We start from the raw sequence: 144,179 nt of genomic DNA on the forward strand, positions 1-144,179 counted from the left end.
TGATATAGAGTTACTGATGCTCTTCACCTCTTATAACCTTGAAAGAAGACCAATTCATCTTCTAATGAGGCACATTCCAGCCTCCTGGGAATTTCAAACATGAGTATTTCTAATATTTTCAGCAAGAGTGACTAAAGCAGCCAATTACGGGAGTGACCAACACAAACTTTCTGTGGCAGATAGCCTGAAGACAGAAAGGAGAAGGATAAAGTTTTAGACATGAAGGGGATTAGGAGCTTAGATGCTTTGTTTGAGAATCGATTGAAAGACAAAGGCCAAAGAAGGAGATTGAATCAGTGACAAGTTATAGAATTTGTAGCAGAGACCCAAGACAATAATCAATATCTAGCTGGAGGAGATAACAGCGCACACAAGTCAAGGTAAGGGAAAACTTCTCAGACTTCAGCAATACAGTGAAAATAGTAATGGGGGGGGGGGTGCAAGCTGGTATCCTTGATATTCAGTACTGTGCAAAAGTCTCAGGCACATACATGCCTGAGGGTCTTTGACTTTTGCACAGTACTGCATTTGGCAACGTGAAGCAGAAAGCGAGTTTGTAAATCTGGTAGGAGCAAAGGATGTTGGGAACGGCAAGGGTGGATTGCCAAGGGAGGGATGTGGATCAGATGGCAGAGGAGGAGTGCCAGGGGCAGAAGGTGGTGTGGGTGCAGACACACTCAGCCTGAGACACCAGGCAAGGCCATTTGATTCCAAACAATTGGTTTATTGATCATTATGGAATGTCTCACTGGTGCTTCCCATTCTCTCTAACTCCCTTCCCCTTTTCCCACCCATGATTCCCCTCTCCCTGCCCCTTTCCCACTCTCAGTCCACAATAGAGATCCATATCAAAATCAGGTTTATCATCACTCACATCAGAAATGAAATTTGTTTATTGTGTAGCAGCACAATACATAAAATTACTACAGTACTGTGCAAAAGTCTTGGTTGCCCTAGCTATATATACCCTGTGTGCCTAAAGACTTTTGCAGAGTACTGTATGTTATGAAACTTATCTATTGACTGTGGGTGACATCATCAATACTCTTTGTGTTTCCATTTTCTGATGATCACCCACAGTTTTAAAAGGGTCTATCAATAGTGCAGCTCTAATTATGCTCACAAAAGGTGGTAATAGAACCCAGCTGTATCATGAAGGAGCCATTCTTCTTCCTTGCACATGTTTTCATTACTTATTTGAGAAATGAAACTCTTCCTTCATCTTCATCATAAATTTGGCCAACTTGATGTGCATTCTGTGCCATCCCTTTGATGTTTTCACCATGTCTAGATTTTCATTGATTCTGTTGTGTTTCTTTGTTCTACTTTGAATGCCCGCAATAAAATGAATCTCAGGGCAGTATGTAGTGACATATACGTACTTTGATAATAAGTTATTTTGAACTTCATCTCTTCTTTCTTCTTGCCCTGTAACTTTTGTTTAGTTCTACTTCTGAGTCAAATGCAAACAATATCTACTGCCATTCCCTGTACTCTCCTTACCGCTAGTGGTACAAAAGAGAATCTCGACTCTTACCTCCAATTTCCGGCCAACACACCAGGAGGCAGTAATTTGAGCTGTTGTGCTGTACGTAGAACAGAATCTGTCTGATCCACGACAAAGTATTCTTACCTGTGGCAGGCTAATCAGGCCCCCAAACCACTGAATACTATCTGTTCAAGTTAGTGTGTAGCATTACTTGTCATATATATATATATATATATCAGTTGGCGCGTGGCCTAGTGGGCAAGGCATCAGACTAGTAACCTGAAGGTCACTGGTTCGAGCCTCAGCTGAGGCAGCGTGTTTATGTCCTTGAGCAAGGCACTTAACAACATATTGGTCTGCGACGTCACCGGTGCCAAGCTGCATGGGTCCTAGTGCCCTTCCCTTGGACAACATCGATGGCGTGGAGAGGGGAAGGCCTGCAGCTTGGACAACTGCCGGTCTCCCATACAACTCTGCCCAGGCCTGCGCCCTGGAAACTCCAGGCGCAGATCCATGGTCTCTCGAGACCGACGGATGCCACCAAATCATGGGCCAAATGAACTCTCTAGAGTTGTACTGGTTTATGTTTTAAAGCAGATAACAGATATTACAGACCAAATAGTAAGAAGGGTTATCCTTAGATCTAATTTCATTTAGATTGTCATATTTTTATGTTACCCGGTTCGGATATGGCCCAAGTGTGGAGTGAGAGACACCGAAGCAGGTCGATAATGTGAAGTGCTAAAGGGAAAATAAACAATAAAAGCTCGATTGAATAGGGCTGTTAACTAAATCTCTCAAATGGGAAACGAAGCCTACACTGTGGCTGAATAGAAAATCTAAACATTAAACGAATACCGCTAGTCTTCAGAGTCAGTTGACTCGAAGGTCCAATTTCTTGGGGAAGGCCAAAAGCAAACAGGAAGTGAGGCGAAGTGTTGCTGTGTTCTGTCCAAGTCTCAGCAAGCTCTACGATGATAAGTATGGAGTTATATACTATCACGATTAAATAATAATTAGCTGACACGTGCAAATTCACAAGCGCAACTGCCGTATCTACTGTGCTGCCGAATCCGTGGTTGTGACATTTTACACCTGAAAAGCATTTTTTTCTGAGGAATTGCTTTTATTTGTAAAAGTATTCAGCAATTACTGTTAATTGGTGTTTGTAGCTGCCCACAACTCACTAACCCTAACCGTAGTCTTTGAAATGTGGAGCACCCAGCAGTAACCCATGTGGTCACGGGGAGAATGTCGAAACTCTTGACAAACTGCGGCGGTAATTGAACCCTGACCAGCGAAAGCGCTAACCGCTATGTTACCATGCTGCCTCGTGACCAATGTCCTTCCTTTTAAAACAATAGTAGCAATAATTATCATTATATTCAATAATTTTGCATTGATAACATAAGAATCACAACATGAAAGAAAATCACCTGATCTATTGGGAAACATAGTCCTAGTAATTAAGCAAGTAATTGTCTAGTAAATTTACCGCCTGTCTTTTTATCCTTTTCTGAAAACATCACAATTTGATGTTGCAAAGTGCTTTTATTCCTTGTTAGTGTTTAGATAAACGTAATGTTGCCTTTCTATGTAAGCCTGAAAGATGAAGCTTGGATAATCAACAAGCCATTATGAAAGCTACAGTACCTGTAATCAAAGGAGAGGAACATCCCAAGCAGTGTTATGGGTTTTAACTGGATCTCAGCCTACAAAAAAAAAAATGAGCTCCATTGCTTTTGACTCCTAAAGCCCCAGAACGTACTTCACCATGGTTTCCTGTGTAAAGGTTATCAGACTCCTATTATTGAATTCCCCCTTCTGAGACATGAAATGAATAAAATGGATACAATAAATAAAAACTGGTACAACATTCTACAGAATATTAGATTGGGAAAAAAATAATCAAATGCTATGTTTATTTATTTTATTTATTTTTGATACAAATGAAACTATAAACCAAATACTAATCCTTTCAATTAGCAAGATTTGGATTTGGAAACAAAGGGAAGTAAATCTTTGAGAAGCCGTCGTGGCTGAATATGACTGTAATTATTATGTGTGTGTGGGCTTAGGTGTTCTGTAAATGATCCTTTCATTTCCAGAGCCTAGATTAATGGAATAAAGGTTGCATTGACTTGCAATCAGAGTTCATCTGAGATTGGTACTTACGGAGATGATTGAGAAACAGTGAGGATAACATTACCCTGAAAAAATCTTCGCTATGTGTGACCAGGACGTCTTAACACCCCAGTGTCCAAATCTCAATAAAATTAAAAACACCTGATTGATATAACAAAATGATACCTGTGCATTTTTTAAGGAACCTTTTGGAAACTTTTGGCTAAGTGTAAGTATGCATAAATCCATACAGTAAAAGAGCACAAAGCAGGTCCTCCAGCCAATCAAGCACTTGTTTACAGAATACCATTTAAGTTTTTCATACAATCCCGCCAGATTCCACCTCTGTCCCACAGACCACTGACGATTCATTCTAACTAATTTATCCACTAACCCACACATCCTTGCAATGTGGGAGTAAACTTTTTAGGCCATTTGACTTTGTTATACCTGATTAGGAGTTCGTCTTCCTTTTACCCAGGGTTGCAATGGCTAATACCAGAGGGCATCTGTTTAAGGGGTAAATGGAGGAAAGTATAAGGGAGATATCAAAAGTAGGTACTTTACACAGAGAGGATTAAATGCCTAGAATGCAGTGCCAGAGATGATAGTAGAGGTGGTTCCATTAGAGACTTTCAAAAGATTCTTAAAATAGGAACATGAATGAGTGAAAATGGAGGATTAAGGGCTGTGTATGAGGGAAGGTAGGTTGATTGTTGAATAGGTTTAAAGATCAGCAAACATTGTGGGGCAAAGAGCCCATACTATGATGTACTGTTCTATGTTCTGTTCAGATTTGGCCTTGATCTTAACATTACCCAAAAGTCTGATTTTCCACTGTGAGGTAAGATGGAATTCCATCAGCAGCAGGGTTGTGGTTGGAATCAGAGCTTACACAAAGGAAGGTGGTGGGGTTACCAGAGGTCAATCACTTCCTTCTCAGGACATCCTAAGAGAATTGCCTTTGGCCCAACCATCATCTGATGTTTCATCATGAGCTGTCCTCTATTTTTATATCAAGTTAGAATATTCATCGATGTACATTGTTACGACAAACATTTAGATGTAGGCAGGTTGTTATATTCACACTGCATAATGCGTGGGAATAAGCATCTCGAACAAGTGAAAGCCGAACTACCTATCCTTGTCTCAACACCCTGGGATCACCACTGATCAGAATCTTCACTTCTCTGTCGTGTAAATTTTTAGCTGCAAGAACAGGTTAGCGGCTACATGTTCTACACTGATTGACTCTCCTACAGACGTCTATAATCCTCAAAAAAAAAGTCAAGGGTGTAATGGAATATTCACCTCTTGCCTGGATGACTAAATCTCTATTGATATTCAAGAAGGTCAGTACCATTTTTCCACCCATCATCGTTGACTCCATCCATGTCCAATGTGCAATGCCAGCTCTCTGTAATTCAGCAAGGCACCTCTGAAATCTAATACCATATCCACTTCCAACAATGGTAGCAAATACACGGAGAGCTGTCACCAGCAAGAAGGTTCTCCCAAGTTATATGCCTCTGCAACTGGTATACGTCCATGGTCTTCTGCTGCTGCAGCCCACCCATTTCAAGATTTGATACGTTGTGCATTCAGAAATGCTCTTCTGCACATCACTTTTGTAACACGTAGTTATCTGAGTTACTGTCAGCTTGAAACAATCTTGGCTTTCTCCTCCGACCTCCCTCATTAACCAGGCATTTCACCCACACAACGGCTGCTCACTGGATGTTATTTTGTTTCTCACACCATTCTCTGTAAACTCTAGAGATTGTTGTGCGTGAACTTCCCAGGAGATGAGCAGCCTCTGAGATGCTTAAACCACCCCACCTGGCACCAACAATCCAATAATCATTCCGCATTCAAAATTACTTAGATCACATCTCTTCCTGATTCTGATGTTTGGTCTGAATTTGTTTGATGTTTGCCGATGACACTACATTGCCTTACTACATACTACGCCTTATCTCAAACAATAATGAGGTGGCCTACAGGGAAGAAGTCATCTCTCTGACACAACGGTGTCAAGAAAACAACCTCTCCTTCAATGTTGCAAAAACAAAGGAGCTGGTTGTGGATTACAGGAGGAATGGAGACAGATTAACCCCTATTGACATCAATGGATCTGGGCTTGAGAGGGTAAACAGCTTTAAGTTCCTCGGCATCCACATCACCATGGACCTCACATGGTCCGTACACATCAGCTGCGTGGTGAGAAAGGCACAACAGCGCCTCTTTCATCTCAGACAGTTGAGGGAGTTTGGTATGGGCCCCCAAATCCTAAGAACTTTCTATAGGGGCAGAATTGAGAGCATCCTGACTGGCTGCATCACTGCCTGGTATGAGAACTGTACCTTCCTTAATCGCAGGACTCTGCAGAGAGTGGTGCAGACAGCCTAGTGCATCTGTAGTTTCAAACCTCCCATGATTCATGGCATTTACAAAGACAGGTGTGTAAAGGATCATTGGGGACACAAGTCATCCCAACCACAATCTATTCCAGTTGCTACCTTCCGGGAAACGGTACCGCAGCATAAAAGCCAGAACCAACAGGCTCCGGGACAGCTTCTTCCACCAGGCCATCAGACTGATGAACTCACACTGATTTGAGTGTACTCTATATTACATTGACTGTTCTATTTATTATAAATTACTACGATTGCACATTGCCCATTTAGATGGAGATGTAACATAAAGATTTTTACTCCTCCTGTATGTGAAGGATGTAAGAAATAAAGTCAATTCAATTCAATAATGACCCTCTTGACCATGTCTACATGCTTTTATGCATTGAGTTGCTGCCTCATGATCGGCTGATTAGGTATTTGTATTAATGAGCAGATGTGCATGTATACCTAATAAAGTGGCCACTGAGTGTATATTCCTGGGTTTTTTTCATCATGATGATTAAATACTGGAACTCCTCACCCATCAGCATTTTTCCAAAATGGACATGTTGCAATGCGGCATTTGGGAGCGGATCCAACAGCAGGACACAGACACATAACTAGCATTAACGGAAGTGTGTTTATAATAGTTGCCAGGATGGCCGGGGAGCGAGGATTAGATGCTAATGGGGACATGAACGTTGAACAACAAACCAGAGGAGCCTGGACTTGGACTACCTTGGCCCCTGAGCCTGGAGCTGGACTTGGACACCGAGCGACAAAACCAACCAACGACAGACAATTTGTATCGCGGCTCGAAGCAGCGGCAAACAGCCAGCAATACTCAGCCGGACACAAGACGCCAAAAACAAACAATGGCAGGCAATTCGTATCTCGACTCCGGGTAGCACATGAAGCGGCAAACGGCCGGCAAAACTCAGCTGGACGGCAGGCTCTCGACTCGACCCAGGAACTGCGGACAGTCCCTAAAGGTACAAAGACAGGTTCAATGGTTAAAATGAAATACTGGATACTTGCTGATCTTTAGAACAAATGAGACTGGGGGGAAATTTAATTACATGGCATAAAATTATTAGACGCCTAATTTTAGAAGGAGTAGCAAGGGCATATTCTCCAACACAGATTTAAGGTTATACAGTATGTCGAAGGGTTCGAGGTGAGTAGAATAAAAATATCATCAGACAAATTTTAACGAGATCCTGAACTCATGGTCTGAAAGGATAGGGAATGCAGAAAACAACAAATTGGTTTCACAATGCTCTTTAATAGTCAAAATGGGCACAGCCGCCACCTTCTGTGCTATAAATAACTATGATCTGTGATTCGATTACATCTATTAAAGAATGAAAGGAGATACAGGCTGGAAGTCATTTAGACCAATGCAATACATTTTAGGAAGAATAAAGAAGGTAGAAGCAGATAAAGGGGGATTAATTTGGAAATCATGCTTGGAATAGGAGGCTTCAATACATTACAGAGTTTTTCAAATGATGGTGTCAGTGCCATTGCAAATTAGGGTCAAGTTTCTCATAAGTGACTTTAGTTATTGATACAGTTCCATAGCATGGACAGACTCTTTGGTCTAACGTCTCCAATCTAATCTTTCCCTCGCGTGTAGTGTTCCATTTTTCCTTCATTCATGTGCTGATCTAAGGAGGCTCTTGAATGTTCTTAATATATCTGCCACTACCACCACAGCTGGCAGTATGTTCCACGTATCGACCATTCTCTGTGTAAAAAACCTATCTCTGATATCTATCTTATACTTTCCTCCATTCACCTTAATGTTATGCTCCCTTGCATTAGTCATTTCCGCCCTGGGGAAATGGCACTGGCTGCCCTCTCTATCTATGATTTTATCATCTCTATCAAAGTCACCAAAGTCAGCTTCTGAGATCTTGTTCGATTACATGGGGGCGCCTCCTCCAATGGCTGAATGAGTCATAGTCGCAGAAAAATACAGTACAAAAACTTGCCCTTCGGCCCATCTAGTCCATGCCAAACCATTTAAATTGCCTTCTCCCAGATCTGCACCCAGACCATAGACCTTCATACGCCTACTATCCATGTACCTATCTAAACTTCTCTTAAATGTTGAAATCGAGCTTGCATGCACCTCTTGCACTGGCAGCTTGTTCCACACTCTCACGATCGTCTAAGTGAAGAAGTTTCCTCATGTTGCTCTTAAACTTTTCATCTTTCGCCCTGACCTCATGACCCCCGGTTGTTGTCCCACCCAACCTCAGTGGAAAAAGCCTGCTTGCATTTACCCCACCTATACCCCTCATAAAATTGTATACCTCTATCAAATCTCCTCACAATCTTCTACATTCCAAGGAATAAAGTCCTAACCTATTCAATCTTTCCTTGTAACTCAGGTCCTCCAAACCTGGCAACATCCTTGAAACTTTTCTTTGTACTCTTTCAAACTTATTTACACTTTTCCTGTAGGTAGTGACCAGAACTGCACACAATACTCCAAATTAAGCCTCACCAATGTCCTATACAATTTAAACATCACCAACCTCTCAAAACTCTTCATCACCGTGGATGTAGATGCTGCTGGACAATAGTCACTGAGGCAGGTTTCCACATTTTTCTAAGGTACTGGTATAATTGAGTACCTGCTTGAAGCAGGTGGGTGCCTCAGATTGCTGAAGTGAGAGGTTGAAGATCTCAGTGAACACTCCAGCCAGGTGATCAGCACAGGATTTTAGCACTTGACCAGGTACCTTGTCTGGGCTGGAGGCTGAAATCCCAGGATCATCCAGGGGCTGTAGGATTTCATGCTTTGTTGGTCAAGGTGAGCATAGACGCATTGAGCTCATCTGGAAGTGAAGCCTGTTGTCGCCTACCTTACTTGATTTTACTTTGTAAGAGGTGATAGTTATCAAGCCCTGCCACAGCAGTTGAGAACCTTTTGTGATTCAAGGATTTGCCATTTGCCCATTTTCTGGAGGTCATACGTCTACCTCTTTTAATTTTCTTGGTCACCAGACTAGAATGCCACTGACCTGGCCCTCAGCAGATTGTCGATCTCACGATTCATCCAGGGCTTCTGCTTGGGGAAGACTCTAAATGATTTTGCGGGGACACATTCCTCTAAATTCTTTTTAAATAAAGTCTGCGACAGCCATGGTGTATTCATTTAGATCCACAGATGAGTGGTTGAACATGGTCCAGTCCTCTAACTCGAAGCAATCTCATAGCCACTTCTTGCTTCCCGCAACCACCTCTTCGTTGTTCTAATCTCTTTGGCCTCTGCCTATATGCAGGTAGGAAAAGGACAGCTAGTAATCAGATGTCCCTAAATGTGGTCTGGGCATGGAGTAGCATTCCTTATCTTAGTATAACGGTGGTCTTGTGTATTGGGACCTCTGGTGCTACAGGTAATATGCTGATGGTAATTGGGCAGGGTTTGCTTCAAACAGGCCTTGACTATGATTTGAAATGCGGTGGGATAGGCATTTTCTAGTTTGGAGACAACGTCATGCAGAATCTCAAGTGCTTGGTTATAGTCAGTTCTTCCCTCGACTGCATAGTTTTCATCCAGGTGCTCCAGTTTCCTCCCATAGTCCAAAGATGTACCAGCTGATAGGTGAATTGTTCACTGTAAAATGGGCTGGGATTAAGCTGAGGGCTAGTGGGCAGCCAGGTTTGAAAGGCTGTATTCTGCACTGTATCTCTATAATAAATAAATAAACAATTGTTCTCCCCCATGCTTAACATTCATAGACTTAAAACTGAATTCTTTCCATTTGTCATCCATTTCAATGTTGCCTCAACCTTACCTTCTAACGTTTTCTTCTATGGTTGCTTCATTTCAAGTGCCAATTTTCTAATTCACAGAGTTCTGCTCAGCCTTGAATAGAGAGGCTATGAGACCTTGTTTATGACAGTCAAAACATTTTGCAACCCTAAATTGACAGGGTTGAAGTGAATAGTTCCCATGACAACAATGGTGGGGCTTCCCAAGGCAGCCATATTTCACACTCTTTGTTCATGTGTTCTGGTTAAATGTTGGTGCTTTCTACATTTTTCTCACCTCTAGTTCTTATATGCCACACTGCCCAAGAACGTTTGGATTTTTAAAGGTTATTTCTATGATGTCTGTCCCTTATGCCTTGCTGAATGGTATATATTTCATATGCAATAACTTGGTGTAATTACATTAATCTGTGGATTCACATTCAACAAGCTCTCAGCGCTCAACCTAACAATGTACCCACAAGCTTTTCAGAACAATTGTGTAGTCACTAGTTTTCTCATTGACCTCTCATTGTTGGTCCGAGTGAATTCTGACAGTGGGGTGTCGAAGCATTTTCTTAATGGGAATTTTGCTCAATGGGAATATGTTTACTGTTGCTGCATAATTGTCTGATCCTATTTATTGAGTAATGGAGTCATAGAGCACTGGAAGCTGATAGAAGAATATAAAATTACAATAGGATCGATAGAGGATTTTTCCCAAGGTGGAAATGTCAAATACTAAAGGATATAGCTTTACAGTGAAAGGGGGGTAAGTTTAAAGATGTGCACACAGAGAATAGTAGGTACTTGGAACACACTGTCAGGGAAGGTGGTAGAAGTGGATATGAGAATGATGCTTAGGTATTTAGACAGACACGGGAACTGGCAGGGAATAGAGGGACGTTCACATGCGTAAGCTGATGGGATGCATTAGATAGGCAGAGACATGGTGGGTGGCAGGGCCTGTTATTACAGAACATAGAACATTACAGCACAGTAGAGGACTTTCAGTCCATGATGTTGTGCTGACCTTTTAAAATACTCTAAGATTAATTTAACTCTTCTGTTTGCAGAGAGTCCTCTATTTTTTCCCTCATCCATCTACCTATCTAAGTATTTATTTTATTCATTTACTTAGAGATACCTTGCGAAACAGGCCCTTCTGGCTCAATGAGCAACACTGCCCAGCAGTCCACCTATTTAACCCCAGCCTAATAACAGGACAACTTACCCAGCACTAACCCCTACTAACCGGTACGTCTCAGGAATGCAAAGGCATGGAGAAAACATGCAGAAAGTTTTCCTTAAATCCCTTGTGCTCCTTCAACAGTTGCGTTCCACATTACGGTTTTCTAGCATCCATTGAATTACGTTTGCTGTGTGTGTAAACAAACACACATGAAACACAAGAATGTGTCATACTTGTTGAAAGGTTTTTCACCGACTGCATTTTGAAGCTTGTTATAAACAGAGTCGCAGAATTAATATCAGTAATCTTCTTAAGAAGTAATGGCTCTGAAGAAACAATTGTTGCCCACATATGCACGGCTTCTACTGTTCAAAAATATATACTTAAAAATTTTGCACATTTTCTGAGCTTCGAACAACTTTTACTTTTCACAGCCTGGATCACATGAACCAGCTTTAATTTCACTTCAAAAGGGTGCATTATGTTTCCCTTGCCAATGTTGTGGGGCTGTCATAAAGTACCCAGGAATTAACAATCATTCGCCAGCACACTGCTGCAAAAAAACAGGCGAGACAAGGGTCAAAAAAATTGTAACCTTAGAAGTCTACATCCCAGCAATAAGCTCATTATGCACAGCAGAATCCAGATTACACTGATAGTAGTCTGGAGGCCATTTCAGGACATTCGGTCATGTATGCCTAGTCAGGGAAAATGTCAGGGGCATTTGCAATCATCCCTGGCCCATTGGTCCCTTCCTGAGGCACAACCACTGGATTCCAACCTGGTTACAACTGCAAAAGCCCAATATCTGATCTTGACCAATCCCATTCCATCCCCGTAGCCACCCCCTCCTGCCACCTGAACCCTTCCTACTAATATTTCAGCTTGACTCAACACAATCTTTGTGGGTCTGGGTCTGATGACTCCCCTATCTGTTGCTCTGATCCAACCCTCCTGTGCACTGAAATCTACCTATTTTTCTCAAGGATTGTCAAAATAACTATTTTAGATTGAGAAGGGAAAGCTGTGCTCTACGTGAATTGATGTGCTGAGGATCGTGTGGATTTGATGGTTAGAGATAGGGCACCATCTGTTGAACCTTCTCAAAATATCTCCAAGCAGAGTTGATAACTTCACACCACAAATTGTACTCTAATATAAAAACAGCTTTTTATTATGCCCCAGTGTGGCATTCAAAGCAGACTCTACGAAAAATATCAATTATATGAAGCAATAAGGAATACAAACCTATTCCTTTGTGAAGAAAGAAAACTAAAGAAAAATATTATGATATAATGTGTAGAAGTACTTTAAGTTGAAGGAGAGATATTAAAAACTGCAAGTTAAATATATCAGAAAAAGAGTTCAATTTCTCAGTGCATGACATTTGAGACAGAACCAGAATTAGGTTTATTACTTTGGCACAGACTAGACTTTGGCCAGGTTATTTTATTTTACTTATTGAGATAGAGCCCGGAATAGGCCCTTTAAGCCACAATCAGGAATCCCCTGATTTAATTCTATCACAGGACTATTTACAGTTTCCAATTAGACCAACTAACCTGCCATTTGGTAGGTCTTTGGACTGTGGGAGAAAATCAGAGCACCTGGAGGAAACCCACGTGGTCATGGGGAGCCTGTACAAACTCTTTACAGGCAGTGGAGGGAATTGAACCAGAGTCGCTGGTACTGAAATGCGTTGTGCTAACCATTATGCTACCGTCCCTGGTTTCTAGGCTGTAGTGCTCAATGGTTCTATCATTGACATATGTCATGAAACTTATTGTCTTGCAGCAGAAGAGCAGTGCAATACATAAAAAAACAATAAATTGCATTAAGAAATATATTTTAAAAATTAAATTGGTAGTGCAAGAGAGCAAAAGTAGTCAGGTAAGATTCGTGAGTTCACTGGCCATTTGGAAATCTAAATGGAAAGGAAGAAGCTGTTCCTAAATGCTGAGTGTGTTTCTTCACGTTCCTGTATCACCTCTCTGACGATAATAAGCAATAATGAAAACAGATTAAAAAATTCAGTCCGGCTGAAGGGTCTCGGTCCAAAATGTCGACTATACTCTTTTCTATAGATGCTGTCTGGCCTGCTGAGTTCCTCCAGCATTTTGTGTGTATTGCTTGAGTTTCCAGCATCTACAGATTTTCTCTTGTTTATCAAAAGAGGCTTTCCACTCTGACAAAGTTCAGAGTTGAGTACATTTTGAATCTAAACAAAGGAATAAAATTCAGGTGCAGGAAGTATGCTTTACAATGCCAGCTGTAAGATTAGGGTTGAATTCCCTCTGCTGTTTGTAAGGAGTTTGTACATTCTCCCTTTGACCACATAGGTTTCCTCCTGGTGCTCTGGTTTCCACCCACTTTCCAAAGACCTACAGTTAGGGTTAGTACGTTTTGGGCATACTATGTTGGTACCGGAGGCATGGCAACACTTGTGGTCTGCCCAGCACAATCCTCGCTACTATTATTTGATGCAAACAATGCATTTTGCTGTATATTTTAAAGTTCAAAGTTCAAAGTGAATTTTATTATCAAAGTACATATATGTCACCCATACAGTCCTGAGATTCATTTTCATTTCATTGATCATGTGACAAATGAAACAAATCTCTAAATAAAGAAAACTAATCTCATTGCAAAATTTTTTTACCGACAAGAATAATTCTTATGTGCAGTAATTTCCAAAACACTGCAATAATTTATTTTAAAGCGAACACTCCCTTATTCACTCACTGCTACAATGCCAGCCTCCAGTAGTAGTTACACCCACAGTTGTGAATCATTCCGTGACTGTTCTGTCAAAATCCTGCTCCTTCATTTAATGCTGTAAAAATACAATTATTACATTTCTTGGACTGCATTAAGTGATGTACAATGGGCTACTTCCCCACTACTAAATAAAACTTGGCATGTTTTAATAATTTGTAATGGTGGAGCATAAGAATGTTGATGCATTCGAAGAGCTATGCACTGCTGGTTGACAGTGAGAGTATAAATTTCATCAAGTGCTTACATTCACAATCTACTTGATCAAAACAAATACAGCAGTTCCGGCGACGGCCTTTGATTCATGCCCTTGTATTAAAACACCGTTCTCCTGGGTAAAAGTCAGTGGCAAATTCTTGAAATATAGACTGAATTAAATCAGCTAAACTCGTGTGAAACTGGGTAAAATAATTCTATTAGTTTTCACAGAAAGCAGAAAAACAAAATGAGAGCGTATCTGCAGAGAGCTATAACATCACAGTGCATAGTTGCAGAGATAATAACTACAATTCATAATTCCAGAGATGTTCTTTTCCCCAGTGCAGATCTTATACATATCCTCTCTCTCTTCCTGAAATCCTTCTTTTAAAATATCATTAGTCAAGGTTGTGTCAACTTTGCACAGGTTCGTGACTAATTTGTGTCACTCAGGAAATAAACTTTTGCTCTTGGTATCACGGAATAATGAAAACTAAATTTGTGTCTGCAGCTTATTTCTTATTGAAGCAGGGCAAACGAATTGCACTGATTAATAACAAAATGCGTCAAGGTTGACAAAGCAAATGCTCTTTATTCAGCTCAATGAATTATTTAAATATGTAATGTGCAAAAACAGTACATCAGCCAGGTAAGCCATTTTGTTGACCTTTTATACTGATGAGTTGTGCATTTCCCGACTGCAGACATCTCTTACAGTCTCAAACTTTCCATCTGTCAGTACATGTTAGCACGGATGTATTCAAGCAAAGTGAAGTCATGTGATTTGATAGTGGTGAAAGCAAAATGCCAATCAGCTTTGTCCTATGGATCAAATGAGCGAATGGCTCACACTAATCAAAGTGGTACAACCATGATCCACATAACTATGAATGAAAAAATGAACTTTTCGTCAATCCTGCAAATGTAATATTCTCCAGAATAAAACAGGTAAAATTTTAATCATTGCTCAGGATTGATTGCCCATTTGCAAATACGCAGAAACATACATCTTTTCATCATTTGATTCTAAGAATGTAATATACACATTGAATATACAAGATTCAAGATTGTTTAACGTCATTTACAGTACACAAGTGTAAAGGAGAATGAAATATTTGTTACTCCGAATCTGATACTCTGAGATAAAGAATACAATAATAAATAAAAACGCAATAAATATAAATACATAGGATAGCTTATATAGATAGATGGATTGTATGTCTGTGCATAAAGTAACAGTACAGGAGTGTCTGGACATAAGAAGGCTTTGATAGGAAATGATAAAGTATTGGTGGTGGGAGTGGAAGGGATGGGTTAGTGGGTGGAGCTGTTAATCAGCCTTACTGCTTGGTGAAACTAACGATTTTTGAGTCTGGTTGCTCTGGTGTGAATGCTACATAGCCTCCTCCCTGACAAACAGGATGGGTGAGACACGCCACAATATAGTTGGCCTTTTCCGGCACCTTTCTCTATATACGTCCTTGATGGCAGGTAGGCTGGTGTGGTGATGAATTGGACAGTTTTGACAACCTGCTGCAGAGCCTTCCAGTTCACCGCAGTGCAGTTTCCGTACCAAGCAGAGATGCCACATGTTAGATTGCTCTCTACTGTGCTCTGTAGAATGTCCTGAGTATTGATGTACATAGTTGAGGTGTTGGCGAGCTTTCCTGATCATGTAGGGTGTGTTCTGGGACCATGTGAGTTTGTGCAAGATGTACACTCCCAGGAGTTTGAATTTGCTTGCAGTTTCCAATGTAAAGAAAGGTGTGAGCAGTTCGAGCCTCACCCTAATTAAGGAGAAATAGGGTCTTTGTAGCAAGGACACAGAATCCTGTGGCCTGGAACACTCCTGGTCCAATCACTGACATTTAATAGATTAGGTCATTATTTAGAGATGGATGACAAAGAGATCTGCATCATTCTTGCCACAGTGGGCGTCAACAACTGCTAAGGTGATCACAGTCTAATTATTGCACTAGTAGCCACATCAACCTAGCTCCAAAACACCAGCATCAATGGAAGCACTGCTTCAGTAAGTTCATTGTCATTGCTTTTAAGGAGCACACAAAGACAGCCCTTTTTATTCAGTTTCACACCGAATACAGACTGATAATTCCCTGTGTATGGAATCAGGATCAAAATCAGGCTCAATATCACTGGCATATGTCATGAACGTGCAAGGTAGTCTCCCTGAAGTCTGCCATAATTGGTACCTATGAGAAAACTTCTGACTTCTCTGACGAGAAGAAGCAAGGTTGGATTAATGAGAATTATCAGGAGATCAAGAAACCATTTAATTGTCAACAGAAGTTTACCTGGATGCTGGACGGATTGGAGAGAATGATTTACGAAGAGATGTGAGTGAGCTAACGCTTTCTCTTTGGAGTGAAGGAGGATGAAAAGTGACTTGATACAGGTGTATAAAGGTGATAAGATGCATAGTTATAGCAGACAGTCAGAGACATTTTTCCCAGGGTGGAAGTAACCAGTAGCAGGGCCACACTTTAAAGGTGATTGGAGGAAAATATAGGGAGAATGTCAGTATTTTGCAGAGAGCGCTGGGTGCAGATGCATCAAAGACATTTCAGAGATGTTTAAATAGGCCCATGGATGAAGTAATAACGGAGAGCTATGTGGGATGGAGGGTTTACAGAGAAAATCAAGAGAATCCAGGTCACAGTGCCTCAAATACACATCCAAGTTATTTTTAAATGTGACAGGAGTTTCTGGCTCACTCGCAAATTTGAACTAGACCAGAACTACCTCCTGGCTGGAACAAAAAAGCTTTCTCCCCACCTCCCCTCCCCCAAGTATCTCTACTAAATTCTTTAAATGAAGCCCCCTTTTGGATTAAAGCATTTCTGCAATGAGAAATATTCTTGCTCTTAAATCCATCTGAGTCAGTGCATCTCGTTTCAGGTCGCCCCAGCTTCTTCTGTTCCAAAGCAAACACAACTCGGCTATCCAATCTTTCCTCTTTGCTTAAAATTTGCAGTTCCGATAATATCCATCCCAAAATTGCCTTGTGTTTTGAATGATATTCATATTTTTGAAAACATGATTCTGATTCTTTCAATATACCTGAAGATGTACTGAGTTAGGTGGGCTGATATTTGATCTGAATTTACAGAAAATAAAAGGCATTTTAATTAAATGCATCTATAGGGAAAATACAATTAAAATATTAATAAAGTTTCCATTTAGTTGAATGGACTAAGATAAGAAATGTTGCTAATTGCTTGATGTCTTTAATTCCTGGAAGGAGGGAGTAAGATATTCTAGAAAGCTGTCACCACTATTTTTGTTAATTGTTGCAAGCTACCCTATTGTAATTTACACAATTTAATTAGCATTTGCAATGAGTTCATTTGAATAGTACTTTATAATTGGAAAGAAAAATCGTTTTTGAAAAAGCAGCTCAACAAGCAGAAATAACTTATTTGATCTTTATTAATCCAAAGCACCTTGCTAATAAACCATATAAAATTGTAAGTCACATGCCAGAGTTCAGTTGTTTGGACTCTTTGAACGTATTTTATAATGCCCTACTCCAATAGTGCAGAGTTCAAAGTTCATGGTAAATTTGTTATCAATGTACCTATATGTCACTGGGTTCATTTACTTGCAGGCGTTCACAGTAGAGCAAAGAAATATAATAGAATCAATGAAAAACTACAAAGAAAGAAAGACTGGCAAGCAACCAAAGTACAAAAGGAGGCAAGCTGTGTAAATGAATAAAGGAAGAAAGCTGAGTGCATGAGTTGTAGAGTCCTTGAAAGTGAGTCCATATCCGTGGAACCAGATCAGAGTTGAGGTGAGTGAAGTTATCCATGCTGGTTCAGGAGCCTGATGGCTGAAGGGTAATTCCACTGCTCTCTGCTTCTCACCCATTACTTATATTACAATCATTCAACTCTTTTAAATCGGTGAGTCCTGCAGTCAATACCGAAGATTAATGCTCGATCGTCAATCGAGAGTGCAGAAGTCGAGGCCCAATGGGCCCAGAAGTCTTGGGTCTGAGAGTCTGTGACTCGTTTGGAGAAGACAAAGGCCTGGTGACTGCGAGTGCACTAGAGGTGGAGGCTTGGAGGTGGTCTGTCCTGGGGTTGGAGGAATGTGTGTACGAGTGGCTGAGAGGGGGGGAGGATAGGGGCTTGTTTTGCTGTTGTTCTTGTTGCTTGTGTTGATCTGCTAAATATCGTGGGCATGCTATGTTCACACCGGAATGTGTGGCAACACGTGTGGGCTGCCACTAGCATATCCATTGGTTATGTTGGCTATTGGGGCAATTGAACTTTCCACTGTATGTGTCGATGTACATCTGATAGATAAAGGAATCTGAATTTGAATGTACAGTAAATCCCTAAGAATTACTAATACGAGGGGTGATTGATAAGTTCGTGGCCTAAGGTAGAAGGAGTCCATTTTAGCACATCTATTTTTCCTACATTTACACACTTAGTCCAGCAGTCATGGAGCATACAGATCTCTTCTTTGTAAAAGTCAGTTTCTTGCATCTCCAGAAGTGGTCCACAGCAGGGGTGATTGATAAGCTCGTGTCCTAAGCAAGAAGGAGATGAGTTATTAACCTCAAACTTTCTTCATTTTCATTCAGAGTTGAACTGCATGTGCATGTAACGAGAGCTGTATAACTCATCTCCTTGTACCTTAGGCCAGGAACTTATCAATCACCCCTGCTGTGGACTACCTGGAGATCCAAGACGCTCTCATTACATGCACGTGCAGTTCAACTCCGAGTGAAAATGCAGAAAGTTTGAAGTTAATAACTCATCTCCTTCTACCTTAGGCCACAAACTTATCAATCACGCCTGCTGTGGACCCCTTCTACAAAGAAGGGATCCGTATGCTCCACAACCGCTGGACTAAGTGTGTAATTGTAGGAGGGGACGATGTTGAAAAATAAATGTGCTAGGTTTTCTAAAATTGACTCCTTCTACCTTAGGCCACAAACTTATCAATCACCCCCCATTAGCTTCTTTTAAACACTTTATTCTATGTTCTCTTATTGTTTTCAGCATCAGAATCAGAATCAAAATCAGGTTTAATATCACCGGCATATGTTGTAAAATTTGTTGTTCTGCAGCAGCAGTACATTGCAATACATAATAATAAGAACTGTAATTTACAGTAAGCATATAGATTATAGAAGTTAAATTTATACTATTTTATTATAACTTTAATATATTTAAGTTTGTTGTCCGTTCATCCTGTTTACAGTTACTGTTCCATAATTTTGCTAAGCGTGCCCACAGAAAGAGAATCTCAGTGTTGTTATGTGGTGACATGTATGTACTCTGGTCATAAATTTTACTTTGAACTTTAAACTTTATATTAAATAAATAGTGAAAAAAGAGAAAAAATATAGTGCGGCAGTGTTCATGGGTTCAATGTCCTTTCCAAAATCTGATGACTGAGTGAAGGAAGCTGTTCCTGAATTATTGAGTGTGTGCCTTCAGGCTCCTGTACCTCCTAGTTGATGGTAGCAATGAGAAGAGGGCATGTCCTGGGTGATGGGGGTCCCTGATGATTTTCGCTGCCTTTTTGAGGTATCACTCTTTGAAGATGTCCTGGATGTTGGGCTGGCTAGTGTCCATGATGGAGCTGACTGAGTTCACAATTCCAACAGCTTATTTCGATCCTGTGCAATGACCCTTCCATATCAGATGGTGATGCAGCCAGTTAGAATAATCTGTACTTCTTCAATGCACTGCATGAATGATATGCAAGACAATCTTTTTGCTATTCCTCTGTACATGGGGCAATAATAAAGCAATTAATTTGCTTGTTATGTGCCATATCATCTGACATGGGTGATCATGGTCTTTCCATCACCATGATTGTTCACAGCAGATTTCTCTACAGAAGTGGTTTGCCATTTCTGTTTTCTGGGCAGTGTCTTTACAAGACAGGTGACCCCAGTCATTATCAATACACTTCAGAGATTGTCTGCCTGGTGTTAGTGGGGCATAACCAGGATTTGTGCTGTACACCAGCTGCTCATCCACCACCTTCTCCCATGGCTTCATGTGACCCTGATGGAGGGGGGGAACTAAGCAGGTGCTACACCTTGTCCAAGGGTCACCTGCAGGCTGGTGAAGGGAAGGAGCACCTTACACCTTCTTTTGTAGGGACGTCTCTCCACCCCGACACCCAAATAAACCCATGCCATTTCCAAGTCCTTATTCCTGCAGCACGACAATAAATGGCGAGCTCGAATGGTATGCCCTTTAAATAAAGAAGCAGTTGTTAAAAGGTGAATTTGAGTTCTGTAATGGCGTCTCAACAGCTTGTTGTTTTTCAGTTTCATTGTTTGCCGGCTGAAGTCAAACAGTTCTGTCAGGCCCTGACCTGATGCTGATGAGAAGATCCTGAGGAGACAGATCGGAGCTCCTTCCTCCGTTTGCAAGGAATGACTACGCACTCCCAGTGCACGTGCTCTAGGTTGACCGCCTTCTCCACGCTGGCCAGGAATTTCCCAGGAATGAGTGGGGAAGTTCCAGTCTAAATGAGTGAGGACTGGAAAAATATCACTGGTAATCAGGAATATATGGCTGACTTGATTAGCCATGGAATTACCGAATGTAATCTTCTTAACCAGCTAAAGTAAGATAAAAATTAGTTACAGCATTATGGGAAAAAAGCTAATGAATGCAACATTTCAACATTAATAAGCATATCAATAATTAGTAGTTTGTCTTTTCTATTTCTTGCTTCTGTACTGCGTTTGAAATCTTCCTTGAGTGTCAAATGCCTTAGGATATTCTTCATTACTTTTTCAACATTCTCTTCTAGTTACTCATGTATACTTTAATAAATTGGGAACTTTCTGCATCCCTTGGAGTTTAGTTCCTCCCCACCCACCCTCCCTGGCCCCTAGCACCCTCCTGGCCTCCTCTACATAAAACCATAAGACATAGTAGTAGAATTAGGCCATTTGGCTCAGTGAGTCTGCTCCACCATTCCATTATGGCTGATTTATTATCCCTCTCAACTCCATTTTCCTGCCTTCTCCCTATAATCTTTCACACCCTGACTAATCAAGAACCTTTCAACCTCCACTTTAAATACACCCAGTGACTTGGCCTCCACAGCAGTCAATGGCAGTGAATTCCACAGATTCACCATCCTCTGGCCAAAGAAATTCCTCCTCACGTTCGTTCTAAAAGTGCAACCAAGTGCAGACAGAGTGACTGCTTCAGAGAGTTTCCCAGGCTTACCCCCAAAGCACCTGTGGCCGGTCTGCAACAGCCATCCCAATCTCCCTGTTACATTTCACTTCAATTGCCCATTCTCACAGACACCTGTCGATCCTCAACTTTCGACACTGCGCGGATGAGACCCAATGTAAACTGGAGAAAAAAAACACGTCATGTTCCACCTGTGTAGTCTGCAACCTAACTATCATAATCATAGAGCTTTTCAATTTTATCAAGTCTTCCCTCAGGGGATAGCTTCCTTCCTATCCACTCTCCTTCCCATCTGCCTCAAATCCTCCCATGTGTATCCCTTTTTTACTCAAACCCTTCCTGTCAAGCCAGCAACTCCATCACCATCTTTGTCCCTTCTCCCTCCTGGTTCCACCCATCTACTACGCACATTGCTAACAGCCGCTCCACAGGCACACTTCCCTTATCTGGTTCTGCTTCCATCTGCAATTCACTTCAACCTAATACTTCCTATCATTACCTATTTTATTTATCAGTGTTCTGATAACTCCTGTCCATAGATGCTCCCTGATCTGCTGAGTTCCACCAGCATTTTATGTGAGTTGTTTATCAGAGTCCAGGACTGCTGGTTCTTTGTGTTCCTGCTTATTCCCCCTTTGCCTGCAAAGATGCTTCCTAAAATGCTGAGCTCCTCTAAGTGCTCTGGCTCCTCCTGTATCACGATGTGTGCAGGATATCTTTTGAACTACAACCACCAATCTTGATAGTACAGGGTAATGTTAATTATGGCTCTCAGAAAGGAAGAATGTCAATAAAGTGCCTCTCTTACCAGGCAGGAGATGGGTATTTGATTAGGATCTTTTTTTAAAAAAAAACACATTCCAACATATTATTTCCACCTTGGGTGAACTGAAGACTTCAAGAGTATCTTTTTTTCAACAGTATCACTAAAGAGAGGAGCTTCTGTGTTTGCAGGTCTTACAAGGAGAAAGGGAGATGGGTTACAATTGGCATCAACCTTGAATTTTTCATCTTTATCTGTGCTCTACCAGATTCAGTATTAACCATACAAACACATAAGCACTACAGTTCAGCTTGAGTGGAGGACATCATTACAATATAGTAAGGTATTTCAGTTATCTGATCTTTTGAAAGCCCAAAATGAGAACGTGGTGGAGGTTAACCATCTATGATCATATTGCACCATTTCAATCCAATAGCAGACGACAGCAGCAATATATCTACTCCGGGGAATTTGACTGAAATGTGTTCAACTGGCATTGCGACTAAGCTGAAAATTTAAAGCAGCATATATAACGTATTACGAAACAAGCTCCAGCTCCCCCTTCAACATTCAGTGGTCACTTCGTTAGGTACACTGCTCATAATGTAAGTATCTAATCCCAGCCAATCATGGGGCAGCAACCCAATGCATAAAAGCATGCAGATGTGGTCAAGAGGTTCAGTTGTTGTTCGGACCAAACATCAGACTTGGGAAGAAATGTGATCTAAGTGACTTTGATAGATGCTGCCTGGCCTGCTAAGTTCATCTAGAATTTTGTGTGTGTTGCTTGGATTTACAGTGTCTGCAGATTTTCATGTGTTGACTGTTGGTGCCAGGCTTAATGTCTCAGAAATGGCTGATCTCCTGTGATTGTCACACACAACAGTCGCTAGACACTACAGAGAATAGGACGAAAAACAAAAAAAAATCCAAAGAGCAGCAGTTTTGTTAATGAGAGAGGTCAGAGGAGAATGGCTGAAAGGAAGGAGACAGTAACTCAAATAACCATGTATTACAACAATTGTGTGCAGAAGAGCAGCTCTGATGTACACCTCGTCGAACTTGAAGTGGATAAGCTATGGCAGCAGAAAACCGTGAAATACAATCAGTGGCCACTGTACTGTGTAAAGATCTTACGCACTCTAGCTATATATACAGCATATGCATATGACTTTTGCGCAGTACTGTATGGTCAATAGACAAAGCAATTTAGCTGAAAAGTTAATGCATCAATCTTGGATTTCTGCATTATTAGCGGAATAAATAATAAAACAAGTTTCAGCTCTGTCATATATAAAACTATTGATCTCTGGCATATTACTTACAAATTTGTCTGGTTTAATAACACAGATGATTTAATTAATAAAGATCAAAACAAAGCAGCCATTTGTTGCTGCTAAGCTTCTGGTTCTCAGTTATTTTATAGCCATTTTCAGAAGATTGCTTAACATCCTGTTGATTTTAAATTGCAGTTGGCCCTTACAAAACATCTGCCGGTTCACAATGTGCAATGTGTGAGCTTATAAGCAAACAAAATCTTGACAGTCACAGCCAAGCACTTCAACTCAATGGTCTTACTTTGCATTTCAGCAGTGTCAACAGTTAAGTTTTTGACAGAAAGTCTGCGGGAGAACATTGAATTCTGTTTTCCTTATTGCATTCCTCCATTGCTGCTTACTTCCAATAGATTCTTCAGCAGACACTCTCCTGATGAAAGGTTGCTGAGGCCCAGCTGATACCATCGAGCCCATGTGATTCTTGACAAAATTATACATAGGCGGATTTCCACACTGATGAAATTGTTCAAAACTTGGCTGAGGAAGTTAAATATCTGCAGAACCAGCAAATAACCCACATGAGATAAATTGTTCGACTACTTTCATTATTACTCTAACAGTTCAAAATATTGGTTATTATTTCTAGATTTCATTGCAATGAGTAACCTATATCACCTGCTGTTATTTTTGGTCTCGAACAAGGAATCCTTCAATTTCTAGAATAAGAGTAGATTATATATCTACACTCAGTGGCCACTTTATCAGGTACACTAGTACACCTGATCATTGATGCAAATATCTAATCAAAGTTACAGGTAAATTTATTATTAAAGTACATATATATCACCGTATACAACCTGAGATTCATTTCCTTGAGGTCATACTCAATAAATCCATATCATTATCCTAATAGACTCAATGAAAGACCGCACCAACTGGGTGTTCAACCAGTGTGCAAAAGGCAACAAACTGTGCAAATGCAAAAAGAAAGAAATAATAATAATAATAAATAAGCAATAAATATCAAGAACATGAAATGAAGAGTTCTTGAAAGTGAGTTCATAGGCTGTAGGAACATTTCAGCGATGAGGCAAGAGAAACTGAGTGAAGTAGTTAAAAACCTGATGGTTGAGGGGTAATAACTGTTCCTGGATGCATGACTTGGGTACTGGAGGTATCTGATGATGGATGCTGTTTTCCTGTGACAAAATTGCTCAATGGTGGGAAGAACTTTGCCTGTGAAGGATTGGGCCATATCCACTATTTTTTGTAGGATTTTCCATTCAAGGGCTTTGGTGTTTCCATACCAGGCTGTGACGCAGCCAATCAATACAACTGATTCAGTTGTTGTTCAGACTTAATACCAGAATGGGGAAGAAATGTGATCAAAGTGACACATGGAAAGGTTGATTGTTGGTGGCAGACAGGGAAGATTTGAGTATTTCAGAAACTACTGATCTCCTGGGATTTTCACTCACAACCGTCTCTAGTGTTTACAGAGTATTGCATCCAGTGAGCAGCAGTTCTCTGGGTGGAAACGCCTTGTTAATGAGAGAGGTCGGAGGAGAATGGCCAGACTGGTTCAAGCTGACAGGAACTCAAATAGCCATGAGTTACAACAATGGTGTGCAGAAGAGCATCTCTGAACACACAAGTTGAACCTTCAAGTGGATGGGCTACAGCAGCAGAAGATAACAAACACAAATTCAATGGCTACTTTATTAGGTACAGGAGGTAACGGTAACTAACAAAGTGGTCACTGAGTGCATTCTCCAAGTAAGATTTATACAATACTTTTGCAATAGTATGCAATAGATAATGACTGATGAATTATTCAAAAAATTAAATTGAGTCTGAACTGACATTCTTCAATATACATTCTGTAAATAAAATTGACGTAGCTGGGTTTTCATTGAGGTGATAGGATGACATCAGATGGATTTCAGTAGACTTCCGAAGCAAAGGGAGTTACAAACATGCTTATAATCTGCATATGTGACTTTTATAAACAAAAGAGATTCTGCAGATGCTGAAAATGCAAAATAACGCACACAAAATAGTGGAGGAACTCATGAGGGTCCCGGCCTGAAGTGTCGACTGTTTATTCTTTTCCATAGATTCTGCCTGACCTGCTGAGTTCTTCTGGCATTTTGTGCGTGTTGCTTTTTGAATGTACATGTAAATTTTATTACTTCCAGGTGAGAATGATTTTCATCTTCTTTACCTGGAAGTAGTAACAGGGGCATCACATCACTTGAAGTGATAATGTCAGCATCATTCTTTTAAAACAGTTTATTAGATTCATAAACTCTTGGGCTTCAGCCGCATCTGGGGGTCAATTTTAACCACATTTCGATGACAACCTCCGCCATCTTCATGATGGATGATGTCTAATCTGGTGGCATATGTACTCAACTCCCGTCATCCGTCCCTCCTGATTGGTTAGTCCTCACCAATAGGTTTCTGCTGTCCAACCTTATTGAAAATGGTATTCCAGTTCTTACATAGAGCGAGACCTTTGCTTCTGTTGAAATGCTTACTCTCTAGTCTTATTTCAATGCCTTATTTCAGTTCTCCAGGTGGACTCAAAAGCCAATGGCACAGCACAGTAGTTTATTAGACTAATTTTGGTGATATAAAAAGGTAGGAATCAGTTGAACATTTAACACTTTTAAAATAAAAACAGGAAAAAGCTGGACAAACTCAATAGATCAGCCAAAATCCGTGGCAAGAGAAACAGCTAACATTTCATGTTTGGGACTGGGAAAGAGAGTAAAAAACAATTGGATTTTAGGTAGCAGAGAAGATGAGAGAGGGGAATGTGTGGAACAAAGGAAATACCTCTGCTAGGGTGAGATTGTAATGTGGGGCAGTTAAAGCCAGATTAAGCTTCTTTATTTTCGAAAATCAGCCCAGATAAAAACCTCTAATTCTGACTAACACCAAATGTACTGAATGTAATTTGCATACTCCTACCAGTTTACTGAGTTTTTCTATATATTTCACAAGATAAATTGTGAAATATATTTTCAAATTGCACTTGATCTACAACTTACTTTTGGAATTTGATGTGCTTGTAAAACTATTTTAAAAAAGTCATTCTTCTTCAGACTTTCCAGCCATTTGAACTGCACAAGCAGGAGAGTGAGGGTGAATTTATCGAGCGTACTCCCTGTAGATACTGTGAACGCCGTGGAGAAAAATCAATCTAAATTGAAATGTTTTAACCACATAAGTGAACTCTGGAAATACGTAATGAGTTAGTGTAGGGAGCTATGGCTCAAGGTGATGTATTAGACTTTAACACCTTTTATTTGGGTTGTGCCATAATATGTAAAGGCAGGGGTTTTATGCTGGAACAGTATAAAAAGCGACAGGCCGCAGCTAGGGGACTGCATATGTTCCAGCCAGCCAATCAGGAGAGGACATATTTTGGGCACCACAGTAGTGTGATGGTTAGTGCAAAGCTATTGCAGTTTGTCACGTTCCAGAGTTTGGAGTTCCATTCCAGTGCCATTCTGTAGGTCCTCCCCATGGAATGCGTAGGTTTTCTCTGGGTCCTCCAGTTTCCTCCCACAGTCCTAAGACCTACCAGGTAGGTTAATTGGTCATTGGTCCTATGATTCGGTTTTGTCAGAGGTTCCTAGGGCAGTGTGGCTTGAAGAAACGGAAGGACCTACTCCGCACTGTATCACTAAATAAAATAAGTAAACTAAATAGATAATTCCACCCTCACTGTGCTAGCAAGGAACAGGTTTCTCTTTAGAGCTGAATATCTTCATGAGGTGGGTGTCAAGGAATCCAGTACAAATGACACCAGAATTCAAGATTTGAAGCTCCAGCCTTAGGTGTTTAGGAGCACAAATTAATGGTCAAGAAATAAATTAAATGTGAGAATTCTGCAAATCTGAGAGAGCAAACAGAAATAATGGAAATACTCAGCAATGAAGTGACATTCAAAGTGGACAATTATACTTTGGAAATTTATTTCTCTTTGTTTTTACTTATCTACCTGGTCACGAAGAAATGTTTTGTTCTCTTTCTGAGATATAAAAAAAAACCTTTATTAATGTTGCCACCAGCACCAGTAGCCCCACAAAATTTGCAAAAGATTAATTTTGTACTTTTTTACAAATATCGATTTAGTCAAAGTGAAATGAAAAATCCCATGTTTCTGGATTAAGGTTCATCCCATAGATTTGTCATTTTCCAAATTCCCACCACCAAGCAGTTTCTCAATACGAATAAGTCTTATCAATGTGCCAATGGATTTCAAAGAAACTGAGGTACCATGAAGACATTCTGTCTTGGGAAAGCCTAAGTGACATTAAAACAATGAAAGCATATAAAGTATTGCAATGTGATTAGCATCACTTACTCAGTTCTGTGGGGAATCCACTGCAATAACTTAGATCACCTTGACCTCGGCAGTTTTCATACTATGAAAACTAGAAATAGTTCCCCAAATTAAATATTATCTCAATGCATCAGCCAGAATTTGATTTTCATCTCACAGTGGGTTACAAATTTTTGTAAGGAGTTAAGTGGTGGCAGCTCAAGATCCCGGATTCATCAGTAAGGACCTACATCGCCCAGAACGTATCCTCTTCTTATTACTGCCAACAAGGAAGAGGTGTAGGAGCCTGAAGACCCACACTCAAAGATTCAGCAACAGCTTCTTCCCGTGTCGGCTGATTTCTGAACAGTCCATTTATCATGAATATGGCCTAATTATTCCTTTTTTTGCACTGTTTATTTATTTTGTAATTAATAGTAATTTTATGTCTTTGCACTGTACCGCTGCTGCAAGACTATTTTTATATTGAATGAACTTCGATAATGTACAAGATACTTAGAATTGTTGCATGGTAAGAGAGTAAATCTATAATATGAAAAACTGTAATCAGAATCCAAATCAGGTTTATTATCTCCGGCATGTATTGTGAGATTTGTTAACTTAGCAGCAGCAGTTCAATGCAATACATAACACATCAGAGAAAAAAAAATAAACAAGTAAATCAATTACAGTATACATATATTGAATAGATTAAAAATCGTGCAAAAAAAAGAAAGAACATATATTTAAAAAGTGTGGTAGTGTTTAAAGATTCAATGTCCATTTAGGAATTGGATGGCAGAGGGGAAGAAGCTGTTCCTGAATCGCTGAGTGTGTGCCTTCAGGTTTCTGTACCTCCTACCTGATGGTAACACTGAGAAAAGGGCATGCCCTGTGTGCTGGAGGTCCTTAATAATGGACGCTGCCTTTCTGAGACAGCGCTCCTTGAAGATGTCCTGGGTACTTTGTAGGCTAGTGTCCAAGATGGAGCTGACTAGATTTACAAACCTCTGCGGCTTCTTTTGGTCCTCTGCAGTAGCCCCCCCACCCCCGCCCCACCCCATACCAGACAATGATGCAGCCTGTCAGAATGCTCTCCCTGGTACACCTATGGAAGTCTTTGAGCTTTGAGTTTGTTTGTTGACATACCAAATCTCTTCAAACTCCTAATGAAGTATAGTTGCTGTCCTGTCTTCTTTATAACTGCATCACTATGTTGGGACAGGTTAGATCCTCTGAGATCTTAACACCGAGGAACTTGAAACTGATCACTCTCTCTACTTCTAATCCCTCTATGAGGATTAGTATGTGTTACTTCATCTTACCCTTCCAGAAGTCCACGATCAGCTCTTTCGTCTCACTGACGTTGAGTGCAAGTTTGTTGCTGCGACACCACTCCACTAGTTGGCATATCTCGCTCCTGTATGTCCTCTTGCCTTCATCTGAGACTCTACCAACAATGTTTGTATCATCAGCAAATTTATAGATGGTATTTGAGCTATGCCTAGCCACACAGTCATGGAGATAGAGAGAGTAGAGCAGTGGGCTAAGCACACACCCTTGAGGTGCACCAGCGTTGATCGTCAGTGAGGAGGAGATGTTATCACCAATCCACACAGACTATATGGTCTTCCGGTTAGGAAGTTGAGAATCCAATTGCAGAGGGAGGTACAGAATCTCATTCGTGCTCTCCACAGTGGGAGCATAATGCTTAAATATCGGGTAAATAGCTACAAATTCCACTTTGTGGGAACCCATGATCCTGGATTAAGGTTCATCTCATGCATTTGGTATTTTCCAGGTTCAATCCCAACCATCATGGAGTCCCTCAGTACCAATAAGTCTTACTGGTTCTGGGACGCTAATACAGCACAGGGTGTCAGAGTGCAAAGTTCAATTCTAGCACGTCTGTAAGGAGTTTGTATGTTCTCCCCACAGTCCAAGGACGTCCTGGTTAGGAGGTTAATTGTAAATTGTAAATTGTCCCGTAATTAGGTTAGGGTTAAATTGATTGCTTGCGGTGCAGCTAAAGAGCCGGAAGTGCCTATTCATGCTGTATCTCTTAGAAAATATTAAAAAAATCTGCCAATGGATTTTAAAGGGAGTCTTGTATCATAAAATATTATTTCTTGGGAAAACATAGGGCCTTTAGTGCCCACAATCAACTTCCATTGCTTTCTTGGGAGGTCAAAGTAACATGAATGGGAGTAGGGTTAGGTACATTTCTGGAGTTTAGGTGTCATGCCCTCGTGGCCATTGAGTTAGAAAGAAATATTGAGGCAGTGAGGTTGTCAAGGTCTTGGCCAGATTTGCAAGGTAGGATAACCCTCCAAATCCCCACCATCACTCACCAAACTATTCAAACTTATGTCTGTAGCTCTGGGCCAAGTAAAACCACTTTCAGCTCTGCCCAGTGTGAATCATCATGCTCTGAGTAAAAGGAAATAAGCACTGAGATAATGATAAACTCTATATCAGAGTTGAGAATGGAACCAATATGAAATAAGCAGACAATTACTCTTAAAAACCTTTACATTTAATTGTTCCTGTATCATTCAGAAAAACTGTATTTGAATTAATTTTATAATATTCATATTGTATAAATTATTTTCTTACTAGGAAAATGTCTTCTCATTGAATTTTGCTTCTGTTCCGATTTATATAAAGATAGCTCAAGGATGCACTGAAACATTCAACTGTGTACAGTACACATTGACAGACAGCAATACAAGTCTAAGTATCTTTCTGTTTATAATTTGCACAAAGATCAGCACTTTCATTGTAAATGTAACAAACCTGATGGTATAGACGAGAATCATGAACACGTACTCCCTCAGAGCTGGCACTAATTTTCACTGCCCTTAAGACTGCTGCATAATTCAAGTAACACTTTCATTCAAACTGTCATAGTCAGGTTTAGATCAGAACATCAGGAATTATTTTCCTAAATGGCTAATCAAAACAAAAAGGTGCCACTGCTGTGGAAAACATTCAATAATCCTAGCATTATTCTAAAGCACAGGGTTCTCTCATTATCTTGGGAAACATTTATCTCAATTCAACAAAGAACAGAGTAATTCAAAATTCATATCTTTGCAAGCACTGCAATATAGCTCCACAACTGCTTAGCAAAATAGTACCAGTAAGAATTTAAAGAAATATGAAGCCTGTAAAGCACTATGGAGATGCAGGCATTATTACTATTTCATCTGAGCAGGAGCTAGCAACCAGAAAAGTGAATCAAATCCAGTTAGAACAGACTGTAGGAACAGATTGAAAGAACTAGCAATTAGGCCCCTTTCTCTGACTTCTTCCAACAGACTAGCAATATTTTCCCCTTCAAGTCCAATTGTCTCATTGAATTGTGACAGCTCACTGCTTTAACACTTTTTCTTCACTCTGTCATTTTTATTTTGCCAATTACTTTTTGTCCTCTGACTACCCACTTTCTCCTGAATTAATATCAAGCCCTTCACTTTGAACCACTCCTGCAAGTCTTCCCTTAACCTTCATCAGGAGAGAATTATTTTCTTCTGTCCTATTCTTTCATTCCTGCTTCCATTCTTGAGGTGGCTCTGCAAGGAATCAGGTATGCTACTGTAATTCCCTGTTCAAAGTGTGAACTGTGGAAGAGGGCAAACTTAGTTTTGGATTCCTTCTGGACAAGTAATCTTCTGATACTCCATGCCAGAATCTTTCAAATGGAAAAATCTAGGGACCACACTCCTGACTGTGGAATTGTGGTCTATCATGAAGGCATCTGTCTCTTTCAGATTGCTGAAAGAATTGCTGCCTGCTCTGCAGCTCAGTGTTTGCTGAAAGGTAATTGGTGGGTGAATATACGGAAGGGGAGCCAGACCATCAAATGGTTCTCATCTGCAATCCGACAAAAATCTCCTTCTCATCTCAGGGACAAGAAGTTAGGAAGTTGCAGATGCTTGAAAATAAACTTTAATAAAATATCTCTATTTACTCTCACAGAATTGCAAAGGCGGTGTGATAAAGTTTCCAGAGCTCATGAATAAAATAGGACATTATCCTGCAAGAATGAAGGATTTCTCACAGGTAGATGTCATCACACACACACACACTGTTATTTCTTTACGGCTTCAAATGAATCCCAAGCTGCTTGTGTGCCTTGAGTGGGCTATCAGTCATATGTGGGACAAGCTGTGCATTTTCTTTTAGCAGGACTAAACAGAACACACTGAATATTTTCAAGTAAACCTCATTGTCTGATTAATTAAATTCAAGAATAGCAACTGATGAGTATCCATTTAGTATAAAATATTATAAACTGCCCAAATTCCGCAATTCCCAGCATTGAGGACACCTTCAAAAGGGGATGCCTCAAAATAGTGGCATCCATCACAACCCACTTCTTGTTGCTACGGTTAAGGAGGAGATATGGGAGCTTGAAGACACACACTCAGGGTTCAGCAACAGCTTCTTTATCTCTGCCATCAGATTTCTTGAATGGACAATGAACACATGTACACTATTCACAATTTTCTTGTTCTCTTTTTGCACTATATATACATTTTTAATTATGTGTTGCAAAAACAACAAATTTCATGACATATTCCTGTGATATTAAACCTGATCCTGATTCTAACATTCCTTTCATTTTTTTCTGGCCCATCTCAAGATGCTTGTTGTTCTATCCATCCAGGTATAGGAATCTTCATCTGACAGAAACAAAATTGGATGCGAGCCAGGCTTTTTGCTACTCTGCAGCTTGGGTTGAGAGATCACAAAGGATTGGTATAAAACTAGTTTTGTACTTGATCCACTGGGATCGATTCAGTTGCAAAATCCGGCACAAAGCACAGAATAGATATTGGGTTGATCTTTATGCTCAGTGTGGGTGAACTTCCAGCATAAAAGAATGATATAGGGATTTTTTTATTCTCCATGATATTTGGATGAGAAAAGTTATAGTTCAAACCCTGCCCTTAAATCATTTTATCCAAATGGAAGCCTCCTTCTACCCCTTACCGTGCTGACATTGACATTGGAATGAGGTAGAGGTATCTCAGATCATGGGTTTGATCTGCTCTGCCATTATGGATCTGAGAGGCTATAGCGCCTAAAAAAGTACCAATCCCCCGCCCCACTGAAAGTTTTATTGTTTTACAACATTGAATCACAGTGGATTTAATTTGGTGTTTTTGACACTGGACAACCAAAAAAAAAGACTCTTTTGTGTCAATGTGAAAACATAAGTGAGGAGATGTCAGGGGTAAGTTTTTAATGCAGAGAGTGGTGAGTGCAAGGAATGGGCTGCCAGCGACGGTGGTGGAAGCAGATACGATGGGGTCTTTTAACAGACTCCTGGAGCTTAGAAAAATAGAGGGCTATGGGTAACTAGGTAATTTCTAAAGTAAGTACATGTTTGGCACAACATTGTGGGCTGAAGGGCCTGTATTGTGCTTAGGTTTTCTATGTTCTAAATCTCTACAAAATGATATAAATTAATTACAAATATAGAACACAAAATAATTGATTGCTTAAGTATTCACCTCCTTTATATGACACACCAAATCATCACTGGTGCAGCCAATTGGTTTTAGAAGTCACATAATTAGTTAAATGGAGAATACCGTCAAGGTGTCTCAATTGACTGTAGTAAAAATACACCTTAATCGGGAAAGTCTAACTGCTGGTGAGTCAGTATCCTGGCAAGAACTACACTAGGAAGACAAAAGAAGACTCCAAGTAACTCTGCGAAAAGGGTATTGAAAAGCACGAGTCAGGAGATGGGAAAACTTCCAAGTCACTGAATATCTCTTAGAGTACAGTTAAATCAAGAAATGCTGTATACCTGTCTAGAGCAGACAGTCCTCAAAAACTGAGTGACCATGCAAGATGGAGACTTAGTGAGGGAGGCCACCAAGGAATATATGACAACTCTGAAGGTGTTACAAGCTTCAGTGGCTGAGATGGAGAGAGTGTTGCCCGGGTGCTTCACCAGTTGTAGCTCAATGGGAAAGTGGCAAAGAGAAAGCCACTGTTGAACAAACTCACATGAAATCTCAGCTACAGTTTGCCAGAAGGTATGTGGAAGACTCTGAAGTCAGCTGGAAGAAGGTTCTATGGTCTAATGAAATCAAAATTGAGCTTTTTGGCCCTCAGAGTAAATGCTATGTTTGGCATAAACCGAACACCACACATCATCAAAAACACACCATCCCTATCGTGAAGCATGGTGGTGGCTGCATCATGCTGTGGGGATGCTTCACTGCAGCAGGCCCTGGAAGGCTTGCGAAGGTAAAGGGTAAAATGAATGCAGCAAAATACAGGGAATTCCTGGAGGAAAACCCGAGGCAGTCTGCAAAAGAACTGCGACTTGGGAGAAGATTTGTTTTCCAGCAAGACAATGACTCCAAGCATAAAGCCAAAGGTACACAGGAATGGCTTAAAAACAACAAAGTTAATGTCCTGGAGTGGCCAAGTCAGATTCCAGACCTCAATCCAATTGAGAATTTGTGGCTGGACTTGAAAAGGGCTGTTCACTCATGATCCCCATGCAATCTGACACAGCTTGAGCAGTTTTGTAAAGAATGGGGAAAAATTGCAGAGTCCGAATGTCCAAAGCTCATAGAGACCTATCCACACAGACTCTAGGCTGTAATTGCTGCCAAAGTTGCATCTACTAAATGCTGACTTAAAGGGGGTGAATACTTATGCAATCAATTACTTTGTGTTTTATAGTTGTAATTTAGATCACTTTGACACGAGTCTTTTTCTGTTGATCAGTGTCAAAAAAAGACAAATTAACTCTACTGTGATTCAATGTTGTAAAACAACAAAACATGAACTCTTTTTATAGGCATTGTAAAGCTTTTAAATTACTGACTTAGAGACTTCAATACTAATTTCTGTGAATAGTACTTTTAAAGCGATTTGATTTCACTTAAAATATTTGCATTTGCTGCTAGCTGCTTTTCATATGGCCCACTTTGATTCTCCAGATATTTCCTATCCTTCTGCCTCCCAACACCAAACTCATTACTCCTAGTCAAGACTAATCAGAAGCATAGGTGCAATTCCCTACAGTCATCATCTTTCTGGCATTACAACAGCATCACAGAATGGAGCAGAGTCATTATTTAAATATGCATATTGTAATCTCTTCTGCAGATTGAAGTCTATGGTTGTTGTTTCACCCTCTTCTCAAATTCAAATGATGCCGTATTCCACAAAATCAGGCTCTTCCACAGCAACCTGAAATATTAGTTCTGTCCTGATTAAGGGCCTTGGCCTGAAGCGTCGACTGTTCACTCTTTTCCATAGATGCTACCTGGCCTGCTGAGTTCCTCAACTATTTTGTGTTGCTTTAGATTTTCAGCATCTGTAGATTTTCTTGCATTTGTGATATTAACTGTTTCCCTCATAGATGCTGCACTGTTTGTTTCGTATTTCCAGCATTCTTTGTTTTTGTAAGTCATTACAGGCTGTATTGTTGGCTGTAGTGGAACTAGCTTCATAAAGGCTCCTGTTTACAAGCTTAGTGGCCCAAATCCTGTTTTGCCACTTTTTGAAATGTTCCCACAACCAGTGGACTCACCTTCTTCTTTCTGCATGTATTTGTCTTCTGCACTCTGATTGAGCACACTAGTTGTGTGGTCTTTCATTGATTCTGTTATGGTTATTATCCTAGAGAGTTACTGAGCATGCCCACAAGAAAATGAATCTCAGGGTTGTATATGGTGGCATATATGTACTTTGATTAATAAATTTACTTTTATTTGTTCATACCAGATGGTGTCAATTTTCATCTAAGTAAAACAATTCAGTTCTCTAGTCTTTCCGTAATGAAGTGCCGTGCAAGTGTACATTCCATTTTGTTTCAACCAACCTGCTCATTCTTTCTTTAAAACCTTTCACATTTTTATTTGTATTTTTATTATCCACACGTTGTTTACATGAGAGACAGATCACCGCAACGCTCTTACAGCATCAGTGACCCGGGTTCAGTTCCACCGCTGTCCATAAGGAGTTTATTTGTTCTTCCCGTTACTGTGAGTTTCCTCCAGGTGCTCTGGTTTCCTCCCACTTTCCAAAGATGAACAGGTTAGTAGGTTAATTGGTCATCTGCATGTTAATGGGTGGCGTGGGCTCATTGAGTCAGAAAGACCTGTTACCATGATGTATCCCAAAATAAAATAATATTTGTTCTTCCTTTAAAGCCCCCTTTCACATGAAGACTAATTATGTTTTTTTTGTTATCTATACTTACTTTAATATAAGACATTGGATCACCAGAAGTAGCTGGCTGTAAACTGCATACAGAAGACCTGTTTGTACGCCATCCCACAGCAGAGGTTCGTGCAATGCTATTACAGCTCGAGGTGTCAAAGTTCAGAGTTCAATTCCAGCAACCTCTGTGAGAAGTTTGTACGTCCATCCCGTGACCCACCTGGGTTTCCTCCGGGTGCTCTGGTTTCCTCCCACATTCCAAAGACGTACTGGTTAGTGGGGCAATTGTCCTGTGATTAGGCTAGGGTTAAATAGGTGGGCTGATGGGCAATGTGGCTCGTTGGATTGGAAGGGCCTGTTCTGCACTGTATCTCTAAATTTTAAAGAAGTCTCTGGTGGGCTGTGATGTTGTCAGGAGTCAGCTGGCCACCAGCTCTCCTGGAAAGGGGTAACTCGCCCCACGCTCCTCACAGCCATGATCATTTTGCCGCTCCTATGCTCATTATAGTGTTGAATCTACACAATGGATCTGTACTTGCTGTTGTTTAGAAGAATGAACAAGATCTCATTGAAACCCATCAAATATTGAAGGCAGAATTGGATCGAGAGGAGATAATAAATCAGCCATGATGGAAGGCGAAGGAGACTTGATGGTCCAAATGGCTGAACTCTACTTCTATGGCTTTAATAACCCTAGGATTAAGAAAGCAGTAAAGAACTCAGAAGGTTGTGTCTACGTGGTGCTTAACTGGACGCCAGGGCGAACGTGTAAATTGATAAAAGCAAGGCAGCAGCAAGTGGTGGGAACTAAATGCTAATTGAGCCTGCAAAAAAGATTAGTAGCTGAACACCTTTGCCTTTTCCATTTAATTTGGCACAAAAGATGGGGGTGGTAGTGATGGGTTGGTGTCGGTCGGAAATGAGGCAGTTGAGTCATAGTAAGGTTTCACATGTGATTTCTCTAACTGGAAATGGGCTGCTTAAGAGCCTAAGATGGGGACCTCACCACATCAAATATAACAGCCTTCAAAAAGGTTTACTAAATATCTTAGCACAATGTCTGTAAAACGGAGTGGATTCCTAGAATCTGCAGTATCTTTCTTTTGTATTTCCCTGAAGTCTTAGGTAAGCAAATGCTAAAGAGAGTGACGGGTCTGTTAGTACCTAGAGTGGGTAAGTAGGAATGAGACAAGATTTCTTGCTTCTCTACTTGTACATGCGCAATCTCTTTCAGCATTCATCTGCAGTTCTGAACCATGGAAGTGGTAGACAAGAAGAATCTCGCCTTCGTGGAGATAACATGATTAATGATTGCGTGTGAATTTATAACATCAATACCTGAGGATCTGAGTTCAATTCCAGCGTCCTCTGTGAGAAGTTTGTACGTCCATCCCGTGACCCACCTGGGTTTCCTCCGGGTGCTCTGGTTTTCTCCCACATTCCAAAGACATACTGGTTAGTGGGGCAATTGTCCTGTGCTTAGGCTAGGGTTAAATAGGTAGGCTGATGGGCAATGTGGCTCATTGGATTAGAAGGGCCTGTTCCGCACTGTATCTCTAAATTTTAAAAATGTCTCTGGTCGGTTGTGACGTTGTCAGGAGTCAGCTGGACACTTTATTTTTTCCAGTGCCCTGTAGACTGCTTGGAGGTCTAAATGAGCATGACTGTGCATTCCTAGTCTCTAGCCAATGTCTTCTTGGCACAAACAATGCTTAAGTGATTGCTGTTACGTTTAAGGATGATAAAAATATGCCAAAATCAGGGAAAAAATTAACTCGGTGAGGAAACAATTTCTAATCTGTTATTATCTGTTCTTTGATCAGAACTTGGGTTTTAAAGGCTGCACATTAGTTTCTAAATTCAATTGCCAACATGCTCTACATATTAATACCACGTTAACAGAAATACAAGATTCTGGGTGACTCTGATCCACTCGCAGCATTGCAGGCAGATCTTCACTGCCTCCATACTGTGACTCAGGGACAGCATGACAGCATAAAGGTTAGCGCGACAATTTACAGCACTGGAACATCGGGGTTCGATTCCCGATGCTGCCTGTGTGAAGTCTGTGTGTTCTCCCCCGGCTGTTCTGTTTCCTGACACTTTCCAAAAATGTGCAGTTACCATTAGCGAGTTGTGGGCACGTTATGTTGGCGCCGAAAGTGAGACTTGCAGGCTGCTCCCAGCACGGCCTTGCTGAGTTGATTTGATGCAACCAATATATTTCACTGTATGTTTCGATGCACGTGTGACAAATAAGGCTAATCTTAATACTTCAATAACACAACCCGGAGAGCAACTTCTACAATGGAAAGTGGTCCTCCTGAATGCATTGCAAATTATTAAGAGCTCCAAGAACACCCTTCCAAAATCTTCATAAACAAAGCATTACCAAGTAAGCAGAAACTTTACCGTATGTACCAGAATATCTGATTTGCCCACAGTAGTTTCATGGAACCCACAATCTACAGGAAGATAAAATACTGCTGACAAGATTTTTGTGGTTTGTTTTAAAAAAAAGTGTAAACAGTGGAATTTTTCACAAAATTATTCCGTAAGTTTAGGTAGAGACTTCTGTTGATTTTCTTTTTAAATGTAATAATTTAATTTTTAAGAACTAGTAGAGTTCCCCATGCTTTAAGGATCTCATAACCTGTGCTTTTTATTTCATCCACTTTACCTTCTTCTTCCTCCAACTGAAACCAAACGTAGAAATTGCACAAAACATTTTACCCAAGTTATATAGCAAATACAAGTAACTTCTAACAGGATCAGTATATAAAGATCTTTGGTACCAGCAGAAAGGGCACCTTTAACATGTTTACAGTTCACATTCAGCACATTATATTAGACAGCTTCTCCACATTCTTTGAGCTATGTATCTACTGGTGACAATGAGCAGGGTGCTATCAGTCTTTCAGTCCACTCTTGCCCTGCTAATTCTTACAGCAGATGTTACCCTCAGCTGATTCAAGCTGAGAAGGTAAGTTGTCTCTTTGAACTGTGGCTCAGTTATGATTATTACATACAGTAGCACTTTGGCATTGATTGCTCGCTGAGAGAGCTGCTCAAGACAAGTACTAACCTCGAGTTAACACTGTGCCCCCATTTTGTTCTCAGGACATCTGCGTCTCCAATGGATGCAGAGCTCTGCTAGCAACAATACCTGAACCATTCTGTCGATCAATATTCAATCAATTGTTAACACATCATTGCTTGCTCTTTGCTCCAAGCAGTGAAATTGTATTTCATTACAACAATCCGAAGCAGTACATTTAGTCAGGTGTTGTGCATTTCCCAGCTTTGCTGTAATTATCACTGAGGAGTTCTCTTTCACATAAAATCTACTATGTGCAAACATCACACCATCTTGCTCTTGTGCTCTGACGTCTAGGGTTGGATGCATTTCCCAGTGGTTAATTTCAAGGCTCCTTTGTCATGTAAAGATTTTAATGTTTTAAACTCCAGCGGCATTCGGTGAGGCCCAGCATGAGAAAAGTATCTGTACTTTAAATTGTCGTAGTAGTGGTATTTAACCTGGACACCTTTTGCATCCTTTGGGAAGGGCCAGTATCCATAAAGGTGGATCTCATCACAGAACCGAGTTGCGAGTGTGTACATCAGCAGGCCAGTACTTGGTCGTTTGATGTAAACCTTGTTTGTCAGCCAATACCTGTAAAAATATAGAGACATTAAAATCTAAAGTTTGCAATAACCTCCTTTATTTTACCATTCCCCAAATGTTAGGAACATTGCTACAATATACACTCAGTGGCATAGAACATAGAACAATACAGCACAGTACAGGCCATTCGGCCCACAATATTGTGCCAACCCTTAAACCCTGACCCCCCCCATATAACCCTCCACCTTAAATTCCTCCATATACCTGTCTAGTAGTCTCCTAAACTTCACTAGTGTATCTGCCTCCACCACTGACTCAGGCAGTATATTCCACGCACCAACCACTCTGAGTAAAAAAGCTTCCTCTAATATCCCCCTTGAACTTCCCTCCCCTTACCTTAAAGCCATGTCCTCTTGTATTGAGCAGTGGTGCCCTGGGGAAGAGGCGCTGGCTATCCACTCTGTCTATTCCTCTTAATATCTTATACACCTCTATCATGTCTCCCCTCATCCTCCTCTCCAGAGAGTAAAGCCCTAGCTCCCTTAATCTCTGATCATAATGCATACTCTCTAAACCAGGCAGCATCCTGGTAAATCTGCTGTGTACCCTTTCCAATGCTTCCACATTCTTTCTAAAGTGAAGTGACCAGAACTGGACACAGTACTCCAAGAGTGGCCCAACCAGAGTTTAAAAGAGCTACATCATTACATCGTGACTCTTAAACTCTATCCCTCGACTTATGAAAGCTAACACTCCATAAGCTTTCTTAACTACCCTATCTACCTGTGAGGCAACTTTCAGGGATCTGTGGACATGTATCCCTAAATCCCTCTGCTCCTCCACACTACCAAGTGTCCTGCCATTTACTTTGTACTCTGCCTTGGAGTTTGTCCTTCCAAAGTGTACCACCTCACACTTCTCCAGGTTGAACTCCATCTGCCACTTCTCAGCCCACTTCTGCATCCTATCAATGTCTCTCTGCAATCTTCGACGATCCTCAACACTATCCACAACACCACCAACTTTTGTGTCGTCTGCAAACTTGCCAACCCACCCTTCTACCCCCACATCCAGGTCGTTAATAAAAATCACGAAAAGTAGAGGTCCCAGAACCGATCCCTTTGGGACACCACTAGTCACAACTCTCCAATCTGAATGTACTCCCTCCACCACAACCCTCTGCCTTCTGCAGGCAAGCCAATTCTGAATCCACCTGGCCAAACTTCCCTGGATCCCAAGCCTTCTGACTTTCTGAATCTTTACTAGGTATCTCCAGTAACTCTTAAAGTGGCCACTGATTGTATGCTTGTGGTCTGCTGCTGCTGTCGTCCATCCACTTCAAGGTTCAAGGTCGTACATTCAGAGATGCTCTTCTGCATCCCACCGTTGTAACATGTGGTTATTTGAATTACTGTCACCTTCCTATCAGCTATATGACTATTACTGTCTATAAAACAGTCAATTCCTTGGGGAGGGGCGGTCACCATTCCCAGAATTCCCCCCACTGTACCCATCATGACTGCATGCTCCCTCTCCAAGGACACCTGGGCACAAATGTATCCCCAGCAGAGGGGCAGGCAATTGGCCCTGGCAGAGCCCTCGACTGTCTGCCACCCAGACCCATGAATGGCCACCTTGGCCAAGCCCACCAGTAAATCCTCCGAGTGACCAGCCCCCTTCCATACTTCGTGGCCATATATTAGGAGCGTGAGGCTGAAGGGTAACCACAACCTGAGGAACAGCCCCTTCAGATATTCAAACAGGTCCTGCCAGCTTGAACCACTTTGGCCAAGCTCCTCTGACCTCTCTTATTAATAAGGCATTTTTGCCCATAGAACTGCTGTTCACTGGATGATTTTTTTGTCTTTTGCACCATTCTCTGTAAACTCTAGTGACCGTTGTGCGTGAAAATCCCAGGAGATCAGCAGTTTGTGAGATACTCAAACCACCCCGTTTGGCGACAAAGTTCATTCCATGGTCAAAGTCACAAAGATTGCATTTCTTCCTCATTCTGATGTTTGGTCAAAACAACAAAGGAATGTGACCATGCCTGCGTGCTTTTATGCACTGAGTTGTTGCCATGAATGGCTGACTAGATGTCTGCATTAACAAGGTGTTCTAGTAGACACTGAGTGCACTTCAAACTGTACCAAAGTGAGTCACTCAACTTGACCAATGCAAATATAATGATCACAAAAGCTATAACACAACCTAAAAAATACCAGATAACAGAGACACAAGAGACACTGCCGATGCCAGACATCTGGAGGTCAGGTAGCAATAAACAAGTCAACGTTTTGGGCTGAGACCATCTTCAGGACTGTAAAGGAAGGGGGAAGATGCTGGAATAGAAAGGTGGAGGGGGAGGGAAAGGAGGACTATCTAGAAGGGGATAGATGAAGTCCTCCTTCCCCTTCTCCTCAACTTTTATTCCAGCATCTTCCCCCTTCCTTCCCCCCACCCCCCCGAAGAACCATCTTGGTCCAAAATGTTGGCTGTTTATTCATTTTCATACATGGTGCCCAACCCTGCTGACTTCCTCAAGCATTTTATGTGTGCCACCCTAGATTTCCAGCATCTGCAGAACTTCTTTTGCAGTTGAAGCTTCAGATTTAGAGCCTTCTTCTAGACTGGAAGGAAAGAAGGGAGATAGCCAGCATAAGAGGTTGGAGGGAGGTACGATGGAACAACCTGAGAGGAATCTTGAGCCAACGTTTTGGGCTGATACACTTCATCAGTGTCATGGCCTGAAGCATATCAACTCTTTATTCCTCTCCATAGATGCGGCCTGACCTGCTATGTTCCTCCAGCCGTGTGTGTGTGTTACTCTGGATTTCCAGCATCTGCTGAATCCCTTGTGTTTATGTACTGCGTATGTTAATCAAAATGGCTTCTTTGTTTGTTGTGAAACTGTAAAACTGCTTCTTTGTTATGCTAACTGGTGAGAGAGTGTTTTTTTTGCAGAGCATTCTCCAAGCTTGTTTAGGTTAAAGTTGCCGATAACGGGGATTGTATTCATTTGTTAACCAGTTGGGTTGGATGTTATTTTCTCCTGTGGGTCTGGGAGCTGGGATTGCGGGGTCTTTTCAGGAGTCGGGGAGAAGACAGCGAGGAAGGCGGACAGGTGCGGCACTGTTGGTCGATCACCGAGGGTGGTCCCAGGTGCGCGGGTCGTGGAGGTCGGAGAGGAGCGAAGAGTGGTCGGAGGGTCGAGGATTGAGCTGCAACGATGTGCACAAATTGACTGAACTTTGACAAGTTTTGGCACCTTTTCTTTATTTTCTTTCCCTTCATATATATTGTATCATTATTATATATATTGTATCATTATTAATCACTTAGTTCTAGTAATATAAAGTGTATTCTGTAACCGTACCTGGTGTGAGCTTGATATTGTGTGTGCGAGTTTGTATTAGCGTGTATTTCACAGCATCCACGTATACGGGACCCGGGGTTTGGCGGGTGGACGAATTATCCCCTAGACATACACCAGCCGGTCACATAAGCGTTACACTTAGAGGAATTTTGGTTTCTTGGAGACTGACCAGTGTTGCTCAAGAGGAAGCAGACCTCACCACTACATAAATCAATGGTCCACTGAAAGCCTTGGTAATGCTGCAAGGCAACTCACCCATCTTGGATCACAAGAATAATTTCTTCTGGCTAGTGTAACATAGTGAACACAGGAGGGTCCCCAGACTGACAGCCATTAATGTATCTTAGTGCAGCCCAGAGGATCACTCCATTTTTTCCCAGAAAAAAATGAAGCATCTACTGCATAGAGCTGCAAATCCATCTCTTTCTGACTGATTATTTCAGAGTGTGGACTGCAGGCATTGTCAGTATTTAGCCTCCAACTCCACAGCAGTCTTACAAGTCACCTGTTGCCCCTCTTTGCTCCCTGCAGAAGCCATAGCAAACCTATAGATTTATCCTTAAGGCAAATGGAATACACTGAATCTGAACACAGCTCACATCCTGGACCAGGTTCTGAAAAGGACCTTTCCTAGTTGCATTATATTGAAAATGAAATAATTTTGCCCACAGGTGCACACCTTGCTAACTTGTAATGAAGCATGGAGGTAAACTAGTGCAAGATCTGTTAAACACAGGCATTTTCCAGTTCAGGTCAATGTGTGCGGGCTTAATATTATCTAACTGTTGTACCAGTCCTGGTAATGAAATAGTAAACACACGAGATTCTGCAGACACTGGAAATCCAGGGGAACACGCACACACCCACAAAATGATGGAGGAACTCAGTAGGTCAGGCAGCATCTATGGAGGGTGGATAAAAAAAATCGACTGTGGATAACCGCCCGATCTGCTGAGTCCCTCCAGCACTTTGTGGGGGTTGATAATGAAATAATTTCTTATCCTGGGTCTGGGAGGGCTTCTCATGGTTTCAAGCATCGTTGTGATCTTGCTCTCTCTGAGATAAGCAGAAATGAGTTTCTGACTTCAAGCTGCTTCTGACTTCAAGATGTTAGCTCACAAGGAAAGGACCCACCAAATTACACTACAGACCCTCGTTGGCCACAGAATGCTTTACTTAAAATATATTTATATAGATTACTATCACGTTATAAGAATCATATAATTAGAATTGAAAAAATCCATTATTTACTAATTAGGAAAAGTAATTAAACCATTACACCTCAATGTTTAGGTACATGATTATAAAATGGGATGTGAGTTATTGAAGAGAATTAAGCACAATTACAATTAGGCTGCCAGACTTCAAAAAAAATTAACTGTTAATGCTGGGTAAAGGGATCGCAGAAGATTAATTGGAAGACTGAATCAAATGATAAAGTAATTGAAGAGAAATTGCTTTTGGAATGAAGTTAGAAAAGATACAATTAAAGTACGTGGCACACAGTGGACAAGAGGATGGGGGGTGATTCTGTAACACGTCTGACAGCACCGAGCATTCAGATTCAGCTTTATCACACGTACAGTGAAATGTGTCATTTGTGTTAACAACCGGCAGCCCACAAGTGTTGCCTCACATCCTAGCACCAATGTAACACGGCCCCAGCATTCAGCAGAGCAGCAATAACAATAATACAGACCAATAACAGGAAATCACACCCCTACCTACCCGCACGCACACACACACTCAGTCCTCCAACTTCAGGACAGGCCACCAGCTAGACCTCCAGTCACTGGCCTCGGACTCTCAGACCCGTCAAAGATTTGGTGATGAAATGTCCCAACTGAGACTTAAGCAATTGAGACAGAGTCGTACAGTCCTGCGGCCCACCTGATCTATACAGACTATTGTACGTATCTGTACTCATATTTACCATCAGACAATAGGAGCATGGTTAGAACTTTCAGCCCATTCATTCTGCTCTGCCGTTCAATGATGCGGATTCGCTTTCCTTCTCAAGCCTTCTCCCTGTGACCTTTGAAAACCTTACTAACCAACAAAATTTACCAGCTTCTGTGTTAAACATTCCCAATGACTTAGCCTGCATAGCTTCCTGTGGCAATGAATTCCACAGATTCCAACACCCTCTGGCTAATAGAATTTCCTGTCATCTCTGTTCAAAGGGAGATCCTTGTGTTCTGAGGCCGTTCCCTCTGGTCCTAGGCTCGCCTAATATAGGAGAGATTCCTTCCATGTCTATCTAATGCCGGCCTTTCAATGTTCAGAAGTGTTCAATGAGATCACCCCTCATTCTTCTAAACTCCAGTGAGTACAGACTCAGAACCATCAAATACTCCTCTTCATTCCCAGGATCATTCTTGTAAGCCTCCTCCAGACCCTCTCCAATAGCAGCATATGGGGTCCATTTGATCCATATTCCTTGGTCTAACGTAAAATTGTTCCTAATGTTTAGACTTAGATAATAGCAGTTACCGTAATCAAAATTGTAAAGAAGGAATTTTGGAGTGATGGAAACAGTGTGCATTAACCTGAACAAAATGGCAAGATGAAGACATCTTGGAATCATGGAACAGTGCCTACTAAGTAATAACATTCAGATCTCTCAGGTACACTCTGACCCACAGTCATTGTATCAAATAAAACTCTTCAGGACAAATAAGATTTGATTTTGAATACCTTTGACCTACTTGGAAGAACTCTGAAATGAAAAGGGACAATGAAACCAATAAATGTAACAAGTGGTATTTTGTACACCTGGCTTGGCAAACAGTGATGAGAACAGAGCGTTCCATGCTTTCAAAACAATCCCCTTCTTCTGCATCTCCAAGAATGGCCATTAAAGAAATAGGACAAGTGGTAGTTAGTTCCACTGACCTCAGAAAATAGCTAGGAGGAATCAGTAACACACTGGTAAAATGGGCAAGTCATTTGTTTCTACCCTCAAGACAATATGAGGGAGCCACAAGAAATCAATATAGAAAGGGCCTGTTTTAGGCTGGGATTTATCTCCCCACCTTGCACTTCGAGGCTTCATCCAAATGAATTTATATAGCGCCAACTCTTCCATCTATATCCTCTCCACATAAGAGGAGTACATAAGCTTCTTGATGTACGCAGCTAATCCACAACATAAACACAAGAGATTCTGCAGATGCTGGAAATCGTGACGAAGGGCCTCAGCCTGAGACGTTGACTATGTATTCATTTCCATAGATGCCGCCTGACCTGCTGAGTTCCTCCAGCATTTTGCATGTGTGTTGCACCGAATCCAGGGCATGGTTCATGATGGTAGCACACTAAAGTCACCAAATGGAGCAGATAGTACAAGCTGTGTACCTGAATTAGTGTGACCTTGAACTATTGAGCACTATCTCAATATTCCTCATTTGCACTATTTGTTTATAACATCTTAGTGTAATTTACAATACTTCTATGTCTTGTACTGTACTGCTGCCACAAAAAAACTATTTTCTCATCATATCAAAGCTCATATTAAAGTTTATTATCGCAGTATATGTCACCTTGAGATTCACTTTCTTGCAGATACATATAGGAAAATAACCAGAATAGAATTTATGAAAACTATACATAAACAAAGACTGACAAACAAATGAACGTCCAAAAGGCCAACTTGTTTAAGTAAAAATAATATTGAGAATGTGAATTGTAAAAAGTACTCGAAAGTGATTTGTAGGTTGCAGAATCAGTTCAAGGATTGTGCTGAGTGAAGTTATCCACGATGGTTTTGTAGGGTAATAACTGTTCCTGAAGCTGGTGGTGTGGGGCCTAAGGCTTCTGTACCTCCAGCCTGATGGTAGAGTGGGAAGAGAGCACGCCTAGATGGCAGGGTGCTTTGATGATAGACGCTGATTTCAGCACCAATAAACTGATTCAGATTTTGAATTGGACTCAACCTGCCTGACAGTAGAATGCCAAGAAGTAAACGTTGTGTAAAGGAGCGGGGCAGGAACAAGAAGTTTTATGGCATTTATGGCACAGACGTGACACATGCTCATGCTAGCATCCCATGTGTACTCCCTTCACAGTTGGTTTTGGTCTGAGTACGAATGGGCATTTGCCATATCCTCTGTGACTGCTGGTTTCAAATATTAGATCTAGGATGGATCTTGTCTTTTCTCTTTGGAGTGAAGGAGATTGAGAGACGACTTGATAGGGATGTATAAGATTAAATGAGGCATAGATAGATGGTACAGCCAGCACCCTTTTTCCCAGGGCAGAAAAGTTTAATACCAGGGAACATCCTTTTAAGATGAGTAGAGGAAAATTTAGGGGCGATGTTTGAGGACATTTTTTTTTACACAGAGGGTGGTAGGTTCCTGGAATACACTTCTGGGGAGGTGGTAGAGCCAGATACATTAGGGACATTTAAGAAACTCATAGGTAGGCGCATGATTGAAAGAAAAATGGAGGGATTTGGTCTGTGGAGGAGGAAAAAGTTAAAATCTAACTGTTAGATTGATCATGTAGTAAGTCAAAAGGCCGTTGCAACATTGAGGGCTGTGCGATACTGTTCTATGTCTTATGCTCCAGACAGTGGTTCCCAAACTTTTTTGGGTTACTGCCTTTTTGGCTCCAAGACCTCATCCCAGTGCCCTCTCTCCCTTTCCAGCCATTACAAGAGAGCTATAAAGAATTTTGATTTATGGTGCACAGTGAAAGAAAATAGGTACTGTAAATTCAAAGCAATGACAAATAATTGCAAAAATGATTCAAATCTATTTAAAACTACAAATAAAATTATTTCTTTATAGTGTAAACAATTTTAGGGCATACATTGGTATTCCACCTATTCACCACTTCATTGCTTCTTCACCTTTCAATCAGATGGATGGGCTTGGCGCAGTGATATCAGGGTCTCAACATCAGACTGAAGGTCACTCAGGAGGAGAATCAGATCCCTACGTTCGGCAAATTGCAGTCTATTCTGTTGCTTTGAAAGAAATTGGCTGACTGTACTGAAACCACGCCCCACTAAATATGATGTTGGAAAAGCAATAAAGAACATCTTAACCTTTATTCACAGTGCAAGATAGCATTGATAGAATTCTTTCTGCGACCAAAAGTCTTGATATGATTTCTTGAACGTCAACTTCAGCTCAGTTATTTTGTAGCGAGATCTTCTCTTCCACCACCCTTTCTGTTAATTTCGCACTACAAGTATTCAGAAATGGAATTTGAATTGAGAGAGGACCAAAAACTGTCTGACATGTCTTTACGCACCTCACCCAGGTGGGCACAGTATACTTAAAAGATCATCATTTGGTGTTCTTTATTTCACGTCCAACAGAGAGAGTTTCAGAAATTGGAAAAGGTCATGATGGCCAATGTTGCAGTTAAATAGGGTTAACTTGGACAGAAACATGGAGACAACTGATTTGACTTTGAAGAGATTCACATTTTTGAAGACTGATTTCATTAAACTTTGTTAGACTAATATTCCTGAGTTGATTACTGAATGAAACTTTCAAGTCTTCAAAGACTTTTATCACAGTTTCAAAAAGCACATAAAAAACGTCTTAGGCTGTTTCCTTTTGAAAGCCATCTGACTTCTGTCAACAGCAAGTGTTCAAACCGTTCATCATTCTCAATACAAAGCTCTCGAAATAGTCGAGATTTGAGAGCACGGGACTTGATTTTATTTACCACTGTGATAACAGTATTTAATGACTTGTGTAGCCGATCACTTAGGACTGTTGTGATGTGATGTCTGTGAATTACACAGTGGATGGTAAATATGTTAGGAACAGCTTTTTTCAAGGAAGTAATAACCCCTCAGTGGTGTCCTGTGATTGATGGTGCCCCATCTGTTGCACAAGCAAGAATGTTGGCCAATCATCTATTGCTTAAGTCCAACCTCACGCACGCAATCAATAAAGAGGAAAGTTACAATGTTCTCATAGCTCAGGCAAACCCTCGCTCTCCTGCTGAAGGTACATACAGTTTCAAAACAATATCTTGGTTGGGCAACAACACACACAAAATGCTGGCTGGTAGAACACAGCAGGCTAGGCAGCATCTATAGAGAGAAGCACTCAGGACGAAGGGTCTCGGCCCGAAACGTCGACAGCGCTTCTCCCTATAGATGCTGCCTAGCCTGCTGTGTTCCACCAGCATTTTGTGTGTGTTGTTGTTTGAATTTCCAGCATCTGAAGATTTCCTCGTGTTTGATCTTGGTTGGGCCATGGGTTAGAGAAATGTGGCCAAGACCATTGGAAAGGGCAGATTCTCAATTTTACCACATTGAATGCCTTATCCTAATTCACAGGAACTGTGTCACTGCATGATTAGCAAGATGTGATCCACTCTAGCCAACACTGTACTACAGTACTGAGCGGCAATAATGAACGGGGGCTGGGTCCAGAAATAACATGATTTCTTCAGCCTGAATTTCTCATGATATGCCAAATACAGAGGTCACATTGCTTTTCAACGACTAAGACGCTTTGAGTCCAAGAGACTGGCGGGTTAGCATGAGATGAGGTGATTACGTGATCATGCAATCGATGATGAGTCTACTGAGGATCAAGTGCTTATAATAAGTAATGCTTTTCTTAAATTAAGCTTGTAATCCCTTAGCTGCCTCCTTTGCTACCGTGTGCACCTCCCCTCCACCACCCTTTTTATCTATAATGCTCCCTTAGAAGCTCCCACCACTCCTGGGGAGGCAATATGGCCCACTTTAGGAATAACTTTTCAGCAAGTCGTTCTGAGGAAAAGAGATGGCATAGTGGTACAGGTAGTATTAGTAGTTCAATCTCAATCTCCGGTGCTGTCCATGGGGAGTTTGCACATTGTCCAGGCAACTGCATCTCGGGGCAGCACTCGTAAAATGCTGGAGGAACTCAGCAGCTCAGGCAGCTGCTATGGAAATTAATAAACGGTCCATGTTTCAGGCCGAGACCGTTCACCAGGACTGGGGGCTTTCTCAGGGTGCTCCGATTTCTTCGCAAGTGCAAGAAAACATGCTGGTCAGTATGTTAATTGGCCCCTGCAACAGTTGCCCTATTGAGGGGCAAAGTTCAAAGTTCAAAATAAATTTATTATCAAAATTCAAGTCTGTCACCATATTCATTCTCTTGCAGGTATTCGCAAGAAATACAAAGAAACACAAAAAAACTAATGAAAAAACGTGTAAAGGACAACAAACTGCACAAACATAAACAGAGAAAATAATAATAATAATGACAAATAAATAAGCAATAAATATTGAGAACATGAGTTGTAGACTCCTTGTAAGTGAGTCCATAGTTGTGGAGTCAGTTCAGTTTTGGGGTGAGTGAAGTTGAATGAAGTTAACCCTTCTGGTTCAAAAGGGGATCTGGTTCGTGGTGAGTAGTACCTGGAGAGAGGGGAACCTATAGGAATGTAGTGAGAAAAGATGACATGGAAATTTAGTGGAGATACAGGATTGTTCTCTGCACTGGCACAGATTCAGAGCCACGTACCTCCTTTCCAAGTCGTATAGGAATACAGCTCTACAACCATGTTCCTGGGCTATGGATTTCAGCAACCACTCCTCTCCCTTCCCACCACCACAGTTTCACAGGCAGAATAATTACTAGCACAATAACTCCACCAGTGCTTGCTGATGTTCAATTTTAATGGCTTTAATGGAGCTTGAAAGGAAATATATCTTTTCCTAAATCTGCCACTCACCTTTCATTAAGAACAATGACATAGGCAATCAATATTTAGTCTGTCTCGTCTGCTGTTGATTATATCTCCACTTAACACTAAATGAATCTCAGTTATTGCAAGTAATCATTTCTGTATCCATCCAAAACATTCTTATAACGGCCCTGAACTCATATTGATTCGCAATTACGGTAGGACGCGCTTATTAATCTACACAAACATACTGTCATAAGTCCCAGCGTTAGTGCGAGCTAGTTAAAATTCAGAAAGTGATCTGTGGTTCATAAAGTGTCTTCAGTCATCCTTAAGAACTTCAAATTATCTCACTTGATATCTTATGATCTTGAAAGAAATGGAAATATTTTTTGATGGATGAAAGGAACACTTGATTGGGTGTGCAAAAAATCCTGCATGGATCTATCAAGAGATGAAGCATCCGCTGATCCTATTTGTTTACATCACAGACACCATTAAAGCAAATGATTTATCGATTTGCTTATTTCTGAAGGGATTTAATTTTGGAAGGTAATTCTCTTAAGTAACAATTGCTGCTCCTGGTGTTTTGATTTGAGTATGCATGCTTTCTTTTAACACATTACATGGGCTGACCATAAAACAAAATAATTCAGGTCATCCCAAACAGGAAAAGAACATGTTATTGATGTACATTATATTCAGCAGTACCAGGAACAGGGCAAGGATCTAAAATAATAGGTTTTACATATGACTGTTGTGTCTAAGCACAAGTCCAATGCCATCTTTAAGTTTGCTGACAACACCACTGTACTAGGCTGAATTAAAGGTGGTGACGAGTTAGCAGATAGGAGGCAGATTGAAATCTGGCTGAGTGGTGCCACAACAACAACCTTTTACTCAATGTCAGCAAGACCATGGAGCTGATTATCAACTTTTGCAGGAGGAAATCGGAGGTCAATGACCCAGTCTTCATCGGGGGATCAAAGGTGCAGAGGGTCAGCCATTTTAAATTCCTCGATGATATCATTTCAGAGACCTTTACTGGGCCCAGCATATCAGAATCAGAATCAGGTTTATTATCAATGGCATGTGATGTGAAGTTTGTTAACTTAGCAGCAGCAGTTCAATGCAATACATAATCTAGCAGAGAGAAAGAAAAAAATAATAATAAATAAACAAGTAAATCAATTACGCATATTGAATAGGTTTTTAAAAATGTGCTAAAAGAGAAATACTGTATATTAAAAAAGTGAGGTAGTGTCCAAAGCTTCATTGTCCATTTAGGAATTGGATGGCAGAAGGGAAGAAGCTGTTCCTGAATCGCTGGGTGTGTTCCTTCAGGCTTCTGTACCTCCTACCTGATGGTAACACTGAGAAAAGGGCATGCCCTGGGTGCTGGAGGTCCTTAATAATGGACACTGCCTTTCCGAGACAGCGCCCCCCAAAGATGTCCTGGGTACTTTGTAGGCTAGTGCCCAAGATGGAGCTGACTAGATTTACAACCTTCTGCAGCTTCTTTCAGTCCTGTGCAGTAACCCCTCCATACCAGACAGTGATGCAGCCTGTCAGAATGCTCTCCATGGTACAACTATAGAAATTTTTGAGTATATTTGTTGACATGCCAAATCTCTTCAAAGTCCTAATGAAATATAGCCACTGTCTTTCCTTCTTTATAACTACATCGATATGTTGTGACCAGGTTAGATCCTCAGAGATCTTGACACCCAGGAACTCGAAGCTCCTCACTCTCTCCACTTCTGACTTCTCGATGAGGATTGGTATGTGTTCCTTCGCCTTATCCTTCCTGAAGTCCACACTCATCTCTTTTGTCTTACAGATGTTGAGTGCAAGGTCATTGCTACAAAACCACTCTACTAATTGGCATATCTCACTCCTGTATGCCCTCTCGTCACCATCTGAGATTCTACCAACAATGGCTGTATCGTCAGCAAATTTACAGATGGTATTTGAGCTATGCCTAGCCATACAGTCATGTGTATACAGAGAGTAGAGCAGTAGGCTAAGCACACACCCCTGAGGTGCCCCAGTGTTGATCATCAGCGAGGAGGATATGTTATCACCAATCTGCACAGATTGTGGTCTTCCAGTTAGGAAGTCAAGGATTCATTTGCAGAGGGAGGTACAGAGGCCCAGGTTCTGCAACTTCTCAATCAGGATAGTGGGAATGATGATATTAAATGCTGAGCTATAGTTGATGAATAGCATCCTGATGTGGGTGTTTGTGTTGTCCAGGTGGTCTAAAGCCGTGTGGAGAGCCATTGAGATTTCATCTGCCATTGACCTATTGTGGCGATAGGCAAATTGCAATGGGTCCAGGTCCTTGCTGAGGCAGGAGTTCAGTCTAGTCATGACCAACCTCTCAAAGCATTTCATCACTGTCGATGTGAGTTCTTCATAAGTGCAATTACAAAGAAAACACAGCAGTTCCTCTGCTTCCTCAGGAGTTTGCAAAGATTCAGTATGACATCTAAAGCTTTGACAAACTTCTATATAGTGGAGTGTATGCAGCCTGGTATGAAAACGCCAATGCCCTGGAATGGAAAATCCTACAAAAAGTAGTGGATATGGCCCAGTCCATCATGAGTGAAGCCCTCCTGATCACTGAGCACATCTACATAGAACATTGTCCTTGGAAAGCAGCAACCATCATCAGGGAACCCCACCACCCAGGCCATGCTCTCTTCTCACTACTGCCACCAGGAAGAAGGTACAGGAGCCTCAGGACTCACACAACCAGGTTCAGGAACAGTTATTACCCCTCAACCATCTTGAACCAGAGGGGATAATGTCACTCAACTTCACTTGCCCCATCACTGAACTGTTTCCACAACCTATGGACTCACTTTCAAGGACTCTTCATCTTATGTCCTTGATATTTATTGCTTATTTATTTATTATTATTTCTTTTGTTTCTTTCTTTTTCTGATTTGCAGTTTGTTGTCTTTGCACACTGTTGTCTATTATGGTTATTGGATTTATTGAGTATGCCCTCCAGAAAATCAACCTCAGGTTTGTATATGGAGACGTATATGTACAATGCAACTGGGTTCAATTCCCACCGCTGTCTGTAAGGAGTTTGTATGTTGTCCTCGTGACCATGTGGGTTTCCTCCAGGCGTTCCGGTTTCTAGAAGGTTCAAAGACCTTCTGGTTGGTAGGTTAATCGGTCATTGTAAATTGTTCCATTATTAGGCCAGGATTAAATTGGGGGATTGCAGGGCAGCACGGTTCAAAGTGCTGCAAGGGCCTATTCCGTGGTATATCTCAATAAATAAATTAAATTAAATTAAAATTACTTTGCACTTGCAGGTATTCATTTTTGGTGCATGAAGCCATTATCCAGCTAAACTATTTGTAGCTTCCAGACCCATTCAGCCCTGGCTCAAGAGCAATGCATTTTTCCAGTATTTTTATTCCTCGTTTCATGGTCTCTGCCTTTTTTTAAATTTGTTTTCCAACTAAAATTCAAATTTTAAAGTAAGATATTCAAAGTCATAGTTGCACAGAATTCTGGAGAGTTGTGTATTTCAACACAATGTTTTTGAATCATGAAAGGTCAGCAGGTGGAGTGTGAGACTGTGGTTCAAATGAAATGGTGTTTACTTAAAGGAAGGTCATCTAGATTTCTTGATGGTAGACCCAATCCCTCGAGGCAACGCGTTCCACGTGAGTACAGAAAGTGTGGGATGGCTACCGACAGGAGGAAGATACTTCAGATGAGGGATGTGAAGTTGGAAGCTGATCACTTGGGACTGCTGACATGAAAACTGTGGCAAAAACTCCTCAGTTGGGGGCAGCCTGGCAGCATAGCGGTTAGTGTAACACAATTACAATGCCAGTGACCTGGGTTCAATTCCACTGTTGTCTGTACGTTTTCCCCATGACTGCGTGGGTTTCCTCCGGGTGCTCCACTTTACTCGCGCGTTCCAAAGGCAAATGGGTTACTAGGTTAATTGATCTCATAGGTGTAACTGGGTGGCACTGGCTTGTTGGGCCGGAAGGGTTTGTTGCTGAGCTCAGTCTCGAAATAAAAATAAATTGAAAGGGCTACAACTTAAAGTCAGAAGTTCGTACCAGCTGCAAAGAGATTGTCCAGAGAACAAATGTTACACAAACCATTCTGGAATGGATAGGTAAGAAATTTTATGACAGTAAACATAGCCAAAAAATTATACTCAAGGTTGCACGTTTGTTTGCATTTAAGTTTGATCCTATAGAAGTGACATTAGCCAATATCAACCAGGCAGTCAGGTACTAGAGACATTTAATAATACATATCACAGAAGCTGCTTTTCAAATGTCAGACAGACAAATCTCTGTAACACAGGGCTTGTCACAGATTACCTTCTACAATAGGGGTTCCCAATCTTTGATCCAAGAATCCCTTGCTTCAGGGTATTGGTCCATGGGAACCCCTGCTCTAAAGTAAATGGTCAGGGCAGGCAAATTAGTCACTCAGCAAGGGATATTATTTATTTATTGAGATACAGCACCCTTTCGGCCTTCTGAGCCGTGTCACCCAGCAATCTCCCAATTTAACCCTAGTCTAATCACGGGACAATCTGCAACGACCAATTAACCCGCCGACATTATGCCATGGGAGGAAACCGGAGCACCCAGAGGAAACCCATGCAGTCACGAGAAGAACGTACAAACTACTTGCAGCCAATGCCAGGAATTGAACCTGGTTCACTGGTACTGTAAAGCATTGTGCTAACCACTGCGCTACTGTGCTGCCCAAGAAACAAGGGTGCACTTTACAGTGCTGAGTGACAACACGATATATTCATCAGTCAGCTCTACAGACTCAATGGCCCCAAGAAGAGCCCTGGACCATTTACAGTTCAATGGACTTCCTATTCAACTGCATAAAAGTTTAACAGGGATAAATTCCTGATTTCAGTCATAACCAAATAATGTGAAGTATCTTTGCAAGACTCCCTGGTTACTTCACCAAGAAGCTTTCAAACCGGACATATAAAGTGGAACTGTAATGGGTCAAGTGCTCAATTCTGACCCTACGCCCTATGGACCTGTTCCTGTTTCTGATTTCTAAGCTCATGTATTATCGGTGTGATGTAGTTGGTTCCAGTGCAAAAATCAGTAAATGCAGGTGATACAAGACAAAATGAAACACTGCCAGAAGCACATGGTAGGTCAAACAGACGTGGGAAGAGGGACAGAGTCAAGGTTTTAGGTTAGTAACCTTTCACCAATAATGATTTGCACAAAGTGAAGCGCTGTCATCATTAACAAGAGCAAATCTGCAGATGCTGGAAATCTAAGCAACACATACAAGATGCTGGAGGAACCCAGCAAGCCAGGCAGCATCTATGGAAAAGAGTCAACATTTCAGGCCGAGAACCTTCAGCAGGACTGGAGAGAAACAAAAGATCTTTTTTACTCCAGTCCTGTTGAAGGGTCTCGGCCCAATATATCAACTGTACTCTTTTCCATAAATGCTGCCCAGCCTGCTGAGTTCCTCCAGCTTTTTGTGTGTGGTGCTATCATTAATGTCTGTTGGTGATGTAAAGAAATTCTATTTTGACTTCCTGCAATCTCCCACAAATTAACTTCAAGTCCAACAGTCAAATAGTTAACTGTATTACAGAATGTTCTAATACAATAGATAACTGTATTACAATAATTAACATTGATGTCACAGCCAAGAAAACTCACCAATGCTTCTCCTTCCTCCGGAGCTAAGGAAATTTGGCATGCCCCTGTCAAACCTTGCCAACTTTTAGCAACATGCCATAGAAAGCATCCTAACTGGATTCATCACGACATTTGTGCGGCAACCACTCTGCATATCACCACAAGAAACTCCAGAGGGTTATGCACACACCTCAGCACATCACATTAAACAGTCTCTCCTCCACAGACTCTATTGCAGCCTAGTAAAGCAGAAAGCATAACTGAGGACTTCACCCACCCCAGACATTTTCTCCTCTCCCCTCTCCCACTGGGCAGCAGATACAAAAGCCTGAAAGCACACACCACCAGGCTCAAGGACAGCTTCTATCCTACTGTTATCAGACTCCTGAATAGACAATAATAAAATGGACCCCTGACCTCACAATCCACCTCGTTATCATCCTGCACTTTATTGTTTAACTGTACTGCACTTTCTCTGTAGCTTTTGCACCTTATTCTGCATTGTCATCATTTTACCTTGTTTTTTTTCCTTCCAAAAATACTTTATTCAGGAATATTACAAAATAAAGTTATTTACATAGAAAAAAAACATTCGTTAAATCTGCAATCCTTATGCAATAAATAAAGTTATTTACAATAAATTATGCGTTGGCTCTCTGTTCCTATCCAAATTAAAGACGCTTACAATAAACCATTCATCGACTCTCAAACTTTAGGGAAGGATTAAAGACTTATTTACAATAAAGATCCAGGCGTCCACTCTCATTCCTTTACCGAAGTTCCTTTATGGTCTATACATTTCCAGCAACTCCTGGGGCACCATGTTGACTCATCTATCCACACTGCTGATGAGGGGTACTCTCCTCTCCCACTCCTGCGGGTGATGAACCTTAAACTGTTGTCCTTCCCCAACGGGCCTTCGCGGTGGCTGCACCAAGTCTGAGTGCGTCCCTCAGCACGTATTCCTGCCGGCGAGAATGTGCCAGCCGGCAGCACTCAGCCACGGACATCTCCGTGTGCTGGTAGACCATCAAGTTTCAGGCTGACAAAAGAGTGTCCTTCACCGAGTTGATGATCTGCCAGCAGCACCGGATGTTTGTCTCCGTGTGCGTCCCCGGGAACAGCCCGTAAATCAGGGAGTCCTCAGTTACGCAGCTGCTGAGCATGAATCTTGACACTATCCCTTTCATCCTCCTCCACATCTTTTTCGTGAACCCACAGTGTGCGAAGAGGTGAGTCACTGACTCCTCCTCACTGCAGTCCACCCGTGGGCAGTGGGGTGTGGAGATGACGTTCCAGTCGGTACAGGAAGGATCTGACTGGGAGGGCCCCTCTCACCGCCAGCCAGGCGAGGTCTTGGTGCCTGTTTGTGAGGTCTGGCGATGAAGCATTTTGCCAGATGTACTGGACAGTCTGCTCAGGGAACCACCCCACTGTGTCCATCATGTCCATCTCCTGCAGCACCTGCAAGACATTACGTGCTGCCCACTATCCAACAGCCTTGTGGTCAAAGGCGTTGACCTGGAAGAACTTTTCTATGAAGGACAGGTATGGCGGCAATGACCAGCTGACTGGGGTATTCCTTGTTCTACCAACACACTATATAATGATTTAATCTGTATGAACAGTATGGAACACAAGCTTTTCAATGTATCTTGGTGCATAACCATATAACAATTACAGCACAGAAACAGGCCATCTCGGCCCTTCTAGTCCGTGACAAATGCTTACTTTCACCTAGTCCCACTGACCTGCACTCAGCCCATAACACTCCATTCCTTTCCTGTCCATATACCTATCCAATTTTTTTTTTAATGACAAAATTGAACCTGCCTCTACCACTTCTACTGGAAGCTTGTTCCACACAGTTACCACTCTCTAAGTAAAGAAGTCCCCCTCGTGTTACCCCTAAACTTTTGCCCCTTAACTCTCAACTCATGTCCTCTTGTTTGAATCTCCCCTACTCTCAATGGAAAAAGCCTATCCACGTCAACTCTATCTATCTCCCTCATAATTTTAAATATCTCTATCAAGTCCCCCCTCAACCTTCTATGCTCCAAAGAATAAATACCTAACTTGTTCAACCTTTCTCTGTAAGTTAGGTGCTGAAAGCCAGGTAACATTCTGGTAAATCTCCTCTGTACTCTCTCTATTTTGTTGACATCTTTCCTATAATTCAGTGACCAGAACTGTGCACAATACTCCAAATTTGGCCTCACCAATGCCTTGTACAATTTTAACATTACATCCCAACTCCTATACTCAATGCTCTAATTTATAAAGGCCAGCATACCAAAAGCTTTCTTCACCACCCTATCCACATGAGATTCCATCTTCAGGGAACTATGCACCATTATTCCTAGATCACTCTGTTCTACTGAATTCCTCAATGCCCTGCATGTCACAATAATACACCAAAACCATTATTACTTCACTTTCTGTGCAACAGGATTATAGAGACAACATGGAATTAAGCATCAGAATTATCTGTTAAGCAATCATTTATTTAGCAGCATTTTGTCTGCACTTAATCAACAAAACTATCTACTCATTCTTCTTCGAGGAAGTGAGAGTCTGACTGAACTATATGAGGTACTTTCACATTGAAAAAAAAAATTCTAGTGAAGTTCCACTCATTGGCAAAGTGGTTTTTAGGGGAATTTGTAGGAATGGGCCAGAGGCTGGTTTAACTGCAACAGATAAAAAAGCACACAGCAGGTTCTGGGATCATGACATGACAACAGTGCTCCATCTGCCATCAGTAACCACAATGATAAATTTGGTAGTGTGAGCTTCCCCTTTTTTTTATGCACTTGTTGCCGCCTGGTAACAAAACAACTGTGATGTCAACAGGCAAGCTAAAGAGTCTATCACATTGAGGAACTCAGCCAAAAGGCAGAACTGGTGAGCAAAAACACAGACATTAAACTAGATCTTTAACTGGCCTATACAGAGGAAAGCAAGGATTAGGACATAGACTCAGTGGCCATTTTATTAGGTACATGTGTATACCTGTTCAATAATACAAATATCTAATCAACCTATCACATGGCAGCATGTCAATGAATTACATCATGCAAACATGGTCCAGAGGTTCAGTTGTTGTTCAGTCCAAACATCAGAATGGGGAAGAAACGGGGTGGTTTGACTTTGTGGAATGATTGATTGTGCCTGCAGGGTGGTTTGAGTATCACAGAAAGGGCTGATCGCTTGCGATTTTCACACACAACAATCTCTAGAGTTTACCGAAAATGGTGTGAAAAACAACAATACACCCAGTGGACGTCAGTACTGTGGGCAAAAATGCCTTGCCAGTGAGAGAGGTCACTGGAGAATGGCCAGACTGGTTCAAACTGAGAGGAAGGTGACAGTAACTCAAATAACCATGCATTACAACAGTGGTGTGCAGAAAACCATCAATGAATGCACGTCAAACTTTGAAGTGGATGGGCTACAGCAGCAGAAGACCACCATAACACACACTCAGTGGCCACTTTATTAGGTACAGGAGGAATCTAATAATCACTGAGTGTCCATGAGGAAAAAGCAGGACTATCATGAATTAATGTTCAGTGAAATGATTATGCAAAAATTAACAGGCAGCTAGGTTGCAATTATGACTCAGTGAACTAATAAGCACCTCTTGCAACCAAGTGTAATATTCTCAACTTTCACCCTTAACCTACCACCTCTAGTTCTCATCTCAACCAATCCCAGTGGAAAGAGCCTGCTCGTATTTCCCCAATCTATGCCCCTTTTATCGATAGGTCATACATTTGTGATAAGCTGAAATCATTATTTGCCAGTTAGAGAATTTCTTAATTTCCTCTAAATGTTTTCTAGCAGTAACAGCTCAGTGACCAGGGCGTGAATCATGGAATCACAACAAAGAAACCCCCGGCTCATTCCATCTGTACCACGTCCAGCTAACTCCATTCCCCACAGCACAAGTGGGCTCATACCTTCCAGGTACCTATCCAGCTCACTTCTGACCACTCGAACTGGAGAGCCTGCACCTTGTCTCCCACTGCCAGTGCTCTCCAGCTCAGAACCACTGATTGTGTAAATTGTCATCTTACTTTTGGTTCTTTTGCCAATCAACCTCGCTAAATGTTCTTGATTCTTCACCCCTCAAACAATGACAGCCCTCTCTGTCTTTATACTTCATGACTTTAAAGGCCTCTCTTGGATCTCTGCAGCTTTCTCTGTTTCCGCTTCTCTTGCCATACACACTTCTTTACCCTCACTGAAGCTTTCTCATTTGTCCTAAGGAGTGGCAAACAGAATAGAAACAGCTATCACCCTTCAACCAACAGTGTGGATAACTTCACTCACCTCGACATTGAACTGATTCCACAACCTACGGATTCACTTTAAAGGAATCGACAAGTCATGTTCACGGTATTATCTATCTGTTTACTTATTGTATTTGCACAGATTGTCTTATTTTGTTTTTCGGTCTTTGCGTGTGTAGTTTCTCATTGATTCTATTCTACTGTATGTCTTTGTTCTATTGTGAATGCCTGCAAGAAAATGAATCTCAGGGTATTATACGGCAACATATACAGCACTGCAAAAGTCTTTGGTGCGTGAATATATTTATATATATATATATATATATATATAGATAGATATAGATATAGATAGAGAGAGACAGACAGAGACAGAGAAAGAGAGAGAGTGCGTGTGCGCCAGGGTGCCTACGACTTTTGTACAGTACTGTAGTAATTTTATGTATTACACTGTACTGCTACTGCAGCAAAAAAGACAAATTTCATAACATATGTGAGTACTGATAAACCTGATTCTGATATGGGTATGTATTGTGGACTAAGAATGGGAAGGGGGCAGGGAGAGGGGAGGAAGTGGAAAGCTGATTGAAACCAATTGTTTGTAATCAAACGATGTTACCTGTGTGTCTCAGGGGTGGGTGTGTCTGCACCCGCACCATCCTTGACCCCGGCACTCCTCTGCCACCTGTCCCACACCCCTCCCATGAAACTCTACCTTCGCCATTCCCAAGATGACACCAGAAGTTTTTGCGGACCTAGGCAACTTCTTCCAGTTCATCTGCGAAACAGCTTATTCTCCCTTTCTCATGTCTTTCTTTTCTTTTCACAGTTGCTGGGGTCATAACGGAGTCTGTGACCTACAGCTGCATCTCAAATTACAGTTCACCACCAGCGGTTGGTTCTCATTCTCAGTCTCCCCATGTGGACTGACGTGTCAACATCTCCAGGTGTGGCCTGGAAGCTGTACGCCTTCCGGGTGTGGGCCCATGAGCAACTCGGTTCCTCACCAATGTCACCAAGTGAACTGTCACAGGAATCTGAAACATCAAAGCATCAAGACAGCAGGAGGTGTGTACTGCTGTTGGAAGAAGGCCCCTGCACTTGAGCTATCTTCTCTCTCTTTTGGATGTGAGTGAGCACCCGTCGACCCTCGGAGAAGTGACATTGGACATTGTAACATCAGAACAGTGAGCTGCTGATCTCCTGTTCTCGTTGATGCAGGAGCGACTTCTATCTCCTTCACTAGTGAGAGAAAGCATGTTTGAGATACCAAAGTGTTGGGATGGGCTAGATCAAGATGTCTCTTTGGGGGCTTTGTTGTTGCTTGCAAGGTGGGGGGAGTTTCTGCTGGTGCAAGTGGGGGGGGGGAAGGCCCAATGACTTTTGCTGCTGCTTGTGCATGGGAGGGGGAAGAGAAGCTTTGGGGTTCTGATGTTTCTGTCCTTTTTTCTTTTGGGGGTTTTTCCTGCTTTGTGGATGTCTGTGAAGAGTAAGAATTTCAGGTTGTATACTGTAACATTCTCTGATATTAAAAACTGAATCATTTAATCATTGATCCTTTGCTCCTGCCAGATCTACAAACTGGCTTTCCACTCCATATTGCCAAATACAGAACTGTGCAAAACCCTTAGGCACCCTAGCTACATTTATGCGTCTAAGACCTTTGAACAGTACTGTACCTACTTGGATAATAAATTTAATTTACTTTTAGAAATCGCTAGTTGTGGCCCAGCCACAAATTTTATAATGACTCAATACATTTTTCTGCTCTTGTATTCCATGTCTCCAGTAATATATCCCTTTTAACTTCATTATTTTCTCAACCTGTCCTGCCAGATATACCCAGAGATCCCTCTATTCTTGTGAGCCTCTTTTAGAAACATTCATTCTGGTTACCTCTTCTCATTCCTCCCACCAACATGTTTCATAACATTAAATGATACTTGCCATTTATCCACCCATGCACCAAACTGTCTACGTTCCTTTCTTCCTCCAGGTTTGCTACACCCTCATGTTTTGAGTCATCTGAAAATCTACGTAACCTCTAATTAAAATTCCAACCTTCACATTTCTGATTCTTCGATAGTTACAGATACTTTTAAGATATTTATTATTTCTGTTGACATTCTGGGATCCAAGCTTAATGCCAAGCACAATATTAACCTCTCTCTAGCACCACCAACTATCCTTTGCAAAGTTTCTTTCTCCAAAGTTCCACATTATCCCACACTACATCCCATGGATGGTGAAAAAAATGTAGTGCCAAAGACAGCAATATTTTCAGCTTTGAACTGAAATACTTCTCCTGATCTTCTGCACCCCCATTCTCTTTCCTCTGACCCTATTTCTAAACCCCCCCCCCAGATTCACCCCATGCTGCGATTCCATCACCACCTCTCATCTTCATCTCTTAGGTCCTGAATGATGAGTCCTTAGCAGAGGCCTCAGCTCCAACCCCTACAACCTCATCCCAATGGGTTCCGAACCCAGCATGATACTGATCTCTGTTTCCCTCTGTGCCTGTTTCTTTAGTCAGTGTACTGTCCCCAAATTTCAATCCACTCCCCAGCATGTCCAGAATTCCAATTGCCATCCCAACAGGGCCACTCCCTCTTATTCCCTCCAGATCCATTCACGGCTAACTGCTGGCAGGAGATTCCCTGACTTCTAGAGACCTGCCAGCGTTTTATGTGTGCTGCTCTGGATTTCCAGCAGCTGCAGGGTTTATTGTGTTTGTGACAGTGCCTGATTAAAAAAAAAATTCATTGACTCATAGAGCACTACTGTGCAGAAACATCGTCGTCAGCTTATCCAGTCTATGCTAAACTATTATTTTGCCAAGTACCATCAACCTGGATCGCAAGTCCTCAATACCCCTCCCATCCATGTCCTTATCCAAACTTTTCTTAAATGTTGAAACTGAACCCATATCCACCGGTTCATTTCATACTCTCACCCTCCTCTGAGTGAAGATGTTTCCCCCAGAAACATTTCACCTTTCACCCTTAACCTACGATCTTTAGTTCTAGATGCACAGGTTTTTCACTGTCTTTACTGATTCTAATCTATTTCCTCTGAACATTCAGCACTTTCTTTACTCAAGACTTTGCTGTCGTACCGGCTGACAGAGGTTGCTGTTCAGTGGGCTGACCTCACCCTGAGGTTGAGTACCACCTCTTCATGCCTCCTGTGAACATTGCCCCAAGCAATGAACATCTGGCCATCATTTCCCAACAGCTGCAGGCCTTGCATTGCCACCTTCCCAAAAACGTGACATTTCAGATGTTAGTCACCATATTAACCATTTACTATTTTACAGCCCCTTTTCACCAGTGGAAGTCCAATTGCTCCAACCACGTGACGCTGGCACAAGAGACCTTCACTTCTTCCTTTAACAGAGGTCCAGGAAATCCCCTTCCACAACTGCTATTCTCTGCCTGGCTGAACAGGATGTCATGGTAGTGTAGCGGTCAGTATTAGCACCAGCAGTTGTGGGTTCAATTCCTGTCGCTGCCTGTAATGAGTTTGTATGTTCTCCCCGTGTTTGTGAGGTTTCCACCACGTGTTCCAGTTTCCTCCCACATTACAAAGATGTAAGGGTTAATAAGTTGTGGGCATGCTTTGTTGGCACCAGAAGCATAGTGACACTCGTGGGCTGTGCCCAACACAGCCTCCGACTGTGTTGGCCATTGACGTAGAATGACTAATTTCACTGTATGTTTCGATATCTTGACATGCATGTGACATTTCAAACTAATCTTCTCCCTAATCTGAACTTGCTCTCATATGAAACAACTTCTCTTTTAATACCACTCACTTCCTCTAAAAAGTGATAATCATGGGCAATGTGCAGAAAAGTCCATGATTCAGTCTTACTAAGTCTCTCCCCTTTCATGAACATTGACGACAGTGTAGGTACCACTTCCTACTCACCTTAAATTAGAAAGTTCTCTGACAATCTTCAATGCTGCTCTCACTTTCATGATTCATAATTAATTCAACTTCCCTATCAAAGTTTCAGAAAATTGATTAGCACTTAGTAAAAAGACCTTAACCATAAGAAAGAGGGCCAGAATTATGGCATTCAGCTCATCCAATCTGCTCTGTCATTCAATCATAATTTATTACTTCAAACTCCATTCTCCCATCTTCTTCCCATTATGTTACTCTCTGACGGTGGTGTCTGAAAAGAGGATGCTGTCCAAGTTACATGCCATCTTGGACAATGACTTCCATCCACTCCATAATGTACTGGTTAGGCACAGGATTACATTCAGCCAGAGACTCATTCCACCGAGAAGTAACATTGAGCGTCATAGGAAGTCATTCCTGTCTGTGGCCATCAAGCTTTACAACTCCTCCCTCGGAGTGTCAGACACCCTGAGCCAATAGGCTGGTCCTGGACTTATTTCCACTTGGCACGATTAACTTATTATTATTTAATTATTTATGGTTTTATATTGCTATATTTCTTCACTATTCTTGGTTGGTGTGGCTGTAACAAAACCCAATTTCCCTTGGGATCAATAAAGTATGTCTGTCTGTCTGTTAACAATCAAAAACCTATCATTCTCTGCCTTATATATACACAATGACGTGGCCTCCACATCCCTCTGTGACAATAAATTCTGCAGAGTTAACACCATCTAGCTGAAGAAATTCCTCTTCATTAGTTTTAAGGGGATGTCCTTTTATTCTGAGGGTGTGCTCTCAGATCATAGACTCTCCTACAAATGGTAAACATACTCTCCATGCCTGCTCTATTCAGGCTTTTCAATATCCAGCAGGCTTCGATGAGGCCCACCTCATCTTTTTGAACTCTATTGAGTACAGGGACAGAGACGTTAAATACTCCTCATTCGCTAAGCTTTTCATTCTTGGGATCATTCTTCCGAACTTCCTCTGGACCCTCTCCAGGACCAGCACACCTTTTCTTAGGTACGGGGCCCAAAGTTGCTCATAATATTCCAAATGCCATTTGACCATGCCTTATAAAACCTCAAGTACATCTTTGCTTTTATCTTCTAGACCCCTTGAAATTGCATTTGCCTTCTTTACTATCTACTCAACCTGCAAGTTAACTTGAAGGGAATCAAAACATAGAAACATAGAAAGTAGGTGCAGGAGTAGGCCTTTCGGCCCTTCGAGCCTGCACCGCCATTCAGTATGATCATGGCTGATCATCCAACTCAGAGCCCTGTACCTGCTTTCTGAATATCCTGAAATAGGACTCGCAAGACCCTTTGCACCTCTGATTTCTAAATTTTTGTCACTGTTTAGAAAATAGTCTACATCTTTATTCTTCATACCAAAATACACAGCCCCATACAACCCTACACTGTATTCCATCTATCATATTTTAACCCACTCTCCCAACCTGTCCACGTCTTTCAGCACACTCCCTGACTCCGCAACACTACTTGATCCTACATCTATCCTGGTATCATCTACAAACATGACTATGATGTCAACACTCCTTCATCCAGATAACTTATGTATGAAATGAGAAGCTACTGTCCTAATACTAATGCCTTTGAAACTCCTGCAGCCGTTCTAAAAAGGCCCCCTTTATTCCCACTCGCTATTCTATCCACGCTGGTACCTTGCCTCCAACACCACGGGCTCTTGTTAACAGCCTCATGTGTAGCACTTTGTCAACAGCCTTATGGAAATCCAGTACATAACATCCATCATCTCTCCCTTGTCTAACATGCTTACTAGATTCTCAAAAGAACTTAACAGATATGTCAGACATGATCTCCCTTTATTGAAACTGTGTTAAGTTATTTTATCATATATCCACAAGTACTCTGAAATTTCATCCTTAATAGTGGACTCTGAAATCTCACCAACCACCGAGGTCAGACGAACTGGTGTCTTCTCTTTTGCCTCCCTCCCTTCTTAAACAGTAGTGAGACATTTCCAAGTTTCCAATTCCCTAGGACCATCCTTACATCCAGTGAGTCTTAAAAGATCATTACTACTACCTCCACAATACTTTTAGCTAGCTCTTTCCAAACTCTTGGGTGTAGTCCATTGGTCCAGCTGACTTATATACCTTAAAAGGCCTTTCAACTTCCCCAATACCCTCTCCTTAGTAATGGCCATTGAATTTCTGACATGTTACTGGTGCCTTCTGACAGAACATACTTGTTTATCTCCCCCACCCCCGTCCCCCATTGCTACTTCTCCAGCATCGTTTTCGTGATTTAATGTCGACTCTTGTCACAATCCTACCCTTTATGCATCTAAAAAAACTTATGGAATCCTATATTACTGGCTAGCTTCCCTGGTATTTCATCTTCTCCTCCCTCATGGCTTTTTTAGTTGGCTCTATTGTCTTTTCATTGCTTCACAATCATCTAGCTTCCCACTGATCTTAGCCATTTTGCATACATTCTCTTATATACGTCCCTGACTTCCCTTATCAACACTGCTTCTTTCATCCTCCCCTTAATATGGTTATTCTTCCTTGGAATGGAATTCTGCTCTGGCTCATGAAATACTCCCAGAAACTCCAACCATTGCTGTTCCACCATTTTTTTAAACTATGGTCCCCTTCCAATCAACTCTGGCCAGCTCCTCTCTCATACCTCTGTAGTTACTTTTACTCAAACGTAACATCACTACATCAGATTTCATCTTTTCTCTCTCCAACTGCATGGTGGATCCTATTACATTCAGTGTCTCCTAAAGGTTCCTTCACCTTAAGCTCCCTGATCAAGTATATCTCAGTACACAACGCCAAGTGTAGAACTGCTCATTCCCTAGTGGGCTCTAAAAAGCCATTATACAGACATTTCACAAATCCCTTTTCTTGTGGTCCACTACCAGCCAGGTTTTCCTTGACTGCCCATATACTGAAGGTCCTCATGATTGCGGTAATATTACCTTTCTCACATGCATTTCCTAACTTTCAGTGCATTTTGTACCCCACACCTTGATTACTATTTAGAGGACTGAACGTAACTTCCATCAGGGCCTTTTGAACTTTCTAGTTCCTCAACTCTACCCATAAAGATTTTATTGATCCTATGTCACTCCTCATTATTGATTTATCTTTTCCATCATTTTTTTCATTTCATTTTTTACCAGCACCCCTCTCCCTCTACCCACCCTTCAATATGATACGTTTCCTTGGGGGTTGAGTGCCCCACACTGAATCCCCTTCAGCTACGTCTCTGAGATGGCAACTGAAATACAGCCCTGTTATCACCTTGTGTATTCCTCCCCAGCTATGCTTAGAGACACTGCTCCACTTTCATAGTTCACCTGTCTCTAACATACATGTCCAGATTTAGACTTGTACTTTTGACAAGTCTTCATTTTTATCATCTTTGTTTCCCTTTCACAGTTGATAAGGATCTCAAGCACATCCTTTCCATTTCCTGCATCTCAACTCTCATCTCCACAACTCTGACTCTCGGCATGCTGTGCATCTCAACCACATTCTCTTTTATTGATACGTGATGGCAAACAACACCTATAATGGTGAACTTTTCTTCCTGGGTACAGCAAATGGAACAGTGAAGCGTCACAGTGAAAAGAAACTCAGTTTTTCTTTTCTCTGTTCACAAACAGGATTGACCGTCACTTACAAGGAACACTGTTGTTCAATTGTTCTTTTGCAAGATATTACCATTCCTTCATTGTTACTTAAACTTACTTCCTAAAACTTTCTCTCCAATTACAAAGTAAAGAAAACTGCAGACGATATGAAGATAGGTGGAGGGACAGGTAGTTTTGAGGAAGTAGAAAGTCCACAGAATGACAAACATTTTAGAAGAACGGACAAATAAATGTCAGATAGAATACAGTGCAGGGAGGTTTATGGTCATACACTTTGGTAGAGGAAATGAAAGTGATAACCATTTTCTAAACTGAGAGAAAATACAAGAACAATGAGGTGCAGAGGGACTTTTGAGTTCTTGTTCCCTAAAGGGTAATTTGCAGGTTGAGTCAGTGGTGAAGAAGGCAAATGAGATGTTGGCATTCATTTCAAGAAGACTAGAATGTAAAAAGGATATAATGGAGAGACTTTATAAAGCACTGGTGAGGTCTCACTTGGGGTATTATAAGCAGTTTTGGGCCCCTTATCTTAGAAAGGTTATGCTGTAACTGGAGGGGACTCAAAAGATATTCACGAAAATTATTCCAGGATTGTCACATGAAGAGCATTTGATGGCACTGGGCCTGTATTCGCTGTAATTCAGAAAAATGAGGGGTGACCTCATTGAAACCTATCGAACAATGAAAGGCCTTGATAGAGTGGATGTGGAGAGGATGTTTCCTATGGTGGGAAAGTCTAAGACCAGAGGACACAGCCTCAGAATAGAGAGCTGTCCTTTTAGAAAGGAGACAAGGAGGAATTTTTTTAGTCAGAGAGTGGTGAATCTGTGGAATTCTCTGCCACAGGCAGCTGTGGAGACCGTCTTTATCTATATTTAAGGCAGAAGTTAATAGATTCATGATGGGTTATGGGGAGAAGGTAGGAGATTGGGGCTGAGAGGGAAATTGGATCAGCCATGATAAAACGGCAGATCAGCAATGAAGAAATGGCGGAGCAGACTCGATGGGCCAAATGGCTTAATTCTGCTCCTATAACTTATGGCCTAATGAAACAAGTCAAGGCCAATCAATGATTGTCAATAAATGCTGCCCATCCCATAAATGAATTGTAAAGATGTTTTTGAAGGCTAAATATATTATTTGCTTTGTTGCTTTGCTTAATTCAGAGCTGAGCCCTTGACAAAGTAATCTCCCCACCTACATCTAACCTTTCCTATCATCATCACCCAGTTCTCATCTTGTTCAGCTCATCTGCCGCCTCAAAATTTCTACTACTACAAACACTGAGGGCTAATGATCCACTTCTCTCCTTCTCTTTAGTTGCACCCATTTAACACATGGCTTTTTTATATACTCAGCCCAGGTCCTCTTCAGCCTTCTGCATGAAAATCAACTTCAAGTTCAAGTTCAAGTTAGTCAATCAACCGTATACATGTGTACTGCCAAACGGTGCAATGTTCCTCTGGAGCAAGCTGCACAACACAGCACATAGGGTAACGCTACCACAAATAAATTAACAAGTAATAAGGTGCACAAGTTGAAAAGTAAACAGTATGATGTTACTGGCACTTCATCCGTGATGAGACCTGGGTGGTAGCAGGGAGTTCAGCAGTTTTAGGGGCTCGGGGAGAAGCTGTTTCCCATCCTAACAGCCCTTCTCTTGATGCTTCAGTACCTCCCACCTGATGGTAGGGGTCAAAAAGATTGTTGGACAGATGGAGGGATTATTGACAATGCTAATAACTGACAATGTAAATATCTGCAGAACTCATGATAAATATCTCAGTTACGTAGTGTTCCTGATCGATAGATAGATAGATAAATAAATAAATAAATCCGGACCCTCGATGAAGGGTCTCAGCCTGAAATGCTGACTGTACATTCCTTGCTACAGATGCTGCCCGGCCTGCTGACTTCCTCAGGCATTTTGTGTTGTTCCTCTGAATTTCCAGCATCTGCAGAATCTCTTATGTTCCAATCTGGAAATACCCTGATTAAACCAATTCATTCAGACGATGATATCTAAAATATCTTTTGATCTTGACTGTCAATGGTACTATAAACTCTGTCAGCCTTTCAAAGTCCCCATGATCTTCCAATATATGGCATGTTGATATCCTTTCCATTACTGGCTCTGGCTTACAGCTACCCAATGCATTAATTATGGAGGTTTCTTTCACAATACCGCACCTCTTCTTCCTCCTTTAAAACATTCCATAAAGAGCCCATTGTCATTTGTTCTAATATCTCCTTATGTGGTCAAGCACTGGATCTTGTTTGATAAAGCTCTTGTCAGGAATTTTGTAATGTTTTACTGTTTTAATGCTTCTATACAAGTTGTTTGTCCATTTGAGCCAAAGGCAAAGAAGCAAACAACTTCAGATCTATTCTACATTCACTTCAAGTACTGAGATCAATAACAGTAAATTAACAACTAGCAAAGGAGAAGCTTTTTGATCTCAACAACCACTTTAAGCCTTCAGGGTGTTTTTTATTGTGTTGTTTGCATATTGTGGCTGTATCTTACAAGAAGCTGAACTGTTATCTAATAATAAAAGAGATTAAATATATTCTAAAATTAATGCCTTTTTTCAGTAATCTTTTGCCAGATTTCTTCAGTAATTGTGAATGCTATTTGAAAATGCATACATTGCATAACTTTCATCTCTTGGTATCCTTCAAGATACTTGTGAAGCTGTCTAAGAAGCTGGATGAAACTCTTTTTACTGTGGACGTTGCTAGAAAATTTATCTTCTGCAACTTACTCCAAATATATATGGTAGCAGCAGAGCATGATGCACTCTACTTCTGAAATTTGTTTCCTTGGAAATCAGCGCAGCCAAGTTTTGGAAATAGAACACAATGCATGGCTTGTATTATTCCTGTGCTGTTGAAAATAGATTTCTTTCTTTGTGCCCATGTTGTCCCTCTTCATGAAGAAGATTTTTAAATATTTAGTCCAAGATGGCACCAAGGTACTGCCTCCATCGTGATAATGACTCATACTTTGTTGTTTAAGTTTGTTGGGATGGTGTTAGGGACAGAGATGGTAACTAGAGGTTAGGTTAAGGTTTAGACACAGGGATGTGGGGAATTCAGTGGTTAGATTAGGATTTAGAGATGGGGTTGTGGGGGAGTTGGAGGTCAGGTGTCTGCTCTGCGTTTGAAGTCTGTGCAGGCTGTTGACATGTCTGGAAGTTTGGGGTCCCATTATCAGCTAGTCCAGGGGTCAATGACTGAAGATCAGAGCTGAAAGATTGATTGGTGTGTGTGTGTGTGTGTGTGTGTGTGTGTGTGTGTGTGTGTGTGTGTGTGTGTGTGTGTGTGTGTGTGTGTGTGTGTGTGTGTGTGTGTGTGTGTGTGTGTGTGTGTGTGTGTGTGTGTGTGTGTGTGTGTGTGTGTGTATATATGTCCTGGAGGATGAGAGGAAAGGGGCTTACTTTGCTGCTGTTGATTTGTTGCATGTTGTGCTCAGTTTTGTTGTGTTCTGCGGTGTTTTACTGAGTATTGTACTGTGACGTGCAGCAACACTTGTGACCTGCTCCCGCCCATCCTCTGGTTGTGTTGGTTGTTAATGCAGACAAGGCTTTTCACTGTAAGTTTCAATGTACATGTGATAAATTATTCTGCATCTGAATCTGATCTGCTGCCTTCTCACAAAGGATTCCTATAATTGCCACATAGTGATTCTAAGTTAGAACGTACTTTCTTATGTTTATTACTATCAATGACAAAGATAGAAAAAGAGATGAGATTATAAATACAGATTTTACAGAGTAAGTAAACTGGGTCTCAAGGTTAGTTATTGCTGGAATTACGTCAGAATCCTTATGAAAGGATTCTTAGCAATGTGAAGGAACAGAGAGGTCCAACTCTATAAATCCACCAAAATTGCCACATAAATTGTTACAGTGGTTAAGATGGTGTTTGGTGTGTTGGCCTTCAATAGTCGGGGACTGAATTCAACAGCTGTGAGGTAATGTTGCAACTCTATAAAACTCTGGATAGACCACACTTGTTCAGTTCTGTTTGCCTCATAGTAGAAGGATATGGAAACTTTACAGAGGGTGCAGAGGAGATTTACAGAGATGTTCCATGGATTACAGAGCATATTTTATGATGAAAGGTTGAATAAGCTGGTACTTTTCTCTTTGCAGCAAAGGAGGATGAGAGGTGACTTGATACAAGATGCAAAATACAGACAGATCTCCCTCATCTCTTTAGGTAGATGATCACTGTGACCATAAGACATAGGAATGGTATTTGGCTATTGAGTCTGCTCCACCTTTCAATCAATGCTAATTTGTTATCCCTTTCAATCCCATTCTCCTGCCTTCTTCCAATAACCTTCAACACTCTTACTAATCAATAACCTATCATCCTTCGCTTCAAATATACCCAATGACTTGGCCTGCGTAGGCCATCTGTGGCCATGAATTCCACAGATTCACCACACTCTGGCCAAAGAAATTCTTCTGTATCTCTGTTCTAAAGGGACATTCTTCTAATCTGAGGTGGTGCCCTCTGGTCCAAGATTCCCCCACTTTAGGAAACATCCTCTCCATGTCCACTATCTAGGCCTTTCAATATTTACCTTTAACCCATTACCGCTAGTTGTAGTCTATATATTAAAAGGAAGATAATGGAGATGAATCCACAGCTAGAGAGATAGTACTGATAGGAAAGACTTACTTTCTTAGGGAATCGGGATGATTTCTGGGCAAGGTGGGACCTGTATAGAGCACATAGTTTGCACATCATTTGGACCAATAACTGTCATGCCATGCTTTTGAAGGCTGTAGATGTTACACTTTATTCTATATTGTTATTGTTTTACTTGTTCTTTCTCAATGCACTGTGTAATAAATTGATCTGTGTGAACAGTATGCAAGACCAGCTTCTCATTGTACCTCTGTAAACTGTGACAATAATAAACCAATTCCAATTCCATTTCCAGACAGATAGGAAACTGAGTATTGATTTGGAAAGAGAAAAGCAAAACTAGTAAACTGAAAGGCAGTGAATTAAGCTTGGAAAGCAAAGCTAACAAAGATTAGGAGATAAACATAAAAGTAGTCTCTAGCTGTGCTAAATGGTACATACATAAATACATGGAGTTCAGTAAACAGAGCAGATGAACAGAAGGTGTTGATAGATACAGTACTGTGCAAAAATCTTAGGCACCCAAGCTAAATATATGTGCCTAAGACTTTTGCACAGTAGTGTATGTGTAAGTATAATATTTTAGCTGTGAATGAAACACTGCTTTGAGAGGCAGGAACAGAACCCAAATGTTTCTAGTTACAGGCCAAGACAAAAATAACTAAAAGGGGGGTGTAGATTGGTAATGTTTGTCAGGGAGACAATCGCAATTCCTATTCCAAACACAGTTCTGAGAAGGGACATGAGTAGTACACACAAACCCTGAAGTATTCACACTGATCTACAATGTTGAAGAAATTATTTATCTCAGCTTATCCTGAGATTTTCTCCAGCAAAGTAGCAGTCAATCCACACAGTGGGATATCAAAGTAAGGATCACAGCACCTGATACAGTAAAGGCTACAGGACTAGACAACATTCTGCTTTGGAGTAACACACAGAATTCTGGAGGACTACAGCCAGTTAGGCAGCATCTCGAGAGGGAATGGGCAGTTGATGTTGCACACCAAGATCCTTTATCAGGACTGGAAAGAAAAAGGGCAAAAACCAGAATAAAAGGGAGGGGGGAAGGGAAGGAGCACAAACTGGATGGTGATAAGTGAATCTAGCTGAGTTGGGAAGGTAGATAGCAGGACGGGGGGGGGCTGGTGGGTTGGAATTGGGAATGATGTAAGAAGCTGGGAGGTTGAAGAAGAGTCAAAGAGCTGAAGAAGATGGAAAAGACAGGGGAGGATGATAGATCATGGAGTAAAGGAAACTTGGGGAATCAGAGGAAGGAAGAAGTAGGTGATAGGCAGGTCACGAGGGTGGGGGAGAACAAAGAGAAAGGGTAAGCTCCAGATTTTCTGCAGCTGCAGTCTCTTGTATCAACATTTTGCTTTGTGTCCTATTGAAGACTTGGACTTCAAAAGGGAAACCCTCCTTATGGTTGGAGCAGTTAGACCTTGTAAAAAGGGCGAAAGGTGGCGACATTTGGAGGTTAATCACCCCATCCCCAGAACACCAATGCAGTTTCCTCGGGTTCCCTGGCAAGGTGTCCTCTACCCAGCTCTCTACAGCTTCTTCATCAATGGTCATCGTAAGGTCAGAAGTGGGGATGTTCACTAATGATTGCCCAGTGTTCAAATCTAGTCACAACTCCTCAGAAAATGCATGAAGCAAGACAACATTCAGTAAACAACAAGTAACATCCACACCACAAATTGCCAGGCAAATTCCATCTCCAAAAGCAACAAGTTCAGCGGCTTAGATTTTGAGATTCAATGGTAGTACATTTGCTGAGTGCTCCTCCATCCAAATCCCTGGTGTCATCACTGGCAAGAAACACAACTGGATGAGCTACTTGGATATCATAGGTACAAGAGAAGTCAGGGGCTCCCTGTCAAGTGACCAACCTCCTGACATGCAAATCCCATTTCCAAAGGAGTGTGATGGAATACTCTCTACTCTGAGTGTTTGAATGCAGCTCCAGTAACCACTAACACCTGGACAAAGCAGCCTGCTTGACTGGCACCCCACCCATCACCATAATGTGTACCACAGGCAAGAAATAGTGTGATTACTTCAATAGCATCTCTCAAACCTACCAACACAAAACCACCAAAATGGCTGGCCAAGGCCTGCAAGAACATAGGAATAGATCTGCCCGTAGGTTCTCTTCTAACACAACCAAACTGAATTGAACATATTGCACTTTTTTTTACTAGATTTACATCCCTTGCCAGTAACACCGCGGGAGCCATAATCAGGACTGTAACTCACCAGAATGACAACTAGAAAAGGGAGGGAATGGGACACCACATCCAAAAGATGAATTCAAAATAACCCAGAGGTCTATACTTATAATCCACAGAACTTTAGAGGTCTAGTTCCTCCTACAGTGCAAAGACATACCTGTAACTAAGTAGGTTAATTGGTCATTGTAAATAGTCTTGTGACAGGGCGAGGGTTAAATCAGGGGTTACTAAGCTCACTATGCTGGACGGGCCTGAGCCAGGCTGTATTTCGAAATAAATATACTTGGGACTAAAGACTGGGGGTTAACAAGTGATGTTGGTGAAGCAACCATGAAATGATTTGGATGACTGTAACACTCAACATATTCCTTAATCACCTTTAAGAAAACAAGCTCAGCATCCTTAAATGGGTTTTGCTTACTTTTGAAATTTGTCCCACAGCAACTACCTAATAAAGTGGTTTGGTAGGCGATCCATTTGCAATGCTGTCAGCTAAGAATGGCAATGCTGATCTTGCCAACCTTGTCTACCTCCATGATATAGAGACAAAGATAAATAATTTCTTCTTTGTCTAATTACACAGGTTTGTCAAGTCTTCCTCTTAAGAGCTATTGGTATTTCCATTATAAATACTTTATGATCCACTTCGTGTGGTTGAGTTGCTTATTAATTATTCTTCCCTGTCCCTTCCCCAAAACCTAACCACTTCTTCCAGTTACTTTCATGGCAAGAAATATCTTTTATTTCTTAATCCCATGTCCATCACAGGTAAAGCCCTCCCAACTACTGAGCACATCTACATGAAACGCTGTTGCAGGAAAGCAGCATCCATCATCATAGAACCCCACCACCCAGGACAAGCTCTCTTGTTGCTGCTGCCATCAGGTATAGGAGTGTCGGGACGCACACCACCAGGTTCAGTAATAATTACTACCCTCAACCATCAGACTCCTGAACAAAGGATATTAACCACTCAATTTCACTTGAATCACAATCATTGAAATGTTCCCACAACCAAATGACTCACTTTCATGGACCCTTCATCTCATGTAATCAACATACCGTTTGTATATTGCTTGCTTGTTTGTTTGTTTGTTTGTTTATTATTTCTTTCTTTTTGTATTTGCACAGTTTTTTGTCTTCTGCATTTCGGTTGAACACCCAAGTTGGATAATCTTTCATTGGTTCTGTTATGGTTATTATTCTATTGAGTATATCCACAAGAAAAGGAGCTTAGGAGAATTAACAGCGCCTAATGGCGACTCCTTTGCTTGCATCTTCGGAAACAGCTCTATTTCCATCTTTAAAATCTCTATTTTTTCCCTTTCAGGGTTCTTTTGAAGACCCTGACCTGGAGTTACACGCTGACTACAGTTCTTTGCGGGAATGGAACCTGCTCTCAGGGTTTCACAACTGGCCATTATTCAGCATGCCCAGGGCACGGCCCGAGAGCTCAGCTCACCTTCAGAGGGCCAAGATCTCGGGGCTCTGGAGACAGGCGGATCGAAGGCTGGAGATTGGTGTATTGTGGGAGGTGGAAGATCCAAGGCTGCGTGCCCAGAGACCCGAGATCTTTGGGCCCAGAGCTTGGAAAAAGCCACACAATGGACTTTTAACATTGTAAACCAGCGAGCTGTTTGTTATGTCTCCCCCCTCGCTGTGAGACAGAGACACCTCTTTCTCCCTTATTAGGGAGAGAGAGCACCTGCGTTATGTTGAATACCAGGTGAAATGGGAAGTCTTCTGGGTAACTGCAAGTCTGTGTCTTTGCTGTTGCTTTGTTCATGCTTGACTGCTTCGGTGGTGGTGCCAATGGTTCTTTTTTGTCGATGGGGGGAGGGGGTATCATTGCTCGCTGCCGCTTACGCATGGGAGGGAGGGGAGTTGGGGGGATCTTTGGGGTTCTAACATTTAACTGTCGTTCATTCTTTGGGGCACTCCTCTGTTTTCCGTGGAGGGTTGCAAAGAAAACCCATCTCAGGATGTATTTTGTATACATTTCTGACATTAAATGCACCTTTGAAATCTTCGAAAATGAATCTCAGGGTTGTATATGGTGACATATATGTACTTTGATAATAAACTTTTCCAAATTTGAACAAAAAATAGAGATTTCCAACTGTTTTCATACCAAATAAAATCAATCTGAATATGCTCAAGAACTCGATTTGTAGTGTCAGAACAAATGCTGACTACAGCAATATACAGCATGCAATGATAATAAAATGGCATTCACAAAAACTAAATATTTTCACTGATTGATTATGGAGACATACAGGGTACTACAGCACAGAAACAGACTCTTTGGCCCAACTTGTCCACACTGAACTATTATTTTCCTGAGTCTCATTGATTTCCACCCGATTCATAACCCTACACACACCTCCCATCTGTGTACCTATCAAAAGTTCTCTTAAATTCTAAAACCAAACTATCCACCACTTCTACTGGTAACTTCCACACCCTCAGAATGAAGAAGCTTCCCCTCACGTTCCCCTTAAACAATTCACCTTTCATCTTTTACCTATGACATCTAGTTCTAGTCTGACCCAACTCGTGGAAAAAGCCTGCTTGGATTCACTCGATCTTCACCTCTCTTAATTTTGTACAACTCTATTAAATCTCTACTCATTCTCCTACTCTCCAGGGAGTAAAGTCCTAACCTATTCAATCTTTCCCTATAACCCAGGTCCTCAGGTCCTGGCAACATCCTTGTAAATTTTCTCAGTACTCTTTCAATCTTATTGATATCTTTCCTGTAGTAAGATTATATATGTAAATATGTTTTTCACACTAACATAGTGGTCGGTGCCCATGCATTAGCATCCCCATGTTAAACAAAGTCACGCACAGGCATTCTCTATTAAGGGAATAACCTTTAAGAGAACGTCATACTCAACTCAAATGATCGCACTGCTACTGCTAGTGGGGAAATTACAGTGGATAACATTTTATTGCAACTGATTAATTCCTCTTTTATAAAAACTGCAGATGCATCCTCACAAATAATGAGTTAAAACAGTAGGTATATTCTGCTGACTAACCTCATTATCCCTAAAGGAATATATTTTCACTCTTAATGGATTCACTTTTGTTACCCATTAAGTGTTTTTTTTTACAAGAAGCCAGTGTATATAAGTTTTCGTTCTCCTCAGATTTTATAAACTTCCAAAGCGGTGGTATAAAAACAGTGACGTAAATGATGAAAACATATTCCTGCTCGGCAGTGTCATGAAGTAAAACATGTTAATGGGGAAGTAGAAGAAAGGTTAGACCATCTACAGTATTTTCTTTCAACACATCTAAGAAAATCAGGGAAAATGTACCTGCTCATTCAGTTCCAAGAGTGTGAAATTGACCTTTTAAATATCAGATTTTTAAAAAAACACTGCTGAGTCTACAAAATAATACCAGAAACGGTGAGACTTATCTCACCTAAATGCTTACGACTTTTTTATAAGTCATAGAGCAAAATATTCCCAGACCATTTGTCACTGAATATACCAACAAGTTTTTGATCTTCAGCTGCAATATGCGAGCCTCACTCACTGGGTGGGGTTCCTCAAATTACCTCCAAAGTACAAAATGTAACCTGTTGTGTCTTGACTAATTATCCTCCACAGAGCAGTCTGATTCATATGCTATTTAAAATCAGATGATGTGTATGGCTTATAAAACATTTTTAAGTCTCAACAATTATTTACAGATGTAGGTCCATTACTTGCCAATATATCTTCATGGAAGCAGACTGTCAGCAGACAAAATGGATGGCAGAGGGGTGAACGGCTATTAACTTTTTAGTAGTAATCTTACACTTCTACTGTCTTGGAATTCAATTGATAAATGATTTTATGGCTGTGAAAGATTTCAAGTGCAGAAAGTTTAAATTATGTTATCAATCATAAGCCCTTTGTGAACTCCTGTTGCCACAGAGAGAAGCTTAATTTTTACACACTGCTCAAAATAATGAGAGTTTACAATTAGATCTCCACTATTATTACTGATTTTTAAAAATCTCATTTGGTAGGAAGCTTTCAGATCTAAACACCATAGAATAGTCACAGGGGAGTGATATACGAAGTCAGACAAGCTATATAGACATTAATTAATCCCATTCCACATTAATCCAAATGTATTTGATTATAATACAAGAGAATCTGCAGATGCTGGAAATCTTGAGAAACACACACTAGATGCTGGAGGAACTCAGCAGGTCAGGCAATGTCTATGCAGAGGAGTAAACAATCGACATTTCGGGCCAAGACCCTAATTAGTTTACATTAAAGTAGGATGGAATTTTAGAAAGTACTAGCATTTTTTTAACTGAGTTTTTTTTGTGGGATCATATCACCAGGGGTTTAAGATTTCCAGACCAAATCATAGACTCTTGATCAATGGCCATCTGTTTTAAGGTTTCAAGATTTACTGTTAAACTGGTTTAAGATATGGAGAGATACGTACCCTCGGACAGCATGTATGAGTCGTAGGGATGGATAGGCTGTCTGTATGCTCAGTCTCTTCTTCAGAATCAGCTGATTTACACACTCGACATGTTTTTCCCCTCCTTTAACCATGAACGCTGGGATCCAGAGAACACTGTCATTCAATAATGCCAGCCTGTTGACAAATTTCTCTCTGTCTGTCTCACTCTGAAGACTTCCAAATGCTCTTTGCACAACTGATGGATTCATTGTGACAAAATCAGATTTGAGTCCAACATCATCAGCGTACTCCAACAGGGGCGCAAGATTACACCTACAACAAACAAAATAATTGGTTTTCTTGGTAATTGAATTTCATTCCCAAGTAATATCAGTAGAACTGATAAATAAATTACACATAAGGAAAGGATGAAAAATTTCTCGAACGACCAATGTTATTTCATATGTGTTCTATTGAATTCTGTATCATTATCAGTAGCCTATCAAAGCCATCTCTGCATATAAAACATTGCCACTTTCCTGTAATTTAGTCTGGGCATTGAATATGTCTAGTTGCTTGGATAAAGGAAACACAACCCATAACAATAGGTCTTAGCCCCTTGAATTTTGTAATGGGATTTTCAAAGCATTCCACAATGAAGGAAAGCTGCCTTGGAACAGTGATAGAACTGTTCCCGACTTTTCCGACTCATTCTCACGCTCTACCTGTCAGCTGCCACTCATTTGGCGAGGTGATCAGAAGAGGCAATTCATAGAGACCTGGAGTCGTGCAGTAATACAGCATAGAAACAGGCCATTTGGCCCATCTGGTCCTTGTCAGCCATGATACCCATCTACGCTAGTTCCATTTGCCTGCACCCTGTCCCATATCTCACTACAGTTCCACGTCCTTCTGCTGACATTCTCACTGCTTAGTGAAAATCCGGAGCGAAAAAACAAAATGCTGGAGGGGCTCAGCAGGTCAGGCAGCATCCATGGAGGGGAATAAGTGGTCTACATTTTTGGCCAAGATCCTTCATCAGTGAAAATCAGGAGATCTTTTCCCCCACCTATCCCCCAGATAGATTGTGACAGCAACAAGAAAGTTCTGATAACAGCTTTATCTCACTTTTCAGGGACCCAAGCCAACAGTTAACTGGATGATATCTAATGCTAGTTAAGGTAGAGGCAGAAGAATTTTCAATGAATTCAAGTGGATAGAGGATGGAAGACAAAGATGGACTGAACTTGTTAAAACCAATGACGGAGGTTGTACCAACTGATATAGATGTAGCTTATCAATGGTCCAGGGTTGAAAATAGACTGTCTGACATTACAGTTAATGTGTAAATCAGAAGCTTGTCTTGAGATCCAATAAGATACCGATGTTATCAATATTCTTGCTCAGACTCAAGCAGAAAGGGTGGCATAGCTCACAGCAGAGACCAGAGATAATGGTTTCACTTCTCCTACAACTTGGAGTATAATTTTAGACTCTTGCAGATAAAAGTCTGCCGATCATTCTGTGAAATTTGCACCATTATCATGGTTGCATCAATGTCTACATGGTAACTCATCTTCCCTGGTAGAGACATTATAGACAAATGATCCTCTTCAGGAGCACTAAATTAGTGTGAAATTATCAGCCATTGCTTGCACACCTCTTTGTATATTTGGTGCATCTGAGTAAAACCTGCAATCAACATCCACACCCTTTTGCAGCATCATGAATTAATTTTTCTCCTGAGATCTGAAACGTTCTGCTTTGTGGAAAATATGGCTACAGATGTCTGGGGTGTCTGCGGAACATAAACATCAAGATAGCATTGATGGCTAGAGGACAGTCAACCCTCAAGCGCCCTCCAAAATAGAATATTAAATGTCAGGGCTGTGAATAAGTATAATAATTGCAGACAAATCGGTTTGGTGTGATTGAGGAACTGAGGCAGAATATAACAAAAGCACAACCAAAGTGACCCTTAAAAAAATTGGGAGGTAACTACCAAAATGTAGGAAAACTGCTCCATAGATAAGTCAAGCAAATAGCTAACAAGGTCATAACCACAAAAATCATACCACTGAGCTGTGACACTTTTAACATAAGTATCCAATATAATGTCATTGCAGGAAATAAATTGTACATTCAAAAGAAGAAAGAGGGGCAGTCGGGACATTCTGTGCACCACAGTTCCCAAGAAGATGTTAGAATGTGCATAATTAGACACTGGGCAAGGTGCAATAAAAAAGAGTTAGGTTTAAGTGGAGCGGCCATCGTGTGAGCGAGTCGGTGCTAGAGTGGGGAGCTCAGGCTTTGGCTCAAAGAGGCTTTGGTAAGGAGAGGTGGAGACTGTAGGTAGCTTTTTCTCATTTAATTTTTCTTTCTTTCTTATTGCAGGGTTAGAGCAGTGGGGATACCAGGCAGAAAGGTGAAATGCTCCTGTGAGCTGTGAGCCACGAGAAGGCAGGAAGACCCCAAGTGTCCCGGTAGACTACACCTGCAAGTGCATCTTGCTACAGCTTCCTTGAGACTATGTTAAGGAACTGGAGCTGGAACTTGATGAACTCTGCATCATTTGTGAGGCACAGGCATTGACTGACATCTCATACAGTAGTTATACCTAAAGTGCAGGACACAGGTAAACGGGTGACCACCAGAAGCAGGTAAGGGGATAGGCTGCCAGTGCAGAGTACCCCTGTGGCTGTTCCCCTCAACAGGTATATCGTTTTGGATATTGTTGGGGAGGGCAAGGAGAGGAAATCCACAGCGGTTAATTCTCTGGCACTGAATCCTGCTCTGTGACTCCGAAGGGGAGGGAAAGGAGAGGAGTGCAGTAGTGATAGGGGATTCCATAATTAGCACAGCAGACTGGTTGAGAAAGAGACACATGGATGGAATGTTGCCTTCCAGGTGCCAAGGTCTGGGATGTCTCAGACTGGGGTGAGAGTGAGCAGCGGAAGTTGTGCTCACTGAAGTTGGAAGTCACTGGTACCAATGACATTAACATCACAGAATCAATGAAAAACCACACACTGATGGACCAACAGCCCATGTGCCAAAGGTGACAAAATGTGCAAATACAAAAATAATCTAAATAGTAGTAAGTAAAAAGGCAATAAACATCAAGAACATGAGACGAAGAGTCCTTGAAAGTGAGCTCGTAGGTTATGGGAACAGAGTGAGTGAAATTGAGGGAAGTTATCCTCACGGGTTCAAGAGCTTGATGGTTGAGGGGTAATAACTGTTCCTGAACCTAGTGGAGTGAGTTCTGAGGCTCCTGTACCTTCACTTTAATGGCATCAGTAAGATGGCTTGGGTGGTGAGGGTCCTTGATGATGGATGCTTCTTTCCTGTAACAGTGCTCCATGTAGATGTACTCAGTGGTGGGGAGGGCTTTTCCCATGATGGACTGAGCCGTATCCACTACTTTTTGTAGGCATTATTGTAACTTCAAGTAATTTTTATGTATTATACCATAATGCTGCCACTAAACAACACATTTCATAACATAATTCATTGAATTTGTTGCAAAACCATAGATTTCAGTGATAATAAACCTAATTCTAATTACTCTAATTCAGTTAATGTCAATGAACCATTAGTAGCACTATCACCTTGCAATTCATCACAACTGTAACCTTATGGCTAAGAATTCCTTTCAGTCCCTCATCAACAAACTGGGTACCTGAACCATGTTTAGCGAAAGTGCAAAAGCCAGGAAGGGCACTGGACATATCTGAAATGAGGTCTGACTTGTGCAAAGATACAACACTCAACAGCAGAAACAATCACATGCTGTAGAAAGCACTAAGCATTCCTTCAATTAATATGATTCGGGTCAGAGCTCAGCAACCGAGCCACTCATGAGTGATTGCGGAAGTTTGGCGATACCTGTTTAGAACGATGAGGAGATTGAGACAGTGAAGATTCGGAGAGAGAGCGAATGCAAGAGGCTGTCTATTCTACCTGGGTAGTTCACAGCCGGGGAGCCAGTCTCAAACACGAGGACAGTGATTCAGGTGTGGGAAAAAAAGGGATAGAAATGTTTATTCCAAGGATTACAAATCTTCCTAATTCTCCGTAGAAGACTGTTGTTCAAGGGAAATGAGACCCAGGATCAGTAGTAGTTAGCAGAACACTATCGTAGCAGTAGCAATCACCAGTTAGGGTTCAGTTCCCACCGCTGCCAATAAGGAGTTAGTATGACTTCCCTGTGACAGCATGAGCTTCCAGCTGCTGCCCCCGTTTCCTCCCACATCCCAAAGACATATGGTTATGGTTAGTAAACTGTAGGCATGCTCTTTTGGTGCTGGAAGCATGGCAACACTTGTGCTCTATCCAGCACATCCTTCACTGATTTGATTTGATGCATACGACAGACTTCACTGTACATTTCAATGTTTCAACGTACGTGACAAATAAAGCTAATCTTTAAATCACTGGATCTTATTGAATGGTGGAGCGAGCTCAAAAGGGCCGTTTGACCCAGTCCTACAATAGGCTGGTATGTTCATATTCTTAAGGAGCATTAAATAGGAAGTGAAGTCAGTGGGGGTCAGAGGAAAATTCCACCAGGTTTACATGAAAACGGGTATAGCTGGAGACCAGCCATTGCAAAGTTCTCAAGGTTCAAAGTACATTTATTATCAAATTATGTACATGTCACCATATACTATACAACCTTGAGATTCATTTTCTTGCAGAAATTCACAAAAGAACAAAGAAATACAATAGAATAAATGAAAATCTACACACAAAGACTGACAAACAACCAATGTACAAAGGAAGACAAACTGGAAATACAAAAAAAAGTAAATAAATAATACTGAGAACATAACGCAAGTCGCTGATGAATAATGAACCCCGGTCCAATACACTTCATCTCTCTTCCAGACGAAACAGAGTGCCCATCCATTATCAGAGAAAACAAATGCAGATTGGGTGCCCTGTACAATAATTATCTGTTCAATCTGCAAAGGCGACCCAGTGACTTTGTTTTCCTGGTACACTCCCACTTCATCCTCTCTCACATGACTCAAACAAAACCTAAAGCAGCAACATCTCATCTTCCAGCTGAGTACAGCACCACCCTCAAGACTCAGCAGTGAATTCAAATATTTCAGGTCACTATGTCTGCAGCAGAACTGGCCAATTCTGAGGATGGGCCATCAAACTCGGATGCTGTCTGACCTGCTGGGCATTTCCTATGCTTTCTTTTATCTCAGATTGTTAACAGCAGAAGTCCACATCCCGCTGCTGCAGCACTGAGTGTATGCCTCCTCTCTATCCAGGCAGATCAACTCTGATGAACACACCTTCGCTACCCTTTCCCTTTCTCATCTGCGACCATCACTAATTGCCTCAGTAGGTCTGTTCTGGTCTACAAGCTCTTACAGACATCCCCCTCACCCTTCACCACAACTCTAAATAGGCCTGGCCTCTAACATTTCGTAGTTCGCAAAATTACGGAAATGTTAACTCTATGCCTAGCATTTTCTGGTATTACCACTTCAATAATCTTCCCACCAGCAATAAATAGGGCTCTTTCTTTTTGATCGCAATACTTTTAAAAAAGGAAGTATTCTGTGGCTGCATGTTGCAAGACCTGAGCAGCATTTAGGTTGGAGCCAACAACTGTTGAACACCTTTGAGGTGCCAGGCAAGAGCCCTCTCCAACATGAAGAAACCAAACACTGGCTTAATTTCTCACACTTCCGTTCCACTGTAGAAGCCGTGTTAAAGCTATAGCTGGAGAGACATGCAGATGCTGGAATCTGGAGCGACAGACAGCCTGCTGAAGAAACACCATTCTTTTCTCAAGCAAATACTTCTCTACCCACTGAGCTCCTCCAGCAGATTGTTTGTTAATGCTACGGTTCCCCTGGCAGATTGGGGACAGGTCCCATTCTGAAGTAAGCTACTCATTTTACGACAAAGCACGTGCTAGAACCAGAATTAGGTTTACAAAGTAATATCATTAGCATATATCATGAAATTTGTTGAATTGCGGCAGCATTACATTGCAATACATCATAATAAACACTGTAAATTACGTTAAGTATAGTAATCACGGGTTCATTGTCCATTTAGAAAGCTGCTGTCCCCGCTGCTGTCTGTGAGGAGCTTATATGTTGTCCCCATGATTGCGTTCACCTCCCCCAGGTGATCCCCCTTCCTCACACACTCCCGGTAGGTTGGAAGTGGTGTGTCAGTACCAGAAGCATGGCAAGTCTTGCAGGCTGCACCATAGCACATCCTGAGTGTGTTGATTGGTAACTCAAACAACACGTTTCACTCTTCTTCAATGCACATGTGGTGTATGAAACTAATCTTTAACTTCCTTTAAGAACTGCCATGCAATACGCCCTGATCTTGAGTCCTATTTGAGTCACACAGCACTATTACTTTGTTGTGGTCAAACCAAAATCTTGAAACGGAGAAGCCATTAATGTCGTGCAAACACGACACGGACTGCAGCAGCTCACCAAGGCCCACAACCACTGTCACAGAAATCTAAGGGTGAGCCTTAAATCACATCACGCCCATCTATTAAGCAAAAAGGCCCATTTCAGAATCAGAATCAGGTTTATTATCACAGATACCTGTTGTGAAATTTGTTGTTTTGTGGCAGCAGTACAGTGCAAGACATAAAAGTTACTGTCACTTTTCAAAAATAAATAATTATATAGTGCAAAAGAGGAATAACGAGGCAGAGTTCATGGATTCGTAAATCCGTAAAGTCTGATAGTGGAGGTTGTTCCTAAAACATTGAAGTGTGGGTCTTCATTTTAAAAATCTTTTTATTGTTACATAATCTTCTACAGCTATAAAATGATACAAAACTTCAACAGATTAATATGTATACAATTAATAAAGCTAAAGAATAAAAAGCTGATCGGAAAATATAAAAATGGAAAAAAATTTATATATATATATATATATATATAGGAAAAAGGGGAAAAAAAAGAACCCCATCCAACTAGCAAAAAAAAAACCCACTAACTACAAAAAAAAAGAAACAAAACCATTAGGAATCAACCCCCTGGAACAATACGTTCGACCATCATCTAAATATAAAAAAAGAGTCATCAACTGCCATTTCATATTTATAAAAAAAAATTGGAAGGAAACCATATAACTTAATTCAAATTAAATGATAATATTTGGCAAAAGAACCCCATTTTCTCTCAAAATCAAATCGAGAATCAAAAGTTCTACTTCTGATTTTTTCCAAACTAAGACATAACATTACTTGAGAAAACCATTGAATTAATGTAGGGGGAGTGGGTCTTCAGGCTCCTGTACCTCCTCCCCGATGGTAATAACCCAAAGAGGGCACGTCTTGGATGGGGAGAGTCTTTAATGATAGATGCCGCCTTCTTGAGGCAGTGCCCTTTGAAGATGGCCTCGATGGCACAGAGGTCTATGTCCATAATGGAACAGCATCAGAGACTGCAAAACGATGTACCAAAGTGATAGACTGATTCTGGCATTGAACCAGTCCAAAACAGGCCAGGAACTATATGGTACAGCAAAGTTAAGGATAAATAAGATGTAATAATCACTGATCTTCAGATTTCCACACGACATAAAAGAAGGCCATTCTGCCCATTAAGTTTATGTTGGTTGACAGACCAATCCCATTCCACTACTAATTTTCTCTGACCCCTATTCTCCCCACATTCCATTCAACTCCCCACACCACCATTGATCCTACTAGTTATCTACAGTACATACCGCGGGCAATTTAGTGTAGTTAATTAACACGTCTTTGGGAAGTGGGTGGAAACTGGAACACTCGAGGAAAGTCACATGGTCACGGGGAAAACATGCAAGCTCCACACAGATGGCAGCAAAATGCAAGACTGGATGCAGACCACTAGCGCTGGGAAGAAGCAACTCATTATTTCCAACAGTGTGCCACACAGTGTCTTTTTCAGTTACTATTTAAGGCTACCCTACATCATGTTTCCAATGCTTATGAACCAAAAGTTCTGATTTAATCTTACTTCTGTATATTTTCAAGTGCAAACTGCTCCTGGAGTTTCACATACAGTTAAATTTGAGAACCATTTCAGTTTGTAAGCAGATATAATAGTACATGTGTACTTAGCCTCCTGCTCGATTCACTTTATACTTATGATTTTGCAGGTAAGTACAATTCTAATGCAGTATTTAGGTTTGCTGATGACACCACTGCTGCTGACCATATCAAAGGTGGTGACAAATATGCATATAGGAGGGAGATTGGTTGAGTGTTGACACAGCAACCACCTCTCACTCAATGGCAGCAAAACCAAAGAGCTGATTATTGACTACAGGAGAAAGAAACTGGAGGTCCATCAGCCAGTACTCAACAGAGCAGGGGTTCCCAACCTGAGCTCCGCAGACTCTTTGCTTAATGGCATTGGTCCATGGCCTAAAAAAAGTTGGGAACTCCTGATTCAGAGGAATGGAGGTGGAGCTCTTTGGTTTTAAACTCCTTAGCACCAACATATCAGAAGTTCTGTCCTTCGACCAGCATGTAAGTGCCATCACAAAGAAGGCATGGCAGCACCTCTACTTTCTTAGAAGTTTGCACATGGTACCAAAAACTCTGACAGCTTCTACAGATGCACAGTGGAGAATATCCTAACTTTACTTTATTGTCACCAAACAATTGACACTAGAGCGTACAATCATCACAGTGATATTTGATTCTGCGCTTCGTGCTCCCTGAAGTACAAATCCAAGTAAATATAATAAAAAATTTAAATTATAAATCATAATTAGAAAATAGAAAAGGGAAAGTAAGGTAGTGCAAGTTAGGTCCGGATATTTGGAAGGTACAGCCCAGATCCGGGTCAGGAGCTGTTCAGCAATCGTATCACAGTTGGAAAGAAGCCGCTCCCAAATCTGGCCGTACGAATCTTCAAGCTCCTGAACCCTCTCCCAGAGGGAAGAGGGACATAAAGTGTGTTGGCTGGGTGGGTCGTGGCCTTGATTATCCTGGCAGCACTGCTCCGACAGCGTGCTGTGTAAAGAGAGTCCAAGGATGGAAGATTGGTTTGTGTGATGTGCTGGGCTATGTTCACTATCTTCTGCAGCTTCTTCCGGTGTTGGACAGGACAACTTCCATACCAGGTTGTGATGCACCCTAGAAGAATACTTTCTACAGTGCATCTATAAAAAATAGTGAGTGTTTTAGGGGACAGGCCAAATTTCTTCAGCTTTCTCAGGAAGTAAAGGCGCTGGTGGGCCTCCTTGGCAGTGGACTCTGCTTGGTTAGACCAAGTCAGGTTATTTGTGATATTCACACCGAGGAACTTAAAAGCTTTTGACCTGTTCCACCTGCGCACCACCGATGTAGATGGGGTCATGCGGTCCGCTACTCCTTCTGAAGTCAACAACCAATTCCTTCGTCTTGCTGACATTGAGGGATAGGTTATTGTCTTCGCACCATTCCACCAGGTTCTTAATTTCCTCTCTGGTTGCATCATGACCTGGTATGGGGGCACCAATATCCAGGAATGGAAAAAAAGCAGTGGATACATCTCAGTTCATTCCAGAGGAGGCTCTGCCCACCACATGGTGTACTGCCGCAAGCAAGTCATGCCCTCTTCTCACCTCTCCAAATGGACAGAAAGCGCAGAAGCCTTAGGCCCCACACAACCAGATTCAGGAATAAAATTCATTTTCAAGGACTCTTTATAAAACGTGCTCTTAGAATTATTTTTATTTATAATTTCTCTTTCTTCTTTTGCACAATGGTCTTAATTAGTCTTTGTTGATGTATAGCTTTTCATAAAATCCTACTGTGCAGTATTTCTTTTTTCCCTGTAAAGGACTGGAAGAAAATCAACCTAAATGTAATACATTTACTTTGAACTTTGACTATTGAATTTGTACGCAAAACAATGAACTGCAATGAATGAATGGTCAGGTGAGGTAAGCTTTCAAAACGTCCAAAGTTTAAATCAGGATTATTTTCAAACGTACAGGAATATCTGCGGATCACATCATTGTGTAACTTTTTCAGTGAAATCCACAAATAATGGTCACTTCACTAACACATTTTTGAGATTAGAGAAAAATGCCCACTGGCAGGATGGGCTGAGGATTCAGCACTGTTGTGGTACAACTTTATCTCCTACATACATTTTCTTTCAGTGTGGCTTTCAGCTGGCAAATGGAACAATTAAGCGTGACAACATCCTAAGCATATTCCATTGTTCTACTCATTGACGAACTCTGCTTACACTTCTCTTCAACAATACTTCTAATTAAAATCAAATCTCATGAACAATTTAACTTTATTTTCAGGTAGTGCTATCTTATCTCCTTCAGTTTACCCACAACTGTTTGATAAAATGATACTAACAAAATGGCTTCTATGTACTGTATACGTCGGAACAACAAAGGATATATAATAACTATGAGGAGAAGCAAGACTAACAGAACTTGTAGTCTTCCACTTATTGTTCTACCCATCAGAGAGGTAGCAGTTAGGTGTTTACCGTCTCGATGAAAAAGAGTGGGTTCATGAGCTCATCAAATGTGGCATTAGGCAAATTACTCAGAATTTCTTCACTGCTCATGAATTTGAATAGTCAAATTGTTCAGCAGTCTAATCTAGCATCGCCAACTCTCACATGTGATTTTCACTGAGTAAATATACTGTGTGTAGTCAATTTTGAACCCAATGGCATCTCTTTCCGCTCCTGCATAATTCTATTCTGCCCTCCAAGAACAAAGGCGTGAAAGATTATGAGGAAGAGACAGGAGAATGAGTTTTGAGAGGGAAAAAAAAATCAGCCATAATCAAATGGTGAAGCAGACTCAATGGGCTGAATGACCTAATTTTGCTCCGAGTGCATGTCTTATGATCTAAACTATGCTTAGCACCTTCCAATTTCTCATTTACCAGTCGCCCATCAGTGAAGTCACCTCGAGACACAGATCGATGACAGACAATTCTATCTCCTCCTCACTACTCCTGTCCCTCATGGTTTTTGAATTCTTAAACTGTCTGCCTGATGTTCAGGACCAGTTGAGCAGAAAGTTCAGTTTCAGTAAGTGAGGAAATGGGAGGCGGAGCAGACTCATTGAATCGATTGACTTAACTCTGCTCCTATATCTTATAATCTTAAATATTGCGAAGTTTCACACCAAAGCCACCAGTCTCTACTGCAAACTGCAGCTATAGAGTTGCATTATTTCCAATGCATCTCATTCCAACTCAAATATGTTGCTGGATTCAGTCTCTGCCACTGAAAATCCAATCCTCATTCTTATCATCCCTACACTTGACGATTCCTACATGCTCCTGAGTAGTTTTCTTTCTTTCCACCCTCCATAAACCGGAACTCTATCACTCATATACTAACTCAGAGCATTCAGCTCTCCCTGGTGTTCACTAACCTCTGGCAAAGCCTGCCTTAATTTTGATAGCTAACTCTTCAATCTCTTCCAGGCCAACAGCAAAGTTCGAAGTACATTTATTATCAAAGTATGTATCTTCTCATAGGCAGCGACAAAACATAGAAACCCAACGGAACACATAACAAAAGACCAACAAGCATCCAATGTGCAGAAGAATAGAAATAAATCACGCAAACAATAAAAGTAAGCAAATAGCATTCAGAACAAAAGTGAATCCACAGCCTTGGCCTCAGTTCCATGTGGAGCCGAATAAACGTCATGGAGCCCGGAGCAGGCCACAGCCTCAGCTCCGTGCGGAGCCCAGTAAACGCCACGGAGCCCGGAGCAGGCCACAGCCTCAGCTCCGTGCGGAGCCCAGTAAACGCCACGGAGCCCGGAGCAGGCCACAGCCTCAGCTCCGTGCGGAGCCCAGTAAACGCCACGGAGCCCGGAGCAGGCCACAGCCTCAGCTCCGTGCGGAGCCCAGTAAACGCCACGGAGCCCGGAGCAGGCCACAGCCTCAGCTCCGTGCGGAGCCCAGTAAACGCCACGGAGCCCGGAGCAGGCCACAGCCTCAGCTCCGTGCGGAGCCCAGTAAACGCCACGGAGCCCGGAGCAGGCCACAGCCTCAGCTCCGTGCGGAGCCCAGTAAACGCCACGGAGCCCGGAGCAGGCCACAGCCTCAGCTCCGTGCGGAGCCCAGTAAACGCCACGGAGCCCGGAGCAGGCCACAGCCTCAGCTCCGTGCGGAGCCCAGTAAACGCCACGGAGCCCAGAGCAGGCCACAGCCTCTTTCACTATATTAGCAGAATTCTTCCAATTCCTTAGTTATTGCAACTTTGACAGCCTGACCTTCAGCTGCCCAGGTTCTTGGCTCCGTTATTTGTTCCCAAACCCTCTTTAGTTGTCCACTTCACTTTCTTCAATAAGTTTCTCTCTAATAAGTTCTTAAATAGTTTGGTGTCAAAGTTCATTTGAAAACACACTGTAAAGTAACTTGAGATCAAATGCAAGTTATTGTGGAAAGACTCTGAAGGTTTCAATCTATCCATTCCTCCCTGTATCATTGTTAAATTAGGCAAGTAATCCTAGAAAACACAATTGCTGCAGAATAATAATACAAACTTAAGATGTTTATATTTTGAACTGTAAAGATTAAAGATTAGCTTTATTTGCCACACGTACATTGAAAGAGTGAAATGTGCCATTTGCATCAATTCAAATCAATGAGGATTGTGCAGGGGGCAGTCTCCAAGTGTCACCACGCTTCTGACACCAACATAGCAGGCCCACGATTTACTAACACTAACTCATACATCTCTGTAATCTGGGAGGAAACTAGAGCACCTGGAGGAAACCCACGTGGTCACGGAGAGATCACACAAACACCTTACAGATAGCAGAGGGAGCAAGTTGAACCTTCATCAGCGATCGCTGGCTAAGTAAAGAGACTGCACTAACCGCTATGCTACCCAAAGGATATAGCACACATAATTTAAGTTTATTGATCACTCTATTGTACTATCAAATTCTTCACAAATTATCAAAGGATCCTTAAGCATACATGGGTTTCCTTGTCCCCAAGATGAGTAAATAATAAACGTAGGTGCATAAAAAGATGGTTCAACATACCCAGCTTGTTTTGTTCCTTTGTTTGTGATATGGAACTACTGACTCTTTTTTGCTACAGGTCAGAAGCTGGTATAACCTAACACCCTAGCACATCCATTCACTTACTTTCAAATGGATCTCAATTTATCATGCTTCATTAATTTCATTAAATCAGTTAACAATTTTAAAAGATTGAAATACTTAGTTCTTTTCAAAAAAAGGGGGGAAACAATTGCCTTTGTTGGAATCAATAAAGCATTAACGAACTTCGGGTAAGACTGCCCTCGGAATGCTTGACCAGTTGAGGTGGATGGGCTTCGTGGCTGTGGGCTCCCTTTTGTGAACTTTAGTTCTGAGTGTTATTTCTTTACTTTTTATTGTTTGTATGATTTGCTCTTTTCACACATTGGTGTTTGACGGTTTCTCTTAATGAGTTCTACTGGGTTTCTTTGTTCTTATGGCTGCCTGTAAGAAGACGAATTTCAAAAGTGTGATAATAAATGTACTTCGAACTTTATTTCTGCAGATGTACAATTTTGTGTTCTGGCACAATGCAATGTAAATCCTCTATAAATCTTCCACATAACGTAAGAAGTTCATGGGTCAGCTGTGGTTTGGAAGAAAACTTAGTCTAAAATGCTAAGCATTTTTATGCCAGTGATATTAAATCTGATTCTAATAAGCAATGTAACAGCTCTATAAAACTCTGGTTAGACCACACTGAGAGCATCGTGTTCATTTCTGGTCGCCTCATTATAGGAAGGAAGTGGAAGCCTTAAAGAGAGTGCAGGAGAGATTTACCAGGTTGCTACCTGGATTAGAGAGCCTGTTTTATAAGGAGAGGTTGAGCGGGGTAAAACTTTTCTCTCTGGAGAGAAGTAGGATCATGGGTGACTTGTTAGAGGTGTACAATGATGAAAGTCACAAACTAGGCGGAGAACCAGATTTTTTTTCCCCCAGGGTGGCAATGGCTAATACAAAAAGGCATAATCCTAAAATGTTTGGGGGAATGTCAGAGTTAAGTTCATTACCCAGGGTGTGGTGGGTGCATGGAATGCACTGCCAGGGGTAGCTGTAGAGACAGAAACATTAGGGTCATTTAAGAAACTCTTAGATAGGCACATGATGATAGAAAAATGGAGGGCTATGCATGAGGGAAGGATTAGATTGATTTTAGTGTAGATTAAAAGGTGAGCACAACATTGTGAGTCAAAGGACTTGCACTACAGCTGTTGGGTATTTACCATTGTTTGTGTCCTATACATACACGCATATTTGCTTGAGTGTTAGTACATGTAATACTAATGATTGCTGGCTGGGCAAACCATGATATCATTCAGTTTACCATTCTGGCCTGATGCCCATGCTTAATATCTCTCATCTGAAATTGAGTTCAGCAACAAGGAAGACGTGCACTCATTAAACAGAGTAGCAACTCTCGTAAGTTAAATTTCCAGACATGCTTTATTATTTGCTGACGAGGATTCTTCAAGGAGTTCATGCTGTCTGTCATTCTTCACTGTTGCTTAAGAATACAGGGATTGTTATCCTGGCTGTTGAATGGCTTCTGCACTGGCTAAAAGATCCTACTTCATCATGATCATTATGTGCCATGTCGTATGAGGTGGGCAATTGTGGTCTTTGACCATGATTGTTCTTGGCAAAATTTTCTTCAGAAGTGGTTTGCCATTGCCTTCATCTGGGCAGTGTCTTCACAAGATGGGTGACCCCAGCCATTATCAATACTCTTCAAAGATTGTCTGCCTGGCGTCAGTGGTTCAATAGCCAGAACTTGTTATATGAACCAGCTGCTCATATGACCATCCACCACCTGCTCCCATGGCTTCAGGTGACCCTGATCTGGGGTGGCGGGGCTAGGGGTGGGTGCTAAGCTGGTGGTACACCTTGCCCTAGGGTAACCTAAGGCGAGCAGAGGGAGGGAGTGCCTTACACCTCCTTTGGTAGAGTCGCATCTTCACCCCACCACTCAGATCCTGCTTAAATCAGTAATTTCCAGAAACCATTAGTAAGCAGCATGATAGGATGAACAAGCTGTTAGAGATGGGCGACAGAAGACCTCCAGTTGCAACGAATTCCATAGACTCACCACTCTCTGGCTAAGAAATTCCTCCTCATCTTCATTCTACATGGAAGTCCCTCTATTCTGAAGCTATACCCTCAGGTCCTAGACTCACCCACCAAAGGAAACATCCACTCCACATCCACTCTATCAAGGCCTTTCAACATTTGATAGGTTTCAATAAGATGGCCCCTCACTCTTCTGAAAAAAATGTTAAGTATCTACAGAGAGTATTCACCTTTCACTCTGCCATCCAACTTCCAAGCATTGTGGACCATCACATGTGCCAGTGTAAAATAAATATTCCAATACAAAATCAATAAATCAAAAACCCTTCTTCACTATCTGTGTTTGCGTCTGCCTGTACTTCTGCCACCTTTTTTTTATCCCAGAAACTGTGAATCAAAAAGATACAAAGCACAGTAAGACTGAAAAATGCGTCAGTGCTAAAATGAAAATAAATCTGCAAGGGGTATCAAAACCAATAAAAAGATTTTGACAACTTCTTTATCTCAGGAATATTGCAGGCTCTATAAAAACCAATACTGGTAGTGTTAGAGATCAAAAGAAAACAGAAGACATTGGAATTTTACTTTGATTCACTAATTTAGAAGTTGCCTTGTGAAGAATGAACAGCATGGGGAGTACTGGCTACACTATAGCAATCATATAAATAAGCTTTCGGCAAGTAGTTGCTTCCTGTGTCCAAATGAAATTAATCTGATTTATGGGCATTGTGATACTTGCCCCCCTTTTTTGACTCTGAACAGTTTAACCTTTCTAAAATTCAACATAATTTAAAAAAGATCTTCTATCTTTTTTTCCCTATGTGGTATGTACACTTCTGGTCGTTGATTTGAACTTTCTGTTGTCTGATGTAGTAACACATATACACCTTTCGGCCACTTTATTAGGTACTTCCCCTGAGTCTACGTTTGTGGTCTTCTGCTGCTGTAGCACAACCATTTCAAGGTTCGACATGTTGCACATTCAGAGAGGCTCTTCTGCACACCACTGCTGTTACTTGAGTTACTGTCGCCTTCCTGTCAGCTTGAACCAGTCTGGCCATTCTCCTCTGACTTCACTCGTCAACTAGGCATTTTCGCCCACAGAACTGCCACTCACTGGATGTTTTTTTGCACCATTCTCTTCAAACTCTAGAGACTGCTGTGCTTGAAAATTCCAGGATGTTTGGTCAGAACAACAACTTAATCCTGACCGTGTCTGCGTGCTTTCATGCACTGAGTTGCTGTCACATGATTGGCTGACTAGATATTTGCTTTAACAAGCAGGTGTACAGGTGTAGATTAAAGGAAGGACAGAATACATTTAACTAGGGGGATTCCCTCCTGGTACAGTTTCTGCATTTGTACAACTGAAGTGATCAACTGCCCATTATAGAAACCACCTGATGTTTCCTCTGCACTAGAATCAATTGAACTGAACATCAGGGTGTTTATTTAATATATAGCTTTATGCATGGGTAGCAAGCTATAAATGTTCCCTGCTGCTTTTACAGTGTGAGATAATATTGGGTCATGGTGAGCTCCAAAATCAGCTACATAAACACTCTTTCTTTGAGTATTGATCAGAGCTTTAAATAACACCATGTACTGGATGTGCTGTTCTCAAATCTACCCTAGAAAACAAACCTCATGTACTCGTTTGAAATACTTAAGCGTCTGTGGTAGCTCATTCATTCTTGAAATAGCCAAGAGGGGCCACCAGTTAGTTACGTGCAAACCTTTCTGTATTTGTTTTTGCTTCTTTCGCCTCCCCCTCCCCGAGAAATGTACCGATCACGTTTATTTTGTTGTGTGCACAACAAACGTTTATTTTGCTGACTCTCTTTACCCTTTAACTGAGCAGATCGAAAAGGAGTTTCTTAAGCTTGTGGTGAAACTTCAGAACTTAATTTGGCTCACTCATGTTACACTGAAGTACCTGGTTGAAAAGGGAAACAAAAACTGCCAATGCCAGAAATCTGAAATGAAAACAGAAAATACTGCAGATACTTAAAAGGTCTGGTCTTATGCGAAGGAAGAGAAACAAAACGAGGAGGAGATAAAAAGAGCTGTTCAGAAACATAGAAGATAGAAACATAGAAAACCTACAGTACAATACAGGCCTTTCGGCCCACAAAGCTGTGCCAAACATGTCCTTACTTGAGAAATTACCCAGGGTTACTCACAGCCCTCTATTTTTCTGAGCTCCATATACCTGTCCAGGAGTCTCTTGAAAGACCCTATCATATCTGCCTCCACCACCATCACCGGCAGCCCATTCCATGCACTCACCACTCTCTGCGTAAAAAAACTTACACCTGACATCTCCTCTGTACCTACTTCCAAGCACCTTAATACTGTGCCCTCTCGTGTTAGCCATTTCAGCCCTGGGAAAAAGTTTCTGACTATCCACACAATCAATGCCTCTCATCATCTTATACACCTCTATCAGGTCACGTCTCATCCTCTGTCATTTCAAGGAAAAAAGGCCGAGTTCACTCTACCTATTCTCATAAGGCATGCTCCCCAATCCAGGCAACATCCCTGTAAATGTCCTCTGCACCCTTTCTCTGGTTTCCACATCCTTCCTATAGCGAGGCGACTGGAACTGAGCACAGTACTCCAAGTGGGGTCTGACCAGGGTCCTATATAGCTGCAACATTACCTCTCAGCTCCTAAACTCAATCCCACAATTGATGAAGGCCAATGCACTGTATGCTTTCTTAACCACAGAGTCAACCTGTGCAGCAGCTTTGTGTGTCCTATGGACTCAGACCTCAAGATCCCTCCAATCACACTGAAAAGAGTCTTACCATTAATACTATATTCTATCATCATATTTGAACCACCTCACATTTATCTGGGTTGAACTCCATCTGCCACTTCTCAGCCCAGTTTTACATCCTATCAATGTCCTGCTGTAACCTCTGACAGCCCTCCACACTATCCACAACACCTCCAACCTTTGTGTCATCAGCAAATTTACTAACCCATCCCTCCACTTCTCAAAAGGTGTCAGTGCTTCCATTTCTTCATCCAGGTCATTCATAAAAATCATGAGGAGTAGGGGTCCCTGAACAGATCCCTGAGGCACACCACTGCTCACTGACCTCCATGCAGATTATGACCCGTCTACAACCACTCTTTGCCTTCTGTCAGCAAGCCAGTTCTGGATCCACAAAGCAATTTCCCCTTGGATCCCATGCTTCCTTACTTTCTCAATAAGCCTTGCATGAGGTACCTTACCAAATGCCTTGCTGAAATCCATATACACTACATCTACTGCTCTACCATCATCAATGTATTTAGTCACAACCTCAAAAAATTCAATCAGGCTTGTAAGGCATGACCTGCCTTTCACAAAGCCATGCTGACTAATCCTAATCACATTACTCACATCTTCAAATATTCATAAATCCTGCCTCTCAAGATTTTCTTCATCAACTTAACAACCACTGAAGTGAGACTCACTAAATTCCTGGGCTACCTCTACTCCCATTCTTGAATAATGGAACAACAGCCATAACCCTCCAATCACCCGGAACCTCTCTCGTCCCCAATAATGATGCAAAGATCATCATCAGAGGCTCAGCAATCTCCTCCCTCACCTCCCACAGTAGCCTGGGGTACATCTTGTCGTGTCCCAGTGACTTATCCAACTTGATGCTTTCCAAAAGCTCCAGCACATCCTCTTTCTTAATATCTACATGTTTGAGCTTTTCAGTCCGCTGTAAGTCAACTGTACAATTGCCAAGATCCTTTTCCGTAGTGAATACTGAAACAAAGTACTCATTAAGTACCTCTGCTATCTCCTCCAGTTCCATACACATTTTTCCACTTGACTGGTCTATTCTTTCATATCTTATTCTCTTGCTCTTAACATACTTGTAGAATGCCTTGGGGGCTTCCTTAATCCTGTCCACCAAGGCCTTCTCATGGCCCCTCTGGCTCTCCTAATTTCTTTCTTGAGCTCCTTCCTACTAGCCTTATAATCTTCTAGATCTCTATCATTACCTAGCTTTCGTAAGCTCTTCTTTTCATCTTGACTAGATTTATAACAGGCTTTGTACACCACAGTTCCTGTACCCTACCATACTTTCCCTGTCTCATTGGAACATACCTGTGCAGAACTCCATGCAAATATCCCCTGAACATTTGCCACTTTTCTTCCGTACATTTCCCTGAGAACATCTGTTTCCAATTTATTCTTCCAAATTCCTGCCTGATAGCCTCATTTTTCATATTACTCCAATTAAGCACTTTCCTAACTTGTCTGTTTCTTTCCCTCTCCAATGCTATGGTAAAGAAGATAGAGTTGTGATCACTATCTCCAAAATGCTCTCCCACTGAGAGATTTGACACCTGACCTGGTTCATTTCCCAATATCAGATCAAGTACAGCCTCTCCTCTTATAGGCTCATCTACATATTGAGTCAAGAACCCCTCATTCTAGGGACATGCCAATGAATATCTGGTAAATTAAAATCTCCCACCACGACAACCCTGTTATTATTACACCTTTCCAGAATCTGTCACCCTATCTGCTCCTCGATGTCCCTGTTACTGTTGAGTGGTCTATAAAAAACACCCAGTGGAGTTATTGACCCCTTTCTGTTCTTAACTTCCACCCACAGAGACTCCGTAGACAATCCCTTCATGTCTTCCTCCTTTTCTACAGCCTTGACACTATCCCTGATCAACAGGGACATGCCCCCACCTCTTTTGCCTCCTTCCCGGTCCTTTCTGAAACATCTAAAGCCAGGCACTCGAAGAAACCATTCTTGAGCCATCCAAGTCTCTGTAATGAGCACAACATCACAGCTCCAAGTACTGATCCACGCTTTAAGCTCATCTGCATTGTTCATAATATTCCTTGCATTAAAATAGACACATCTCAAACCACTGGTCTTCTCTATTACCTGCCTATCCTCTCTCTCACCAGCCGCCTCTTCTTCCAACTCTTCCGTTTGGTTCCCACCCCCCAATAGCCTTAGCAAACCTCCCTGCCAGGATATTGATCTCCCTGGGATTCAAGTGCAACCTGTCCTTTTTGTACAGGTCACTCCTGCCCCAAAAGAGGTCCTAATGATCCAGAAATCTGAATCCCTGCCCCCGTTCCAATCCCTCAGCCACGCATTTATCCTTAGTGAGTATAAGGAGGCCTTAGTGGAAAGAAACAGCTTTCTTACTGAGAATTTGCTGATGCTTAATGGGATTAGAATGGACATCAGTATGGTTGAATGTGATACCACTATGTTTTACTTACATTACCATTTTGTTATTCACATTATCATTTCAGTGTTAAATCAACCACATTTTACCGAGTGTTATGGCTTTTCCCATGAGTGAAATAATTGCTTTCCAATTGCAGTTAGATGAGGTTTTAACTTTTATACATTATAACTGCAACTTTCCTTTCAATTAGACTAATACTACTTCACATCATCTCTGTTGATACACTCTACAGCGCAGTACAGGCCCTTCAGCCTACCCTGCTGTGTCAACCCCTTAACCTGCTCTAAGATCAACTTAAACCTTCCTTTTTCTTTAGCCCTCCATTTTTCTTTCATCCATCTCCCTATCTAAGATTCTCTTAAATGCCCCTAAAATATCAGCCCCTACCACCATCCTTGGCAGTGCATTCTATGCCCTTAGCCTTCTCTCTATAAAAAAAATTACCTGATACCTTGCCCATGCTTTCCTCCAACCTCTTTAAAAATATGCCCCTCCTCATATTAGCCCCAGGAAAAAGTCTGTCCATTCACTCTATCTATGCCCCTTAGCATCTTGTACACCTCTATCAAGGCATTTCTCATTCTTCTTCATTCCAGAGAGAAAAGCCCAGCTCACTCAACCTATCCTCATAGGACATGCATTTTAATCTAGGCCTCATCCTGATAAATCTCCTTTGCACCCTCTCTAAAGTTTCCACATCCTTCCTATAATAAGGCAACCAGAACTGAACACAATATTCCAAATGAGGTCTAACCTGAGTATTTGTAGAACATTACCTAAGTCAATGAAGGGTAACAGTTTCCAAAGTTGTCACCTCAGTCTTTATGAGATTTACCTCTCTCTGCTGTGCTCCACAGATCAACAACTCAAACAGCCTTAATATTTTAGCCAGCTCTTTCCAATCTTTTCACTTCTAATACTCAATTACAGAACTTCAACAAAATTATAGAAATGATATTATGAATAAACATGCTTTAAATACATATTTTCAAAAACACATTGGCACTTCTTTCTTAATAGTATTACTTTCTCAATCTTCGTCCATGGCACAAGAGTTGCATCCTAAAGAGTTAAAGCTCTGGCTCCTTCCTCTACAAAATGACAGATATAGGTGTCAGGAACTCAGCTGGCAAACGATGGCCTCTGCAACTTTCTTGACATAATTTTGCAGAACTGTTGACGGTAGCAGATGTCATACCCTTGCAATACGTAGGACCAGACTTGTAACACCCTACCAGGCATCATTTCCTTTAAAAGATTCTTGCACATAACCTCATCTTTAAAAAGAAAATGCCATTACATTCAAATAAGGAAATTAGAAAACACAGAACTAAAGCAGAGACACACAAAATGTTGGAGGATCTCAGGTCAGGCGGTACCAATGAAGGGGAAATAGGCAGTCAATATTTCAGGTCAAAACCCTTTATCAGTACTCAAACTTAAACTGAGTACCTTTTTTAAAAAAAAATCATCTCTTATCCTATCTATTACCAAGTCCAAAGCTCTGTGCCTTAAGAAATAATTGCTAACTGCAAAGATGTTAATATCTATTTTCGGGAGTCTTACCTTATTACAAACTCATGACTGTCAATCTCTTTTCCACATCCACTACCAAGCAGAATCCCAGAATTACCAACAACTGCACAAGTATTGAATCGCTTGTTCTTCATTGGTGACACCTCCGGGAGAAGACTGTGCAAATTGTGTGAGATGTTGAGAGTTCGACGCCTGTCCAGCACATAATGAATTACATCCCCTGGCTTCAAGCTGCTTTTCACAACTGATATGTCTCTCTCAGCATCTAAAAATCGAAGAATATCCTTCCTGCATTGGAAGAAGTGACAATGAATAAAAGTAATAAATGGATCAGAAAATAAAAATGCTTTATACCTTTACTAGACCAAAGCAACATAATCAAAGACTGAAAAGTGTATCACTGGAAATTCTTTTTCCGTTGTTATACATCATAAAATATGTTACAAATATGTTATACATATATATATACAATATAAAATATGATGTATAACCTAGAATGTTATAATTAACATTATAAGGTTATTATACAAATGTATGGGTTCTTCAACATTACAGCAAAGTAAACAGGAGGAAATAGAACACAAACATTCTAGGTTAGTGGTCAGGTATCTGTACGAACAGAGGTGGAGAGAGCAACTGAACTTCAATGTAATGAACTGAGAAATAGTAGGTGTGGAGTTTGATTGTAGGTTTATAAAATAAGAAAGGGAAATTAGATTTTTTAAGGGACAATTAAAGATAAAAGAATGCAGTCTTCAAATAAACAGAGGTACACACAGAGGGGGAGTAAATGGAAACCCGTTCTTTCAAAGTGCTCTTGTGGTAGTTTTCAAATTGCATAGACCATTTCCCCACCGCTGCCTGAAATGAGTTTGTACATTCTCCCCATGAGCATGTGGGTTTCCTCATGTGGTCCAGTTTTCACCCACAGCCCAAAGACGTACCAGCTGATAGGTTACTTGGTCATTGTAAATTATCCCCTGATTAGGCTAGGACTAAGTCAGGGGATTGCTGGGCTGGAAGGGCCTATTCCTCGCTGTATCTTCATAAATAAACAGCAAACAACTACCTCAATGATGGATATATAAAAAATATAATTTACATGTCTTAGAGAAGGTAGGAAATGTGATTATTAGGGAAAAAGCCAAAAATTAACTTTGTAAATTTTGCCCCCAAGATCTAAATTAACTTGAATAAAATGAATAAAGCTTCCCTTCATGTTAAAATATCTACACTCCAATATCTGACAAAATCTATCTGTGTAGAACTGAAGAGAGAACAATACAATAACTTGAACTATGAAAGTAAACCTCATGATCATGAAAGATCTAAAATACATGCTATAATCCCTTATTTTAAAATAGTTTCTGGAAGTATATCTCTGAATAGAAACATTTATTACTATAGTTGCATTTGTAAATTAAAACACATTTTCTAGAATGGTAAGGAGTTTCTTCCTCATCAGAAGTTTACACTCACATTTATTTCTCAGCTAATTTGATTTATTGTCAACACCTTGGAAATCAATTTGCTTTGTACACTGTCAGCAAATGTAATGCCTCAGTAATTGGTATTATTGCGCAACTGGTCACTTCTGACATCTTTCATTTAAAAAAAGAACAATGTTTCAAAAGGGCTGACAGTGCCACTTAAAACTTGCTTTTAAAAGTCATAAACATCTGCTGTATTTCTGTCATCTCGTCCGCAATAAGTTTTCAAAGTGAACAATGATACCCGCCTATGCGACAGATTTTAACCCCCACCCATACAGGTGTATACCCATACACAAGGTCCTCTGGCAGCACTGGGAGGCTGATGCAGTTTCTCTTGCTGTTTATTTGAAAGGATTTACCGAACGATGCCTTATATCCAGATCAAAAGAAGCATGAATATTTAACTTGGTTTCACAAAGTTCTACTGCCAGTTACTTCTCTCACTTCCGCAAGAAACCACAATGCTTAGCTTGAGTAATGGGTATCCAGTCTAGCTTGATGAAGGGGTGGTTAAATCCCTCATCCTTACAGAATCAAAAGCTGGCTGATAAGCACTGATATACTTCGAAGCCATTCTTTTATTAGGTACAGAAGTGGAACCACCCGGTGTGGTTTCCTGCTGATGTAGCCCACCTGCTTCGAGGTTCGGCTTGTGTGTTCAGAGCTGCTCTTGGGCACACCACTGTTGTAACGCAAAGTTACTTGTGTTCCTGTTGCCTCCCTGTCAGCTTGAACCAGTCTGGCCATTCTCCTCTGACCTCTCTCATTAACAGGGATTTTTCACCACAGAACTGAGCTGCCACTCACTTGATTTATTTTTTTTATTTATTGCATCATTCTCCATAAACTCCAGAGACTGCAAAGTTCCAGATCAGCAGCTTCTGAGTTACTCAAACCACCCTGTCTGGCCACAACAATCATTCCACGGTCAAAGTCACCTCGATCTCATTTCTTCCCCATTCTGATGTTTGTTCTAAACAACTGAACCTCTTGACCATGTCGGCATGCTCTCATGCATTGAGTTGACTGATTTGATATTTGCATTAATGAACAAGTGTACAAGTGTACCTAATAAAATGGCCACTGAATGTACGCCATGAAATTTGTTGTTCTGTGGCAGCAGTACCGAGCAATACATTAAAAATACTTTAAGTTACAATAAGAAATATATTAAAAAATTCAGTAGTGCAAAAACTGAGGTAGTGTTCATGGTACATTAAGGAATCTGGTGGCCTAGGGGAAAAAGCTGTTCCTGACACAATGTGTGTGTCTTCAGGCTCCTGTACCTCCTCCCTGACAGGAGCATTGAGAAGACATGCCCTGATTGGTGAGGATGATAGCTGATCCTTAATGATGGATCGCCTGTTGAAGATGTCCTCAATGGCATGGAGGCTAGTGCCCCTGATGGAGCTAGCCGGGTTCAAAGCCCTCTGCAGCTCTTTCCGATCCTGTGCATTAGCTCCTCCATACCCGATGGTGATGCAATCAGTCCACTATACGTCAGCAGAAATTTGCTAAGGTCTGGTGACATTTCAAATCTCCTCAAACTCCGAAAGAAATATAGCCGCTGGCATGCCTGCTTCATAATCGTGTCAATATGTTGGGCTCAAGGTAGATCTTCAGGGATGTTGACACCCAGGAACCTGAAGCCACTCACCTTTTGACTGCGTGAATTTCCATTTAAACTCTTTCTCTGTCTTCAATAATTTTTAAGATTACTCTCAGGCAAAAAATAAGAATTTACCTACTATAAAAATTGCTTAGTCTTGTTGCTCTACTAGTAGGATCCAAGAAAAGCGCATCCCAATGAAGATAGCTGCAAACAGGGGCAATGCAAGGAGCTGAAAACCACCACCAAATATTCAATTTTGGACATATTTGATAGGATAGGCCAAATCTTTCCAGTATAACCCATTCCCCATAATAAATACCAATGGTCTCCTCATTCCTGTACTAATCTGATCTAGATGTGTTTTCAGCCAGTAACCGGAGAGTTGCATGAGTGATATTAGGGTCTCCAAAAGCCCTGATCCAAAACATCCATGAAACTTTTGGAAGCTGGCAAAGCGTAGCCCTCAGCTTTGTCAACGACCAGATCTTGAGTGTTTCTGCATGGCACTGAATGCCACTTCAATGGCATTTAAGATCTTTTCAATATGATGTAAATACTTCTTTTTAAAAGGTAGCAAAAGCTCAACGGTAGTAGTGAGAAGAGTACACAGTGTCTCCATCTCCGCTCCCCTTATTATGGGAACTGGCTCATGAACCTTTGGCTTCTTCCTCCTGTAGCTGATAATCAGCTCTTTGGTTTTGCTGATGTTAAGGAAGAGTTTGTTGTTCAATCAGATTTTCAATCTTCCTTCTATATGCCGACCTGTCACGACTGACTGGTTGTAAAATGGGGATTTCCCTCCTTCTTACTGATCTATATCTCCACAATCCCAATAAGATTACAAACCCCACATGTACCAAATGCCAATTACATACTAATATACACTCTAGGGCATTTCAGCAGAATCAAATGACAGATTTGACTGTTCCAACATGCAAGTTTGGGACTTTTTAATTTGACTACTCACGCACTTGCTAATTTTTAAACCGGTAAATGCCAGCACCACTGAGCTGTTGTTTCATTTCTTGAGAAATTCAGTGAGAAAACATAACCAATGTGATTGCAACAATGCACACAGACAGCTGATAAAATTAGTGCCAATCTTCCAGTTTCACAAGTCCAATCTCAGTTATACTACTAAAGAAGTCAGTATGAACTTTACACATGAAAATCAAAGACAGTATAATCTGTGCCTCTTTCCTTCGCTATTAGCCCCTGGAAAAAGGTCACTACCAATGAGGAGGCCAATGAGGAGCAGGAATTAAATTGAATTGAATTGACTTTATTTCTTACATCCTTCAAATACATGAGGAGTAAAAATCTTTACGTTACATCTCCGTCTAAATGTGCAATGTGCAATCATAGTAATTTACAATAAATTCAACAGCCAATGTAACATAACACTCAAATCAGCGTGAGTTAATCAGTCTGATGGCCTGGTGGAAGAAGCTGTCCTGGAGCCTGTTGGTCCTGGCTTTTATGCTGTGGTACCATTTCCTGAATGGTAGCAGCTGGAATAGATTGTGGTTGGAGTGACTCAGGTCCCCAGTGATCCTTTGGGCCCTTTTACACACCTGTCTTTGTAAATGTCCTGAATCATGGGAAGTTCACAACTACAGATGCACTTGACTGTCCGCACCACTCTCTGCAGAGTCCTGCGATTAAGGGAGGTACCGTTCCTATACCAGGCACTGATGCAGCCAGTCAGGATGCTCTCAATTGTGCCCCTGTAGAAAGTTCTTAGGATTCGGGGGCCCATACCAAACTCCCTCAACTATCTGAGGTGACTGAAAACTAAATTACATCTTCAAAAAATGCAACTATCTTAGAACGATGTACTGTACATATTCACAAATCTACATGATCTACAAGGAGCGCTACCACAAGAAAGCAGCATCCATCATCAAGCACCCCCACCAGGTCATGATGCTCTCTTCTCGCTGCTGCCATCAGGAAGGAGGTACAGGAGCCTCATGTCCCACACCACCAGGTTCAGGAACAGTTATTACCCCTGAACCATCAGGCTCCTGAATCTAAATGGACAACTTCACTCACCTCAAACTGAACTGACTCCACACTGTACAAACTCACTTTCAAGGACTCAACAACTCATGCTCCAGTATTATTTATTTATTAATTAGTATTATTACTGTTTTTTTTGTTTTTGTACAGTTGCCATATTTTACATTGGTTCTTTGTCTGACTTTGTGTGTACTTTTTCATTGATTCTGTGGTATTTCTTTGCTCAACTGTGAATGCCTGCAGGAGAACTAATCTCAGGGTAGTATATGGTGACATATGTGTACTTTGGTAACAAATTTACTTGGAATTTTGAAATCAAATAACATATTGCTAATCTTTGCATTTCGAGTGAGCTATTTGCTTTTGAATGAGTAGCACAGATTGATTTAAGAATCTCCGGCAAAAAAAACAGAAATGAGGAATTTGTCTAATATTAAAATTCCACACACTCCTGTTGTTGTGCATGCTTCAATGTCTCCACTTATTTTTTAATTGCCTCCAAGTCCCTTGGTGATTTTCTTTTATTAGTCTTGTTAGCTAATACTGGTTGGAATGAATGGTCATGGCACCTGCCTGTTCTATACTTATTAATATCTTGCCATTATTTTGAATACAGTTTTACATCTCACATTTTTGTCATGTATCTCACATACAACTGAATTATCTGCAACAGCAGCAGGTAATTTTGAAAGAAATCTTTCATAATTATGTTTTCTCAGAATTTAATATGCCTGCAGGATCACAGTACTAATGTGGAGGAATGGAAACCATAGAAGATGACTGCTATTACAGCAATCCCACGTTGCTTGATAGGAAGAAACATTTATTCATGGTATACACTAGGGCCATCGTTAGGTACACCTGTACACCTGCTCATTAATGCAAATTTCTAATCAGCCAATCATGTGGCAGCAACTCAATGCATAAAAGCATGCCGACATTGTCAGATGAATGTCAGAATGGGGAAGAAATATGATTGAAGGTGAGAGAGAGCCTGTCTGAAATTCTAAAGTGCTGGGTTATGGACTGCAGTTCTTGATGGACTCCTGATCAAGGTCTCTTTTGGGGGCTTTTGCTATTGCTTGCATTTTGGGGTGGGGAGGAGTCGGTGCTTCTGGAGGTACAAGTGGGGGGAGGGGGATCTTTGTGGTTCTTGATGCTACTATCATTTGTTCTTTGCGGTTTTTTCTTTCGTGGATGTGTCTGTCAAGAGTAAGAATTTCAGGTTGTATACTGTATACATTCTCTGATATTAAATTGGACCATTTGAAGTAACTTTGACCATGAAATGATACTTGGTTCCAGAGCGAGTGGTATGAGTACTGCAGCTAAGCTCCTGGGATTTTCAAGCATAACAGTTCCTAGGGTTACAGAGAATAGTGCAAAAAACAAAAAAAAAAATCCAATGAACAGCAGTTCTGTGGGCAAAATAAGTCTTGTTAATGAAAAAGGGCAGAGGCAATGGCCAGACCAGTTCAAGCTGACAGGAAGACAACAGTAACTCAAACAACCATATGTTATAATAGTGATGTGCAGAACAGCCTCTCTCAATAAACAACATGTCAAGCCCTAAAGTGGATGGGCTACAGCAGCAGAAGTCAAGCATATGCTCTGTGGCTACTTTATTAGGTACAGGAGGTATCTGAGGGTAAATGAGTCTGTACTTCTTGTAGCTTCCTAAACTTTCTGCTGCCCACTATTTCCCTTAATTATAAAACATTCCAATTTCAGGAACCTTTCATTACGAGGATAATTGTGACCTCCAAAATAACTTTAAATGATGCACCAACAAGAAAAATAATCCCTCTGGGTCAGAAAGAGTGAAGAAATCAAAAATAGCAACATCACAATAGACCTGTTTGATCTGGCAAATATACATTATCAGCCACCTCAGGTTGGTTTCACTCAAAAATCAAGGCCGTAATTATATTCCTGTTCTCTATGCCTCTCGACTGCCATTAGCTTGTGTCACCTGCTCTTCAAAATTTAAGCAATCTGAGAAGCTAATGCCGTCCATAAAGAGCAAATAGCCAATTGCCAAAATTGTACAGAGTGTTATCGAAATGTTATGCCTTTCAAAAGGAGCAATGCTTTCATCAGACAGTATAAATATATTTTAAACAAGCAGATGCATAATAGGGAACAGTGAATGCTGATATTACTTTCAATTGTGAGCAAGGCTCCCTTTAGCCACTGATCATGCATAAGCTGCGTCAGCAAAATAAAAATGCACAAGTTTTTCCCGTGCACTTTTCAGATACACAGTTTCAGTTTTGATCCTATGTTTTTGCTCCTAATTGATCTCCAATGACCACGCAAGGATATTAGTATTTTACCTCCCAGTTAAGCAAGGAGGAATTAAAGAAATCATCCCGGACTTTCAGCTGTTTGAGATCCAGTGACCCCTACTGGAAAGAAATCGTGTACAATTCCTTTCTGAAACAGAATCAAGCTCAATTATAATGTGGCCAACACTCAAACTAGTAGCTAATGGCTGTCATTTGTACATTGATGTGCATTTTGGCAAAAGATAAGGAAAGATGGTTTTGGTTCAGGGACTGAGCAAGCAGTGGTTTCCAGACCAGAGGGTTCAGAATTGAAATAGCAGCTTTCATACTCTATTATACAACTCTAAGCATTATTGTTTGCCTTTTGCAATCTCCATGTATATCTACTACCTCTGAAATGGCCACCCTCTCCGAATTTGATAGTTAAAAAGGATGTGAAACATTCCCAAGGGTTCAACCTGAAGGGCTAATCCAGAGCATGACGAAAGCTTTCCTCTTTACCTCAACCAATTGTAAACCACTTCCTCTAATTCTTCCTTGATAATATAATGCAGTTAGTTGTGAAGTAAAATCTTAAACAGCAAAAAAAAAAATCCTGGTTGACAATGGCCTTCGACTCTGGAAGTACCCACAATGAGAACTTCCTCAATATTGTTTCTTTATAGAAAAAAAAAATCAGCTGTTTGGTTTGCAAGCGTCAGTCACCCTTCAGGTCTCAACAGAAGTGCACAACTGAACACAGGAAAATCAAAACTGATTTTGTTGTGGTGACACACATTGTGCATTTAGCTAACATTATTTTTTCCTTTTAAGTAAGTTTCCAAGTGAACACAACACAAATTTTTATTATAATACATGCAACATATTTTCAGTAATTTCAGCATCTAGAAATGTTATTGCTGAAAAATTAAAGATATCTCTAAGAAAAATAGCAAATTAGTGCCATGATGTGTAAAAGTGTAATGCATCATCAGACTGTGGAAATACTTATGGAGATGTTAGATTGCATATGTCATTCTCATTTAATGATTTATTTTCCAAGTGTGCTTCATTTCTGCACTTATTTCAAAGTTCAAAGTAAAATTTATTATCAGAGTACATACATGTCACCACATACAACCCTGAGATTCTTGTTCTTCCCGCATACTTAGCAAATCTGTACAACAGGATCTGTAAGCTGTAATCAGGAACTGTAAACAAACTGTGCAAATGCAGTTAATAAATAAATAGCTATAAATAACGAGAATGAAATAACAGGATAAAAGAGTCCCTAAATAAGTGTAGTTATCCCCTTTTGTTCAAGAGCCTAATGGTTGAGGGGGTAGTAACTGTTCTTGAACCTGGTGGAGTCCTGAAGCTCTTATACCTTCTACCGGATGGCAGTAGCAAGAAAAGAGCATGGCTTGGGCAATGAGGATCTTTGATGATGGATGCTGCTTTTCTATGGCAATGTTTTGTGTAAATATGCTCAACGGTTGGGATGGTTTTATCTGAGATGTACTGGGCCAAATTTAACTGAGTCTCAACAAAGACGGACATAACTGAGGTTTGAGATCTGCCAGAGATGATAGAAAGGATGCACTATAAAGGCTAATGAAATTCAATGTTGACAATTCCCCTGGCGCAGTCAGGATGCATGGTAGGTTGTCAAGTGAAAAGTGCCAAGTCCCTAGCCATTATCAACCAAATCCTTCGATTCACGAGTGATACATGAGAACTAGAAAACTGCTTCTTTTAAACTCATCTTCAAACAGAGGGGCAAGTTAAACTCAGGTAACTGCAGACCAGTTCGTTTAGCCTTGGTGATGTGAAAAGTTACAAGCACAATATTCAAAGTTAGCATCGATAGTGACTAGGACAAGTGTGAGTTGATGAGAAAATGCCAGCATGAATTTTCTCAAGATAAGTTGTGTCTAACTAATGTTTTTTTTAAACAAAATTAGAGGAATGGTGAGGAGAATGTAATTGATGTAGTTTTTAATAACCTTAAAAAGTAATTTGGCATTGTGCCACATATCAAGACTGATGTTCATGGAATAAAAAAGGGCTACAGTAAACTGGACAGAGAACTGGTTTTAAGGAAGGAGCCAGGAGCAGTTGAGAAATGCTGTTTTGTGGCTGAACTGAAGAGTACTAATGGGTTTCCCTGCTATCAGTACCAGAAACACTGTTTTATTAAAAAAAATACATTTATGACACAGAGATTGCAGTACAAAGTATAATTGATGGATGACATAAAACTTGAGATGAACATGATGGGGACAGTAAGATACTGTGGGGAAATGAGTATAGCCTGGTGCAATGTGTGCCCTGAGCAGGGCTGTGCTACAAGAGACAGAGCTGCCCAGGTATGATCTGCCTAGAGATCATGTGTTTGTTCTGTAGGTTACCACAGAATGCTCTAGTACTCTGCCACATCCTCTGCTGGTTGGTCGGTTAATTCGTTGCTGCTAATTAGTCCCGGTCTAGGTGGATGGTAGGCGAATCAGATGAATTGACGGGGCACGTGAAGGAACACGACTTACAAAGAAGTAGGCACAGGAAAAACGACTGACAATGGTTACCCACCCTGAAAACTGCTTTTTCCAAAAGCTCTCTTCTGGAAAACACTGTAGGGCCACTGAAACAAAAACTTCATGCTTCCTTAAAAGTCTCTCCTTCCAGACAGCTAATCTAATCAACCATTCTGGTCAGTCTCCCACTACCAGCCTCTCCATTACCCCTGTCACTGTACTGATCTGTAAACACTTCAAACTAATAGTTACAATGCTGTTTACATTGCAAATACACACTGGCATGTATATATTGTATGTATGCACATTTTATTCCATGTCTGTACTTCAATCTCTAACTTTATTTTATATTTTTTTATTGTTTTATAATCATTGAATTTTTTTTTGTTGCATGTCACACCAGCACGTCACAACAAATTCCTGATACATGTAAAGTGAATAAAGTTGATCTTTGATCTTTGACCCTTTAAGAAATAAATGAGGATTGGGATTAATGAGAATACTCTGAGTTAGAACATACACAATGGATTAATTGGCCTCTTTCTAAACTTTGATTGCTCCTTTCTATCCCAAAATGCCGATAGCTAGTTATTATCCTGGTGCCTTTTTGATCTTGATGTATGAGCTTGGATGCTGACGGACACCACTGCGAAGGCAAGGAATTTGTTATCTATACCCAATCGTTTCAACATCTGGCATCAGCACAGGTGCATTTTCCAGAAAGTGTCACTGGATGATTCCCCCCTCCTCTACTCTCTTTCTGCGCTCAACCTTGAGGCTACACACAGCTCAAACACTGTCCATAAATTCCCCAGTGACACCACTCTCAGATGACAGGAATGAGACGGATCGGCTGGTTGAGTGGTATTACAACAACCATGCACTCACGCCAGAAAGACCAAAGAATTGATTGTGGACTCCAATGTTCATTGAGGAGTCAGCAGTGGAAAGGGTCAGCAGTTTCAAATTCCTGGGTTTCAGCATCTGAGGAGTTGTCCTGGGCCCAACATGTTGCAGCAATCACAAAGAAGACTTACCAGCAGCTCTACTTGATTGGGAGATTGAGATTTGGCATGTACGTGACCAACAGATGTATCATAGAAACCCTAAAACAAGCTTCAAAGCCTGGTAAAGGGACTCCAATGCACAAGACCAATGCACAAAGAGACCGCAGATGATTGTAGACTCAGCCAGCTCCATTACAGGCACAAACCTTCCAACCACTGAAGACAAAAGGCGATACCTCAAGAAGGCAGCATCCATCATTAAGAACCCTCACCATCGGAGAAATGTCTTCTTCTCATTACTAACATCAGGGAGGGGGCACAGGAGCCTGAATACTCACACTCAATGTTTTAGGAAATGTATCTTCTCTTCTGCCATCAGATTTCTGAATGGTCCATTAACTTAAGAATGCTACCTCTCTAATTTACTTTTTTTTAAACTTTTTTGTAACTTGGAGTTTTTTTACGTATTGTACTGTACTGCTGCCACAAAGCAGCAAATTTCATGATGTAAGTCAGTGATAATAACCAGATTTTGATTGATTCAGATGGGAGTCAGGTTTTGGAAAGCCTGCCCAATATGGACCCAATCCAGCAGGTTAGGGAAGTATGAGCTATGGCATTTGCTAAAGCAGTACTAGACAATAGACAATAGACAGTAGGTGCAGGAGTAGGCCATTCGGCCCTTCTAGCCGGCACCGCCATTCACTGTGATCATGGCTGATCATACACAATCAGTACCCCGTTCCTGCCCTCTCCCCATATCCCTTGAACCCACTATCTATAAGAGCTCTATCTAACTCTCTCTTGAATGCATCCAGAGACTTGGCCTCCACTGCTTTCTGGGGCAGAGCATTCCACATATCCACCACTCTCTGGGTGAAAAAGTTTTTCCGCATCTCTGTTCTAAATGGTCTACCCCTTATTCTTAAACTGTGGCCTCTAGTTCTGGACTCACCCATCAGCGGGAACATGCTTCCTGCCTCCAATGTGTCCAATCCCTTAATAATCTTATATGTTTCAATCAGATCCCCTCTCATCCTAAATTCCAGTGTATACAAGCCCAGTCGCTCCAATCTTTCAACGTATGACAGTCCCGCCATTCCGGGAATTAACCTTGTGAACCTACACTGCACTCCCTCAATAGCAAGAATGTCCTTCCTCAAATTTGGAGACCAAAACTGCACACAATACCCCAGGTGTGGTCTCACCAGGGCCCTCTACAGCTGCAGAAGGACCTCTTTACTCCTATACTCAATTCCTCTTGTTATAAAGGCCAGCATGCCATTAGCTTTCTTCACTGCCTGCTGTACCTGCATGCTTGCCTTCATTGACTGATGTACAAGAACACCTAGATCTCGTTCTACTTCCCCTTTTCCTAAATTGACTCCATTTAGATAGTAGTCTGCCTTCCTGTTCTTGCCACCAAAGTGGATAACCCCACATTTGTCCACATTAAACTGCATCTGCCATACATTTGCCCACTCACCCAACCTGTCCAAGTCACCCTGCATTCTCATAACATCCTCCTGACATTTCACACTGCCACCCAGCTTTGTGTCATCAGCAAATTTGCTAATGTTACTTTTAATCCCTTCATCTAAATCATTAATGTATACTGTAAACAGCTGTGGTCCCAGCACCGAACCTTGCGGTACCCCACTGTTACTGTAAAGAAGCAAGAACAGGCAAAGAAACTCCAATCAACTACTGAACTCTTCACTTTTTGTAATGCTTCCCCTTCCACTTTCATTCGGAAAATGTATGACAACTGGTATTGCATAATAATAAATCCTAAAATAATCTTTATGTTTTCATCCCAAAGTTTTAAAAGCAGTGACTTAAGCAATGAAAAAAAACTAAATCTTCCAAGATTCTACAGATTCTGCAATTATTCCTCTAAGTTGGAGGGTGACAAAGGGAATGCATCTATTTAAGAAAGAAGAAAATAAAATAGGGAATTACTGGCCCATTAACTATTTCTAGAAAATGCTGATTTGTGTTGTAAGCAACAGGACAGCAGAACTGCTGAAGAGGCTAAGAGAACTGTCACAAGTGAATATGGAATTCTGAAAGGAAAGGCATGTTTGATCTATCTGCTGGAGTTCTTTCAGGATGTAGCTGGTTGAATGGATAAAGGAGAACCAGTGGAATTTTAGGTTTTTGATGAAGCCCCACAGTGGAGCAAGGTCAACAAGGTTAGGTATAATATATTGAAATGGATTAAGGAGTGATTAGTGAACAGCAAATTAAGAGTGTGAACAAATGGTTTCTCCTGAGGTCGACAAACCATGATCGGGGATCAGTGCATGGACGCAAACTGCATTGAGGATTTTTCTAAAAAGACAAAATATCATGTTTCCATATTTGCTGATGATACTAAAAATATAAAGAATTATGAGAAGGGAGAAGGGCATAAATAGCATTAAAAAGGATGTGGACAAGAACATGGCAGATGCAATATAATGTGGATAAATCTGAAGTTAGTACCTTGATGCACAAAATAGAAACACAGAGTACTTTCTAAATGGTGAGGGACTGGATAATGTAGATGTTTAAAGGGACCAGTGCATCTTTATACACAAGTCTCTGAAAACCAAAATGCAGATTAAAGATTAGCTCTATTTGTCACATGTACATCAAAACATGCAGTGAATTGCATCAGTTGTGTCAAATCAAATCAGCAAGGATTGTGCTGGGCAGCCCACAAGTGTTGCCATACTTTCCGCACCAACATAACATTTCCCCCAATTCACTAAGCCTAACCGTACATCTTCGGAATGCGGAAGAAAATCAGAACACCCAGAAAAACACACACGGTCACGGAGAGAAAGTATAAGCAGGAATCAAACCACGATCTTACATGAATCAGGAATCACAGACCCCAAATAAAAGCAAGACCACTTAGGACCCAGATGAGGTGAAATTTCTGTAAGCAGAGGATTGAGAATCTGTGGTATTCTCCAACATCGAGAGTTGTAGAGGCTCCATCATTCAAAAAAACTGGGATTGATAAATTTCTGGAAACTAAGGGAATGACGTGATATGTGGGTAGTGTGGGATGGCAATAGGATTAGCCATGATCTCACTGAATTAAAAGACTACTACATGAAGCTTATGAAGTCCAGACAAAGGCTCTTAACCCGTAATGTCAGCTGTCGTGCTGCCTGACCCACTAAGCTCCTCAGAGTTTTGTGTGGAACCTACTCTTGCCCCTTTATCTCATTTCACCATGTTTGTATAGCTGAAAGTCATCCATAGAGCAATCAGATTTCAACTTTAATTGTAGTCCCACACATTATGTTTATGAACCCATAAGGGGCAATATTTACCCATACTTTTCTTCAGGAAAGGAAAGAAGAGGTTAATCAGTTATAAAAAGTGCTAATTGTTGATTCAATGTATAGAAAGTTATAGGTGATGCTAATTTCCTAATTCACTTATAACTAGGATTTAGTTTCTACTACTAGCCTCATCAGAGCAGAATCTTGCAATTCAATGTCAAAAAGAAAATTTACAACAATTACATGTCCCATGTCCCCAATTCAATACGTCTCCATATTCTGTCACAAATTCAATATTCCTGCAGGCCATGAGCCATAAAGTCAATATTCCTTCTGGTTCACTTTGTCACATGGCTTTCTCAAACAGACACTAGTATACACCATAACAATAAAGTAACAGCACTAAAAATAAAATCCACCAATTTCCGCATACGAACGGTCACAGATATGAGTTAGTGAAGTTCAGAGAGGGGTCTTTTTTTTTTAAGCTTAAAGTCATGTAACCTCCTAGCATAACCCAAATATCTGCAGATGCTATAAACATGAAGTAAACAGAGAAATTTTTTATAGTACTGGCAAGATCATGCAGCATCAGTACACAGGAAAACAGTTATTGTGGTAGGTCATCGGCCTGTCACTGGAACCAGTTAACTGCTTTCTCTCTCCACAGATGCTATGACCAGCTGGGTATTTCTTGCATTTTCTATTTTGTACCCAACACATCTGCCTGGCAATCCAAGGTGTAATGTCCAGTTTTATACATCATCCATGTAAGTTCAGCTGACAGATAATTGGTTTGACGATACCATATTTCAGATTTTGATTAACTTTTTCATTTTTCCCACAGTATTAGCTAAATAATAAGGAAATGTGCTGCCCTGTAGGTATGGCTCTATTAATATCAACAATTGTCCGAGGAATACCCATGGTGCATTAAACATTTCTATCATTAGTGCTCCTACTACTCGATTATGTAGATCATATCAGTGCGGCCTACCAGTTAAAATGTTCAGCTAAATGCCAGGTGCCTTGGGGCGAAGGAAGTATGGGGACTAATTGTAGCAGCAAATGCTTTATTTCAATTAAAGTATAAACGACCAGAATAATTTTATTTCTGATTTTTTTTTCATGCCATGAATAGTGATCATGCAAATTGATTGCAAAGTTGACAGCACAGAGTAAACTCCTCAAGGATTCCTGGGGCCTGAGGCTGCCGTGCCTCTCCTCTGGACAAGCGTTGGGAACCAGCAGACAGAGTCCAGATCCGGGACCGCAAATTATGCTGGAGCCGCCAATTAATTTTACTGATGGATAACAGGATGCAAAACGTGACCATAACATGCAGCTGGGAACTGGTGTACAGCATGCAGGATTTGCTCAGTGTTTATTTCCTGCCCTGCTTAATGAATAAACCAAAATGCCAGTGATGTTTTCATTTAAATATTGAGTTCATATCAAATGAGCACACTTTGTCTTAATTTAATTATGTAGTGAGGTGGAGCCGTGGAACGCCGCAGCAAAGAAACAGGCCCTTCGGCCCATCTAGTCCGTGCCGAACTATTAATCTGCTTAATCCCATCGACCTGCACCCGAACCATAGTCCTCCATGCCCATGTACCAATCCAAATTTCTCAAATGTTGAAATCGAAGAAGCTGCAACTACTTCTGCTGGCAACTCGTTCCACACTCCACCTCCCTGACTGAAGTTCTCCCTAATGCTCTCCTTAAGCGTTCCAACTTTCACTTCTTGTAGTCCCACCCAACCTCAGCGGGGAAAGCCTGCTTGCATTTACCCTATCTGTACCCCTCATAATTTTGTTTACCTCAGGCACACAAAATCGATAACACGGGGCGATTTATGTTATTGAAAGAAAACTTTTACCTGATCTTGATAACCAGAGAGGCGTTGTTTTTCCAGCCCTTCAGCGAGGGCTCGAAGCGCGGAAGGAGACTCTTCCCTTTTAGTTTCCTGGAAGTATTAACCATCAGCCGCGTTGGACTCGCTTCTCCATCCCTGAAAGAGTTACGTTTATTCGGTGGGGCGTGGGGGAGGGAGAGGGAAAAAAAGCCGCTGAAAGATTACTGTCAACAGTGAATTAACCGCAGTTCGCGCCATGCATATGCAGTACGTCGTGCATGTTGCAGGAAACTGACCATTCTGCATTCGCAGATTAACTAATTAAACCGACTCTCCAGGCAGCTACATCGGTTTTCCTGTTTATGACACAAATGTCTCTTTTACTTTTGCAGACGCACGCGATCGACCACAGATTAAACTTGTGAGTTGCGGCTGGGTGACTGATGACTCGCCTTACCTTTCGCCACCCTCCCCCCCATGAACGATGGCCACTTCAGGCTTGGTGTCATCTCTCAACACCATCCAAGGGATTCTCCACTATCTGACTTACTCATTTTGCTCTCGGGGGAAAAGAAATGAGCCCCCTTTTTTTTAACCCATTTCCTCACAAATCTGCAAAAAGGTAGAGCTGCAATTCCTCACGGCGAGTGATATTTGTAGCTCATAATTAGCAGATTCAGAGTAATCGGTGACAAGCCGACCCTCCACCATGGTGGGGATCAGCAAACGGTAAAATCGTAAAGACAGTTTCATAAATGGAAACCCCGAGGGTAAGATAAGAAACTAATATTAACTGGGGAATCCTTGTGCATCCTTGCAAAGTCTATTAAAAGAGACACGAACATCGCACAGAGGAGAACGGTGGTCTGCTGTGGTGTCGGGTTCGGGTTAGCTTCATTAGCTCCGAACCGATCACTTAAATCACAACCATCCAGTCAGTATACCATACCAAACACACTGGCATGTAAACCACATCTGAAGAGCAGGTACAATCCCACCTACTGGAGAAAAAGAGAGCGAGGTGCAACTGAATAAAACACGACACAAAGACGGCAGTGATTTTGAGGGGGTTAGTTTCTGGAAAGGAACCACAGCCCGTTCTCAGCATCGCTATTAAATTCCTGCTCGATTTCTTTCACACGAGTTTGTCGGGGGAGGGGTGAGAGGTGGCCGTGGGAGGTGGGCTGCTTCAGGTCTGGGCATTGGAGACTTGCCTTCCTCACCGATCCGCTTCCACAAACATGCCCAGTTATCCCAACACTTGCCAAGAAAACCGCTGGTCAGTCACGTCCTCGGCACAATAATGCAATATAACTCAAACTAACTCGATTGCAAATGTGCATAAAACTATTTCAGGGGCATTAATAGTGCCTCTAAAAAGGTAACAAAATCACTTGTGGATTATAAGTACTAATTCCCTTTCATCAAGAGACAATTATACATTAATAAACAGAAATAATTCCAATTACAGATTTGCAAATTCCTTTTTTTATAAATATTTCACTACTTTTTTAAATTTAATACAAGAATAATGCACATTACCCTGGCTGCGTTTGGTGGTGCTCCGATCTTGTTATGTCCTTTGTTTTAAAAAGAATCACAATGATACTTATGGTGGTGCATAAGGTCCAACATTTTCGAGGGAGACGCATTGTTTTTTTATGTGTTTATCAATTTATATGTAGAAATCAACCCGTCGACTTCCCATCCAGTCTAGGAAATAAGTAAGGCGTAAAGGTTTCTGTCTGTGAGATTGAGACAGACACTTCCCCGTCCGCTCCCCTTTCTCTCTCCGTTCATCCACTCAGCGGGAAAGAACTAAGCGCTGTGCCGAATGATTGACGTTGCCCGGCCCCAGTAGCAGCTCGCTTCTTGATTGGCCCCTCCCCCGGGGGCTGCATATTTGCCAATAGGAAATCGGAACTGCGACCGCCGCGAGAGGCGATGATTGACAGGAGCCGGGTGCCGGTGTCCTTAAGACAGCGGGTGTCTGGCAGGTTTGGGGAAGGGGAGGTGTTGCATTGTGCAAACGGCGGCCGCTTTCTGGATCTGTATAAAAAAAATAACCAGGTTGGCATAAGAGTTGGAAGTTAACTTTCACCTGAGCAGTTCATCGCAAACAGTGCTGAAGCATTTAACGTGCGCCCCCACCGTCACTCTCCATTAATACAGGCTACGTGGGCTGCTGTGAGGAGGGGGCAGCAGCAAGTTAGTCCCGGCCGCAGAAATCAGCCGACGCCGAGATATTTGTCTCTTGTTCAGGGACGCGACCAAGACCAATAAACGCCTGACATTAACTTCCATGCGTTAGTAGCTTTCTGTCGGTTCTCCAGCCGCACCTTTTTTTTTCTGACAATCTCTACAGTTTGGTCATGGGTTGTTCACCTTACAAATTTACTGCATTTCTGGGCTAAGAGACAGCAGCTTTGGCGGTGACGAATTCCTCCGGTAGTGGACATTAACGGAGCTACCGAAGAACTTATGCTTTTTAAACGTTTCCACAAACTTCGGCTTTTCTGTCGGCTTTCCGTTTCAGAACTGACTCTAGTAACGTCCTTGGTCACAGTGGTCCAACTGCACGGGAGTGTCAACCGAATATTTTGGATCTCTTAGTCACCTGCTTACTCCCCATTTTGGCAGTCAGTTCAGGATGAATATTATTGTTAGATCTACAAACATAAGCAAAGGGAACCCGGGCTGCCCCCGAGGTCCCTCTAGCCTCTTCCATCATTGAGCAAGCAAGGAATTTGGCCTTCTGATTTTTCAGTGGTGTTACTTACTTCAACTTCAAGGGTGATTGTATTCCCAAATATCACAAAAATCTGCATTTTGCCTGCCCCACAGCTATTCCATCTCCCATGACACTTTTAATGTCGAGAAATCTACTAACCCCTGCTTTCAATGCCTCTGGTTCAGAGAATTTCAAAGTCACCAACCCCCCAGAATGAAGAAATTTTTCACATTTTGTTCAAATGGCCTATTCCACATCAGAATCAGGTTTAATGTCACAGGCATATGTCATGAAATTTGATGTTATGCGGCAGTAGCAGATAGCAATACATAATTTAAAAACTGTAAATTAATGAAATATATTTAAGTTAAATAAGTACAGTAGTGCAAAAAGAGAAAAAGGTAGTGAAGTAGTGTTCATGGGTTCAATGCCCATTCAGAAATTGTATGGTAGAGGGGGAGAAGCTGTTCCTGAATCATTGTGTGTGCCTTCAGGTTCCTGTATCCCCTTCCTAACGAGAACGGAACAATGAGAAGAGGGGATATCCTGAGTGGTGGGCGTCCTTAATGTTGAATTCCATCTTGTTGAGGCATCGCTCCTTGAACATGCCAGGCATTTTCCCTTGAAGATGACAAGATAGGACTAGGACCCCCAGCTTTAAATTACTTAACCAAGTGAAACCTCCTCCCTGCATCTGCCCTGTCAAGACCTGCAAGTATTTTATACGTTCTAATTAGGTCACCTTTCGGTCTCCAAAACTCTGGGGGACAGAAACCTGTCTACAGAACTTCGTATTCCGAGGATACAAGAAAAGGCTCCATCACGTACACAGCCTACCTTCTTCAAAAGGCAATGCCGCAAGAAGGCAGCATCCATCAAGGACCCTCACCATTCAGGATATGCTCTTTTCTCATTACTCCCATCCGGGAAGCCTGAAGGCACACACACCATGTTTTAGGAACAGCTTCTTCCTCTCCACCATCAGGTCAATGAGTGGTCCATGAACACTATCTCACTATTCCTCTAATGCATAATTTATTTTTGTAACTTAAAATAATTCTTCATGTCTTGCATTTTGTTGCCATCACAAACTACAAATTTCACAGCATATCAGTAGTAATAAAAGTGATTTTGATTTTGAACTAGTCTGATGAATCTTTGCTTGAAGTCCTCCTATGACTTATTTAGGCAAGGACAGCAAAAATGTATACAGCTTTCCGGGTGCGAACTCCAAGGACATTTACAATTTTATCATAAATCTATCATCAAGTACCTCAGGATAATATCTTTGCATCTGGCAATGACAAATTAGATTTTATATTTTGGGGGATGGTTTAGCACTTAAAACACTGTTTGATTTAGTTGCAAAATATTAGTACAGTACCAAGCAAGTACTTCCACTGAGAGAAAATTACCACGGTTAGCGGTTAGTGTGACACTATTACAGCTTTGTGGCATTCCAGAGTTCAAATCTGGTGCCATCTGTAAGGAACTTGTTTGTTCTTTCCATGAATCATGTAGGTTTTCTTTGAGTGCTCCAATTTCCTCTCACAGTACCAAGACGTACTGGTTAGTAGGTTAATTGGTCATTGTAAATTATCCTGTGATTAGCTAGGGTTAAATAAGTGGGCTCCTGGGTGCTGTGGATCACTGGGTCGGAAGGGCTTGTTCTGCACTGTATCTCAAAAGAAAAAGAAAAAATAAAATTTAAAAAATGGAGCAGAAATGAAACAGAAATTAAAAAACAGGCTGAAAGAAACTGAAGCAAAATGACAGCAAGTTTACAATTATCTTGAAATTCATTTTTCCTAAGGGCATAAACAATAAGTCAAAACGACATCTTTCTTATCATTAAATGTTTGAGACTAGCAATTAGAACCAGGTTTATTGTCACTGACATATGTCGTGAAATGTGTTGTTTTGCAGCAGCAGTACAGTGCAAGACATAAAATATTTTTTTAAGTTACAAAACTAATTAGTGCAGAAGACAAATGAGGAGGCAGCATGCTTGGGATGTGGGCCATTCATGAATCTGATGGTAGAGGGGAAGAAGCTGTTCCTGAATCAATGAGTGCCCTCCTCAATGGTAGTAGCGCAAATGGTGCAAGTACTGGATGGCCAGGGTCCTTAAAGATAGATGCTGCATTCCTGAGTCACTGCCTCTCGAAGGGGTCCTCAATGGTGAACAAAGCACTCACTTTGGATCTGTATTCATGAGCACCTAAAGCTAGGTAATGCACACACATCAGCCACACTGATGGAAGAGTGTGATACTGCCAGACTGAATCATTTTAGTAATAGAGAAAATCTGATTAGGATCAAGTTGTTTCCTTTGGATCAAACAAAGCTAAGAGGAGATTTAACTGATGCACATAAAATTATGTGAGGCTCATGAAGGATAAACTAAAAAAAACTATTTTTCTCATAGCAGAGATAGCTAAGGTAGCTGGTTTAAGTTACCTCGTAAAAATTCTCCTATCACTTTCCAGCTATCCTCTTTCCCTTCCTCCCCACCTTTTTCTTCTGGTATCTTCCCCCTTCCTTTCCAGCCCTGAAGAAGAGTCTCGGCATGAAAGGTCGACTGCTTATTCATTTCCATAGTTGCTGGCTGACTTGCTGAGTTGCTCTAGCATTTTGTGTGTGTTGCTTTGGATTTCCAGCATCTGCATAATCTTTCATGTTTAAGATTAGAGGGGTTTGGGGGATTTATTTTTAACTTGGAAAAAGTGAGAGCTTATCTCACAAAATGGTGGAAGCAGGTTCTGTCATCACATTGAAGGTGGTTAAGCTCTAGAACATATATGTCAAACTCAAGGCCCGCGGGCCAAATCCAGCCCGCGGTGGAATTATCTTTGGCCTGCGAGATAATATCTAATTACTATTAAAGCTGGCCCCAGTAATCGAAGCGCCTATGGCGTATGATATGGCTAATGCTGAGTTTAGGGTTTTTAGGGTTTTTAGTGTTTATTCGGCAGTCTTGCTCGGCAGTCTTCTTCATAAGAAACGGAATTTGTAAAGTGAAACACTTTGTAGTTATAGCAGAGACTGAGACACATGAGAGCAGGCTGAAAAAACGGAGGCAACGAAAGCTGCGTTCGCACGCGTCCGACTGATCCGGCCCGCATGAAGCTGCATTTTGCTCAATCCGGCCCGTGACCTAAAATGAGTTTGACACCCCTGCTCTAGAAGAAAGGTCAAGAAGGCTGAGAACTGAGAGCTGAGAAGTGGGATCACACGGATACAATGGGCTGAATGGCCTTTTCTGTTGTACATGTTGGTGGTTATACAACTCTAGAGGAAATAACACAGTAAATGCAAAAAAAGACAATAAACAACTGCAGTATGTATCCTCTTTTTAAACATGCCATTCTACACATAAAACCTCTGGAAACATTTCTCGGCGGATTTCAAGTGTGACATACAGCATAACCATTGTGAAAGTGTAGGCATTGAAAAATGAAGTGCAAATATCAATGGGTAAAACTCTCCTCATTCTGAAACAGTGGTATCAAAGTAAGATCTCTCAACGTGTTGAGTACTGGCAGCAATTTTTATATTCCACATTCAGTGGAGAGTATTCTGCCTGGAGGTCCGTGACTAGTAATGTTCTGCAGGCATCTGTTTGGGACTCCTCCTCTTCGTTAATTACTAAATGAGTTGGATGAGGAAGCCGAAGTCTCCTTCTACCTTAGGCCACGAACTTATCAATCACCCCTGCTGCGGACACTTTCTGGAGGTCCAAGATCCATATGCTCCACAACTGTTGGACTAAGTGTGTAAATGTAGGAGGGGACTATGTTGAAAAATAAATGTACTAGGTTTTCTAATATTGACTCCTTCTACCATAGGCCATGAACTTATCAATCACCCCTTGTAAATAAAATATCCTATGTTTAGGCTGCAACCAACTTTAGTTTGATTAACAACAACACACACAAAATGCTGGTGGAACACATCAGGCCAGGCAGCATCTATAGGGAGAAGCGCTGTCGACGTTTCGGGCCGAGACCCTTCGTCAGGACTAACCAAAAGGAAAGTTAGTAAGAGATTTGAAAGTAGTGGGGGGAGGGGGAAATACGAAATGATAGGAGAAGACCGGGGGGGGGGAGGGGGATGAAGCTAAGAGCTGGAAAGGTGATTGGCGAAAGTGATACAGAGCTGGAGAAGGGAAAGGATCATGGGACGGGAGGCCTCAGGAGAAAGAAGGGGGGGGGGAAGCACCAGAGGGAGATGGAGAACGGGCAAACAACTCAGGGATGGGGTAAGAAGGGGAGGAGGGGCATTAACAGAAGTTCCCTGACATATTTAGTTGTTTGCCCGTTCTCCATCTCCCTCTGGTGCTCCCCCTCCCCCTTCTTTCTCCTGAGGCCTCCCGTCCCATGATCCTTTCCCTTCTCCAGCTCTGTATCACTTTCACCAATCACCTTTCCAGCTCTTAGCTTCATCCCACCCCCTCCGGTCTTCTCCTATCATTTTGCATTTCCCCCTCCCCCCACTACTTTCAAATCTCTTACTAACTTTCCTTTCGGTTAGTCCTGATGAAGGGTCTCGGCCGGAAACGTCGACAGCGCTTCTCCCTATAGATGCTGCCTGGCCTGCTGTGTTCCACCAGCATTTTGTGTGTGTTGTTGTTTGAATTTCCAGCATCTGCAGATTTCCTCGTGTTTGCTCTTTAGTTTGATTACTTCATCCAAACTAATCAAACTAAAATCCAGATAAGGACAGATGATTCAAAACTCATCCAAACAACTGAATCTTGAGGAACATTTGAAAAGAGTAAAAGAGATCTATTCCTTCACCACTAACTCCACAACTACTTTATTATTTCCCATCAGTCGCCTTATGTGCAGTCTGGCGTCACTTTATGGACGTACACTCTATCGATGCCTATAAGCTATCTCATGTATTTATATTTATTGTGTGCCCTTTATTATTATTGTGTTCTTTATTGCAGAGTGATTTTTTGTGCTGCATCAGATCTGGAGTAACAATCATTTTGTTCTCCTTTGTACTTGTATACAGGAAATGGCATTAAATATCTCGAAACCTGACCATAGAAGTGATACGAATTATTTATTTGTTTTGCAATACTGTTCCCTTCAAGCACCCTGTTGCCTAATCGCAGGACAATTTACTGTGAGCAATTAAACTCCCTAGCAAGCCTTTGGACTGTGGGAGGAAACTGGAGCACCCAGGGAAAACCACATATTCCACAGGGAAAGCGAATAGAGACACCTTACAGAACAGAGCCAGAACTGAACTCCAAGCTCTGGAATGATGTAAGCTGTAATTGCAATCTGCTAGCTACCACACTGCTGTGGCTTAAGGGAAAATTTGGGTGATTCAGGGATTGCAGTTGAAGGTGTAGATACAATAGTAGGGCAATTAAAGTCAACACGCACAGGAACCACTATTGGGAAGCACATATTGGGGAGTTATATGGTGCGAAGAAGTCATAGAGGATGAGGCAACGAAACAGAAAGATTTTAAAACAAGAATTAGTATTTAAAATCAAAACATTTAACTTGATTTCATAGTTTTTCAATAGCTGAGTGCTGAGTCAGGCCTAAATGTGGAATAGTTGATCATTAGTGTATAAACATGTGGCCCTAAGCTCACATAACTCTGCCATGGACAGTCCCAAGCCCAACTGTGAAAGGAGGAGGGTTGGAGATGGAGCTAGCAATCCCATCCTGTAATAGCCCAGAGCTACAGAAAAGCCAACAGAAGCTTCAAAGTTCTTAGCTTCATCCCACCCCTTCCGGTCTTCTCCTATCATTTTGCATTTCCCCCTCCCCCCACTACTTTCAAATCTCTTAGTATCTCTCCTTTCAGTTAGTCCTGACGAAGGGTCTCGGCCCGAAACGTCAACAGTGCTTCTCCCTATAGATGCTGCCTGGCCTGCTGTGTTCCACCAGCATTTTGTGTGTGTTGTTAGAAGTTTCAAAGCCTCATCCTTGGGAGATGAAAGACCTTCCAAGATGGGCTACAGCTGCAGACTACTTGAATGACTGGGCCAGGGTAGAGACTGTAGCCCGTGGCCTATACCCCAGTAGAGGTGATGGGCGTAAGTAAGTAATCTCATGCACAAAGGTTGCAAATGATCTTGTGCACACCATCGGCAAGGACAGGAATGGAAACTGCTTCTGAGAATCAGAGTACATGAAGGGCACTAAAAACTTGGTCCTCCCAATATTTAGTTGGAAGAAAAAATTGCTCATTGGGTACTAGGTGAAAGACCTGCAGTCGAGTGGGCATCGCGGCAGTAAACAAAGCACTTTACAGCATCAGCTGTAAGACTGGGGTTCAATTCCTGCTGCTGGCGGAAAGGAGCTTGTACATTCAGCCCGTTACAGTCTGGGTTTCGTCACGGTGCTCCGGTTTCCACCCTCATTCCCAAAATGTTCAAGGTAGGGTTAGTAATTTGTGGGCATACTATGTTGGCACCAGAAGCACGGCAGCACTCAGGGGCTGCCCCCAGCACATCTCCAATGCAAGCAACATATTTCCTGTATGGTTCGATGCACATGCGACAAATAAAGCTAATCTTTCTTTCTTTCTTTGCCAGTTTTAGAGATGGTGGGTAGGTCAAGAGAGAAGGTGGAAATGTACACACCATCTCATTTAAGCTCAGACAGAGACTAAACCGTGTTTTCATAAGGAGCTCCTAAGTGTTAAGTAAGAATCTCACCAAGACTATTGAACTAGACAAATGTGAACTGATCCAACCAGAGAGGTTTTGGAGAATAATTAATTAGCTGGCCATGTCAAACACACTGAAAGTTGGGCATGCATGTGAGAGACCACAGCACGGATTTTGCAGAGAAAAGGGAAGTTAGTGTCTTAATCGTTTTAATTCTCTACATGTTGCCTAGAAATTTTATTGGAAATTATCTCTAGCACTGGGACAAGTAGGAACAGAACTGAAGGGATAAACCCAACCAGGAAAATGACAAGACCAAAGTCCAACCGGAAACTGTAAATAGGCCATGCGCAGGAATTTTGTAGTGGTAGATACTTGTGGGAAGGAAAATACTTAAAAGAGAGAAGAGTCAGAAATTAGCATCATCACAGGTGTAAATCAAACGATTCAAAGTGATTAAACCAGGCGAAAGGAATGAGAAATCTGTGATTAAAACATCAGAGCTAAAAGACAGATTAGGGAGCACTATTCTTTATACAGATGCATGGAACACAAGCAACAAATTGAATTAATTGCAGGAGCAAATTCATGTTGAGGGACGTGACATGGAAGCATAATGAGGCACAGCTGCACGACGTGCAAACATGAACCACATATGTCTGTCATTGCATCACAAAAGGCAAAAGTTGTGGGGAATACTACAGAGACATTCTTGGCAATTGTGGATATAAATTGATGGTAATTCTTACTGTTAATTTGTTTTCTCATAATAAAACATAGAATATTACAGCACAGTTCAGGCCCTTAGGGCCACAACGAGCCAAACTTTTAACCTACTCAAAGATCAATCTAACCCTTCACTCTTGCATTGTCCTCCATTTTTTAATTATCCATGTTCCTACCTAAGAATATCTAAAATACCTTCAATGCATCTGTCGCCACCACCTATCCTGGCAAAGTGTTCCAGTCACCCACTACCCTCTTGTGTTGTGATTGGGATCAAAGTCACTGGATAAACGCCGAAGTTGTCCATCCAGTCTTTACATATCCAGTCGAAGTTGTCTATTGAAGTCTTTATTTATTAAAGCAAGCAGGCATTCTTCAGGAGACACTCACGGTAGAATCTTGCAAACTTAAAATAGTTTGTGAGACTATTTTTAACCATCAGAGATTTTTAAGTCATCCTTAGCAACAGGTGAGATACTGGAGGATTGGAGGACAGCTAGTGCTGTTCTACTTTTTAAGAAAGGCTCTAAGAATAAACCAAGAAATTATATGCCAGTGAGCCTGACATCAGTAGTGATAAATTTATTGGAAGGAATCTTAATAGATCAGCTATATGAGTACTTGGTTAGACAGGGATTGATTAGGGACAGTCATCTTGGCTTTGTGCATGGTAGGTCAAGTCTAATCAATCTTATAGTTTTTTGAGGATGTTACCAGGAGAGTTGATGAAGGCAAGGCAGTGGATGTTGTCTACAAGGCATTGGACAGGGTCCCACATGGGAATTTGGTCACGAATGTACGGTCACTTGGCATTCAGGGTGAGGTAGTATATCGAGTTAGATGTTGGCTTTGTGGAAAAAGCCAGAGAGTGGTAGTAGATGGTGCCTTTCAGACTGGAGGCCTGTGACTAGTGGAGTGCCACAGGAATCAGTACTGGATCTATTGTTGTTTGTCATCCATATCAAAGACCTGGATGATAATGGGGTTAACTGAATCAGCAAATTTGTGTATGACATGAAGATTGGGGGTGCTAGTGGACAGTGAGGAAGACTACCAAAGCTTGCATGGGATCCAGAACACCTAGAGAAATGAGCTGAAAAATGGCAGATGGAATTTAATGCAGACAAGTGTGAAGTGTTGAACTTTGAGAGGAACAATCATGTTAGGTTTTACACAGTGAGTGGTAGGGCACAGAGAAGTGTGATAGAACAAAAAGAATACAGGTCCATAATTCATTGGAAGTGGTGTCACAGAGAGATACATCATAAAGAAGACTTCTGGTACATTGGCCAAGTACTGAGAACAATGGTTGAGATCTTATGTTGAAGTTGTATAAGACACTGGTGAGCCACAATTTGGAGAATTGTGTGCAGTTTTGGTCACCAACCTATAGGAAAGAGATGTAAGTAAGGCTGAAAGAGTACAAAGAAAATTTACAAGGATGTTGCTGGAACTGGAGGGTCCGAGTCATAAGGAAAGATTGAATATGTTTGAAATTTATTCCCTACAACGTAGAAGATTGAGGGGATTTTTGATGAAGGTACACAAAATTACGAGGGTTATAGATAGGGTAAATGCAAGCAGGCATTTTTCACTGAGGTTGAGTGAGGCTATCTCTAGAAATCATGAGTTAAAGGTGAAAAGTTTAAGGAGAATGTGAGGAGAAACTTCTTCACTCAGTGGATCGTGAGAATGCAGGAAAAGCTTCCAGTGCAAATGGTGGATGCTCTTTCAAAATTTAAGAAAAGTTTGTATAGGTACATGGATGACAGGGAAATGGGCGGCTATGGTCTAGGTGCAGGTTGATGGGTCTAAACAATTTAAATGATTCGGTACAGACTAGATGGACCAAAGGGCCTGTTCTTGTTCTGTAGTTTTCTATGACTCTAAAAGTACATCACATTTTTATATCCTTAAGATCAATATGCGATTCAATACAATTTAAATAGTTACAATGACATCATTTACTGTAATACTTTGTTATACGGAGCAGAGTCATGGGCAGCATACTGCAGGCACATAAAATCCCTAGAAACGTACCATCAAAGACGCTTCTGAACGATTCTGAGTGTTAGCTGGAAGAACAGGCATCCTGGAGGAAGCTAACATTAATTCCATAGCCACAGTCATGACTGAACACAAACTGTGACGGGTCAGCCACATCATCCGTATGCCTGACTCCTGCCTCCCTAAACAACTCCTTATCGGCCAACTCGAGGATGCAAAGCGCACTCCTGGAGGGCAGAAAAAGCGGTTCAAGGGTAATATCAAGACCCACCTGAGAAGTGCTACATCAGCCTGAATGGATGGGAGAAATTAGCACAGGATAGGGAAAGCTGGAGAAGGACTGTCTATGAGGGGACTGCTCAGCTCGAAGAATATCTCCACCATGCTGCTGAGACTAAGGGGCTTCAATGCAAGGAGAGACTGGGAAGGCCCAGTCAGTTACATCCACCACTGCCTCAATGACCTGCACCTGCCAAGACTGCAATAGGACTCGTGGATCACAGATCAGCCTCTGGTCATCTCAAGACCCACAAGTAACCAGATCAATCACCAGGAGAAGAATCAGACTCATCTACGAGTGATCACTGACATCATGACGATGATGATTCAATATATTTAAATAGTTCCCATGACATCATTTACTGCAGTAGTTTGGGTTGACAATGCTTCCTTTGAAATGCTTATATACAGTGGGAGAGACCTCGGAATGTTCAAATGCCTCGGCTGGGACAAATTTATTGCAAACTTCCTTGAACCTACACAATACCGATATTGTTACAATGGTGCAAAATTCCCATAGTTGATGCAAAGCAATTAACATGACCTCATTGCCATAAGTTTGGCTGATGCATATGTAAGTATTTCACGGTCACCATTTTGAAAACCATATCTCTTAGTCAATGGGCCAGTCTGTGCTTTAACTGCAATTTACTGCTTTAAATCTACAATTAGAACTAAAGACTGGTTCATTAAAACCAAAGACTTGTTTTTGCTTGAATTAATATTTACTATATTCACATAACTCCAGAATACTCCCTAACTTTTGTAAAGAACTTATCTCTGACTTCCCTCCAAACATCTTAAAGTTGTACTTCCTTTTATCAATCTATTTATCTACTCAATCTTTGCCTCTTATTATCTTATATACCTCTATCAAGTCTACTCTCATCTTCCTTCTTGTCCAAAGAGAAAAGCCTTACATGCTCATCCTATCTTCAGTTCAGGCAACATCCTTGAATGAAACCATGGTTCTCCCTTTATCCATTCTCATTGTCTCTCACTTCCATGCAATTCAAACAGATGTTTCTCTTTTCCCCTTTAACATGTTGCCACTTTACGTTTTACCCTTATATTTGCTATGGCATTCCTAATGCTATTATCCTCAGTTGACTCTAGCACTTTTTTTGTCTCTAATATACCCTCAGTGTTCACTTTATTAGGTATACTAGTGTACCTACTTGTTAACACAATTATCTAATCAGCCAATCATTTGTCAGCAATTCATTGCATAAAAGCATGCAGACATGATCAAGAGGTTCAGTTGATCCTCAGACCAAATATCAGAATGGGGAAGAAATGTGATCTAAGTGACTTTGACCATGTTGGTGCCAGATGGGATGGCTCAAGTACCTTAGAAACTGCTGATCTCCTGGGATTTTCATGTACGATGGTCTCTACAGTTTACAGAGAAAGGTGCAAAACCAAAGCAATATCCAGAGAGTGGCAGTTCTGTGGGTGAAAATACCATGTTAATGAGAGAGGTCAGAGGAGAAATGCCAGACAGGTCCAAGCAGACAGGGAGGTGACTGTCTCTCAAATAATCATGTGTTACACCAGTGGTGGGCATAAGTGTATTTCTGAATGCACAACATGTCAAATCTTGATGAAGACGGGCTAGAAGACCATGAACATAGAAGCGGTGGCCACTTTATTAGGTACAGAAGGTATCTAATAAAATACCCACTGAAGGTATCGGCTGTAGAATCGTCTGAATTATACCTATTACTTACTATATTTTCATATGTTTCATACTGAGTGCACTGCTCTCGAGAGATAATTCTCTTAACAAGTTCATCATGTTCCTTCCCAGACTCAAATTTCAATAAAGTCTATTTCATAATTAACTTCATGCAAGGATTCCTGTAATGAACCAGAAATATTTCTTAAAGGGGGGACCAAGAGATGTGTGTGCGTGAACTCATTAACGGCAGAGATACGTTGAATTATGGGAGGCCTGTAGAAAGTAATGGGAGGTTTGAAGGCCTGCTGGTTTTATTCGCCAAGTGTAAACTGTGTGCGCTGGATCCCCATGTGATGTATGGTCACTTTGTTTGAATATAACGCTTTGTGATCCGACCCACAGGGTGGGATGGAAGTGGTAAATGAAGAAGCAGTCAAGGTCTCAAGCCACATGTTTGCTTTAACTAACTTAGTTTTTTAAAAGGTGAAACTGACCCGAATGCAGCTTAGTATCGATAGTCCAGCATGTGGATGATTAGTTATTTATTGGTACTTCCCCAGTCATATCATGCATGCACCTTGGAATAATGCAGGGTCATTGTGTAATATATGTGTGACATTTCTCCTGAGAAATCAATTCATCTATATCAACATAGGAATCATGCATAGATATTATGTTAAAATAGCAAAAATGGGCCCAACAAGTATGCTGTTGAAATTATTATTAATTTCTTCCAGGTTTGTTGGGGAGTTAGCCAGAGCGGATCCCAGCTTATGGCTTCTGGAGGTCTCCAAACAACTTGGAGGGGGGGTGGGTTATCTGAAAAGATAAAATGCTTTTCTCTTCTTCTTAGGCAGCCCCTTGAGGTCACAGACATGTACAGCACCGAAACAGAACTGTCTGCCCACCTTGTTCATGTTGACTATTTTCCCCATCTGCACTAAATCCCATTTATCTGCATTAGCTTGAATGCTTCTATTCTTTGCATAGTCAAATGCCTGTCTAAATACTTCATAAATGTGATTCTATCTGACTCCACCAGCTCTTCTAGCACAAACACCATGTGTATAAACAAAACCTCTCTGGTAACAAACACTGTATAAAAAAAAACATTTCATTCCTCAGATCTCCTTTAAAGTTTCATTTCTGACATCTTCCCCTTTCTTTTCCAGTCTTGAAGAAGGGTCTTGGCCTGAAACATTGACTGTTTATTCATTTCCATAGATGTTGCCTGGCCTGCTGAGTTCCTCCAGCATTTTGTGTGTGTTGCTCTGGATTTCCAGCATCTGCAGACTTCCTTGTGTTTATCATTTCACCTATGCCTCTTTATTAAACCACAATCAAGGGTTCTGATTACCCGGTTTGAGATACCCTCCTGTTTCCAGCAGACATCAATCATATCGGTGCCCTAGAGAACTTAGTAACCCTCTTCAATGACTATCACTCTGTAGCACTCTGAGAAAGTGCTTCATACAGGATTCCCTCCAGTTTGTCTACAGCCACAACAGGTCACCAGTAGGTGCAATTTCATTAGCTCTTCACTCAGTTCTGGTACATCTGGACAATGAAGATGCATTCACCAGGATGTTCTTCATTGACTGCAGTTCAGCATTCAACACTATCATCCCCTCAGCACTTATGACTAAGTACCAATACTTGGGCCTCAGTTCCTCACTGTGCAACTAGATCCTCGATGTCCTTGCTTGCAGAGCCTATTCAGTATGGACTGGCAGCAGCATCTCCACACTCTCCATCAACACTGGTGCATCACAGGGATGTGTGCTTAGCCTTCTGCTCTACCCATTTGATACTTATGTGGTTAAGACCAGCTTCAATAATATACTTAAGCTTGCTGTTGACATCAGTAGTCAAATCATGGTTGGTGACAAATTGGCATATAGGAGGGAGATTGAAAATCTGGTTGAGTGTTGCTACAACAACAACCTCTCACTCAATGTCAGCAAAACCAAAATGCTGATTATCAACTACAGGAGGAAGAGGCTGGAGGTCCTTGGGAAAAGCAGGTGGAGAGTGTCAGTAGCTTTACATTTCTTTGCATTAACACATCAAAGGATGTGTCTGGGGCCCAGCACATCACTGTCATTACAAAAAAGACATGACAATACCTTAACGTTCTTAGAAGTTTGCACAGATTCAACATGTCACCAAAAACTTTGACGAGCTTCGCCATGGACAGTGCAGTTTCCTAATTGGTTGTATCACTGGTGTGGAAACATTAATGCTCAGGGATGGAAAAAACTACAGAAAGTGGTAGATGCAGCCCAGTCAATCACAAGCAAAGCCCTCCCCACCATTGAGCATGTTTACATGGAGTGTGGCCACGATAAATCAGCATCAAAACCCCTCCCCATGCAAACCATCCATTTGTCTTGTTACTACCATCGCTTCATCATCATCATTATGTGCCATGTCATTTGACGTGAGCAATCATGATCTCTTGACTACGATTGCTCTTGGCAAATTTTTCTACAGAAGTGGTTTGCCAGTTTTCCCACTGAGGCCGGGTTGTTCTACAGCCAGAGGTTAAGGGTGAAAGGTGAGAAGTTCAAAGTTCAGTGATGGGGAAAGTGCAGTTGAGTGAAGTTACCCACTCTGGTTCAAGAACCAGCTGGTTCAGGCTTCTGAACCAGCAAAGATACTTCAGTCACCACTACTCTCATTGTATTCACTTTCAAGGACTCTTTACAACTCTTGTTCTAGGTGTAATTTCCATTATCTGTGCAGTTTGCCTTCTTTTACACATTGGTTCTTTGCTTGTCAATGTTTTGTGAAATTCTATTTCTTTTTTCGCCTGTAGATGCCTGTAAGAAAATGAAACCCTAGATAGTATATGGTAACTTATATATACTTGGACAATAAATTCACTTTGAACTTTGATCCCTATGACAGTCTTACAAAATTCTATTAGACCATTACGCAGCTCATTCTCTCCTGTGAAAATAAACTAATCTCTGCCTAAAGTAAAATCCTCCAATCATGGCAGCATCCTGGTGAATCTTCTTCATGCTCTTTCCAGTGTAATCTCATCCTCTCTCTCTCTCTCTCTCCATCTTGTTTTACGACGGTTGGCACCCAGCTTAATGGTGCATTACCGCCACCTTCTGCTCCGGAGTATGCGATGGACTCACATTCTAAATCCCTTCACCCAATCGCACACATACGCATACCCTAACCTACACTTTATCCTCCCCATCCTAGTACCCTATTTCTGTTTATCCATCATATCCTATAAAAAAAAACCCTGTACCCCTTAAGAAAGCTAAAAATAATCTCATCCTGCCTATGATGTTGTGACCAGAGCTGCACACAATATGCCAAAGTCAAAATAAAAGTCAATTTATTATCAAAGTACGCATATGCCACCTTGACATTCATTGTCTTGCAGGAATTTACAAGAATGAGACTGAGTATTTTCTCGGCAGTGTTTTGTGAAGATGCAGGTGGGGGGTGATTTATCCCTTGCCAGTGGGCTTCGCCACAGCTGCTGAGGCCATTGTGGAACTTGCAGACACTTCTACTGAGGGCAAGGAGGCGCTTGAAGCAGCAAGAATCTGGTTGTACGGGAGATTGTGCAATTCCCAAAGTCTTCAGTAGGGAAGCTCGGATAACATGATCATGTGGATTTGTCACGCTTTGACATTTCCCAAAGGTTAAAGGTTAACCTGCACTGAAGTGGCACTGTAAGGTGCTTTTGAGCGGACAGCAGATTTCCAAGCATGACCATCGAACCACAAGGAGTGTACTGGACGTGGCCCTTGGCATCCTCGATATGTGCTTCCAATGCCATGGCTCCATTGGGGGTGGGGGAGGGGTTGTTTCCTGCTTCTTGATGACCTGTTGCATTCTCGGCAGCCCTGCGCACAGGAGGAAGAATGGCCATTGTCCATCGTGTCCAATGATGACAGGAGACCTGTGCGGGAGAGTTTTTAAAGTGGAAAAGCTGTTGCACTGGGGCAGTTCCACTCTCTCGACTGCAGAAGTCCGGGTCCAGTGGTACGAACAAGCATCACAAACTGCAGTCTTCCTTGGTTGCACTGGATAACCATGAAGTCTTCTGTGCCTTTCCATGCCCTTCCCTTGGTGCAGAACCACCTTCCTGGCCTTTTGGATCTCACTGTAGACCTCATCCGCCCAGCCCACCAGCGCTGACTTTGCACGCTAGGATAGACCTGTCTCTATCTCACTCGGGTATAAGACCTCACCTGGTTTAGCCCGCCTGTCGAAGCAGTGTTCCAGGGTTTGCTGCTGTCGCATATGCAAACAGCTACTTGGAGCTGAGTGTCTAGTGGGGACTAAGGTGAGTGAGCTGGCCTGGAATAGACATGACAAGCCCCTCCACCAGAGAGGCTACCCCTCCCTGGACACCCTGTGTACTCTGGAGGAAGAATAGGAGAATCAGAAAATGGCAAAATTAGCAGTGTGCAACAAGGATGCACTGATGCTTGATAAACATGGTAGCGTAGTGTTTAATGTAACGTTTTTACAGCACCAGTGATCCGAGTTCAATTCCGCTACTGTCTGAAAGGAGTTTGTACGTTCTCCCTGTGACTGTGTGGGTTTCCTCTGGGTGCCCCAGTTTCCTCCCACAGTCCAAAGACATGCAGGGTAGAAGGTTAATTGGTCACATGGACATGTTCTGCTAAAGTGGTCTATTACCACACTGTCTCTCCAGGTAAAATAAAACAAATGTACCCTCTGAATATAAGATCAGGCCACACTTAACTCATGTAAGATTCAGTTGTTCCTTATCCAATAACTTGGTGTTCACACGGAGTGGCAAAAACAGTTTGGATGTGGCAAGGTCTTGACAATACGTGGAGTACAAATGGTCAGCGATAAAGATTGAAGATTAGCTTTACTTATCATATGTAAATCAAAGCATACAGTGAAATGCGTCATATGCGTCAACAACCAACACAGTCAAAGGAAGCGCTGGCGGCAGCCCACAAGTGTCGCCACACTTCCAGAGCCCTCATAGATGGCCGATAAATCACTAACGCTAACCCGTATTTAATTGGAATGTGGGAGAAAACTGGAGCATCCAGAGGCAATCCATGCAGTCATGGGGAAGAATGTGCAGGCTCCTTAGAGATCGCACCGGGAACTGAAACCTAATCACTGGTGCTCGTTGGAAAGCGTTGTGCTAACAGCTGCGCTACCATACCGCATGATGAAGTGGCCAGTTAATCATGCAACACTGGAGCCTGCCAGCGATCGTGTCCATTATGTGAGAGCCACACCATTTCCCTGGCATCCGGTCACTCATTTCTCACCATTAGCATTGTTCTAGGAGTTACCACTGACCAGAAGATGACAAGGGCCAGATAATTAACCACTGCAAGAGCATGTTAAATCCTCAACTCCTTACTTTACAGAGCTGCTCCGCCATGTACAATTCATGTTGAGAATGTGAAGAGGGTAAGGGGTACGTGTAGAAGGGGTGGGCGAGGGGTAAGTGTAGCAAAATACGTAGACAGGACCGGGGGGAGAATACGTTATTGGGGAAGTAGCTAGGATACTAGCCGATACTAGGATAGTAGGATACTTCCAGATAGCAAGTGGCAACCACAAAGAAAAGGAAACCTGCGACCACAAGACAATGTGTTTGGCAAAGTATTTTGAGCTATATACCTACTTTGAGTGTTTTGCTTGCGTCCATACCCATTCCGAGTATTACGCTTGCGTCTATGCTTATTCCGAGTATTTCGCATGCTTAGCTATGCAATAGCCAATCAATTGATGAATTTGAATCGGTAACCATATTTGTGAATGTAGTACCCTGCTTTTGGGTAAAAGTATGACCTTCGTAAACCGACAAATTGGGAGTTGGCTACCTTACACCCGAAGTGCGTAGGGCTGTGAACTCCTCTCTGAATAAAAATCGTTTCAGAGGTAATTTCGTGTCTCTGGTGTTTTTCCTCAACTGAGCAGGTTAATAATTTCAGGTTGACAATGTCAGGGGTGTGAGGTAGTTCCCAATTGCTCTAAGTTTGCGGAAGAATGTGTCCTATTTGTCTTTAACAGAGCAACTCCAGAGACAACGGAAATTCTCTGCCTCAGTAAGTACAAAGTAGCCTGTTGTACCACTATTCCCATTTACCATTGGCCAAAGAAACAAATGGAGTTATGTGCCAGAGCTTTCTTCTCATCAAAGGAGCCACTCAGAAACACAGAAACAACAGTCATTTGGGTACTTGCAAAATAGGATTCAGGTAGAGCAATATCTTCACTTGGAAATAAATTCTTCCATCGATGTCTATTGACTTCAGATTCTGATTTATTTATCACATGTACATCAAAGCATGCAGTGAAAGGTGGCGTTTATGTTAACAACCCAAGGATGTGCTGGGGGCAGCCCGCAAGTGTTGCCGCACATTCCAGCATCAACATAGCATAGCATAAACATGAGGAGGTCTGCAGATGCTGGAAATCCAAAGCAACACACGCAAAATGCTGGAGGAACTCAGCAGGCCAGGCAGCGTCTATGGACGTGAGTAAACCGTCAACATTTCGGGCCATGATCCTTCTGCTGCACTGGAAAGGAAGGTGCCAGAATCCAACATAGCATTCTCACGATGTTCAGCAGAACAACACAAGCAGCAACAACAGCAGCAACACAGAAAACTAGATAGAAACAGCAAAGTAAGCAGCTTACCACCCACTCAGGCCTTACACACACGGACAGGCCTTCAACCCTCGGACAGGTCACCTCCGGACCTCCAGTCCTAGGCCCCAGACTCTCAGACTCACTGATGCTGGAGCTGCTTCTCAGCAGCAGTGCCAGGGGTTTTCACAGCACCAGCACTTCAGGGAATCAGAAAGTCAGCTTGCAATCATCAATCATAATTAAGGATGAGGAGTCGGTGTTGATCTTTGAGTGGCTCCCATCGCAAGCAATAATAATAGATAATGAGAATCTTGGGTCCTCACAGTGTCCCAGTTTCAATGCTGCCTCCTGTCTAACTGATCACCTCAGTGCCTCTACCTGCATGCATTATGAAAGCCACAGTCACCCTAATCAATTGAGATGCAGTCACAAGCAAAACAATTTTTGTACATTCCCCTGGTATGTAGTAACGTACTGAGTGAGCAGCTTCAAGTCCCTGGGTGTCAGCATCTCTGAAGATCTATTCTGGTCCCAATATATTGCTGCAATTATGAAGATGGCAACCCAGCAGCTATAATTCATTAAGAGCTTGGGGAGATTTGGTGTCACCGAAAACTCTGGCAAATTTCTGCAGATTTACCTGACTGGCTGCATCACTACCTGGTGTGGAGACTCCATGCACAGGATCGAAAGAGGCTCCAGAGGGTTATAAACTTGTCCAGTTCTATCATGGGCACTAGGCTGTCAACCATTGAAGACATCTTCAAAATGCGACGCCTCAAAAAGGAGGCGTCCATCATTAAGGACCCACAACACTCAGGACATGTTCTCTTCTCATTCTTACCCTCAGGGAGGAGGCACAGGATCCTGAAGGCACACACTCAACCTGTTAGGAAGAGCTTCTTCCCCTCTGGTATTCGATGTCCAAATTGTCTGTGACGCATGAACACTACTTCACTATTTTTCTTTCTTTTTGCACAACTTATTTATTTTTTTATATATCTTGATGTAACTCATAGTATTTTTTACCTGTTGCATTATACTGCTCCTACAAAACATCAGCTTTCACGCTGTACTGTATATAAAGTACATAAATGATATAATATCATTCATTATATAAATGGTAATAAATCTGATTCTGATACTTCAATTAATGACCTGCTGTTTCTTCTCAGTGCGTTGGTAATCTCCATAGCCACACTGATGGATGGCTGTTCCCATCCAGCGGCAGGGGTTATAGATGGTTGTTAAGGGAAATTGTGAGCAACAAGGTAGCTCAGAATGTGACTGCCTTACCTTGCCATAAGCTGCTGCATAGTAGGTTTACAGTGCATGGGTGAGTGGGAGAAACTAAAGGGAGATGTTGAGAATATGGGGAGAATACAGAAAGGTACTAATTTAGGCTAAGTGTAAACTGAGTGATTGGAATAAGCAAGTCTGTGAATGTATAGTTGCAGACTTACACTTGCTGATTCTCTGGGTGCCTTGTGGCACATTGAGTGGCAACCTTGCCACCTCTTTAGCATTTATCTGCTTTTTACGAGGCCGAATCGCCAGGTTGATGCTTAACGCAGCTCAGATGGAAAACATGCCAGGAATCAGCCGGATTCGAACCTGGGACCACTCGCCTTGAAGTCCGGTGCGGATGCCACTACACCACCGGTTGGCTAGACCTATGCTTAGTGGCTGCTTTTTTAGGTACACCTCTACACCTGCTCATTTATGCAAATATCTAATCAGCCAATCAAGTGCCAGTAACTCAATGCATAAGAGCATGTAGACATGGACAAGAGGTGCAGTTGTTGTTCAGAACAAACATCAGAATGGGGAGGAAATGTGATCTAAGTGACTCTGGCTATGGAATAATTGTTGGTGCCAGACAGGGTGGTTTGAGTATCTCAGAAAATGCTGATCTCCTGGGGGTTTCACGCACCACAGTCTAGACAATGGTGTGTGGGCAAAAATGCCATGTTAATGAGAGTGGGCAGAGGAGAATAACTAGAATAATTCAAACTAACAGGAAGGTGACAGTAACTCAAATAACTACTTGTTACAACAGTGGTGTGCAGAAGAGCATCTCTGAATGCACAACGTGATGAACCTTGAAGTGGATGGGCTACAGCAGCAGAAGACCATCAACATGCACTCAGTGGCCACTTGGTTAGGTACAGGAAGTTCCTAATAAAGTGGCCAGTGAGTATATTTTGCAGTGCATACAGTATGTAAATTAAATATTTCAGCTTTATACATTTTACATCAATAAGTTGTAAGAGTCTCCTTGTGAACCATTACTTGTGTGAATTTTCTTAAATGTATTAGATGAAACATTCATAGCAGATGGATTAACCAACATTGAAGTTTAATTGTAGGTTTGAATCATAGGCAAATTCCATCTTTTCATCTCAATTTCCTGCTTTTCAGGTCTTCCTTATAAATGTTATTTAGTCATTTGATGCTATAACTAGTTTTAAGGACATTAATTTTTCATTAGTAGCCCCTCTGTGGAACTGAGGACCTAATAGATAATGTAATCATTCCAATTGTTAATGCACTTTTAAATTATTGATCAATTAAAGTCATGAATGAATTCAGAAGTTATCAAGTGAAAAGTATTGGTATTTTTCCCTCTTTATGATAAAGGTTCCTGATAAAGCTTCAATGTTTCATGGTGCCTGAAAACATCTTAAAGACAAAAAAAAAGAAGCATTTGCATTGCAGCTTATCACATCTCCAAGATTTATTTAAAAAAAAGCATGTCATGTAATGCATTGCTTTGGAATACAGTCATTGTTCTGTGAAAAGATTGGCCAAATGTTACTTGTCTAGAATGAAAAGGATAAGCTTTCATATTGGACTGAGCTAATGAAATTCTATGCATTAAGTTAGTCTTCAAGAAGGTGTATAAGACGATCAGAGGCATTGATCATGTGGATAGTTAGAGGCTTTTCCCCAGGGCTGAATTGGTTGCCACAAAAGGACACAGGTACAGAGGAGATGTCAGGGGTAAGTTTTGAACTCAGAGAGTGGTGAGTGTGTGGAATGGGCTGCCGGCAATGGTGGTGGAGGCGGATATAATAGGGTCTTTTAAGAGACTCTTGGAAAGGTATATGGAGCTTAGAAAAATAGAGGGCTATGGGGAAGTCTAGTAATTTCTAAGGTGGGGATATGTTCGGCACAACTTTGTGGGCTGAAGGGCCTGTATTGTGCTGTAGGTTTTCTATGTTTCTATGTTAAGAAGCCAGAAATTACATTTACAAGGAATTATTATGGCATAAAACGATTGAATTAGTCATTTTTGGAAACCTGTTAATCGGAATTCATACATTGTTCTAGCCATTTGGTGCAAGACAAAGCTTAATTTACCTTTACAACAGGAAAATATTAGATTGTTAGGGGTTGATAAGCATGATGGGATTTGTAATCAAGCTAAAATCCCTCAGGTCTGGAATATTTTTGGATTAAAGAGTTTGACAGTGTTTTTCCTTAGTGAAAGTGACAGCATTTCTAAACCTTTATTGTATCTCAGCTTTGCTCAAAATGACTGATTTATGTGAAAATGAATACCCAAGGACGTAAGACCCCTTCTGAAAGAATCTCCGTCTGACAGCTGACTGTTGCTCTTGACCCATATTGCAAAATTTGGAGGGGTGAGATATGAAGGTCCAGATTTAGAACATAGAACAGTACAGCACAGTACTGTTGGTTAACAACGATTTGTAACAGCACTTTGGTTAGTAATGTTGTGCCACCTACATAAGCCTATCAAATCCTTCCCTCCTACACAGCACATGACCTTCCACTTTTCTTGCATATCTAAGAGTCCATAAGTTACCATAAGAAATATATATCAAATGAATAAGCAAACAAAGAAACAAATAAATAAATAAGCAACGGAAAAGAGAACAAAATAGTGAGGTAGCGTTCGTGGATTCATGGTCCATTCAGAAACCTAATGGTGGAGGGGAAGAAGCTGATTTTAAAATGTTGAGTGTGGGTCTTCAGGCTCCTGTACCTCGTCCCAGATGGTAGTAATGAGAAGAGGGCATGTCCTGGATGGTGAAGGTCCTTAATGATGGATGCTGACTCTTTGAGGCATCACCTTTTGAAGATGTCCTTGACACCAGACCCTTGGCATCTGATCAGCACTTAATCATTTCTCAGGCCTGCAGAATCTACAAAGGACTTTACACGTGGGAACAAAATGTAATATATCAAAGTTTGCCTTGACACTAAGCTGAGTGGCATTGTGAATTCTAAGGAGGTTGCAAAGAGGCTTCAAGGCAACTTAAGCAAATTTAGCAAGCAGGCAAAGAGTTGACAGTTGTCCACGTTTGTAGCCCATACAGGAAGATGAGGCATTATTTAAAAGGTGTTAGACCAAGAAGTGGTGATATATCAGTCACTGAAACCAAGCATGCAACCAGCAATAGAGGAAGGAAATGGTATTGTATGTTAACCTTCAGTACAGGAGTGTTTGAGCCCAGGAGCAAGGGTGTTTTGCTACAGAGCTTCAGCGAGACCACATCTGGAGTTCTGAGTAGTGCTTTAGTCACCATATCCAAGGAAGGATGTATATTCTCATTGAGAGAATATAGTAAATATTCACCAGACAGATTATCGATGACTGTCATGTGAGAAGAGATTAGTCAACACGGGTTGTATTCACTGAAATTTAAATGAGATAATACAACTAATAACATTTGATTAGGCTAGACATACGGGCTGCAAAATGGATGCTTCCCCTCATTGGGCTATTTAGAATAACGTGTCTCAGTTTCAGGACTTGTGGTTAGACGACTCAGAACTAAGAAGGTGATGAACCTATGGAATTTGTTCCTACAGATGTCTGTGGAGACCAAGTTGCTAACTTTATATTTTCAGAAGGAGAGAAAGGTTTCAAGGTGTATGTGAAGAGAGTAGCTCTTTTGCTTTTCTGACATTGAGGGAAAGGTTGTTGTGTAAACTGATTTATTGGTTTATTCTTGACACATGTACCAAGATACAGTGTCTTGCACACTGCTCATACAGATCAATTCATTATATCAATGCATTGACGTAGGACAAGGTAGAGAAGAAAAGAATGCAAAATGATGTGTTCTAGTTATAGAGAAAGTGCAGTGAAGGTTGACAATAAGGTGCAAGGTCGTAACAAGGTAGATAGTGAGGTCACGACTCCATCTTATTGTTCTAGGAAGCCATTGATAGTCTAATAACAATGGGATAGAAGCTGACCTTGAGTGTTGTGGTATGTACCTTCAAAGCTTTGTATCTTCTGTCCAACAGGAGAGGAGAGGAGAAGTGAAAATATCAGGGGTGTGTGGTGTCTTTGATTATGCTGGCTGCTTTACTGAGGTAGTGAGAAGCGTAGACAGAGTCAAAGGAGAGGAAGTTGGTTTCTGTGATGTGCTGTGCACTTTCTTGCAGTTACGTGCAGGGTATTTGCCCTATCAAGCCATGATGCATCTGAATACGATGCTCTCTATGCTGCATTGATAACAATTGGTGAGGTTCAAAGCGGACATGCCAAATTTCTTTCGCCTCCTGAGGAAGTGGAGGCACAGGTGAGCATCCTTCGCTTTGATGTCAACCAGAACAAATTATTGGTTATGTTCCCTCCTAGGAACTTGCAGATTTCAGCCTCAGCACTGCTGATGTAAAGAGGAGCATGTGCATCACCTCCCCTTCTGACCAGCTCTTCGGTTTTGCTGACACTGGGGGTAAAGTTGTTTAATGATGCTATGCCACTAGGCTCTCTATTTCCTTTCTGTATTCCAACTTTCAGTAATTTGGGACTTGGCCCACTAAGTTGGTATCATCTGCAAACCTGTATATAGTGTTAGTGCAGAAAATACTCACGCAGACATGATTGTATAGGAAGTAGATTCGGAGGCAGAGGACTTTGCCTAATAGGGCAATAGCGTTGAAGATAATTGTGGAGAAGGTGTTGCTGCCTGTCCTTACTGATTGCAGTCTGTTGGTCAGGAAATCAAGGTTCCATTTGCAAAGGAACCCTTCATCAAGACTGGCAAACTCATCTCCGAACTCCTAAAAATCAGATTTAATACCTCACCCCCCCCCCCCCCACCTTTGCATCAGACCCTTGAGTTCCCTACAGCCTCATCTGATGAAGGATTTTGACCTGAAACATTGACTGTTCATTTCCTTCCATAGATGTTCCTCAGGCATTTTGTGTGTGTTGCTCAATATTTCCAGCCTATGCAGGATCTCCTGGACCTCTGGAATTAGGGATAAAGGATGGACCATTATTTTATGAGAAGACATTCCTTCACATAGATGGCGGTAA

General features: G+C 41.5%; 1 protein-coding gene and 1 long non-coding RNA gene across 2 annotated transcripts; one reads left to right on the forward strand and one right to left on the reverse strand.

Moving 5' to 3' along the window:
- Positions 1-38,364: 38,364 nt before the first annotated feature.
- st8sia4 (ST8 alpha-N-acetyl-neuraminide alpha-2,8-sialyltransferase 4) lies at positions 38,365-118,986 on the reverse strand. Its single transcript, XM_073067831.1, has 5 exons — positions 118,723-118,986; positions 117,205-117,336; positions 101,137-101,394; positions 79,282-79,575; positions 38,365-39,401 (listed from the first exon to the last, which is right to left on the reverse strand). The coding sequence occupies exons 1-5, from the start codon at positions 118,830-118,832 to the stop codon at positions 39,119-39,121; spliced, it is 1,077 nt and encodes a 358-aa protein (XP_072923932.1). The 5' UTR covers positions 118,833-118,986; the 3' UTR covers positions 38,365-39,118.
- Positions 107,197-116,642, forward strand: LOC140739489 (uncharacterized). The gene is made up of 3 exons (XR_012101653.1): positions 107,197-107,288; positions 115,993-116,092; positions 116,464-116,642. It is a non-coding gene; the product is annotated as an uncharacterized lncRNA (long non-coding RNA).
- Positions 118,987-144,179: the final 25,193 nt, after the last annotated feature.

The sequence above is a fragment of the Hemitrygon akajei genome, chromosome 2 (assembly GCF_048418815.1).
Source record: "Hemitrygon akajei chromosome 2, sHemAka1.3, whole genome shotgun sequence".
Lineage (NCBI taxonomy): Eukaryota > Metazoa > Chordata > Chondrichthyes > Myliobatiformes > Dasyatidae > Hemitrygon > Hemitrygon akajei.

Coding starts and splice junctions, on each gene's coding strand:
- st8sia4 (XM_073067831.1), bottom strand. CDS start 118,832: ATGCGTCTCCCTCGAAAATGTTGGACCTTATGCACCACCATAAGTATC. Junction 117,337..118,722: donor CACCACCAAACGCAGCCAGG/GTAATGTGCATT, acceptor TAACTCTTTCAG/GGATGGAGAAGCGAGTCCAA. Junction 101,395..117,204: donor TCTCTGGTTATCAAGATCAG/GTAAAAGTTTTC, acceptor CTTCCAATGCAG/GAAGGATATTCTTCGATTTT.